The sequence below is a fragment of the Carassius gibelio genome, chromosome A8, assembly GCF_023724105.1.
Source record: "Carassius gibelio isolate Cgi1373 ecotype wild population from Czech Republic chromosome A8, carGib1.2-hapl.c, whole genome shotgun sequence".
NCBI classification, from domain to species: Eukaryota; Metazoa; Chordata; class Actinopteri; order Cypriniformes; family Cyprinidae; genus Carassius; species Carassius gibelio.
The window spans coordinates 1,911,766-2,039,251 of NC_068378.1; the positions used below are offsets into that span (position 1 = coordinate 1,911,766).

General features: G+C 41.4%; 2 protein-coding genes across 5 annotated transcripts; both read right to left on the reverse strand.

The window, feature by feature from the left end:
• Window positions 1–12,965: 12,965 nt before the first annotated feature.
• On the reverse strand, window positions 12,966–72,933 carry LOC128019169 (protein bassoon-like). 3 transcript variants are annotated; one of them, XM_052605224.1, is made up of 13 exons: window positions 72,645–72,933; window positions 56,947–57,421; window positions 54,868–55,944; window positions 39,658–40,116; window positions 32,560–39,264; window positions 29,557–31,873; window positions 28,304–29,067; window positions 27,624–27,717; window positions 20,290–20,421; window positions 20,023–20,079; window positions 19,649–19,776; window positions 13,479–13,905; window positions 12,966–13,369 (listed from the first exon to the last, which is right to left on the reverse strand). In XM_052605224.1, the coding sequence occupies exons 1-10, from the start codon at window positions 72,800–72,802 to the stop codon at window positions 20,039–20,041; spliced, it is 12,222 nt and encodes a 4,073-aa protein (XP_052461184.1). In that variant the 5' UTR covers window positions 72,803–72,933; the 3' UTR covers window positions 12,966–13,369; window positions 13,479–13,905; window positions 19,649–19,776; window positions 20,023–20,038. The 3 variants fall into 3 exon arrangements, with proteins under 3 accessions (XP_052461184.1, XP_052461185.1, XP_052461182.1); XM_052605225.1 differs by having other exon boundaries at window positions 12,966–13,905; window positions 30,316–31,873; XM_052605222.1 differs by having other exon boundaries at window positions 12,966–13,905.
• A 16,128-nt stretch (window positions 72,934–89,061) lies between these two features.
• On the reverse strand, window positions 89,062–113,336 carry LOC128019172 (DDB1- and CUL4-associated factor 1). 2 transcript variants are annotated; one of them, XM_052605241.1, is made up of 25 exons: window positions 113,107–113,336; window positions 112,111–112,230; window positions 110,865–110,941; window positions 110,703–110,776; window positions 110,355–110,468; window positions 110,134–110,271; window positions 109,511–110,017; window positions 107,942–108,043; window positions 107,230–107,388; window positions 106,966–107,145; window positions 105,080–105,289; window positions 104,679–104,848; window positions 102,011–102,135; window positions 97,925–98,990; window positions 96,893–97,111; window positions 96,530–96,728; window positions 96,238–96,320; window positions 96,077–96,161; window positions 95,524–95,757; window positions 95,278–95,371; window positions 94,235–94,339; window positions 93,956–94,029; window positions 93,674–93,766; window positions 92,835–93,129; window positions 89,062–90,034 (listed from the first exon to the last, which is right to left on the reverse strand). In XM_052605241.1, exons 2-25 carry the CDS (start codon window positions 112,224–112,226, stop codon window positions 89,979–89,981), a joined length of 4,575 nt encoding a protein of 1,524 aa, XP_052461201.1. In that variant the 5' UTR covers window positions 112,227–112,230; window positions 113,107–113,336; the 3' UTR covers window positions 89,062–89,978. The 2 variants fall into 2 exon arrangements, with proteins under 2 accessions (XP_052461201.1, XP_052461200.1); XM_052605240.1 differs by having other exon boundaries at window positions 89,062–90,037; window positions 113,107–113,295.
• Between the last annotated feature and the right edge of the window lie 14,150 nt (window positions 113,337–127,486).

Below are 127,486 nucleotides of genomic sequence, written 5' to 3' on the forward strand. Positions count from 1 at the left end.
AACTAGCCCTCTTAATGCCCGATATACTTCAAATGAAATTGAAGAACGAACTGATATGACGTCACCTCGAACAAAATCACGCCAAAACAAACTTGACTTGTGGTGATGGTGTCTTGCTGTCGCCTCGATGAGCGCTATCTTTCTGATCATAACCCTCCAGCCCAGGTGAGCCTTCCATGTCTTCCAGATCTTCATTTGGAGATCGAGAGGACTTGGAAAAATCTGTTCTCTTCACGTGTCAACAGATTTTAGCAGTCTAGTTATGCCAATATCGAGGGGATGCATGAAAGCAGATATGAGAAGATGTCTCCCATTGAAGAGACTTTAGCCTGTTATCTTGTTATGGGAGAAACATCTTCTCTTAGGACTTCCTCCATACCATCCATCCTTCAAATAACATCTCATCTGAATGGCAAGGCGTATGCAGCTGCAGGTCAGGTGACAGCTTGAATACCATGGTAATTTTGCAGGCTTATCGGGCCTGGATAAAGGTCAGGGTCTTTCCCCTGATGAAGTGGCTTGATCGCTCACTTGAATCTCATTTTCCATTCCACCAACCAGACCGCGGCTACCGTAGACAGGTCTATGGTGGCTATGGTGGTAATGGAGAGACATCTGTGGGTGAACCTGTCTGTCAGAAGATTTCTCCTTCTGAACTTTACTGCACTTCCATTGAGATGGTTGTTGGGAAGTGTAAGGTGACGAAGGCACGTTCAGCTGCTTTTAAGTCCTTCACTCCACGAAGGCCCAGGATTGAGCCCCAACAAAGGGGTCCTGGCCCATCTTAGTCTAAAGATCAAAGAAGGCTAGTGTCACATCTCGCGTCCCTCTTCCACCTGCGAGCAGATCTAGAGGACGGAGCAGGTTGAAGGCTAAGAGGCAAGACTTGAGGGAAGTAATACAACAAGTCGTTCCCTATGTTCTCGTCCAGATCAGGGCTGACCGCCCAATTTAGTGTTCACATCTACCCTCGTCTTCCTCTCCAAAATTCCCCTGATTAAACCTTTCCTTTCCTGAGCAAGGTTAACCTCCATCCACTGATATTACACCCATGAGGTTAGTTTCTGTATTTTTTTAGGAACATAGAACTACCTACTGAAGGTCCAGAAGAGACAATAGCGGGAGCCATGGTGGGTGAGTATGATCCATGTCTGTTAAACTGTTGCCAGTTGTATTATTATCTGACTAGCCTGTTTGATGCAGCTACTTCCTGTTCTGTTTTATTGGAACTTCTCAGCCTAAAAAAAAAAAAAAAAGAATTCCATTCCTAGTTGGAAGCATTTATTTACTCTTCTAGTGAGCTTTGCTAAAGATGCATCACTTATGCTAAAGGGTGTGAAATTTTGTACTAACTGGACTCTGACTCCGAGTCATAAGGCTTCCCTAAGAAGCCTCCTTGGTTATCATGTCCCCATACTTGGAATTGGTGCTCTAAATTTAACCCATCCAAGTGTGCACATACAGCAGCGAGAAGTGAACACACCCCCGGAGCAGTTGGCAGCTATATCTAGCACCTGGGGAGCAACTGGGGGTTCAGTGCCTTGCTCAAGGGCACTTCGGCCATGGGTATTGAGGGTGGAAGAGAGCGCTGTTCATTCATCCCCCAACCTACAACTCCTGCCAGCACTGAAACTCAAACCTGTGACCTTCAGGTTATAAGTCCAACTCTCCAGCCATTAGGCCACAGAAAAAAAAAATGTGACATACAGCCAAGCAAGGTGACCCATACTCAGAATTCATGTTCTGCATTTAACCCATCCAAAGTGCACGCACACAGCAGTGAACACGCAATTTGAGTCGTACTGACACTGGACTAGGCACCTTGGCTATGACAAACGGTCCAACAAATTTGGGTCCCAGTTTACGTGAGGGCAGTCTGAAGTTAATGTCCTTAGTAGCGATCGACTCTTAAGGTTCTCAAACACAGCTTGGGCCTGCGACGACCAACAGAATAGTTTCTTTGTGGAGGAGAGATCAGTCAGAGGAAGGGCAATCTGGCTAAAGTTCGAATGAACCGCCTGTAAAAATTGGCAAACCCCAGAAAGCGCTGGACCACTCTACGACTATCTGGGGTGGGCCAATCAGCATCTGCCTTTACTATGGCGAGATCCATTTGGATACCTTCAGGCGAGAGAATAAAACCCAGGAACAGAACCGACTGTGCGTGAAAATCACACTTCTCTAACTTAACGAATAAACAATTCTCCAGCAGCCTCTGGAGCACTCAACTGACGTGCTGGACATGATCGCGCTCATTCTTTGAAAAAATCAGGATGTCGTCGATATAAACAAAAACAAACCGTTCTACCATGTCTCGGAGCAAATCGTTGACGAGTGCCTGAAAGACCGCCGGGGAGTTGGAAAGCCCAAACGGCATAACTAAATATTCAAAGTGCCCTGTATGGGTGTTAAAGGCGGTCTTCCATTCGTCCCCCTCCCTAATCCGAACCAAGTGATAAGCACTGCGAAGGTCCAACTTCGTAAAGATGGTTGCCCCCTGAAGGAGCTCGAAGGCCGATGACATCAACGGCAAAGGATAATGATTCTTTACCGTGATGTCATTTAACCCCTGATAGTCAATGCAGGGGCGCAACGAGCCATCCTTCTTCTCCACGAAGAAGAACCCCGCCCCGGCTGGAGAGGATGAGGGACGGATAATGCCTGCTACCAGAGAATCATGTATATACCTCTCCATGGCCTCCCGCTCCGGACCCGGCAAAGAGTAAAGGCGCCCCTTAGGTGGAGAAGTGCCAGGAAGCAGGTCAATAGTACAGTCGTACGGGCAGTGTGGAGGCAGAGATGAAGCTCGGGACCTACTGAAAACCGCTCTCAAATCATGGTAAGCCTCTGGTACATCCACCAAGTTAATCAGCTCCTCCTGCAACCAAGAATGAGACGAGACAGTGGGGAAAGCAGCACCCAAACACTGAGCTAAACAGAAAGGGCTCCAAGCCAAAATAGAACCACGGGCCCAATCAATATGAGGGTTATGTTTAACCAACCAGGTGTGACCCAACACCACTGGAGCGGTGGGCGAGTGAATGAGGTGAAAAATAATAATCCTCAGCATGATTACCAGACAAAGTTAATGTGACAAACTGGGTGGTGTGAGTGATATTAGTGAGATGAGTGCCACAAAGGGTCCTGGCAGAAATAGGCTCGGCCAGTGCAACGGCCGAAATCCCCAGACGAGTTGCCTATCTGGAATCCATGAAGTCGCCCTCCACTCCAGAGTCAATCAATCCCAAAACCTGGAAAACAGCCCCACCAAACTGTACTGAAGCTTGGAACTCTAAACGGCCACCAGGTGGCAGTCGAGCTGTAGTGACGCTCACCATGCACTCTCCCTTGCGTGAAAAGCATCGCCCCGCCGCAGGGCATGCCGCTGCCACGTGACCCGCCTCACCGCAGTACAGACAGAGCTGATTATCCAAGCGACGGCGTCGCAAGCCTATTGTCAGCCGGGCTCTCCCAATCTGCATAGACTCCTCCTCCGGGAGGAGGCGGCGTTTTGACATCGTGTCACATGCTGCTCCATACGGAACCCTGGTGACGTGTTCATGGGGAATCCCCTCTCTACGGTGCCGAGAACGGAGAGTAATCCGGTCGTCGACCCGAATGGCGAGATCGATAAGCCCATCCAAGCCAGGGGGCAGCTCTAGTGAATAGATCTCGTCCTTCACCTGCTCAGCCAGGCCGTGGAGGAAGTGATCCCAGAGATCCTTCTCATTCCAGCCGCAGGATGCGGTGAGCGTGCGGAACTGAATAAAGTAACCGGACACTGACTGCTCTCTCTGCTGAAGCAGCGACAATGCTTGTGCTGCTTCAATACCACATGCCGAGCGGTCAAACACCTTGCGCAGCTCCCTCGAGATTGCCTCAAACGACGCACAACAGTCATGTTTGCTGTCCCACATAGCTGTTCCCCACTCTCTCGCTTGACCAACCAGAGTGATGACGAACGCCACTCTGGATTGCTCCGTGGGGAAACAGGAAGGCTGGAGAGTGAAAGTCAGTGAGCACTGGGACAGAAATGATCGACATGAGTTGGGCTCACCCGAGTATGGAGCGGGTGGATTGAGTCGTGGTTCCACGTGGCGAGGAGCAGGTGGGACAGACAGGGCATCTGGAACAGACGGGGCAGCCGAAGGGCTGCCCTGCAGCTGGTCAAGCCGTTCGGCTAGCCGGTTGAGTTGGAGAGCGATCTCTGAGTAGGCGCATCGAGAAGCTGCGATTTCCTCCTGCTGTCGACCCAAAAGACCTGCTGCTGAAGAGCTCTGCTCACCTTTCTATGGTGAGTAGATTCTGTCAGGGTGCGTACTAGACAGAGGACTCAGATGCAGAGTAAAGTAAAGGAGAATCTTTAATCTCGCCACAAAACACAAAATAACTAGGGCCGGGACTCGATTAAAAGAATTAAGCTAATTAATTAGAGGCTTTGTAATTAATTAATCGAAATTAATCGCTATTTAATCGCATATAAATATTTGAGCTGAGAACAGTGAGAAGTAATTTTTTTCACATGGATTTCTAGTATACCATTGAATAATGACTGAATACATAAGCTTAAGCAACAAAATATTGTTTATTTTTGTTCAACCAAGTCTAGCAGACCAGTGCAATTTTTGCCATGAAGTGTAGCAATAGCATATTTAGAAATAGTAAATTTCAGAAATACAGGAAGCTTATAGGTGCTGGAACCTTCTGTAAAGTGATTTTTTAAGTAAAACACAATACTGTCAATTACATTCAGAACATTGGAAACACTGACTATTAGAAAACATCTCTCTGCTGCTTCAGAGCCCATAACATAATAAGTCCAGCTCTCAATAACCTTGGCCAAAACACCCGCGCTGCCGGATCTCCGAATTACGGATCTTTTGACAAAAAACAGAAGGTGAGGCTGATACTGAGAATCATACAACACATGAGCAAAGACAAAACAATCTACTCACGACAACAGACAGAAAAGCCGAGACATATAAGTGAGTGGGAGAACGAGCGACAGGTGGGGAAGAATGAGCTCGTGATCTGCACAACCCCGCCACGATCAGCGCTGATTGCCTAGACCATGAGCTACCGAAACAGACAGGACAACACAGACCGCAGGGGAAGCTGAGACGGTACCCTGCACCGTGACAAAGGGGGGCGTGGTTGACTCTTAACTTTAATAAAGAATATCTCTTTGGATTTCAAGATTCAAGATTCAAAATTTTTATTAAATTATTTCCTATTAAATTTATTATACTATCACCTATTAAAGGGGGGGTGAAATGCTCGTTTTCACTCAATATCCTGTTAATCTTGAGTACCTATAGAGTAGTACTGCATCCTTCATAACTCCAAAAAGTCTTTATTTTTATTATATTTATAAGAGAAAGATAGTCTGTACCGATTTTTCCCGGAAAAACACGACCGGCTGGAGGCGTGACGTGTGGGCGGAGCTAAAGAATCACGAGCGCGAGTAGGCTTTTATTTGAGTTGAGAGCATTTGGAAGCTGTGACACAGATCCAGAGGCTGAAATTTAACAAGAGCAGCATCAGCAAATGCGTCTCTATGTGGTATGTACTGAAACTATATATGTATGCTTAGCGGTTTTGGAAAATGACTAAGTTCCACTTCATTTCGTCTTTTTTTTTTTTTTTTTTTTTTTTTAGCTGTACATGTGGAAAGTGCAGTTTGATGACAACATTGCATGTTGTTTACTTGATGTGCTTACGTGCCGATAGCTAAGTTAATAACACAGAGATATTTGAAGCAGTTTTACTCACCGCCTGTGGTTCCAACACACGATCATGACCCTTTTTCTTTGCGACTGCATTATCCTTAAGAAATAAACGATGTGCAAATCCGTCGTCAAACTGGGCCTTGTTTGTAAAACAAGCATCTTCGAAATGCAGGGAACAAACACAAACACTTGCACAACTCCGTTGATGCTCTGTAAAAATAAACTCCATCCACTGGTCCCTTAATGCTGTTTCTCTTTTGGTAATCTGTGCAGGGTTGTCTTGCCCTGGCAACCAAAAACACACTTCTTTTGTGACATTTGGCGACGCTCTCGCTCTGATCAGTGAAGTCTGTTGTGCTCTCAGTGCTCTGCTACACGGGAGCGCTCTCTTCCGGCAGAAGTGCCTCAGGACCCATATAAGGAAATTCCGCTCCATCTAACGTCACACAGAGCCATACTCGAAAAAAACTTTCCGAAACTTGTGACCAACCGTAAGGAGTATTTTTGGAACAGAAATACTCCTTCAAACGTACAACTTAATTTTTGAAACTTTGTCCATGTTTAGCATGGGAATCCAACTCTTTAACAGTGTAAAAAACTCAGTATGCATGAAATAGCATTTCACCCCCCTTTTAAATACCTATAGTTGACAAGTCATAATATTTGCCATGTTGCATTAGTTAACCGGTTTTATATATATATAATTTTTTTTTTTTTTTTTTTTATAGTGTTTGTTGATGCTGAAAACCAGTTACACTGGGATGCTGGTCTGACAACACCAGTTTTTGTACAATACAACTTAAAGTGGCTTCATAAATTATAAAAAAATAAAAATGCAAAACACACCTGATGCAAATTATTTGCTCATCATTTTCCACAAGCAGGGTTAACAAACTGCTGTATTTTCTTGTCATTTATTAAAAGAAGGTACAATGCCATATTATGAAAGTGGCGAGGGATCTTCAGCAGCGCCTCCCTCCTTCTCCCGGGCTTCAGCACCACTGTAACGAATTCAAACTCCATAATAATCGGGAAGAAGGAGGCGGGAACCGGCGGACAATCAAAATGAAAGCTTTAATAATCAAAATAAAGACAAAACAGTGTGACAGCCCCTCACGGACGACTGGCGCGCACAAATAAAAACAAAAACTAAAATCCAGGCCTGGTCCTCTCTCGTCCTTCACTGTCGTCGCTCCAGTTTTATATCCGTCCATCTCCTCCATGGGACTCGCTCTGTTCCCACGTCTCTCAGCCCCGCCCCAGTCGTCACAGTGGTCCTAACCTGTGCTCGCTTTCCCAAAAGCATCGTTTGCTGACAGAACTTGTGATCATGGTTCGTTTTTGGGAAATGCACTGCTAGGGCCTGTACCAAAAAATGCTTTTATTAATGTGTTTTTCAGAAACTAAATTGAGCGCATTTTACTAAAAACAAGAAAAAATATTTTAATGAAAATGGAAACAAGATTATTTTTCTTACCCAATTGGCAGATAACACACACCTGGAGCAGTTGGCAGACATATTTTTGGCCACTTGGGTAGCAATTGGGGGTTAGACAAAATGTAAAAACTTCTTGGTTCTGCATAAAATCACATAAAAGACTTTTGTTTTTGTTTGTTTTCCAAAAGGTGGACAGGCAATGACTTTAGGAGTAAATATATACAACTTTATTTTTCCTGTGTGACAGTTTAAAATTGTTGAAATTATAATTTGGGTTATTTGCAACTATCATGTGATGTTCAATTTCGATTTCTGTGAATATATTTTGGCAAACAAATGCTTATTATAGTGCCATCTGAGGCCAGAGATGCTCACAAGTCTCTGAGCTAGAGTCCAAGTCAAGTCTCAAGTCTCTGAGCTAGAGTCCAAGTCAAGTCTCAAGTCTCTGAGCTAGAGTCCAAGTCAAGTCTCAAGTCTCTTTATTATATTAAGTCTCTGGTTATAATAAATGTTGCATCACGTACAGCGACCCATCCAAGCTGCTTAGAACACTGCATAGCTATATATAAGGAATTCAAAGCATGTAATATGTTATTATGACAACTCTATCTATTAGCATACAATATCAACTTTGATTTTGGTATATAATCAGTAAACAGGCTATTGCAACATGACAAAAACACCAAGAATGCTTTACTTTTAAGTTAATATCTGTATTTTGCATTTATGGATTCAGTAATGGCCTTCTGTCTGTCCTGGCTGTATAGCTGCACACCTCTTGTCTGGCTTAAGAATGAACAAAGCTACGCTGACTTATGTTATTCATACAATACCTACTCACAAATAAACATCAAAAACAAAGCCGGCTGCAATGAATTTCTGTGCAAAACAGCTTTTACTACAAACACTTCCACACAAGAACATTGTTATCACACAAGAACATTTTGATAGAGAACCAAAAATATTTAAAGTAGATAAAATTCGAATAAATCAAATGGAAATGTCTACATACTATTACTACTGTAAACTTTGCAAAGAGGACATCAGCCCCTTCAAGTCAATGAACAATAACAAAGTGGGCTGCAATGAATATCTGTGCAAAACGTCATGGCTCCGCTCCTACCCAATGACAGAGGCACGCAGGTTTTTTTTTCACTGGAGTACTCACGTGAAGGATGCGTGCACAACTAATAACTAATATCATCACGCTATAAAGGGTTGGCCTGCGCTGGGTGCGCCCCTCCCCCTATAACTGTTCTGTCTCGCGGAGGAGCTCATTTGTGTGCATCTGTGTGAAACGCGCTCTGAAACACGCATAGGAAAAAAGAGCGACAGAAAGAACGGCTCCCCTCCAGCCGTGACTCGGCTCCCATCGTTCATGTTTATGAGCCGTTCAAAAGAATCGGTTCGTTCGCGAACGTCACAACTCTAACAGCGAGCTCATCTGACGTTTACTAAAAATTAACATTGTTCACGAGTCCCGGAGCTCGAGTCCGAGTCGAGTCTGAAGTCTTTCGAGGACGAGTCTCAAGTCGAGTCTGAAGTCACTGTTTGTGCGACTTAAGTCGCACTCGAGTCCGAGTCTCAAACTCGAGTCCCCATCTCTGTCTGAGGCCAGTTCAAATAAAATAAATAGATACAATGGGCAGTCAGCCTCATGGTCACTCTTAATGCATCTGCCAAATTTCATAATGATCAACCATCCATTATTTTACTATTGGACAAAAACCATCCAAACATTTCACTGGCTTTTTGTCTCCGAATGCTCTGAAATTTGGTATATTCCCATTAAATGTAAAGTTCTGATGTTTTCTTTAATTACAGTGACCACCAGGATAAGAAATTGTAATTTTCCATGCTTACTTTGAATGTCCTCCTGTCCTTCATTCATTTTTTGTCCATGTATTTGCATAATGTTTTGAATAATTAGATTTAGGTCCAACAGGGTGAATGTGACACCAGCTTGTTGTAACCAGTATATAATCAGGCACCATTGAAACAGAACAAACATCTCAGCAGCTTTATGTTGAATTGACTGTTGTTGTTGTTGTTGTTGTTCTTACTTAGCCTAGCAGATGAAATCAGTCATCCATGTATCTGGTGTAGCAGTGAAAAGGACAAGTTAGATTCAGGTAGTGTTTTTTATTTTTATTTTTCTTTAATCCTCTTATTTTTTTCCTGATTGTATTGAAGAGTCATCATTACTTTCATCACACAACATGACATAACATCAAGCCTACTACAGGTATACACTGAAACAAACAATTTACAATGTATTTATGGATATGCTCTCACAACAGTGAATCTGACATTAATTTTGTTTTTCGAACACCTTCAAAATGTTGCCTGTTGTTTTCTTTTTCGTAAAATATATTTGTCAATTGAAATTTCCCCGTCCACAAATGATATGGAAGCCATATTCTCTTTTAGTCTTTCATCTGCATTAACAATCACAAGTATAGACCATTGACCAAAAATGTGTCTCAATACAATATTAAAAAAAAAAAAAAGTACATTTCCAAACAGTCCACATGAGGCAACCACATACACAATGTGATTCAGTTTAATATTTATGTGTTTATTTGGTTTCTGTTTATGTTGTGGTTCTGTTTTTTAGACTTAATTTACACAAAACAACAGGTCATTTTACACCTTGTTCTGAATGTTTCGTGTGCAAAAGTATAGTACTATTTACATGATTTACAGATATATCCATGTCCTTTTAACTGTGAAAATGGTTGCCAGTGCAACTGAGCAGCAAAGGGGTCGTAGGGGTGGGTGCATTTACAGGGGCCTGTACCATGAAGCTGGATTAGCTGGCTAGCCGGGTTAGTTTCAGGTTAGTTTGCACCAATCCTGGATTTTAAGGTACCACGTAAGGGACTTGGCTTTTAGCTGCATTCTCTGCCATATAATTACACTCCATGGCTAACCTGCTCCAGGGCAGATTATGTTCTGGGTTAGAGATCTCAAACTGAAGCTGGACCAATCAGATGTGAGAGAAGTGACATGTGTCTTTATCTTGCTCCAAATTAAGGTCAATAATGCTAATAATAATAAAAATAATAAATATAATAATGTGTAAAAAAAATAAATAATAATAAGTCTGGCTTTAATGATAATTACTGAGTCATTTTATGATTTATATAATTATTATGATTCATATTATTAGTATTTTTATCATTTACACACAAGCAATTTTTGTTTAACAGTTATTATAAATCATTTATGTTTAATAAATATGAATGTATACAGATAAAAACATGTAATATAAATAAGCTGTAGTATCAAAAGGTTGCACTATTAAAAAAAAAAAAAAATCTGACCTTACATCTCTATCACTATATATTTTCAAATGTATAAACTAAGTTATCAAGTTTCAGTTGTGAGTACACTGACAGAGCAAGATCATTTATTTTATTTATCCTCCTTCATTTCTCATATGATGTTTAAATTTGTCATATTCTTCAATCTCTTAAACTTTAGTAAAACCTTTAACCTTTAGTTTTGATTCTCGCTGGGTCTCTCGCTAGAAGTAAATCAAACTTGCTTTGTGTTTCAAGGCTCGTGATTGGCTGTTCGCCAGTGATGTCACACATTCATGTGCACGCGCTCCACAAACTCAGGATCAAAGCCTGAGTTGACAAAGAAAGTTGATGAACAGCATCATGGTATCAACAACGCTGGATTGGAGAGGTTTGGTTTTGTCAACTCAAAACTAATCCTGTAACTCTGAATTTGTTCAGCTACCATCATGGTACAGGCCCAGGGTTATTTTAAAAACGAATTTAACTGATTGTTTCCTTTTTGACAAAGTGATTGCAGTCATTTTCCGTCTGTCGTGTATTTCTTTCTTTGTGCCACATACTTACTCCTACAAGAGTAACTGTTTTATAACCCAGTAAAAAGGATCACAATGAATGAGCAAATAAATAAATAGCAGACATAATGGCAGGTGATCTAGTGTCCCTGACATACATCACAGTCAACAGCCCTGATGAATCACAAACCTAGGGTGTTAGAATGAATGGCTTTCTTAGTATTGTAATTAAGCCCTTATAGCGATGCATATATCTCCCCTCAGTGCCTTAACTCTATGCTTTCCTGAGGTGAACAGGATCAAACACACACACACACAGAAAAAAATATAAAAAATAAAATATCTGAGATGCAAGACAGAATGATAGCTAATATAGTTCACATTGCAGGCAGTACAAACAGACTCCTTGATTTGCTTTACATTTTGGGTGGTCTATACATTGCTATATAACTGCTCATTATAGACGCTCTTATATACCATCTCATATACATTCTAATCCATTTACATAATATAGTGCTATTTATTTTATTTATTTGTCTAATAAAATATGATTTATTAAATTTTGGTATAGTTTTTTAAAACTATTATTTGAAAATATATATACTGTATATATAAACCAACATAACGTGTGACGTAACTATAGCTGAAGGCTGTGTGGTTGGGTTTGCTCAAGAGCTTTTCTGACCACACAGAAACTCCAGTGTGTGTTAATGCAGTGAAGGGTCAAACTGCATGGCCTCCGGGCAACCACAGAGGAGCATAATTTAAGACCAGATAAATGGGCAGCCCTTCAAACACTGCAATAAACAAAAGTGTTTTAATATTTCTCAAATATAACCTCCTTGTATATATGTATATTTCATGATGTCTGCTATATTGTTGACACATTTGTAGTATGCTTTAGATTTGTAATTTCTTTTTAATAAGTATTGCACCATTAGGAAGGAACCCTCATCATATGCAGCCAATCTAGCAGCAACCATCCATGTCTCGTGAGAAATGATGGATGATTATGTAAATGGATATGGGTAACTGGCTCCATTTCAAAACAGTGCCACAAAATGGGAAACATGCCACAAATATGGGAATCAAAATTTCCATTCAGATTTATAGTATTTACATTAGAGTTTCTCTTATACAAACAAATCAGCCCCCAAGAAACATTTTTGAAACTACTATCTAGTAATTCTTGGATTTAGTTCTTTTATTGTGTTTCAATACTCTAACAACCTTTTTTTTTCTCAGCTGAGAGAATCATTGCATAGAAGGTCTGAAATTAAAAGTCCTCTGACCAAACATTTCTTTTCTTTTTTTTTTCTTTTTTTTTGTGTTAAATGTAGATGCACACATCTAAAATCATTCACACATACCATAGGAACATATACATCAATATCTTTTTTTTTTTTTTTTTCAGAACATGCAATTTCTACTTAAAAGTTCCAACATTCCACTTAGCAGCTCCCTTATCTTCAACTAGCCTTGTGTTTTTCTTAATCATTATAATTATTTAATAAAAAATCTTTGAAATCAAAATGTGTTATTATGAGAGACTGGGCATCACCTTTTAATGACAGTGATCCTGAAGCTCACAGACATATTACAGGTTTACAGACAGATATCACTCTTCTGACCACTACTGTAAAAACATCTAACAATTGTGCTCTTTACTGACTCACAACCTTCCACTATTGCTTTTGATCTTTTTCTTAAACCGTCAAACATGAATTCAACCAATATATATATATATATATATATATATATATATATATATATATATATATATATATATTAAAAAAAGGCTGTAAACAACTGACAGAGTAGCAATGGATTTAAAACAGTAACAAACAAAGAAAGGAACTCAATACAATAATAAAATAAATAAATAAAATATAATTGAATTCAAAAATATAAATAATTTTATATATATATATATATATATATATATATATATATATATATATATATATACAATGTGAAAAAAAATAGGTATTGTGAATAGAAAAATATGTTAAATGCTCTACAAACAAAGCAAGGCAACGACAGAAAAACAAAACAAAGATAATGCAGAAGATTCCAACTCGCCAGCACCGTGTAATGGTTGTGAAAACACCCCATCTGTAGCCTGAGGGCAATTTCTTAATACTTTGGAAAGGACAATGAATAAAAAAGACCTGATTGGTCAGAACCTGACATTGTATTCCGAGTGATTTCTTATGTGATGATCTGAGTCTTATGTTTGGGCTTGTTATAGAATATCTTTCATCCTCTTCTTTATTTTGTCTCTGCGGGATTATAAATGCAGAAATCTTTTTTGTCAGTCTCTCAATAATATTGTGAACAGTGTAAGGTCTTTGATTACATGCGTTCCTTGTCCACTTTACACTTTTAGAACACATAGCAAAAACAAAAACAAACAAACAGGATTTTTTTTTTTTTTCATTCTGGAATGTTGAGTTAAAGGACTTAGCATAGAGATGTGTGTTATAGTTACCACGTTCGTGATTTTCCTTTTCTTTTCTTTTTTTCTTTTAGGAAAAACCTATGAAGTTTTCTTAAGTGTCCTAACATTGCTATTTCTTCCATTCCTGAGAGGGGAGTGAAAAGTATTTCCCAAGTAACAAGAGAAACATGGAATCACGCTTCTCTGTAAGTCACTCGCTGTGCTTTTCTAACAAGAACATGTCAGCTTGTTTTCAGAGTTTTCAGATTTAAAGATGTACTTTATCAAGTTACACTGATTGACCTGTTTAGTTTGTTGATATTGTGCGACTGGAGTCATCGCTCTCTGCTGTCTTCATGTACTGTGTTCTGTTGGCCAGGAGGAAGAAGTCGTTTGGAGCCGTCATGCTCAAAGTTGGCTGTTAATATCCTAGGCCATGCTGTTCGGTTAGAACACAGATACAGAATTCCCAAATAATCTGTGAAGAACAATATGGAATACAAAGAAGGCATTACAATCCAATGAAAGACTTTTTTTTTCAAGGTGAAGTGTATAATTTCTGTTCCATTGGTATAAACAAATGTAATGACAAAAATAATGACTATTTCCAAACAGGTTCCCCAACATCCCCCCTCTCTACCATCTAACTCACCCAGTGTACAGTAAACATACTTTTAAGGGGTATACCTAAAGGCGGGCACAAACGGTGCGATTTTTACTGTTGTACGAGTTCGCATGCGTTTTTTTTTTTGTCAAGTGGAAATCGTGTATGCTTGTATGGTCGCGGTTCGTATCATGTGCGAGGAATACTGAGCCGAGCTGAGTGCCTTACAAGCACTTCTTGACCTCCCAATCATTTTTAAACATGTCTAAAAAGTTTGTGAGCTGTCAGTTTGAATTTGTGATGTGTGTGCGATTGAACAAGCCGATTTGTTGATCTATCTGAAGTTGACCAATCACGAACTAGGAAAACCACAGAGGAAGAAAGACGAAGACGGCAGCACCACGGCGAATGTGGACTATTGACCAGAAGGAACACACACATACACACACACACCAGACGTCCCGGTTTCCTATTGCTGAAAAATAACCTGTATGTGTAGGAAACAGTCACGGCTCGTATCAATATTTTATATGCAGTTATGAAAGAGTTTGACTTGAAGCAGCGCTGCACAGAATCATCACTTGTATGACATCAAAGTACAGCAAGAGCGATTCAAATGCATTGGATCCGATATCTTATCGCTCTCGCGGTACTTTGATGTCATACTGTGAAGAACAAAATGAACAAAATTACTTGAAAAAAGGTTTGTTCGTTTTGCTGAACGAGACCCAAAGGTCCAAGTTGGTAAAACGATCTGAACTTGTCACGGTTGGTAAACCGTGATCTCGGGGTGTTTGCACTTTGTGGTGAAATCTGTGTGTTTCGCGTCTGCACTGATTAGCTTGTGGGCGTCTCCGTTAATTGTCATCAGCAACAGCTGCCACTCATTACTGCCATCCTCTCCTGCTGCCTACACACCGTCATCATCCGGATTACTCACCTTCTCTCCGCCATCATCAGGATTCCTCACCTACTCACCACCACCACGGAGTGTCGTCTTCTCAGCATCTTTGTTTGTTTGTGTATTTATACTCATCTCATACCATTAAAACTGTTAACTCGCATCTGCTTCCAGACTTTCCTTAATCCACCGTCACATAACGATCTCACCCGCCATGGAAGCAGCGAACACCAATACCCTCACAGATTTCATTCATCACAGCGTCAAGAGAATGGATCAGCAGCAGGAGAGCATCTCGAACACCGGACGCGCTGTCCAAGTGCTGGTGGCACAGGTGTCCGAGCTCACCCAGCAGATCCATCAACTCACGTCTCCCACTGCACCAATCGCACCGCCTGCGCCGTCCGTCCCTCGGGAGATTCCCCAGGACCACTTCCGGCTAGTCGCGGCCAGAGCCGCAACTTCCGGCGCTGGAGAACTATGCTGGTGAGCCAGCGTTTTGCAGAACTTTCCTAACCAATTGTTCAATGCATTTCGCCCTACAGCCCTGCACCTTCGCTACTGAGGAGTCTAATGTAGCGTTTACACTCACATTATTGTCTGGCAAGGCTGCCTTATGGGGGAGGTCGGTGTCGGAAAACCAACACCTGTGTTGTGCATCGTTCCACGCCCTCTCTGAGGAAATGAGGAGAATTTTCGACCGGGCCGCGACCGGCAGGGAAGCCGCTCATCGACTCTCTGAACTCCGTCAATGTTCTTCCTCAGTAACCGACTACTCCATCGAGTTCCGCACCCTGGCAGCTGCGTGCCAGTGGAACGAGGCGGCGCAGTGGGATAGATTCCTGCATGGGTTATCCGACCGTGTTCAGCAAGAGATCTACCTTCTCGAGCTGCCCCCCACTCTCAACGGACTCATCGAACTGGCTTTACGAGTTGACACACGGATTAATCGCCTGGGCCGCCAACCCAGTCCTTCAAGATCTACCATCTCTCCTGTAAGGGGGTGCTTGAGTCGAGAGAACATGGTCGGTTCTGTTGATGACCACGAGCCTATGCAGGTGGGTAGAGCTCAGCTGTCCCGGAGGGAGAGGGAACGGGGGAGGTCCCAAGGACTGTGTTTGTACTGTGGAGGCTCTGCTCATAACACCTACTCATGCCCGGTAAAAGAGCCAGCCCGATAGTAAACTTGAGGCTACTATCGGGTGGGATCTCCACTGAGAAGTCCTCACCTACATCATCGACCCTCCTTCCAGTGAAACTGTGGTGGAAGAATCAACATCACGAGTGTCACGCCCTTCTGGACTCCGGAGCCGAGGGTAATTTCATTGATTCTTCACTTGCACATCACTTGAACATTCCTGTCCTTCCTGTGTCTCTCCCCATCTATGTCACCGCACTCAACGTCCAGGAACTGCCTCACGTCACGCACCATACAGAACCCATCACACTGATCATGTCTGGAAACCATCAAGAAACCATATCTTTTTTTCTCATGGACTCCCCTGTTGCTCCCATTGTTTTAGGTCACCCCTGGTTATCCAAGCATAATCCACGAGTGGAATGGGGTTCTAATACTGTCACATTGTGGGGTGAAAGATGTCATGAGTCTTGTCTGGTTTCTGCTTGTTCTGTGTTCCCTGTTTCTGTCTTTCAGAAGGAGAACATGGTTTTGCCAAATGTGCCCGTTGAGTATCTGGACCTGAAGGAAGTGTTCAGTAAGTCCCGTGCTGCTTCTCTCCCTCCGCATCGTCCCTACCACTGTGCCATAGACTTAGTGTCAAGTAAGTATCCACCTAAGGGCAAGTTATACTCTCTTTCTATTCCTGAGAGGGAGGCCATGGAGAAATACATTTCTGATTCCCTAGCCTCTGGGTTCATCCGTCCTTCCTCTTCTCCATCGGGGCGGGGTTCTTTTTTGTGGGTAAGAAGGATGGTTCTCTGCGACCTTGCATTGATTAATAAAATTATTAACTATTAAGAATACCTATCCTTTACCAGTCATGTCTTCAGCTTTCGAGAAGTTGCAGGGAGCATCCATATTCACAAAATTGGATTTACGCAATGCTTATCATTTGGTCCGCATCAGGAAGGGGGATGAATGGAAAACCGCCTTTAATACCTCTAGAGGGCACTTTGAGTACTTGGTGATGCCGTTCGGGCTCTCCAACTCGCCCGGTGTTTTCCAAGCACTCGTGAATGACGTGTTGAGAGAAATGGTAGATCAGTTTATATATGTTTACCTGGATGACATACTGATTTTTGAACTGACAAAATGAACAAAATTACTTGAAAAAATGTTTGTTCGTTTTGCTGAACGAGACTCAAAAGTCCGAGTTGGTAAAACGATCTGAACTTGTCACGGTTGGTAAACAAAATCTCGGGGGGTGTTTGCACTTTGTGGTAAAATCTGTGTGTTTTGCGTCTGCACTGATTAGCTTGTGGGCGTCTCCGTTAATTGTCATCAGCAACAGCTGCCACTCATTACTCATCCACTAGATATTGGCTTGTCTCACGTCTTGTGTTTGTGAGATCGTTGTTATTTGTTTAATGTGGTTACCCTGTTCGTTTGGCTTTAGTGTTGTATGCGTTTGGATGTCTGTGTTTTCCCTTGAACCTCATCCACTCTCCGCACGTTCCCTCAGCCACGGACACTTACCTTCAGCTCTATTCCCCGCAGTTCCTGTGCCATCCTCTCCTGCTGCCTACACGCCGTCATAATCCGGATTACTCACCCTCTCTCCGCCATCATCAGGATTCCTCACCTCCTCACCGCCACCACGGAGTGTCGTCTCCTCAGCATCTTTTTTTGTTTGTGTATTTATACTCATCTCATACCATTAAAACTGTTAACTCGCATCTGCTTCCAGACTTTCCTAAATCCACCGTCACAGAACTTCCCATCACTAATTTCTGTTCACGTCATGGCCTGTCTGTTTGATACAAGCAGTGTTGGTTAAGTTACTTCCCAAAGTTACTACTTTCAAAAGTATTTGAAAGTCTTTTGAAAGTAATTAGTTTACAATATTACTGTCTCTGAATTGTAATGTGTTACATTACATTTGAGTTACTTTTTAGTTACTTCACTTTCAAGCATAAACCCCAATTACATTCAGAAATTATAGCGGTAAATAAAGCTGGATGTCATAAGCCATTATGTAACAACAAACAATAAACACAACAGCTAGCCTATAGGCTATTTTAGTTTTCATCATAACACATCAAATCCTTTAAATGAATGGCATTCAGAACAAAACTAATTAAAATATAAGTTGCTAAACAAGTCAAAACAAATTAATTTACAGTGAAACTGAAAGCAAACATGTTAGGTGGCACGAATCCAAATGTTTTCATATTCACAATGTATTTGACTGCTAAACTATTATTAATTATGTGAACCAGACTTAACACGGATTGTACTACGGACTATTTTAATTAACGAGTTGTGACAAGAGGGGCGGGGGTGAGAACCATGGGAACGGAGCGAGGCTAGTGGAGTTAATGAGAATGAGTGACACCTGCGCCACTCACCGTTCTCCAGTCCCATGGAGGACCTCGAGAAGGATAGATCAAACAGTGGAAAATACCTTTTTTTTATTATGAAGTGGCATTCCAACTTGAAACTATGGAGAGCAAGTCTTTGGATTTCTCTCTCTTGCTCTCTCCTGATTGTGTTCTTAATATGTCTCAGTTTGCATGTGGGGATTTGTGTCCAAATTCAAAAACTTGTAAAGCAATCTCTTTTAGAAGTTATCTACTGCCACATCTGACTTTGAGGAGTTCAGGCTGACTTTCGCCCTTCTTTAGCTGATACTGAGCATTTGCATGTGATTACTCATGGTGTAGGTAGACATGCTTAAGCTAGATTGGGGTGAGTCTGTCCAGCCAGGGACTCACCCCAAATTGGATGAGCGGTTGTTAGCAGGCTGTAGCACATTTGCTCTGCAAGCATCTGCTGCGATTATAGGACCTCCACTTGGGACAAGGGGTTCGACAGGTCCTCTTTTTGAGCCTCTAGAATCAACCTTGGAAGAGATTATGACTCTCAAGATGGTTCTATTTCTCGCCCTCCCTCACTTCTCTTAAAAGACATGCAAGCTTTGTCAGTGAGCCCTTTATGTTAAGATTTACTTCCCGGTCTAGCTAACGTCTTTTGAGTTGCAGGAGAAGGAGAGGTTTCATAGGATTTGTCTTTGAAGTTTTGAGCTTGAGATTTGAGATTTGAGATTTTGCGTTGACCGTATAAACCAGTAGCATCAATCTGAATAGTTGTTTGTCTGCTTCAGTAACCTTAGCAAAGGTTCTGCTCCATTAAGTGTTCGTTCACACTCTAGGAGTATTGATTCTGCACAGGCTTTGACTACAGAACTATCGTTGGAAGATATCTGTGTGTGGCAGCCTGGACCTCTCTGCAAACTTTTTAGCATTCCCATAGCATTAACTACTGATGCAGCATCGAAAGGAACCTGTAAAAGTAAATATATTATATTTATGCGATTATATATATAACATTGATACCCTGAGTAGAGAAGGGCAGTGCTAACCCTATGTGCCAATAAACTGGTGCAATTCAAAACAGGCTTCAGACAATCATCACACCGTAGGGTGTGCCCTTATTGTTAGCTACTGAAATAAGTTTACACATGGAACCAAGATTGAACCAATGGAACCATACCATCCAGCCCTGATATTATATTTTAAACTTTGTCATATACTTACTAGAACAACTAGATGGCTTCTCCCCTCTCGCTTTCTTTCTCGAGTTGTCTTCTCTTTAAATTAAAACATAATAGGGAAACTTCATAGGTTTTTCTGGTACAAAATCATCCTCTTTCATTATAGACTCCCTAAAATAACACAGAAACAATAAGAATAATCACTGTAAAGCTAAAAATATACCATCTTGTTAAAATTTACTGCACTCAGTCAGCTGCTCTCTTGCTTCTTCTTTCTTTATCTGACACCCACACCCACACACACAAACACAGGTGTTAATTTGTTGGAAAAAAGCATGTTTTAAAACATGTTAATTTATTACAATTACAACATGATCATTGATAAGTGTCCAACAACTGAACAGCAACTTCACCCACCTTTAATTGTACTACCTCACCACAAGGAGGTGAACTTCTTGCCAAATCCAGATATGGCTGTGCAAATCACAAAAAAAAAAAAAAAAAAAGTAAAAGAGAAATAGTGAGAATAACATTTGTTATAAAAACCATTGTATCTGTAAAAATAACTGCATGTTTTAGCAGGTTTGATTGTTCCATGTACTATTTAAACTAGTCAATTAATTGTACCTGACCAAAAATACTAGTTGTACTATAAATACTATTACTTGGAAATTATTTGCTCACCTTCTCCTAATTTGCCAGCTTGCTCTGCAGCTCCTCCAGGCAGTATTTTAGACAGCATGCTGTCTCCGTCTACACCCGGCTGACCTGCAGCTGCACTGCCAATTCCACCTGGCCTTGGAGCTGCTTTGGAGCCTAGAGAATTATGGAGAAGAGATTTAAATTTACAAATGGAAACACTGTGAACAGACACATATGTCCCTCTGCATTTAGGTAGAGCTAGGATGGCAAAAATGATAGTAATTTTACACCGCAAAATTCCACAGCCAAAAAATTTGGGACTTGGAGGAGATGTTTTTTCTGCAAAATTTTATATTCTTGAACAGTGCCATTTTAAAGAAGCGACTGAGTAAACACCACTTGAAGGATTGCCTCTTTGTGAATATTTAGTGCAACGTAAATAAGGCTCTACCTACAGAAAGGTAACTGGCAACTTAAGAAATTTCAATCTTTAATGTGACTCGGAAGAATAAGTTGTCTCGGGGAGAAATTCGTTCAGTCGCACAAAATGCGCTAAATGCGATTGTTTCTGTACTGGAATTAGTCTAGTTCACCTGTTTCAGTCAATGCAGTCTGATCCGGAAAGAGAATTGATTAGTTTATATCATGAGTCTTCTGGTTTTTCAAGTCGTTAATTTAACACGTGACAGACCCATAAGCTTTAACCTATGCAGTCTGAGCCGGAAAGAGACTTAATAATGATAATAACCAACTCTTTATTAGCTTTGTTACAACATTCAGTGTATGGAAAATAACCATCATGACATATATTCACACATTTATAAACTGTAAGAAGTAAAAAGCTACAGTTTGAGATCAGAAATGCAGTAGCTGTAAGAGTAAATAAAAATTATAATAATGATGATAATAATGATGATAATAATAATGACTGTGCACGCGTTTGTAAGGAAGCTTATAATTTAATTTCTCACACACGTGAGAAAAGAACGAACAATTGTCACAACCGGGGCTAGAACCCAGAATGTGTTGCAGGTAGCCCAATGCTCTAGCCACTACACCACAGAGCAGTGTAGACCCAAATTGCAGAGAACCACACAAGGCAGGATTGGAGAAAAACAAACTGTCTTTACTTAGTGACTTTCTTGAATAAACATGAGAGTTAAACTCTGAAGCATGGCTGAAGAAGGTACAGATCCACAAGGCAAAAAGGTTCAAAAAACAAAGTAAAGCCTCCAAATAAGCAGGTCAAAGTTCTGAGCTAAAAGTCTCTCAAAGAAATCCAAAACATAGGGCCAAAGGATCTGTCTGAACAAAAGGACTTCAAGACTGAGCAAAGATACAAATAAATGCAGGCCTTATATATGCCCACACACAAACACTAACAAGCCAGGCACAGGTGATATCATTGAGCTAATCATTAACAGGAAATCACGAGGAAGTTGTGGAAGGTCTTGTGCTCAAGGTTTCCCTCTGCTGGACAGACCGTGGTGTGACAGGGCCCCCCCCTTTATGGCCGGCTCCAGACGGCCCTGGACGGTCAGGATGCAGGTGATGGAATGTTTTGATCAAGTCTGGGTCCAAGATGTGTCGTGCTGGCACCCAGGTACGCTCCTCAGGCCCATATCCCTCCCAGTCGACCAGGTAGTGAAAACCACGGCCACGGCGTCTTGAGTCTAACAGCCTCCTCACTGTATACGTGGGGCCACCTTCTATAATACGAGGGGGGGGAGGGACGGGACCTGGGGGAGACAAAGGAGAGGTTACTACAGGTTTCAGTTGAGAAACATGGAAGGTAGGTCTTACTCTCATCGATCTTGGTAGAGCAAGCTGGTATGTAACGGGATTGACCCTTCTAGTGATCTTGAATGGGCCAACAAATCTTGGGGCAAGTTTCTTGGACTCAACTCTTAAAGGCAAATCCTTAGCTGAGAGCCAGACCCTTTGTCCAATTCTGAAGTATGGGGTCACCCTTCTTCTCCTGTCAGCATACTTCTTGAAACGAGCTGAAGCACTTTTCAAGGCTAAGTGAGCCCTCTTCCATGTCTTCCTGCAACGTTCAACAAACTTTTTTGCACTAGGAACTCCAACCTCTATTTCTTGACTGAAGAACAATGGTGGCTCAAATCCAAATTGACACTTGAATGGAGAAAATCCAGTGGAGGAGCTGCGTAAGGTGTTGTGTGCCAGCTCTGCCCATACCAGGAACCGACTCCAAGAGGATGGCTGATGGGATGTGAAGCAGCGAAGATATTTCTCCAACTCCTGATTCACCCGTTCTGTTTGGCCATTTGACTGAGGGTGGAAACCTGAAGAGAGACTGACAGAAGAGCCAAATAGAGACCAGAATGCCTTCCAATAACGAGACATGAACTGGGGACCCCGATCCGTAACGATGTCCACAGGAATTCCATGGATCCTTACAACATTTTGCAGGACAATGTCAGCAGTTTCTTTAGCAGAAGGAAGTTTAGGTAACGGAATGAAATGTGCAGCTTTAGAGAAGCGGTCCACCACCACCAGTACAACAGTGTTACCTTCAGATACTGGCAAACCTGTGATAAAATCCATGGATATATGAGACCAGGGACGTTGAGGGATTGGCAATGGGTGTAGAAGACCGGCAGGGCGCTGATTAGAAGCCTTCTGTTGAGCACAGACTGGGCAGGCTTGTACAAAAGATCGGACCTCTCTTGACAACTCTGGCCACCAAAACCGTCTTTGAATAAAATCCAATGTCCTCTCTACTCCTGGATGTCCAGCAAGGGAGGAGGCATGACCCCACTGAAGGACCTCAGATCTTGCTTCCTTGGGGACAAACAAGCATCCCGCTGGAACCTCATCAGGAATGTGCACGCCATGTAGCGCCTCACGCACAGTATCTTCGATGGACCGGCAAACAGGTGCCAGTATGCGGTCTCTGGGAATGATGAATTCTGGGAAACGGTCCTTCTGGGAGCAATCATACTGCCGTGATAAGGCATCAGCCTTTACATTCTTTGATCCAGGTCTGTAAGAGATCACAAAATTGAAACGGGTAAAAAAGAGGGCCCACCTAGCCTGACGGGGGTTAAGGCGCTTAGCCTGCTGTAGATAGGACAGGTTCTTGTGGTCTGTCCACACAATGAAAGGATGCTTGGACCCCTCTAGCCAGTGGCGCCACTCTTCTAGTGCTAGTTTCACAGCTAGGAGTTCTCGGTTACCCACATCGTAATTTTTTTCTGCTGAAGACAGGCGTCTGGAAAAGAAGGAACATGGATGAACCTTGTTATCTGTAACGGATCTCTGCGAGAGAACTGCTCCTACTCCCACTTCAGACGCATCCACTTCAACAATAAAAGGTAATTCAGGGTCTGGGTGTACCAAGATTGGGGCAGAAGAAAACAGTTTCTTTAACCTGTCAAAAGACTTTAGAGCTTCAGCAGTCCAGTGAATCTGAGTGGGTGAACCCTTCGTAAGAGCGGAAATGGGTGCTGCAATTGTACTGAAGTTACGAATAAACCTCCTATAGAAATTGGCAAAACCAAGAAATCTTTGTACCTGCTTCAGTGTTTTGGGCTGGGGCCAGTTTGTGATGGCAGATACCTTCTTTTCTTCCACCTGGATGCCTTCTTGAGATACAACATACCCTAGGAATGAGACTTGAGACACATGAAACTCACACTTCTCAAGCTTTACAAAAAGATGATTCTCAAGTAGCTTCTTCAGAACTTGTTGGACATGGTGAATATGTTCCTGTAGAGAGTTTGAGAAGATTAATATGTCATCTAGATAGACAAACACAAAACGATTCAGCATCTCCCTCAGGACATCATTAATGAGAGCTTGAAACACAGCTGGGGCATTAGCCAATCCAAAGGGCATGACTTGGTATTCCCAATGGCCAGTTGGAGTACTGAAGGCTGTTTTCCATTCATCACCCTTCCGAATACGTACCAAGTTGTATGCATTCCGCAAATCTAATTTTGAAAAAATCTTAGCTTTCTGAAGCAGTTCAAATGCAGATGACATGAGTGGGAGAGGGTAACGATTCTTAATAGTTATTTTATTGAGCCCACGGTAGTCTATGCAAGGCCTAAGGCTGCCATCTTTCTTAGGGACAAAAAAGAAACCTGCACTAGCTGGTGATGTTGATGGGCGAATGAAGCCAGTTCTTAAAGCATCCTGAATATATTCATTCATGGCTTTAGTTTCTGGGGCAGAGAGGGAATATAGATGACCTCTAGGAGGGAGTGTGCCAGGAAGGAGGTCAATAGCACAATCATATGGTCTGTGAGGTGGTAGTTTGGTAGCACATTGTTTGCTAAACACTTCTCTCAACTCATAATATTCAAGGGGCATAAGTGTCAGATCTGGTAGATTATTCAATGAACAGACACTCACCTCTTCAATAGCTGCCAGAATTTCTTTATTCCCAGCCACAAAGGAAGCAGGAAAGGTGCAGGAGTCCTTACATGCTGAACCCCAGTCAAGAAGAGTTCCCGAGGTCCAGGAAAATTGAGGGTTGTGAAGCCGCAACCAGGGGTAACCAAGAATAAGGGGTTCTCTGGAAGACTCAATAAGATAAAAGGAGATTGTTTCATGATGGTTAGCTTCAATGGTTAAACACAGAGGAACGGTTCTAAACCTGATCACTCCAGACCCAATAGGTCTGCCATCCAGGGCTTCAACTTTCCAGGATGCAGGACAAGTCTCATAGGGGATACACATCTTTTTTGCCAGTTCAATGTCCAGAAAATTGTCAGCCGCACCTGAATCCACAAATGCCTTCAATGATATTCTCTTATCTTTCGCATCCCCCCAAGTAATGGTAGCGGACAACAGTAAACGGGAGTGAGGAGTGTTTAACTGGGCAGTTCCACTCGCTAAGGTCCCCACACACCCTAGCGAGCCTTGGCTTTTAACGCTAATTCAGGGCAGGAAGAGCGCATGTGGCCAGTACCTCCACAGTAGAAACAACGACCCTCTCTCATGCGTCTCTCTCTCTCTTTAGGTGATAGACGAGTCCTGCCCAGCTGCATTGGTTCTTCCTCTGTCTGTTGACTGAGATGGACGATTTCTGGAACATTTGTAGGTGATAACATGGGCATGACTTGCGGAGAGCAACGCTCTCTTCTCCTCTCACGAATACGGTTATCAATGCGGATGGCCAAGGTTATGAGTTCCTCCAGACTTGAACCCCAGTCTCTACTGGCTAATTCATCCTTAACATCTTCAGAAAGGCCACGGTAGAAGGTTGAAAGAAGAGCCTCTGAATCCCATTTACTCTCAGAAGCCAGAGTACGGAACTCAATGGCATAATCAGCCACAGATTGATGCCCCTGGCGTAGGTCAAGCAACCTTCTTGCTGCCTCACGGCCACTGACTGGATGGTCGAACACCTGTTGGAGAGTCTCGGTGAACACCTTTAGATCTGAGCAAACGGGGGACTGTTGTCTCCAAAGAGCTGAGGCCCAATCCAGGGCACGATCACACAACAGGGATATTATATATGCAATCTTAGCCTTCTCAGAAGCAAAGGAAGAGGGTTGGAGTTCAAAAATCAGAGAGACTTGAGTCAGGAAACCCTTACATGTACCAGGCTTCCCATCATAGCGCTGAGGGGCTGGGATCTTGGGTTCCTGGGAAATAGGTGCAGCTATTGGTGGAGGATCAGAGGCCGGTGCTGCTACAGGTTCTCGGGGCAAGCGGGCTTGTAGTTGTTGCAGAGATTCCCCAATCTGGTTAACAGCATCTGTCAGCCTCTGTAGCTGTGATGCATGTGTTCCAAGCAATACTCCCTGTTTGCTAAGGGCTCCATGAATCTGTTCAGCCTCTGCTGGGTCCATTATTTTGTGGCTCAGTCTTGCTGTCACAACCGGGGCTAGAACCCAGAATGTGTTGCAGGTAGCCCAATGCTCTAGCCACTACACCACAGAGCAGTGTAGACCCAAATTGCAGAGAACCACACAAGGCAGGATTGGAGAAAAACAAACTGTCTTTACTTAGTGACTTTCTTGAATAAACATGAGAGTTAAACTCTGAAGCATGGCTGAAGAAGGTACAGATCCACAAGGCAAAAAGGTTCAAAAAACAAAGTAAAGCCTCCAAATAAGCAGGTCAAAGTTCTGAGCTAAAAGTCTCTCAAAGAAATCCAAAACATAGGGCCAAAGGATCTGTCTGAACAAAAGGACTTCAAGACTGAGCAAAGATACAAATAAATGCAGGCCTTATATATGCCCACACACAAACACTAACAAGCCAGGCACAGGTGATATCATTGAGCTAATCATTAACAGGAAATCACGAGGAAGTTGTGGAAGGTCTTGTGCTCAAGGTTTCCCTCTGCTGGACAGACCGTGGTGTGACAACAATAGGTTATACAGTGTTTTTTTTTATTTTATTAAACAATACAAACATTAAAACATTAAGGCAGTAATTAATTTAAATGATATAAGGGAAGGAAAAGAGCCCTGCATGTGCCCAGCCCTTGCCCAACAGCTTATGTGAATTCTCGGCCCAAGTCCAACTGAATACCATGTCTTTTTTCACTCTCTTCCCCATTACAAAGCTATTGAAATAGTTCAGTTTTGGTTTTTAATGGCAACGTGGGCATATTTCTTTTTTATTTCTTTATTAAGTTTATTTAGAAATACGTTTGGAACATTTTATCTTTGTAAAATTCAAGTTTTTGTTTTTTAAAGGAATGATCAAGTGGCAGACAGTGAGCATTATGTTTGATCAATTTAGCCTTTATAAAACCAATGCAAATAAATTAGCACTGTTAGGCGCATATCCAATCGTTTATGTGGAGTGGATGCTAAAGCCTGCTTTGCAGGACATGGAGGCGTCAGCATGATCACTTGCATTTTTTTTTATAACAGTAGAAACGTCAAAGATATGGGGTCATTTTTGCTCATGAAGACAAAGAGTACTGCAAGGGTCTTTTTGGCGCTTCAATGACATGATAAATATATATAGAGAATGCTTTTAATTTCTATTTTAAAACAGAATACTTCAAATCGAAAAAAAAAAAAATCATTATATAAGGCATTTCTCTATAAATGCACGTCCAATGAGGAGATGGCGAGTCATTATTTATTAACAAATAATTCAAACATATCCCTTCACTATTTTTTACTTTTTTGTTTGTTTGTTTGTTTTTTGGGCCGCTGTGCCAAAATTGTGTTTGCATTCAGTAGCCTAAAGGGCAGCATTTATGTTCCATGTTGAAAAATAACAAAAATAAATAAGATTAACTTCCCTAACCAAACAAAGGTATAATACAACCACAAGGTGTACACGTCATTTGGAAGATTTCACAAGCTAAAAATCTTACTGTCCTTTGATTGTGTTTTGAGTAGATCTAGGCCATGTTGAAGTCATTTGAGCACAATTACCTATTCCGGTAAGTGGAGGTTGGGCTATTTTGGTAGGTTGGCTGGGGACCGCTTTTGCTCCAATAGCAGTGACAGGGGTGGGCTCTGACTTAGTCTGTTGGAGATAACAGACACATAGTCATAAATCACACCTACTGTATTCATATCTTAAAACCATAATGTTGCCTGTATTTTGAATTCTGCACATTCTAGCAATGTATATCACTAGGAGATTTTCAGATTTTAATGTTACATTTCCCATCTAGAACTGAAATTATCTACAAAACAAATGTTAATGATATTAGTTACAAAAATGTAATACATCATAAAAACAAAGCTTTGCAAGACCTGTAATAAACCAGGTGCACAAATGGATAAAAAGAAAAAAGGTTTCTCTCATCTGGCCACAGTGATCCGAGTCTTCAGACTGCTTTAAGTTGCTGAAAAAATGTTTAAATGTTTAAACTGAAGGGTACATACAAAATAAACTAATTTATTTTTTTTATTTATTTTTTTTTATTCTAGATAAAATATGAAAATACATTAAAAGTCTGTGACACGTTCCTACAAGCTTGAATAAATCTCAACCATAATGTTAATTATGGATTAAGATCAGGAACATCCAGAATAGAAGAATACACTTTTAAGAAAAGGTTTGGCTTTTCAGTTAAATCTTTTTAAATCTTAAAATATTTACTTACTACAGCTGGTGATGTCTGTGCTGCTGAGGTGGGTTGTCGAGGTATTGGACCGGTCTGGCCAGGTTTAGCTTGCAGTTGCTGGGCTTGTACTAATTGTGGTTGTGTTGTGCCTGTGGCAGATGTCTGAGAGCCTGGCCTGGCAGCTGATATCTGTGCCTGCTGCTGAAGCTGTGTTCGCTGACCTTGCTGCCCATCAACAGGTGGCTGAGAGACAGCTTGCCTGCTTGAACTTGAAGGTCCACCTGCTCCCTTCTGTCCAGGCCCAAGTGATCCTGGCTGTCTGGATGATGAGGGGTGGTCCTGTTGCTTCCTGCTGGAGGACCCTTGATGGTTTGAGGACTGTTTACCAGAGCGGGAGCTATGGTGGTGTCCTGAGATGTCACGGGAATAATCTGAGGAGTGGTAACCCTGAGAACGAGATTCTCCCCTCCTCCCTGAAGATGACAAGGAGCGGGAGTCATGTCGCATGGATGGATCCTTTGAGGAACGTGATGTTCGAGAGGAACGAGGCTCATCCAAGTGGCGTGAGGAGTGCCTACCAGAACTTCCACTGCTGTGATGGCGGTGCTCTCTAGAGGAAATGTAGCGGGTATGACCATAATCATCTTGTGGCCAAAGATCTTCTGGTGGCTCATCATAATCATGGTATGTGTGCTTGACATGGCCTTGCCTCCCAGAATGCCCACTGCTGCCATAGTGACGTGAACCACGGACATCATGTGGCTTCTCAAACCAGTCTGTTTCCTCTTGACCAAGATGGTATGCTTTGGAAACCAAAAGCAGATCACAATCAATCTCCATGTCTGATGGCGAAAGATGATTGCACACTGAGACCATGCAAAAGAAAAAGAAAAAAGAACAAAATTGCCAAACTTAAAGGAAAGTCATGCAATGTATTCAAACTTAGCATTTAGCATATAAAAATAATCTCAAATAAGATTGTTTTACATAAACGGTTTGGAAGTCAAAACTATTCAATATCATACACTCAGTACACACACAAATGAAACACCTTGGAAAACACAAGTGGGTAAAAAAATAAAATAAAGTGACCACACAACAACTCATGCAGTTTATGGAACTGAGCACAACATTGAGAGGCAGATTTTTTTGAAAGCTGCATGCTGCCTGAAGACAAAACATGGGCATGCACTTGGTTTTCATTTCTTTACTTCAGCTATTCACTCTCTTTCTCTGGGTGGGTGGGGGATGTTTAAAGTGGGCAGTAACGCTGCCATTCAGCTCCCAATTACCTTCGCTGTCAGAAACAGCACAATGCATATCGTCAATTATATACATATCATCTGGTTTGTAGACATGGGTCCGGGGCAGGTCTCGAATATGGTCCTGCACATCAGGTAGAGAATGACTTGAACCATATGAATTTGATGAATAGCCGAAAACCCTCCCAACACTCATGAGCTTTGCATTGAGGTGGGAGTTCTCCTTTTCTGAATTTTGAGAATGCAAAGCAGGGCGCACACTGTGGCCATAGTTGCTGTGGTATGACCGGTCTATACGGTCCCGTTCATATGACCTGCTTCTGTAGCCCATTTCGCAGGGAGAGATTTTGTCCATGCCATAACCAGCTGAACGGGACCTGCCATAGAGATGTTCATCATTATTGTAGCCCCGTTGTGGACTGTAAGTACTCCGTAGCCCATAGATGCCATCCTGAAGTTTATGGTAATGGGAACCTGAGCCATAACCACTGGGTGTAGAGGTGCTCATGTGGTAAGTGGCCAGATCAGCCTCCACATCATGAGCTTCCTCAATTGGGGAAAACTTGGATGTCTTCTGCTCATTGGCTTGTTTACGATGTTTGCTCCTCCTGGAGGACATGACGACTGAAGGACACAGGTTCTTTGAGGAGTGCCTCTGGGCTGCCCATGTAGGAGTTGAGTGACTGCAGTCATCATAGTGATATGATGATCCCCCACCCATGCTACTGCTTCCCACTACCCGGCCATGCGTATGTGCCCCTTGTGCTTGGTAGCTGCAGGTGCTCTTACCCCTGCCTTGATGCTGGTCGTACAGATCTGCATCACGTTCATCCTCTGGTCTGTCAAAGGAGTTTCCCCCTCGAGTGTGAAGTCTGTCATTCCCATATCGTCCATGACCCTCAATACGATGTGAGTCTGAACTAGTGCCCAGGCCTTCCTTTGTCAGTTCACATATGTCATCAATCATAACATAGTTCCTTGGAACATTTTGCTCAAGGCTGGATGATCCATATAGGCCTTCACTGGTGTACATAGAGGGGCTCTCCATTGAGTGTATATGGTCAGATAATATTGTCTGTCCATATGTATTTGTAACAATAGTATTATATTGCCCACTGGAACTAGCTGTAGTTACTGTATATCCATAAGTATTTGCATTAGTTGTTGTGTACTGCCCATAACTACTGGATGAGATTGTTGTGTATGGCCCATAACTAGTATTTGATATAGTTGAGGAGTAGGGGCCATAAGTGGTTGCCATTGTACTGTATTGGCCATAAGACGGACCCAAATTAGACTGGCTGTAAGTGTTATCTTGCACAGTCGTTACTACAACTGTAGGATTGTTTATAACCTCATAATTTGTGGTTATCTTGTGTTCAAGGTCAGCAAGCGATGTCTGTCTTGGCTTTTGGTGAAAAGTGAGAGTGTCTGTCTGTGGATGATAAGTGCTTGCTTGACTGACCGGATAGGGGGGTGCCTGGCTTGGGTATGGTGTACTGTGCTTAGGATAAGGGATTGGACCAGTAGGTGGTAGGGTAGGCTGAAACCCTGGTTGGCTTGACTGTGCTGGAGGTGGCACTGAAGTGTCTGCTGGATATGGAGGCTGGTTCTGTGGGAAGACTTGGGGAGGAAATGTCCCTTGGACCTGATAAGATAGGGTTGGATAAGTCTGCAAGGGGGTGGGTTGGGGGAGAGCTTGAGCTTGGGTTACTGATGGATAGGGAGGTTGGTTGAAACCTGTGCTCTGCAGTGTAGAGGCCTGTGGGGTAGGTGCTGTTTGGAGACTTTGGGGGTACTGGTACGACATGAAAGAGGATGTGGGGGGAAACTGGGCAGCCGTGTTTAGCTCACAAGTAAACTGGCTGAGTGGTGCTGTACTAGGCCTTGTCATTAGCCCGTTGCTCTCAAAGGGTGTGACCGCAGCTGTCAGGCGAAGATTGTTGAGCTCAGAATCTGACATATAGTCTCGCGAATCACCCATGCAGCGCAGGTATGCTAGCTCCCTCCTGTCTCTCTCCTTTGCCAGTGATTCTTTTCGCTGTGTGATGCCCAACTCCAGGTATCTAAGCTTGGCATCAATTTCCTTTTCCTCCTCCTCCAACTCTGCCTGCTGCTTGCGTAGCTTTGTAGATTCCTGTTCAACAGCCTTTAGCTCATGGGTCAAATCCTTAAGTAGACTGGCCTTTGCAGCTAAACGAGAACCCCCTTTCAGAGATGGTAGAGAGGACACAAGCATGTGGGATAGGTTAGGTCTGACCATAGGCAGTTGAGTCTCCTCTGGTGGGGGGCTGGGCAAGGTCCTCTTCACCTTCCTTAGTAGGGAGCTTTGCTGCAAGGCTGCCAGCTGCAGAGACACAGGGTCCAGTATGAGTTAAAGAGCCAGAACCATGAAATACAGAGGAAAACACAGTGTTATATATTATAGTTCTACACATAGCAACTAGCATTGCTCGAACTACTTGTTTATTGGGACAGAGAACTGTAAAAGCTTGCATTTATAAAGATCAATGTAATTCTGATCAAGCATATTATCTTGCCTTGACTGCCATATATACGGTAAGGCAATACATTGTATTGCCGCTGTAACAATTAATCTCAAAACAAGAGGAAACCATCTGTGACACACACAGACAAAAAAGTAATTTATTCCTCATAAAGACATGTGAAAACATATTTTGAATGTAGTTTCTCAATACTGTACAACATCAAAACAATCAATTAACACAAACTTGAAACTATACCAGAAAAAAAAGAAGAGTCCAAGGAATATACAAACTGGCCATTTTTAAGCATCTCAGGCTTGCAGACATAGATAGAATTCTTCATATCTCACATTCAAGAAAAATAACTTTAATAAGTCAACTGTCTGTATATGTAATTTATAAACTGTGGAAACAACACCACCTGAGCCATACTGTTCTAATCTGAGCCATACTGTTCTAAAACGAGTTCATATTATCCAAGTTCATACTATCCTTTGTAGCAAACCAGTGCAAGTTTAAAATCAAAGAGATAATGAATTGCCCATACCTGACTCTGAAGGGCTTGCTGTTGATAGAGTGAAATCCTAGCCTTGGTGCTTTGGTCTGTAATTGGGTTGAGAGGCTTAGGGTCTGACATAGATCTCTGTATATTTTTCATTGGGCGGGGAAGGGCCTGATGTCTATGTGATGGTTCAGCAATATAGGATTTTTGCTGCAGGGTGACATTTGCTTTATTCAGTCTCTCACTAGAAGAGAATGATGTTTCTATGATGCGTTGTGGAGAAGAAAGAGGAGAAACAGGAGAATACAGCACCTGTGGAGATTTAGGTTGTTGCCGGATAAAGCTGGATAAAGACTCATTATGAAGATGATGCTGCTGGAAGCCAAACTCCAAAGGGTTAGGTCTCTGCCTCCCAAAATTCACAGCACTCTGCTGACTTGGAGAGAGTGGATCTGCAGAACCAACTAACTTGACATTGGTGGGACTGACAGTAGTAGCAATGCTAATCTGTGGAATAACTATGCTTTGAGACTGTGTCTCAGGGTCAGTTTGGCAAGCTAAGCTTTGACCATTCTGTGTTCTCTCAGGACCAGAAATATAGTGGACAATTTCAACCTTGCTGGGGTCTGGCATGGTGACATGTATGCTTGGAGATACTCTAACCAACTGCTCTGTCTCCGTTTGGCAAGAACAGTCTCGAATTGTCTGTATGGCAATGCTGGAAGATGCTGTTTTAGTAGCTGAAGTGGTAAAAGGAGGTGCTCCGGATTTATGGTCTACACCAGATTCAACAGAATGTCTTGAGTGACGGGAACGTCTACGTCTAACTGGCTGCTCCCACTCTGCCTTGTCTTCATCATCATCTGTCTGAACACTGGAGTCCACGCTGCGCCTAGTCCGTCGTCTTCTCGATACCAGGTACCTCTCCTCTCCATCTTCATCATCAGTTTGCACACTGGAGTCTACAAGCCTTTGGGGCAAGGGGAACATTGTCACTTCTTCTTCATTTCCATCTTGCAGTCGAGGCATTGATCTTTGTTTACGCATGGACATGATTTCTGTCTGATCTTCTCTATTTCTCAAGCATATCTCTGATGTAGAATTTGGTAGTTGTCTTAAGAAAACCTGAACATCACCATACAAAATATCAGTTGCCAATTCCCGTGGCTGAGTAATTCTGCCAGATTGATCACTGAGGATTTGAGGATTTGCACTGCTTGCACCAGTAGCGGTGGCAGTCTTTTGTCTCTTTTGTTCTTCAAGCTGCTGTTGTAACTGTTGTTGTAAAGATTGTATCTGGTCAAGCTGCTGTTTTTGTTGAGCTAGTTGCTCTCTCTGTAGGACCAACTGGCTTTCTCTCTCAGTTTGTTGTTGCAGCAGAACATGTTGCTTTATATTCTGCAATTCCTGAATTTCTCGCTGCATAAGCATCTGCTCTTTTTCTCTGTGCCTCTGCAACTCTGCACGCTCCTGATCAATCTCCTCCTGAAGCCTTTGCTGTCGCAATTTTTCCAGTTCCACTCTTTCTCTCTCAAGCTGCAAAAGCTGTTCCTGCTGTTGACGCAGTCTTTCCTCTGTTTCTTTTTCTTGGTTTAGAGCAATACTTCTGATAGTAGCAGCTTGAGATAATGGAGGTGGCTGTGTTTTAGGAGCAATAGGATGACCCTGCACTGGAGGGTAGGACTGAGCAGATGATTTTGATTGTGGTAGTTGATGCTGTATAGGAGTCTGGGCAGTGGAGTTGGCCTGATGGTGGGGCTGAGATAGATTTATTGGTTGCAACTGGATATCAGGTTGGCTCATTGCCACGCCCATTGGTTTTGAAATAGTTGCTCCTGTCATAGGACCAGAAAGTACAGAAGAAGGCTGAATTGGTTGTGTAACTGTTCCAGCTACTGTTAGACTTACTGGAGACTTACCAAGGTACAATGGAGCATCTTGGACTGTTGTGGTAGCTGGAGACTCAGAAACTTTGGTAGATGTCCTAACAGGGAGAGGATTGGGTGTAGAAAATTGCAAAGGTGCCTGCCCAGTCCTTTGAGCTAGTGGCAATCTGGTTAGGTTTGCCAGAGTTATTGGTGTCATATTTGGTGTAGGATAGGGTCTGTATAACCCTCTTAATAAAGGCAGTAGCACAGAAGCAGGCTGAGTAGTAATTGGAACTGTTGATGCAATTGGTGTGTTTATAGTTGAATAGATCATGCCGTCAGCTGATCTAATAGCTGATGGATACATAGCTCGAAGACTGGCTTGTCTTGCATTGATTAAATCAGTCAGTGCTTGGCTGTGGGAAAGAGGCTTTCCATCTGGGCTGTACTTTAAACCAGGTCTGTGACTTTGGGGCAGATTAATTCTACTAGGTGGACCACTGCTACTTCTGGTGCCAAGTTGTAGTATGTCAGGGTTACTATTATATCTATCTATGGAGTTAAGGGCTGCACACATGCGACTTATCTCCCTGGCAGTTGTAGCACTGTATTGGGCAAGATTAGATTCTGCAAAATCACCTGAGAAATACCCATAATCTGATCTGATGTTGGTCAGGGAGCTATACCTTCTAATTGGAAGATCTGAAACATCACCCTGACGAAGATCTGTGTAGGAACCATACTGAAGTCCCAAACCAAGGAACCCTCCATCATACCCATCATTTATTGTGTCTGAATGTGTGAATAATTCCCCAGAGGCATGAAAATGGGGATAAAGCTTTGCTGAATCTGATGACAACCCTGCATCTGCAAGGTTAGTTTCAGACATTGATGGTTGTAGTCGTCCAGGGAGAGGGAGTGTGTAGGATTTAATTGTGTAATCTTGGTATGTCTGTCCGTCTTGCTGTAAACCATGCTGCTGATAAAGCTGTGATAGTGAGGAATGTGCTCTTGACGATGGCTTAAAAGCGTCATCTGTAACTGGTTTCTGGGAGAATGGACCACCCACACAGCTGCCACCAAAGGGCAGGTTATATACCATATCACAACAAGTTACTTGATTTTCTGATTTTATTTGCCCTGTTAAATTTATTGCATCCTGGCCTTCATCTGATTTGATTAGTTGTGTTGTAGTAGCTCCTTGTGCAGTACCATCTATCTGGACCATCATCACCTGAGGCTTGACGTTTGTTAGACTGATGATACCTGTTTCTGCTTGCTTTCCCCTTAACTCAAGTGGACCTCCAACACTATACACCTCAGATGTCATACCTGGCGAAATGACATTAACCTCTGTGGCAGTGCTTTTTTTAGTGACAAGTATATCCTTTTTGACTAGAGGTAGTTGGCTAGACAAGTTCAACTTTGCAAAAGAGGAAGCTTGTTGTTGAAGTTGGTGATGTTGCTGAAGCTGCTGCTCAAGAAGCTGTTGTTGCTGTTGAAGCTTCTGCTGCTGTTTAAGTAACTGCTGCTGCTGGATACTCAGGTCTTCCAGCTTAGCATCAATCTTTGGTATGGATGGATCAATTGGCAGTGGCTCATTTGGTGTCAGGCAAACTACTGTTCCCATTTCTTTGCCCAAATCAAATGTTTTTCTGTTTTCAAGATGATCACAGTACAGTACAGGGTGCTTAGGCTGGGACATGAACATAGATGCAGCTACAGTAACACTGACAGTTGTTGCTGTTGATGTCACAACATGCAGCTGCTCCTGTGTATTCAGGTTGATTATTAAGGGCTGTATAGTGGTGGATTGACGAACAGGGCTTCCTTCAAAAGACCCAGAATATTTTCGAGATTCTGTGGCTAAGGAAGTCAAGTCCATTCCTTGGTCAGTTACAATAAATGGTGTTGGCTTTATTCCAGTTCGTAGATCTACTACACTTCCACTCCGCAACCTTTGTCCTTGCTCAATTCTTGAAGTACCAGGAACTGTCGAAATCCGACAAAGTGATATGTTTTCCATTGACAGTGATCCACGTGTGTACATGCTAGCATTGGTGACCATGCTAGTTCCAACATTAACTTTTTCAGCTCTATAGTTCTTGTATAAACCATGTTGGGGTGATAATTGATGTGGTGGAGTGTCAGGAGGGCTGACAGGAGGTGAGTAGACATCAAATGTTGATTGGCGGCTAAATCTTGTTGGTGAAGATAAAGGAGACGTTGCTGTGTTAACTGTTACTGGCTTTGGTGGACTAGTGGGCTCAAATTCTTCTGTTCTAACCATAAAATATGTATCTTGAGAAGACTGCTGTCTAAAAAGGCATGGTGAAACAACCCCATGTGAAGTCTGAGTGCCCTGTGCTATAACCGAAGAGGTGTGAAAAGCATTCCCTGAGGAAGCTAACATTGAAGGGCTAACTGTTTGGGTTGAAAGCTCAGCTGATCTCCTAGACAGGGATCTTGTTGGACTATGAAGAGAAGATGAAGTGGGAGAAAGAGGTGGACTTCTTTCATGGTTAGTATGGCACCTAAATGAACTTGGGCCAGATTCAATTATAGTTTCTGATGATGTTGAATTATCAATTGAATTATCCCTCATTTGGATTCCTTTGCTGATTGCCATTTTCCTTGCAGCAATTTCTCTTTGGTTGTATGCCTGGGTGATTGCAGCTATTTTGCGAGACACATTTGAAACAGCAGCAGTGGTTGTGGTAATTTGCCGACCATATAAGTTGGGTTGTGTGTTGGACACTGTTTGACTGGCGATAGTTTGAGAGACAGTGACATTATCCCTGGCATACACTCCATAAGCAGCGATAGTTGTGCCAGCAACTGTTGGTGTAATACCATTTTTACCAGGTTGATTTCTAAGCCTATCTTTGGGCCCATCTTTTAAAAAATGTTGGGCTACTCTGACATCAGGTATCCGGCCTCCTGTTCCAGGTTCGGAGAATGATACTGGTGCTGAGAGCTGGGTGGGGCTTGTGCCAGGAGTCAGTAAAGCATTGCTTTGTTCCAGCAACTTAGCAAAAGCTGAGCCTGTGTCTAGTAACTGCTTTTCTGAAAAGGGCACATCCATCTCCATTTGGTCATCAAGCTGTTTTGAAATGTTTTGTGAGGTTTGGCGGATCTCTTCATAGATATCAACTGTCTCCTCATTCTCATAGTGGATATCATCTTGATCAGAATAAACAAGTTCATCCTCAATATCTTGTCTATTTCTAATGTCTGATTCTTGACAGGTGGTTGTACTGTACTGTTGTAAAATCAGACCTGAGCCTAATTGCTGTTGTGTCTGCTGCTTTTGTTGTTTCTGCAACATCTCTGCTTTCCTCATCATTTCTTCATACACTTCCTCTGCACTTTTTAATTGTTTGCCACTAGCGGAAGTTGCAGCTGCAGATGATGTAGTTTGTGGTTTTTCAGTAGGAGAATAAAGAGACATAAAGGTTGGTAGGTTGTACTCACTTCCAGATTTATACAGCTTTGATGAAATTTCATAGCCCTCAGCATCTGAGTCAGCTGAAGGAGAGTATTCTGAGCAAGAAGACCGGTGGAGTTCCTCCATCTCGGCTGCTTGTCTTAGCTCCTCTGTTGGAGAAGCATCCTCAATGGGGGATAGATTGCTGGGGGGAGTCTTGGATCGTTCTCTGCGTCTTTGTGCTCTTAGCTCTTCTTTGTCCCGTTTTGTTTTCCGGACAGTGCTTCGTATTCTCTGCTGCTCCACCTCTCTCATTTTTTCCTGCTCCCTTAGAAGTTCTTCTTCTTCCCTCAATTCATCTTCTTCTGAGGAATCCTCAATGGTAGGTAGTAGAGGGCCATGGGAGCGATGTCTGGCCTTCCTCTGCTGCTTCACTTCCTCCAGCTGCTGCCTCCGACTAGGACTACTGTCACTGTCATCTTCCATGGAAGATATTGAAGTTGGGGATATCCCTGAGGTATAGCTAGAGGTGCTTGGTGGGAGGGTGGAGGAATATTCCCCTCTTGACTGTTCTTCAGGAGAACCAGTGAGGCTTTCCATCTCTAGCTCAGGTTCTCGGTCGAGACACAGGTCATTGTCATTGTTTAATTCCATGTCTCGGCTATAACTGTTAGTGTTGTTCAATTCTATGGTCTTGAATCTGCGTAAGCCTCCTTGCGAGGCCATGAGGTCCTCTTCAGCTGATCCTTTGTATACATCACTAGCTGTTTTACTATCCTCCTCAAAGCTACTAGAGTGATAAGTGAGACGTCGCTTTTCTTTTCCTGAGTCACTGATGTGTTTTTGTGTTTTTTTAAGCTTTTTGTAGCCATAGCCTTCATCCTCCTCATCATCGTCTTCTTCCATTTCCTCTTCTTCATCCTCATCCCCATTATCCTCATCAGCACTCATCTCCATAATTTGCCTTCTCATAAACTCCTCATCAGTAATCTCTTCAGATTCTAAAGTTATTTTTTTATGGCCACTGTTACTCCCTAAAGCAGGAATTACTCTAAGCTCTTCTTCAGTTGGATATTGCTCCTCTTCCATAATGCCTTCAAAGTCCTCATCTGAGTCATATTCCTCTGGACTAATCGATATTGAGCGAGACTGATGTTTTCTGATGTCACCTTGTTGCTGTTTTCCACGCTTTTTGTCCTGTGCTCTTTCCCCTTCAGATGAAAATTTAGACTGTAGAAAGGGTCGCATGGAGCTCTCCAGCTTAATCAGCTCAGATGGACTTGGTGGTGTATGGTGCCCAGTCAGACATTTCTCGTTCATTTTTAGCTCTTCCTCCTGTATAAGTCCAGTAATTTCACTATGTGAACTTGAGATCCCATCAGAGGAATAGCCAGTATCACTCAAACTCTGTGGACTTCGTGATAGATCATTATTGCTGTTTGTCTTGCTGGTTTCCTAGGAGTCCAAAAGACACATAAACACAAAAGATACACTTAGACATGCAAGTGCCAGGGCACACAACAAACTAATGAATGAATGATGCATTTATATAGCACTTTATTGTGTATTATATATAAATCAAGCACAAACTGCTGACTAAATATTGCAAACTTATTCCATGAGTGATACTATGTCAGTTAGTACAATAAGCTTAACTTTTTGTTTGTTTGTTTGTTTGTTTTTGGAAAATCTGATAATGCTATGTAACAAGAAATGCATGCATGTCTCTTTGTGAAAGATATTTTAATTTTTATTTATTATTTATTTAGCAATTACATTTCTTGTACCTCTTATATAAATTTATAATTTGCAAAATGATTGGTTCAATACTATGACCCCATGGCTTACCTCATAGCATTTGGTAACACTTTGTAATTCTTTCTTTTCATCTTTAGAAGGTGTCTTGATTGACTCTGTTGTTCCTCTCTTTTGAGAAAGTTTATTGTCTCTATTGTCAGGGTCAGGCCCTTTATCTAATTTGGGTGCAATTTCCTTTCTCTCTTCTTCGCCAGTAAATGCAGTAGTGGTAGACACAGGAGGTTTTGTAGCTGTAGCAGACTGTGCAGAAGTTTTTATATTGCTTGCTGGTCTTACTATGGGGGAAGAGAAACCACTCTGTTGATAAATAGGAGGTTTCTGCTGTAATGGCATTGTCTGAAGCCCTTGCTGTTGCTTGCTGGAAACTTGTTGATGCTGAGGTGAACCCACTGGTTGACAGTTGGGTGATGAAGGTAGAACTGGAAGAGGGTCAAGGCCACCAGACATCAGTCTCTGAGTCTGACAGTTGAGACAGAGCCATTCTTTCTTCTGCAAAACAAGGAAGTTTAAGTTCAATACTTAGAAACCACAAAATTGGAATGTATTTATTTTATTTTTTAATACACACACACACACACACACACACACACACGTACATATATATATTCCAGTAATTCCATATATAATTCCACATGTATTAATTAATAGTTTTGATTGATGCCTTCAGTGTGACTCTACAATTTTCATAGTCATGAAAATAAAGAAAACTCTTTGAATGAGAAGCTGTGTCCAAACTTTTGGTCTGCACTGTATATATATATATATATATATATATATATATATATATATATATATATATATATATATATATATACATACAAATTAACAAATATAAAAAAGTAACAAAAAACTAAGAACAGTTTTGCATTAACAATAAAACTAAGGTAGCAGATTTTTTCTTTTGTTTTATGTTTTGTATTGTACAATTGAGAGTAACAGATCAGATCAAATAAAAAAATAATAATAAAAAAAACATGTATTTACATTTAACAATACGCTTTTATCCAAAGTATGTTGATATACACACACACACACACGCGCACACACACACAAACACAAACACAGTATGTAGTCTATATATAGATAGATGAATTGAGATCTATAACATACACTAACAAACTAGGTTGAATTATCATTTCATGAAACTTTAAAGAAGAAATACAAGTAAATATTCATTAAGAAGTTGCATATCCTTACATATTTAAATTAAGTCATTATTTTCTTGATGTACCTTTTCTATTTAAATTACTGTCACAATTTTTCAATCAAATTGAAATAATAATAATAATAATAATAATTAAAACATTTTGGAAATAAAAATGGCTTTGATTCAGCAATTGCCATCAAATTTGTGTGATGATGGATGCTGTGTTCCTTCTTAATGAGTTAATTAGATGCAGCAATGTCATTTAGTATTTAAGAATGTACAGCATATGTGTGGTTAAAAGAACAACTTGCAGGAATTCTCTGGCAGTGTTAATAAACAAAATTGTGCAGTAATAGGTCAATTATCAGAAAATTTTTTCAGCGATTCTCTGTGAAAAAGGCTAAGAGTCTAAGTGCTTACTCACAACAAAGACAGTAAAGCAAATTTGGCTAAAATGTATGATATCTGTTTTCCAAACTGATTGTCCTATGTAGGGGTTGCATAGATGATTGAGCATATCTCAGGATCACGGATCATAGACAGAGGAACAAGGTATGACACACACTCACACATTTATACTCTTACTTACACCTGTGGTAAATTTTCGCTCCCCAGTTGACCAGCCTTGTATGTCTTTGTACTGTGGAGAATTGTATTTTGTTTCATATTTTCCTGTAGTTCAGATCAGTCTTGCAGCTATACAAATATGGTCAAACTCAGTGACAGCTGGTCAGTAGAGGGTGCTGGGGCCCCCTTCAAGTTATTCTCCTTTAATATGTTAACAATAAGTTAAATATATATCCCAAATATTAACTAAATAAAATAATTTAGTCATATTATTCTACTGTGAATTATAATTTATTGAAAATCAAAAAATCAAAACTATATTCTTTTCATATGCGTGTTCGGGGTGAGTGAGTGTCTATGTAGGTAAACAAAGTTTTGAAAAGCATGTGATTTGAGGCTAAGCTCTGATTGGTTTGTTTCAAATTGTTCTTTGGGCGCAGCACTCTGCACCCTAAACCCTCCCACTTTTGTTGTTAGAGCAAATCGATATTGTTTTTATATGTTTGGCCTCATGTGATTGGACCGTTCTCAACAACTCTGATTCTGCTCATCAGCAGCTCATCAGATGTCAGTTGACAGACAGGAACTAATTAATTTGGAAACAAATTCAAGAAAAGATGAAAGAGCATTTCTAAACAGCTAGATTAAGGCTACAGAATTAGCTTTAGAAAGCACAATGAATGAAGAGTTCACAAAAAATAGACACATCCTGTCTAGAATAAGACTGTGTGAAATTTTGTGGTGTGTTTGAGCTGGCTTTGTGTGGCCATGATGAGAGTAAGACATCAGACAATCCCAGGATATTCTGTGTCCTGGTCGATTTTGTTGCTTTTCTTGATGGAGTTTTGAAAGAGCATCTTGAGAATTCCACTGTGTATAAGGGAACTTTGAAAACCATACGGAACGAGATGTTGAACTGTATGTTGTCTGTTGTTAGGGAGCATATAATCCAAGAAGCACAGAGCAACAACTTTCTCTTAATCCAGGCCAACGAGACCACCGATATTGCCACACAGTGTCAACTTGTGCTTGTGCTGCGGTACATTGATGCTAAAAGCAACGTACAGGAGAGGTTTTTGTTGTTGTTGTTCTTGTTTATTCCTCTGAGTTCAACTACAGCCGATTCCATAGCTACAGCACTAAAAGAGTGTCTTGTTTTCATCTTTCCAGAGGATCAGAAGAATAAACTCATCTCCTAATCATATTGATGGAGCCAGCGTAATGAGGGGTGCCACTCCAGGTGTACAAAGGAAGATGCATTTAAATAATATAAATTAATATAAATAATCATAATAATTTGCCCATTGGTTTTTATAACTGTACTATGAGAGGATTACTATTCCAAGTTTGTGGCGTCAATGTGAGGAGAAATAATATTAGTGATGGGAAATTCGGTTCTTTTCCACGAACCAGTTCTTTCGGATGGTTTGACTGAAAAAAAAAAAACGGTTCACCGGTTCTTTTACGCTCTATGTAATGTCGTCATTGGCGAAGACATAATGGCGTCAAGTCTATCAAACATTCAAATATTTAAAGTCAGTAATCATAAATTTAGTTAGTTAAAAACCTCATAATCATGAAAGGTTTACAATTCAGTGTTGCAACAACGGACCCAAATACAATAACAGCAATAATGTGCATACAAGGATTTAAGTCTTGTTCACTGTGTGTCAGTCTGCTTCACACTGAATCACGCATGCACAGTATCATCAGCTCATCGGATCTCAAATCGGACGCGCTCGACAGAATGCAACCGGTTCTTGACTTGAAAGTTCAGTATCATCAGCTGCTCTACTCGTGTTCATGTTCTGTTTACTACAAACTCAATTTGTGAATGTGTCATCGTTAACTATAAATACAGTACAGATATTTCATAAATCATCCCTTATTCCTATTAAACATAGTCAGAATCTTAATTATTGTCCAACTTCCCTGAAAACCCCTTTGGCCTATATAATCTAACATATTCTACAATTTAACAAAATATATTGGATATATTCATCTTTAAAAAAATAAAAATAAAATATAGTTATTGTGACATGTGTCCCAAGCTCTCATCAGCGTCGCCCTGGAAACCACGGGCTGAGCGGCCACACCTGTGCCCCATCAAGCTCTGGTTACTTAAACCCTGCAAGCGAACACAGAGGTGAGAGATGTCTCCGCAAGACTCAGCTAACCCTTTCTTTCGTTGTTCCTACAGAGAGCAGCGTGTGACCACCAGCCCCAACGCACATGGGAGAGGACGGACCCACACTGCACCAGTGCACCACTAACGAGGAAGCTGAGCACCAAGCCGCCTCACAACAACACCATTTCACCACCCCTCCTTTAATAAAATCCACCCTTCGGGGAACTTACCTCCATCCTCGAGTCGTGTCCTTCTTCACCCCGCCACACTGGTGGAGAATGTGGGCAGGACAGTGAAGAGGACACCGACGACCCCTTCCCACATGGCGTTTCTACTGTTGGTTTGGTTTGTTTTTGTTTGTTTTTTCCCCTCCACGCTTCTTGTCTCACGCATCTTCTCTGGTTCCCCAGGTTGCGCTCCTCCCCCAACGATGGAAGAACTGCTGAAGCACCTCACCGAGGTGAGCATCCGCCAGCAGCAAATTATGGAGCACATGGCCTCCTGGCAAGGGGAAACCAAACGTGAGCTGGCCGAGCTCCGTCTCGCCACTGCCCCACAAACTCTGCTACCTGACTCCCGCGTCCAGGCAATGCAGCTATTACCCAGGATGACAGTGCACAATGATGTAACGATGTATCTCCAGATGTTCGAGATCATGGCGGGAGGCGTGGCCCAAGGAGGAATGGATTTGATGGGGCTACTGCCGAAGTCTGTCTGGGGGCATGAACACATCCTCGTCATCGTGGATTATGCCACCCGCTACCCTGAGGCCATCCCCCTTCGTAAAGCCACCACGAAGGCCATTGCCCAGGAGCTGTTCTTCCTCTTCGGTCAGGTCAGCATCCCCTCCCAGATTCTGACTGACCAGGGCACCCCGTTCATGTCCCAGATGATGGCAGACGTCTGCAAGCTCTGCACCACGGTGTACCACCCCCAGACCGACGGGATCGTCGAGCGCTTCAATCAGTCCCTCAAGCAGATGTTGCGCTGAGTGGGGGCTGAAGATAATTGGGACTGGGACCAGATGTAGCTCTCAGACTACACCAGCTTGACTCCCGTGGTTGTTGATATGGATCCCCAACTATCCGATGCCCAGAAGTCGGAGCTGCAACACCTGGTCAGTCAGTTTCCCGATGTGTTCTGCCCCCAGCCTGGATGGACCCAAGTCTTGGAGCATGACGTCAGCACACCACTAGGGACCATCGTCCGGCAGTGTCCCTACCGTGTCCCGGAGGCTCGGCGACACGCCATCGAGCAAGCGGTACAGGAGATGCTGAGGTTATGGGTAATTGAACCATCATGCAGCCCATGGTCCAGCCCCATCGTCATGGTTCCAAAGCCTGACGGCACTCTCTGCTTCTGTAACGACTTCCGCTGCTTGAACGAAGTCTCCGAATTTAATGCCCCGTGTTGACGAGTTGTTGGACCGCTTTAGAAGGGCCCGGTTCATCTCGACCCTCGATCTCACCAAGGGCTACTGACAGGTCCCCTTAATGGAACAGGCCAAAATGAAAATGAAAACGGCCTTCTCTACCCCAAGTGGCCACTGGCAGTACCGGGTCCTTCCCTTCAGCCTACACAGGGCCACGTCCACGTTCCAATGATTGATGGACGTCCTCCTCCGGCGGCCTACTTCGACGATGTCGTCATTCATTCAGAGACTTGGGAGGACCATCTCGAGCGGCTGTGGAGGGTGCTGAAGTAACTACGCCGGGCTGGCCTGACCGGCAACCCTTTATCCCTAACTTCTCCTTCTCCTTAGCTTTTCCCCTGACAGACCTGACCAGTTAGGGGCAGCTGGAGAAGGTCCCCGGGACCCCCGAGACGGAAGCGGTGTTCCACCGGATAAAGGCAGCCCTCACGACGGAGCTGGTCCACTGAGCCCCCGACTTTAACCACCCCTTCCTGCTGCAGATGGACGCATCCGACACCGGGTTGGGAGCCATCCTATCGCAGGGCCACGACGGTGAGGAACACCTGGTGATATTCATAAGCCAAAAGCTGACCCCTGCAGAACAATGATATGCCACGGTGGAAAGGGAAGCGTTGGCCGTCAAGTGGGCAGTTCTGGAGCTCAGGTATTACCTCCTCGGCCGCCACTTCACCCTCATAACCAACCACACTCCCCTACAGTGGATGGCCCGGCCAAGGAGACGAATGCCAAGGTGACGCGGTGGTTCCTCGCGCTCCAGGACTTCAACTTCACCATGCAACACTGAGTGGGGATGGCCAACACCAAAGCCAATGCACTCTCCCGAATATGGGCAGCTTTCGCAGGTCTGTCAGTGTCCACTCCCCGCCCTCCCCCGATCCCCCGCTTCTCCATAGGAACAGGATGACGCTTGGGGGGGGGTGACACATGTCCCGAGCTCTCGTCAGCGTCGCCCTGGAAACCGAGCAGACACACCTGCAATCTCTTGTCATGGGCTGAGCAGCTCTGGTTACTCGCAAGCGAACAGAGAGGTTAGAGATGTCTCCGCAAGACTCGGCTAACCCTTTCTTTCGTTGTGCCTACAGAGAGCAGCGAGTTTTCAAATCGGACACATCCGACAGAAACGGTTCTCAGTTTAGTGTACTGGTGATCCAAAAACCGACTCCGGGATATTGGTTTATTCCGACTCAGAGGGAATGTCAGTCACGTTAAAAAAGTTAACAGCTTAAGTCTTTTGTGGAATAATGCTTATTGTAGACGCAAATCGTTTCAAACGACTTGAAAACAGTAATTGTTCAATTTAACCGGTTAAATTGAAAGATTTGTTCACGAATCGGACATCACTAAATAATATTGTAGTCACCAATGCAATTACCCACAGAAGGTAAATTAAACAATGCTGTTTAACTTGTTGCAAATCAATTTGTTGCAAGCACAATGGTTTGTGTAGGTGATACAGTTATATAATGACCATGTCTGTTTTCAAATAAGACTCCTTAAGTGCCTCATTATAGAAGCATTATATAAAAAAAGTGTGTGTGTGTGGGTGTGTGTGTATATATTGAATGACATAGGCAGTGGCGTAGCGTCAGGGCATGCGGGTGAATATGGGCCCACTGAGCTGGGGGGAACTTTTAATTGAAACAAGGTAACAAATAGAGCCCTTTGGCCTTTGTCAAACAGCTTATGTGAATTCTCGGCCCAAGTCCAGCTGGATACCATGTCTTTTTTCTCTCTCTTCCCCATTACACATCTATTAAAATAGTTCCGTTTTGGTTTTTAATAGCAAAGTGGTCATATTTATTTTTGTTTCTTTATTAAGTTAATTTTATAAATATGTTTGGAACATTTTATGTTTGTAAAATTCAAGTTTTTGTTTTTTTAAAGGAACGACCAAGCGGCAGAAAGTGTGAGTTGAGCATTATGTTTGATCAAATTAGCCTTCTCAAATCAATGCAAATTTGCTAAAATAAACAGACATAAAATACATCTTGCATTTCACAGTATTAATTTAAAAAATGTTCTAGATAAGTGAGAAAGTGAAAGTGACTTGACATACAGGTGACCCATACTCGGAATTCATGCTCAGCATTTAACTCATCCAAAGTGCACACACGCGGCAGGGAACACACACCTTAACATACATCAGCACTGTTAGGTGCATATCTAATCGTTTGTATGTGGTGGATGCTTTGCAGTACATGGAGGCATCATGGTGATCACTGGACATATGCCAAGGGCTCAGTATGTGTCTAGCACAGTGCATCTTGTGTGGTCTTGATACGTTGATAGCATTTACTGGCACTCCCTCTCAAAGCACTGATGCATTTGGAATGCTTAAAACATTAAAATCATGTTCATATGTCTATTTGTTTGCTCACAATAGACCTAAGCATAGGGTAAGGGGATCAGTTTGTATGGCATAAATACACTAATGGGGGGTCCTAACACAAAGTTAAAGGGGGGGTGAAATGCTCATTTTCACTCAATATCCTGTTAATCTTGGTTACCTATAGAGTAGTACTGCATCCTTCATAACTCCAAAAAGTCTTTAGTTTTATTATATTCATAAGAGAAAGATAGTCTGCACCGATTTTTCCCGGAAAAACACGACCGGCTGGAAGCTTGACGTGTGGGCGGAGCTAAAGAATCATGAGCACCAGTAGGCTTTTGCGTTGAGAGCATCTGGAAGCTGTGACTTTACCGTGCGGAAAGCAGTTTTACTCACCGCCTGCGGTTCCAACACACGATCGTGACCCTTTTTCGTTGGGACTTATCATTATCCTTAAGAAATAAACGATGTGCAAATCCGGCGTCAAACTGGGCCTTGTTTGTAAAACAAGCATCTTCGAAATGCAGGGAACGAACACAAACACTTGCACAACTCCGTTGATGCTCTGTAAAAATAAACTCCATCCACTGGTCCCTTAATGCTGTTTCTCTTTTGGTAATCTGTGCCGGGTTGTCTTGCCCTGGCAACCAAAAACACACTCCTTTTGTGATATTTCGTGACGCTCTCGCTCTGATCAGTGAACGTCTGAAACATGATGTGATATGGAACAGAAATACTCCTTCAAACGTACAACTTAATTTTTGAAACTTTGTCCATGTTTAGCATGGGAATCCAACTCTTTAACAGTGTAAAAAACTCAGTATGCGTGAAATAGCATTTCACCCCCCTTTTAAGCTTTAAGGGCTCCCAAAAGGCTAGGATTAGCACTGATTTACTATGCACCTGCAGTATATTTAAAATGTATGATAAGAATTTCTACAGTTGGCTCATGTCATGCTGCCGAGGTGTTGTAGATAACTTATTGTGGGAAAACCACTGAATTGAGCAGCGCAGATTTGACCTTCTCTTGGTGTGTCTGGTTTCCGGTATTACATACTTCACTGGAGAGACTCCAAGAGTGTTTCCATGCAAGAGAGTGTGAGATTTTAATTCATAAATACCATCTCAGGGTTCACACTCTCAAGTAGATTAATAAAAACATCAATAATTTAAGACCAATTAATCAAATTTTACTATAAACAATCAGAATGTTAATGTAAATATGTTCACAAGAGATCTCTTCACCAAATCACGACTAACAGACCTTTCTCTCAGCTGGGTTTTTTTTTTTTCAGGCATCTCCTAGCATTTGCATGGCATTGTTTTTGGATTGGTAATCAGGCATACAAGGCATTTTCCCGGTGGGTCAACACTTATAAGGCCGACAGAATGCGAGGACCATCACGCAGGGACAGTGAGCAGCCAGTGGCCCATTGGTTTGTCTCCTGCATTGACAGTGTAAACATCCAATCACATTGAACTATAGATGGAATTATCAAATATTTTGCTCTGCCTATATAAAAATTGCTTCACTCCAACTTCTTCCTCATCTACTTTAGCCACATTTTCACAGCAGCTTTATCAAGAACAAAGAGCCAAGCAGGAGGAGAAGAAGAGAGTAGTTGAATCAGTAAAGTGCTTGATAGGGACTCGCAACAGAGGCAGGCATCTAACCTATCCTAATGTGCACACCATGAGTGTAGTATATGCAAACACTTTTTAATAAAACGTAAATGCTTCCCTCAAATTTTTTTTAGCAAAGTCAAGTCAAATGTGTTTCCATGGGCCAATGGGAACGTCAATTAAAAATGACACGATATTGTCGGACCTGATATTTTATTCTTATCCAAAACATGATGTGATATGAGTGTGATACGCTACATACTGTACATATACTACCAGTCAAAAGTTTTTGAACAGTAAGAAAGATCCAAAGATCAGAATTTATCTCAAATAAAAAGCTTTTGTAACATTATACATATACCATTCAAAAGCGTGGAGTCAGTTTAATTTAATTTTGCCAGTTTACCAGCCTTACCAAGTGTTTTCCTATCGATTATTCTGACTGCCTGTTTGTGTATGATTTCGCCTGTTTTCACATTCTTGTTAATTGGATTGCCCCATTGGATTTACTGCCTGATTGGACTGATGTTTGTGTTTGACCCATCCACCTGCCTACTTGTCTCTGCCTTTTGAATTCCCCTTGTGTATGTTGAAAGATTGGACTGTTATTATGGTACTGACTCTCTGCCTGGTTTAATGGCTCTGTCTCTAAGATCCTTCCCTAATAAACTTCTGCAAATGGATTCTAATACTGCCTCAGCTTCCTCGTTAAAGAAAACTTAGCCTCAGCTGTATCCAGCCTGCAAGCAGCATTCACTTAATCAAAGTGAAGTTCTAAAGGGGTACCAAGATAGATTCGGCAAACTTCATGAACACTTGACGAACTACATCCAGTCTTTCCCATCAACCATGCCTAGGGTGGTGAGTTTCGAACTACCGGATAAGTTTGATGGTTCTGCTGATCAATGTAGAGGCTTTGTTCAACAAGTGAAGATTTACTTTAATAACCAAGAAGACAAGTTTAATCATGATGAGAAGAAATGTGCTGTCATGATGTCACTATTTTCTGGAAAGGTGATTGAATGGGCTTTGGCTATTTGGGACACTGATATGTGACTTAGAAGATCGTTTGACTACTTCATCCAACAACTACAAGAAGTGTTTGAATATCCCGCAGGGGGCAAGGATATATCAACCCAGTTTTCTGCAATTGTCCCAAAGCAACAGAACAGCTGCTGAGTACGCCATCTTTTTTCGTACGCTCACTGCTCAGAGTGGATGGAATGATGTTTCTCTTAAAGCTGTGTTCCAGAGAAGCTCAACGTTGACCTACAGGCAGAATTAGTATGTAAAGGAGAAAGTTTATTGTTTACTGACTTTGTAACTATCAAGATCGATTATCTGATGAGACAAACACCACCAAGAAGGCATACAGTATGAGAGAGATTTCCGCCTGTTACCTCAAGTGTTACCCAAGCCATACCTACATCTAAGTTCAATGAGGAACCAATGCAAGTTGGATTTGCCAAGTTATCTGAGAGCGGGAGATCAAGGCGACGGCAACTACGTCTCTGTTATTGTTTCGGTGAACCTGTCCATCGCTGTGAGGGATGCCCACACAAGGTTAAAATCTCCACGAAGGTAAATTTGGAACATTTCTCTTTACCTAGTAACCAGACTTTCAAACTGCCCCTTACCTTACATACTGAAGACATGTCCGTCTCATTAACAGCGATGATTGACTCTGGAGCCGCATTAAACCTCATCGATAAAGATATCATCAAGAAATATAAAATACCCACTCAACCATGCAATTCATCTATCAAGATTAAAGCCATCAAGGACACTTCAATTGGCAATGGAATATTTCTACAGACCAAGTCATTAACCCATCAAGTTGGTTTATTTCACCAGGAATCTATATCTCTCTATGTAATCGATTTTCCCAAGCACAAAGACATCCTAGGATTCAATGGCTGTGTGTTCACGACCCCGTCATGGCATCAGGGTGAGCACACCGAGTGGTCTTCTTTCTGCGAGATTCCCAACCATGTTGGGAAGACCCCTCACCCAATAAGTATACTGTGTGCCAGCATGTCTGTGAACGACCCCAGGCTCCTCGCTACCATGGAAAAAAGGACACCTCAGCCAGAGCAGATAAACTTTATAACCTAATGGCATGTCGACAATTCTCCTTCTCACCATCTTTCAACCATAGGAAAAACATAATGCCCATAAAAATTGACTTTTTGTGAATGGACACACATATTCTTCAGGCCATTGTGTATGTTTTTAAAGTTCTTGTATATTGTCTTTTGTATTGTATACACTTTTATGCATGCGTATGATAGAACCACTACTTCATGTAATTTTACCTATACCATGTCTAGGATCTATGAATTCATCTTCTGATGATCTAAACGAGAGTGTATATTATTTTGCTACATAGGCAAAATATTAGTGTTCTAAGAATCTTTAGTAGTTTTTGCATCAACACCCAGTCGAACTGCATATGCAAATTACTCTAAAAAAATGCTCTCAGACAAAAGGGTCATAAAATTCTCCAATATTTCCAACCTCCCGCTTGGAAATTCAGCCTTTCTCATTGGTCAAGCTCATCCTCAGTGGTGTCCCTCTTCCCAGACTTTAAAGGGCTCACACACCATTCTGCGCTTGGTATTCTGCTGAAACTTTTGATTACTGCCCATGTGGAGAGCCTGAGCCTGTGCTGGCGTCCTTGGTGGGCTCCAACAAATTCGGGCATGAATTTTCATTCACCAAAGGTAATAGGATCCCAGCTGCTATCTCTCTTAGCTCTTCTACACTTTCTACCTGAGAAGAAACTTCGAATCACCATCGAGTTAGAACATCTTTGGTATTCTTCACTCTTCAATCCCAGAAGAACTTGATCACAAGTCCCAAAACCCTGAAACCATCAAGACTTTTATCTGAGACTACATTCGGACACTCGTCAATTACCAAAGCAATGCAAGTGTTGTACATTTAACAAAACAAACAGTGCTGATAGTTTCACTCCTCTTCCATGACTTTTTTCCCTGTTCTTCTAATGATTTCTTTCATCCACTTTGCTCCCCTTTTTTATGTATGCATGAGTGTATGTATGTTTGTTAGTCTAGTTTTTGTTAGTGTTTAGTTAACTCTTGTGTGGTCTTCGGTCATCAAAGTATTTTATATTTTGAATATTTAAAAATCTTAGCCTCATTGGAATGGTACAAAACATGGTGACTTTATTGGCACTTGGTATTTGAACACATGGGTGGTGTTGGCGCAGTGGATAAGACACATGCCTTTGCTGTGGGAGACCCGGGTTTGAATCCACTGTGAGACATCAATGTGTCCCTGAGCAAGACACTTAAACCCTAGTTGCTCCAGAGGCGTGCGACCTCTGACATATATAGCAATTGTAAGTCGCTTTGGATAAAAGCGCCAGCTAAATAAATAAATTTAAATGTAAATAGTCAAAAATGAATGACCATAGGAAATTAAAAAAAGAAAGAAAATACAGAAAATTATGTGTACAGTCTACAAATACTCCAAAATACAGAAAAGAATTGCAAAGCAATTAAGAGGTGAAACTCTACAACATCTAGAGTGCACAATCAACACACGCATGAACATATGCACACTTGAACACACACACCCCTATGAACTGGTGTGCCCGTAACACAGCATCTATGTAAAATATAATCAATAATTTAGCTACAATAAAGTAAAAAAAGTCAACAGCAAGAAAGGGTTTAAACTAAAACATCAAGAGTGCAAAACAAGCACATTCACTTACACACACACACCATTATACACACTCAAATTAACATATAGCCAAAATGAGTCAGAAAACTTAAATAAGAGGTTAAAATCAGATCAGGCCCAGAAGGAGTAAACTCTGATAAATATTGCCTAAATATTATGACCATAAAACTCTCTAAAATATATATATTATTGAACAAAAATATGCATGATTGATTTTAATGAAGAAAAAAAAAGGTGTCAGGTGTCCGGTTACTTTTGACCACGAAGACCATGAGTGTGACTCGCAAATGAGAAGCACACAAGGGTTAACCTGTTAGCCAGCACCCCCATTATGGGATTCACAGATGAAAGTGCCCTACCTAACTTAAAATTTACTTATGTTTGTTACACACATAATTTTGGTGTCTTTGGAAAGAAGACTCTTTGGGCTTTACGCTTTATCAACCAGATTTGATAATCCTCAACAATATTAAAAGTTATAGACACTGAAGTGTCTTAAATTTTTACCACACAGAATTTCTTTTTATTATATATAAAAATACATTAAATCAGTCCTGGAGCATGGGTTGAAAGCCACATGTCTCATGAGTTTCTATTTCAAATCTGAAGAAGATTCATGAAAAATGAGACTCCTGCAAATATTTTCCTGAGACTATGTCTACACCCCCCCACCCTTAACAACTGCCTTATCTTCATGTCTTTTGCTTGCCATCACGAGCCCATCTCCTTCGCATCAGTTTTGATTTCTTATCAGTAAAAATGGATCGCATTAGCACCCAGTCTGTTGGCCGTCAATGTCACTTAATCTGACACTTTCTTGGATGATGAACCAGCCAGGCAGATGGCCGTCGGATGGACTGGATTCTCCAGAACGTCTAGATGGCTAGTATATATATATAGTCAGAATCTATTGTCATTTAAAAAGATGTTAGATTTTATATATATGCACACACACACACACACACACACACACAAACAAATGTATATACAGGTGCTTTGTAATGTTATTTCAGTAATTCAACTCAAATTGTGAAACTCATGTATTAAAGTCAATGCACACAGATTTAAGTAGTTTAAGTCTTTGGTTCTTTTAATTGTGATTATTTTGGCTCACATTGTACAAAAACCCACCAATCTCAACAAATTAGAATACTTCATAAAACCAATAAAAAAATAAATAAATAAACATTTAGTGAATTGTTGGCCTTCTGGAAAGTATGTTAATCAGTTTGTGGGACTGCTGAGGTGGTCTGAAGCACAGGTTTCTTTGACCGTGTTCTTCAGTTCATCTGCATTGTTTGGTCTCATGTTTCTCATCTTCTTCTTGACAATAGCCCATAGATTCTCTCTGGGGTTCAGGTCTGGTGAGTTTACTGGCCAGTCAAGCACACCAACACCATGGTCATTTAACCAACTCTTGGTGCTTTTGGCAGTGTGGGCAGGTGCCAAAATTATTGAAAACAGTTAGCTTGACAATCCTCATAAGGCTGCGGTTCTCTCAGTTGGTTGTGCATCTTTTTCTTCCATACTTTTTCGTTCCACTCAGCCTTGTGTTAACATGCTTGGAAACAGCACTCTGTGAACAACCAGCTTATTGGCAATGCATTTTTGTGACTTACACTCCTTGTGAAGGGTGTCAGTGGTCTTCATAGCTGTCACCTATGCCTTAATCCAGCACTACACACACTTCAGTATACTTTTAGAGCTGACTTTCACATAATTGTGCTTGCTTATATCGACACGTGATGCTGTAGGTCATCTATACAAACTATATTTATTGATTATAGCTGGGCTCTCTCACATAACACAAGAACATGGCACATTCATTTTATGTAACCGGTCATAAAGTTGCAGCGATTTGTAAACTGATTCAAAATTAGAGAACAACAGCCATGCATGAGACACAACACTGATATCTGGGCCTCTCTTTGTGAACACAGTTACTCTACGCGCATCATTTATGATTCCCACCATACACATAACTGTCAGCAGAAAACGAAAAGATGCTTTCTGCCCATTTTTTTTATTTTATATATATGTATATGAGTGGAATGGAATGTATGTATGATATTTTTTCTGAATTTGGTTGGCAATCAAAACTAAACAAACAAAAAAAAGAAATAAGAATAAAATTCAAAATGTTTTGTCCTCATCAAAATTAAAAATAAATAAACAAAAAAAAAGGATTTAAGTGAGACTTAAGAGAGAAAAAGGTGGGAATCAGAGAGAAGAAACAAACATAAGGAATAGCGCCAGTCTATTACATACAGTATGTAAGTAAGATCTGTGCAGCTCCTTACCTCCAGCAGATGTGGTGTGGGATTGAAACCACAAAGATTGCACACCTCTGTATGACACTGGGTGCAAGACCTGTAGTTTGGTGGTTCTGTTGTTCCAACATTGAACGTAGTTTTGCATAATGGGCATGTAACATCTGGTTTCTGACTGGTAACTGGCTGAGGTGGAGGCTGCTGCTGTGGTGGCTGCTTCTGTGGTGTTGTCTGATGGTGTGTCGGTAACTGCTGTTTTTGATGGTGCACTGGTGACTGCTGCTGCAGAGGCTGTTTTTGGAGAGGGGCTCCAGGGCCTTTGGGGAATGTAACTCCGTCTGGGCCTGTTTTGGCAGTGCCAGGAGGTCCTGCTGTAGTTTTAGCACTAGCTCCAGCATTAGCATCACTAAAGATCACCTTTGTCCCTTGGGCACTCTGGTTACGGGCAGGTGAGGGGTGCGATGAGGATCCAGGAAGAGGATCAACAGAAATAAGGGTGCTTGCCTGATTTAGAAGAGATGCCCCAAAACCAAATAGCTTAGTTAAACCATCTTGAGGTGCCTCATGGGATGGTGGGTGATGAGCTGGGGAGTTTCCAAGACTTCGGGCCTTATCAGGTTGACCTCCAAACCGTACTGGACTGCTGTGCCCCAGATCAGACTGTGATTGTGCCTTTGCTAAGCCAGGTAAAGGCACTGCCCCTGGGTGAGGAATCCGTCCTGTTTGGGCTACCCTTTCTGGACTTTTTGGTCCCAATACCTCCCCTCGCCACCTCTGGGTATCCTTGGACCCTGACTGGGAACCTTGTTCTATTTTTGTCTGGAGACCGGTGTGAAGTGCAGTCTGGTTAGGTCCAGTAGGACCCATCTGTTTCTGGATCCCAGGGAAAGCTTGAGTTTGAGTCTGAGGCTGAACTGTCATCTGTGTCTGCATTTTGGTTTGTAGCTGCGGTGTGGGCTGAGCTGAGGGTTGAATCTTGGGTATGGGGTCAGCCTTAGGTTGATGAGAAGGAGAATGTATCTGCTGCTGACTCTTGGAACGTGGTGTAGTCATATCCATTCCCAAAGCCCGCTGCATCTGGCAGTTTAAACAGAGCCACTCCTTCACCTGTTGAAGAAACACGTGTTAGTGCATTACTGCAACAGGTGTACACTCAATTTAAATGCTTGGAATCACTTTTATTCATTAATTATTTTTTTTTTGTATTTGATAAATTAATACAAAGATACTTTATTTGACCAAGGACACATTAAATTTCTAAATTACAGTGAATGCATGTGAAAATCTTCTCACTGTGCAGACCTTTTGGATTATAGCAGTGAATTTAGTAGGATATTTGGGCATCTCCCAGAGCTATTGGCTTGATGTGCACTTCTCACGGACTTATGTTGATTAAACCATTCAACGCCTCAAACTTAGATGTATCCATCTATATAATTTGCCATCTAATATTTAATTCCTTTTGCAGATTGTATTTATTAAAATGTCAAAAGTAAAAGTACTGATCTACAAGGACTTCTCATTGTGTTGTTATTTTACAGTATACTGTATATTATTGTGGAAGTGTAAAAATAGGTTATACAACACATGCACTGCAACTCCGGTCACTGAATTAGTTGTTAATGCCTATTATCTGGATCGGTCAAAATCATAAATACATAATTGTATTTTTATTTATCAACCAGTACATTAAAAACGATCAGTTTAATTGTTCACATAAAAGACATTGCTACTGGAATCTGATGAATTCATCCTCTTGTTGAACATCTGGACTGTCCATTTTTCTTTCTTTCTTGGTTAGATTCAATTTAATTTATTTTTACAAGACAGTAGTACATGGAATAGCCTTCATCTCTAAAAGGCAATAGTGATTTCTGAAGAAATGTATTTGATTGTTGTTGTTGTGTTTTTAACCAAAGCTTTCAATAAACCTTGAGGAAACAACACTTGGCTCCACTGCCTTTTTATACCTGCAACACTGAAGGAAAAATGGAACAAAGAAGGACGCCACAGAAAACACACTTGATAGAATTGAATATTCACAAATTAAACAATTAGAAAAAAAAAAAAAAGTATGAAGTAGGAATCCCATTTATTCCAAATTCTTACCCCTGCAAGGTGTGGGTTGGGGTTGAAACCACACTGCTTGCACGCTGTTGTGTGGCACTGCGTACACTTGTTAAAGTTTGATGACCCATCAACATTTGTCAGCTCTGTAGTATTGCAAACTGGACAGAGCTTACTGCTAGGCATCGGCGCAATCTGGGGTACTGAGTATGGTGAAGTTGGTGCACTGGCTCTGTCAGGAGACACTGATGGTGAGAGGCCTGTTCGCACACTGCTGCTGCTGAAGTCCACCTGGAGGTTGCGTCTGGAGGCATGTTGTCCAGGGCTTTGTCCTGATGAAGCATGAATTTGAGATTGATGTGTAGAACCAGTCTGGGAATGTCTAGGTCCATCATTAACTAGCTTTTTGTAAGGGTTTCCACTTGGTTGAATACCAAAGTCACCACTTGGCCCTCGATCACTACCAGTTCCGTAGCCTAATTCTGGGCTTGAAGGTAGGCCTCCCCCTCTAGCCATCCTAAATAAAGCAAAAAGAGCAGGAGAGAATTATCATCTTTTTAACCAGCCTGCTCTTCACATGTCAGTCATTTAAGAATAATTTCAAGTGTGGGGCATGGCATTAAAATGCTAATTTCAGCTATCAATACTGTATACATTAGCTTCACTTACATTAAATCATTTAGCAGACTCTTATATCCTCTCCAGCATAAAAATAAAGTACACCTCAAGCAGTTTATCATCAAGTGTATCATAGAGGTACCAACAATATTCACAGAACTGCAATACCAAATTTCAGGAAAAAGGCATTTTAGCATGCATATTACTAGCATGCTGTCTGTTTATTAGTATTTATTAAGCACATATTAATGCCTTATTTTGTTTGAACCTATTTAAGATCCCTTTAACCTACCTTTTTTTAATGGTCACCATTAGCACATAATGCAACAAAGATTGCTAAAGTAAACAGATTTTACTAACAGACCTACCAATCTCGGTGTAAAAACAAACATCATGATTCTGCCATCTTTCTGAAGTCATTTTTAACCCCCTGTAATTTGGCTCTGAATCTCAGGTGAAAATTGCCATTTTGATTTCCCTCTACAAAACTTCATCCATGACATTTAATAATTTGGCATTCATCACTAGATGTGTTCATGTTTCTTCAAAAAAAAAAGAAAAAGAAAAAGAAATAATTTATATATAGACATATATTAAATAAAAATTTTGGGCAAGGGATTTTGAGCAAGGGTTTAATTGACACGGAACTACCCATCTACATAACTATATATCTAACTAATATACGTGACAAACAGCCAAGTGTGGTGACCAATACTCCGAATTCATGCTCGGCATTTAACCCATCCGAAGTGCACACACACACACACACTGTGAACACACACCCGGAGCAGTGAGCAGCCATTTATGTTACGGTGCCCAAGGAGCATTTGGGGATTGGTGCCTTAAGTCATGGTATTGCCGTTTCAAGACTCAAACCCACAACCCTAGGGTTAGGAGTCAAACTCTCTAACCACTAGGCCACCTAGTGGTTAGAGAGTTTGACTCCTAAACCTAGGGTTATATATATAGAAGAGAGATGAGCAATGTCCTGAACCGCATATAAATCAGAGCAACACCAGCCGAGATAACAGGGATGAGGCAGCTAGACAGTAATAGAAAGCCACTGCTGGTGCAGTACATGGAGGTGAGGAGAGGAATCAGGAGGGGCTGCTGTGGGAATTGAGAATCCAGGCAGAGGAGAAGCCAAGGCAGAGAGCACAGAAGAATCCTAGAGTAGTGGCATGCAGTTAAAGGGATAGTTCACCCAAAAATGAAAATTATGTAATTAATGACTAACCCTCATGCTGTTCCAAACCCGTGAGACCTCTGTTCATCTTCAGAACACAGTTTAAGATATTTTAGATTTAGTCCGAGAGCTCTCAGTCCCTCCATTGAAGCTGTGTGTACGGTCTACTGTCCATGTCCAGAAAGGTAAGAAAAACATCATCAAAGTAGTCCATGTGACATCAGAGGGTCAGTTAGAATATTTTGAAGCATCGAAAATACATTTTGGTCCAAAAATAGCAAAAACTACGACTTTATTCAGCATTGTCTTCTCTGGGTCTGTTGTGAGCACATTCAAGTGTATTGATATCCGGTTCGCAAACTAATCATTCAATTTAACCGGTTCTTCTTGAACCAGTTCACCAAATCGAACTAAATCAATTGAAACGGTTTGCATCTCCAATAAGCATTAATCCACAAATTAAACTGTGACTTAAACTGTGAACTTTTTTTAATGCGACTGACACTCCCTCTGAGTTAAAAGAGTCCTGAGTGGAGTGCCCTCTATAGGAGTTCATGGGCACTCCAGATGATGATCATGACAGACTGAAAAGAGAGAACAAAACCTCCCCCAGGATATCACTGTGGAGGCCATCTGAGTAAAGTGAACTCATTGTCATGTTCAGGAAACCAGTCTGAGATTATTTGAGCTTTGTGACACAGTGCATTATCCTGCTGTAAGTAGCCATCAGAAGATGTGGTCATAAAGGGATGGACATGGTCAGCAACAATACTCAGGAAGGCGTTTAAACAATGCTCAGTCGGTTCTAAGGGGCCCAAAGTGTGACAAGAAAAACCATGGAGACAGGGCAGGATGAATCCATGCTTTCATGTTCTTTACACAAAATTCTGACCCTACCATCTGAATGTCGCAGCAGAAATCGAGACTCATCAGACCAGGCAATGTTTTCCACGATCTTCTATTGTCCAGTTTTGGTGAGCCTGTGCGAATTGTAGCCTCCGTTTCCCATTCTTAATGACAGGAGCGGCACCTGGTGTGGTCTTCTGCTGCTGTAGACCATCTGGTTTAGGGTTTGACGTTTTGTGCATTCAGAGATGGTATTGTAACAGTGGATTTGTGAGTTACTGTTGCCTTTATATCATCTCTAACCAGTCTGCCCATTTTCCAAATGCATGAGTAAATGTATTAGATTTAAATTGTATTTATTTATAGAGGTATGATGTCACACCGCAAACCTGTGAATAAATGTTCCGAAGTGAAGTTTACTTCAACAGATTTCCCCTGCTCAGGGAGTAGGGAGCAATGAACACTGTTTAGGGAATATCAAGTACATATTAATGTACTTGATGATATTTGTGTATATATTATTCAAGAAAAAGGAGGCTGATTCAGCAAGGAACATCAGAAAGCCAAATCCTGACTGTGCAAAAGGAGGAGTTGGGGATGGATGAGGGTAATTTGCTCCTGAATAATACTGACTAGAGCTTATATAGGAATGCCACGATAGGTGTCGTATTCCTATATGTAGATGTGATCAGCTGAGAATAAGCTGATGCAAGCTTGACTCGTGACCTGCCAGAATGAACACTAATGCTTAATTTCTGTCAGGACCATTATCAGTAGCATAAAGTTTGGTTTGGAGGTATCGTTCTGTTCAGGTCAAAAACTCTCTGCCCATCCATGCAGCCTGTCATGGATGATCAGGGAGAGCAGCAATCTGATCCCCCAATACAACATTAGGCCCGAACCCCCCAATACACTATAGGCCAAAACCGCCCGAACCACAAATTATGCATTCTGAAAGAAGCATATACTTCTGGAATAACAGAGACTGGGGCAGAAGCCCCTTACAGAAGAAGGAAGCGAAGAGGTGCTTTCCTCTATAAGCAGCTAAGAAGAGCAGCAAGCCCCTTTCATGCAATACCTGAAAAGATGAAGAAAATCCACTAAAATTGCCAGCCTAGTTTGCAGCAAACACAGCATACTCCAGTCATATAAGCGAGCAATGAATGGATAAGGGATCGCAGATTCTACTTGGGCTAAAAGCTGCATGTGACAACCCACATGAGTGTAGACAAAAAATGAATAAAAAAAGCCTTACCAATATTCTCGATAGCTTTGCAACAAGCATGCTGCTTGCTTAATCACAGCATGTTGCAGTATTCAGAGAAGCTTAAAGAAATAGCATTTCCAATACTAGATGAGCCATTAGTAAAAAGCATATTTCAAGAACAACCATGTGGCCTTAAACAACAGCTTAAACATTAGCTTCTTTCTGTTGAAAGTGTAACCGGGTACCAGCACTTGCAGTACCAACTTAAAACAACAAGCAGGTTTAACACAAACACAAACATTAGATAGATAATAAACATTAGATATGCCTTAACACGTGTTGGAAAATACCTTAAGCAGCAAGCCTGTAGCATATCAGATAGCCTTAAACAATAGATTTAAAAAAAACAAGCCTCGGCTGTGGTAAGTTTAACTGGGTAACGTTAATGTTACCGGTGTGTCAAAATACAACCAATAAGCCTTGAGTAACAGTGTACCTAGGAAACAAACATGTTACTGACAACTAGTCTTAAACCATGAGCAATATTTGACAATAGCATAATTGCCATAATAGCATTAGACAATGAGAATGAAATAAGAAACTTAGCTTAGCTTCGTGATTACATTCAGATATGAATAAAGGGTAAAATGGCCAATTGTTATGTGGATGCTTTAACCCTTTTTGAAATCTTGCTTCTTCCAGTGGGGATAGCAGATCTCTTGTAAAAGTATTGTTGATGCAGTCACATTAGGAATTTTTTTTGGACAGGAAATGTAGCAAGCGAGGACATGCAGCAAGCGTGTTGCTTGAGCTGCTTAGCAACTATGGTCATAAAAGGGGGAAGCATACACCTCTAACAGCAGCAAGTCTTATTCGACAGCATGTTAATGTGGATCCAATTAAGCATCCAATTAAGGTGTCTAACATGCTAATAATCACATTAAGGGTGGAGAGTTACCTCAAGATGAACAATAAGCAACAAGCATGTTGCTTAAGCTGCTTTAAGCAAAATGAGATTGTAAAGGGGGAAGCGTACTTTTAACATCAGCAGTTTAAGACAACAAGCATGTTAAAAGTATATGTGTTTGTGTGTGTTTTTAGGCAAATTTTATCGAACAATCAATAATTACCCTCACACAGCTGAAGGCAAGACATTTTTAGAAAGAGGTTACCCTTCTGAATGGGCTGATGAAGCATTTAATGCATGACAATTTTCAAGGTGTTATTTCTAGTCCCTTTTAGAGATTACTCAGTCCTGTATTGGTGTAAATTGTTGAATTGTTGAAAAAAACAAATGTATTATTTTTCTTCTCTTTAATTTTCTTTTCTAAAGTTTAATGCAATTCATCTGGAATGTGAGTGGCTTTTTTTCAATGGCATATCGATGTTAAATTTCTTCTAAAGTCACGTCAAGTCACCTACTGACCTCCACAAGTAAGGTCAAGTCGCAGCTGATCTTCCTGAGTTCAGTCGAGTCACGGTCAATCTTACTGAAGCCAGTCAAATTACGATTGATCTTCATGAGTCAAGGCAACAAGTTTTATCACATCACAGCTCATTTGCCAGACCCTTGTCACATCACAGCCGATCATACAGAGTCTTGTCTCATCCTGTCTGTTGCACCCAGATATTCATGGTCAGTCCTTCGGTATCCCAGTCTGGTGTCCAGTGGGACGGATGCACCGCTTGTGTCTGCACATGTAGCTGTTGTCCCTAGACCCACTCACTATAGCCATCCTGTTCTTGAACTGATTCCCCTGTCTGAGGTTCTTCCCATGATAGGGATCGCTTTTTGGTGTGTTTGGGATGCATACATCACCACAGAACCTCCTGAGGTGGCAGCGTCCACTATGTTGTCTAAAGACGTGATGGCTGATGCTGCAGAACCTCCTGAGGTAGTGGCGAGCATTGCTGTGTTTCCCGCTGCAGTTTCCCCAGAGGTGGCGGCGCATGCTGCAGAACCTCCTGAAGCGGCGGGGTTCACTTCAGCTCCTTGCGTGGTGGTGGTGCCCAGCAATTAACTTTTAGCTGGTTATGTAGCGGGCGAAGGAATCGTTTCTGAACTCTCCCACTTTTCACGGATGGTACTGCTGTAGAACCTCAAGAGGTGGAAGGATTTGCTGCAGAACCTTCAGAGGTGTCAGTGGTATTGACCTGTGAACTCTTGTCCTGTCCTGTAACGGCTATGGAGGCCATCTCTAGGTTTCCTGCCTGTTCTGTCACAGCTGTGGAGAACATTTACAAACTATTGTCCTGCCCTGATCCAGCTGAGGATGCTGCCTCTAAACTCTCAGCCTTGTCTATTACCCCCATGGACGTTGCCTGTGAACTTCCTGACTGTCCTGCTGTGGCTACAAGGGCCGTTCAGGAACTTTCATCCATATTTGTCATTGCCATGGAAACCTAAAAAGAATTTTGTGTCTGCCCTGTTAACCCTGTCATTGAGACCATTAGTTAACCCTCTGTCTATTCAGGTTCAGTCAGTGAGTTTGATTTTGAACTGTCTGTTTGTCCTGTATTAAGGAAGGAGTTTTGCTGTGAATTGTCTGCTCGTTTAGTTTCACTCAGAGAAATGTCTATCAGTCCAGTGGCTGCCTATGAACTATCAGTCTATCCAGAATCAACCCAGGAATCTGCTTTAGTTGCCAGTTTCATTTCACTCGATGAGCCTGAGATTGAATCAAATGTCTGTTCTAATCTTATTGACAATTATGTTATTGTACTATCTGTCTGCCCCGTATGAGTCCATGAGTTATTTGTCAGTTCATTTCCGGTCAATACTCTTGGTTTTGAACAGTCTGTTCACCCTATCTCTTCCAGTACATCCTGTTCTGAATTGTCTGCTTTTCTGGTTTCTACTAAAGTGTCTGATTTTCAACCATCTGTCTGTCTTACCCATCTAGTGTCATCCAGTGCATCCCATTGTGATCTGTCAGCCCACTCAGTTTTTGCCAGTGCTTCCAACTTTGAACTGTCTGTCTGTCCAGTCACTCTCAAGGAGACCAACAGTGAACATTTAGCAGTGTCAGTCATGCCCAAAGAGACTGTTAATAAGCCCGGTCCTTGAGACCGTCTGTCTCCTGTGTTTCAGTTTTACCCAGGCCCCAGTCCTTGCTGTGGGTTACTGATCACTGTGCTCCTTCGTGCTGGTCTTCTGCTCTCGCCTGGTGGTCCTTTGTTCCTTTTCTGTGGTGGGATCCTGCTCTGTCTGCTCCACGATGGAGGCCTTCTGTCCTGCTTTGGTGGTCTTCTGCTCCACCCTGGTGGGTTCCAGTTCCATCTGCTCCACCCTGGTGGGCTTCCTGCTTCGTCTGTGTCATCCTGGTTCTCTGCTCCCCCTTGGCTTCACATGCTCAGTATTTTTTAGACTAGCTACCTTACCAAGCGCTTCTTAGATTCCTGGTTCCCATTTCCCAGTCTTGTTCTTGTAGGTTTATGTCAAGATGTACACATTGTTATGTTGTGTTTGGGCTTGTTTGCAGGAATACCAGCTCTAAATAACAATGTCATCTACTGTGGTTTACTAATGATTGGTGAAGTTACAAACCAAAAGGTAGCCCAAAAATCACATGTGTATACAGTTCACACATACTAAGTATTCTATGGTCTTTACCTGACACAATAGCTTGTTGGACACAAAACTTTATATTTTATTTGAGCATTATTAGCATCAATAAAAAAGATATCCATCACTGAGTTTGTGATAACTCCACTTCCCTTTGCTTCAGTGGCGGTTCGTGGGTTTTAAAATAGAGGAGGTTGCACTAATTGTATTGGTCTGGGGTTCCCTGCAGATGGTTATTATTATTATTTGCTTACCCACTTTAAAATGGCTTTATGATGGCTTTTAATCAGAAAACATAAAGAAAACGACACACATACATCATATAACGCTTTAAAAAACAGTATACTAAGGAGTGACCTGTGTATATCTTCATGAGTAACAATACAAACCCGATTCCAAAAAATTTGGGACATGGTACAAATTGTTAATAAAAACAGAATTCATCTATCATTTTAAGGGAAGAATAAGTTGATTTTAAATATCATGGCATCAACACATCTCAAAAAAGTTGGGACATGGCCATGTTTAGCACTGTGTGGCATCCCCTGTTCTTTTTATAACAGTCTGCAAATGTCTGGGGACTGAGGAGACAAGTTGCTCAAGTTTAGGAGTAGGAATGTTGAATAGGAATGTTGTTCCATTTTTGTGTAATACAAATATGGCTGGCCATCTCAATACCAGGATCTTCCTCCTACACAGCCATGATGTTGTAATTGATGCAGTATGTGGTCTGGAATTGTCATGTTGGAAAATGCAAGTTCTTCACTGAAAGAGACAACTTCTGGATGGGAGCATATGTTGTTCTAGAACTAGCCTTGGCCCAGAGAAAACGCATGCGCTACTGGGTCATGTTTAGATATGGCTTCTTTTTTGACAGCGAATGGCACGGTGTATTGTTCCCCGACAATGTTTTCTGGAAGTATTCCTGAGCCCATGTTGTGATTTCCATTACTGTATCATTCCTGTATGTGATGCAGTGCGTCTAAGAGCTGAAGATCACGGGCATCCAGTATGGTTTTCCAGCCTTGACCCTTACACACAGAGATTATTCCAGATTCTCTGAATCTTTGGATGATATTATGCACTGTAGATGATGATGATAACTTCAAACTGATTTTTTTCTCTAAGAAGCTACTTTCTGATATTGCTCCACTGTTTTTTGCCGTAGCATTGGGGGAATTGGTGATCCTCTGCCCATCTTGACTTCTGGGAGACACTGTCACTCAGAGAGGCTCTTTTTATACCCAATCATGTTGCCAATTGACCTAATAAGTTGCAAATTGGTCCTCCAGCTGTTCTTTATTTGTACATTTAACTTTTCCGGCCTCTTATTGCTACCTGTCCCAACTTTTTTGGAATGTGTAGCTCTCATGAAATCCAAAATGAGTCAATATTTGGCATGACATTTCAAAATGTCTCACTTACAACATTTGATATGTTATCTATATTCTATTATGAATAAAATATAAATGTATGAGATTTGTAAATTATTCCATTCCTTTTTTACTCACAATTTGTACAGTGTCCCAATCGGGTTTGTACATTCACATAGGGTGTCGACGCTTGATGAAGGGCGTTTCTGAAGCTTGGTGCTGACGCGAACGTCATAGTGACAACAGTCAATCATATTAGTTTTCTGCTGCTGCATGATAGCAATTGGCTAGCATCTGAACCGACTGAGCCGGTTCAAACAACTGTCCAAGTTTGCTGAGGATTACTGAAGATTCTGATGAGCAGGTTGACAGTAATGTGCAAGCCTGATGCACATACCGGAAATATGTTTATTATGACTGTTATTAATCTACTTTTTATTAAAACCGGTAAAAACCTTTCTGTCGAGTGATGTAAATACATTTTAGAATAGTTTATTGTGAATGCATATTATATTTAAAGTTTTTTTTATATTTTATTGTTTATTTATATTAAAGTTGGTTTATTCATTCTTTATACTATAAATACATAAAACATTTCCCTGTTTGTGCATCAATGTCTGTAATGCTGAAGATGGTAATAATCCGCAGCATGGGTTAGCAGGAGCTTCAGGACCCCCAAGATAGACAATAGCACCCCCACAGCTTTTTTTCCTAGAATCAATATATATATATATATTCAGCTCATATTCTCCAAAATGGCGCTGCAGTGATGCGGAGAGACACAGTGGAGACAAATTCTTTAATAAAGTTGTTATTTTTGTTTTATTTGCGTACAAGAAGTATTCTCATGGCTTCGTAATGTTACGGTTGAACCAATCGGTATGGTGCGGCTATTACGGCTTTGAAACAACATGGTGAGTGATTAATGACAAAATTAATGACGAATATTCCTTTAAGTAGCTACTCATTGAGTTTGTGGTTTCAGACGCAGCCATTGCTTTAACAGTGTCAGTCATGGTGCCATTTACACCATCTGATGGTGATTTCATAAATTACTAACACCATTATTTTTGTAATTGTACATTTGTTCTATGCAATTTAAGAAAACAGAAAACATACTCTATAAATAATACAGTATTGTTCTGTATAATAAATTAGATTACTGTAATGCATACATGATGATATAATACATAAAATAACAGCCAAATTGTACATTTTACAGGTATTGTTATTTTATTGATACTGTAAATGTAAAAAAAAAATTAATGTAAAACATAAATATATATTTTTACATACAATTTATAATGACTGGGAGGGGGGTGTTTATTTTCTGTATATTTTTTACAGTGCATTTTTTTAAATATATTTATAAATCTTTATATATGTATATATAAAGGCCAATAAATATATTTGCTAAAATATGTTTCAAAATATATTTACATAAATATATACTTTTATAATAATTTTGGCAAATTTTATTTTCTAAAATATATTTTAAATATATAAATATTTATTTTTAAAAGCATTAAAATATATATATATATATATATATATATATATATATATATATATATATATATATATATATATATATATATATATATTGTCTTCTATATATTTCAGGCCAATACAATGTATTGTATTTAATTAAGGTTCCAATGCAACTTATATTTAACATATATTTCAAATATAGTTTGGGCACAAAAAATAAATAATGTTAATTAATGAATTAATTAATATATATATTGCCATATGGGTGGGAAGGACACATAGCGCTCAAGCCTTTGAATAACTTTGTTATTCTCTAGTTCAGATCATTTGAAACATACACAAAATCTTAAAACTTCCAAGCATTAAAATGATAATATAGCTCTGGTTTGTCCCCAATTAGAGACCATGGTAATTTTAGCAACATTAGCCATGCACTGTACTGATAAGCACATTCACAGACTCAACTGCAGACATGCACAAAGTATAAAGTGCAATATATCTTCTGGATATGAAGCTGGCTTATGGACAGTTGATATTGATTTGTATTAAGTATAACTTTAAAGTAAATCCTGCCTAATATTGACCCCTTTTTACAAAGCCATCTGATGTAAAATGGTTATCATAACATAAGTATTTGCCTATTTTTTTCCCCACCATATTCCCTTCAAATATAACTCCCTGGAGTAAATGAACATTCTTATATTAATTCTTACACACAACAACAGAACGTTTTGATTGTTTTGATTGTTGACCATTTAAATGAGACATTGTTTTGTTTCCATTAGTTGTTCAAGTGAGTATATTAACATAGCAGGCCATGTACAGCTCATTCAGGGGAGGATCTAAGGCTGCGCTCCATTTGTATTCAGAAGTCAGAAATTACAAGTTCCCAATAGGAACTTCAGGAAACTCAGATGAACTGTACCATGAATTCAGAATCCAACATGGCTGCTCAGTGCATCAACAGAAGTAGTAATATTGTTTGTTTTTCTAAACTCAGTGGTTCACAGTAATATACAACCTCTATTTATGGAGATGAAATATTGGCCTTATCGGTGCAAAACACCCAGCTCTGAAATATGACTTATGAGGTAAATAAAATGCAGTGTTAGCTAATAAAATAAGGCAAATTCTGTAACCAGTTATTGTTGGAGCCATCGGGATTGCAGACACAAACAATTTTGCGTTTTTGCTGATTTAATTTAGCAAAATTATTGCAGTCTTATTGTAAAATGTTATATAATGTAGTTGTAATGCTTTCAAATTATATCTCATGTGAGTGTATCTTACTAAGGGAAAAAATACCATTCAGTTAAATGAATAATAAAATGCAGCAAAGCTTTAGGAAGCGGTGCCTTCAGTTGTAGAGTACTTTAGATGGAAATATTCATGAAAGAGCAGTTTACTTGTTCTCTAGCTTGTCTTCTACTGTAGCCTACTGTCATAACTTGAAACTGTGTACTGTTAAATCGCTTGTGTTGCTCCTGATTTGTGAGTTGTTTTGGATAAAAGCGTCTGTGAAATGACTAAATGTGAATGTCTGCTGGGTCCAGCCTTTAGTCTTGCCCAAACACCAGCTGCTTATTACGCTTGGCTTTCCTCTCACACAGCTTGAGCTGCCACCTCTGTACACATGCACTTAATGAGACTACAGTCTCCAGTATCTGGAGAACATCATCTGTAGTTTCTCAACCAGCAACTCTAACGCTGGTGTACAGTCTTACTCGCATAAAATGGAGTCTGCTGTCTATGTGCTAAACCCTTACTTTAGGTTATAACACAGCTCCAAGTTTCTCTTTTAGAAGACCTGCTCCGACCAAGACTCAAATCTTGGCATGCCATGTTTGAATGCATGTGAATGATGCTGAGGGGGTTTCGGGGCACAATGATGTTCTCCTATCAGTGGTTATGAATATTACACGCCATACACGATATAAAGCCTTCGCCCTTATTATTTGATAGAATAACAGATAATTTTATCCAGCAATCATAGTACAGTAAGCGTATACATCAAACAAAGTATTGAGGGCGTTTCGCTCCTGGTCCTGGTGAGTCTTGTTTAGATCATCAGTTCATTAGGAGAAAGCTCTGTTAACTGAACGGAGTGTGTCTGAGGTAGAGCTGTGGGCCTGAGGATTGGAGATCACGGCTGTACACGGTATGTGCAGTTGTGCTGCTTGTCAAGCTCGTTCATGAGAATCATGCCTGTTTATCATGCATGACTGCTGAAGGCATTCACCACGAAAGACAAAATGAGTCCGGAAGGTATCCAACCATGTAATATGAAAATCAGAGACATTCATTTATCGAAGAAGATAGAAGAAACATTGTACACAGGACAAATGCACCTTGCACCTTGGGACCTTCCACTGTTCAAAACATACTGAAAAATCCTTGGTTGGAATCGCCATTGGCTGCTTCATTCTATTTTTCTGAATCTTACTGACAGTCTGAAATCCCTTCCCTTTCAAAGGTGAATTTGGTTTTGGGAAAAGCAATAAGCCACTAATAAACTTTGCACAAGACGTGAAGCATGGACGCATTGTCGTGAAGAAGCTGCCGATCAGCAGTTGTCCACAGAGTGAGCTGTTTCCATCGTATCGTATCTCTCATCTTGTGTTTTTCATATAACATGGATACATTCTGGACAGCACTTGCATATTTTTTGCAGCCTCAGCATGTCATTGAGCAATCAGGGATGCCTTTATATACTACCCATCAAATTATATTTATATTTTATTTTAGTTTCCTGTGACATGAATTTAGTTCAGCTGTGCTACACTCTATAACAGAGTGAAAAAACTATAAAATCACAATAAAGCAAGCTCTACAATCTTAAAATATTTGTAATTTAGCATAGCATACACTATAGCAGAAGCTATTATAGCATTCAATATTAATTAGAAAACGCACCAGATTCTCAAAGGAGCAGAAAGGGAGCTATGGTTTTGTGACAAAATGAGCTTCATATGTCACAGTCGATATACCAGTCCATCTGATCAATGAGATTTTAGTTACACATCTATAAAAAAATTGTTAGACTCTTTATTTTCAATTTCCTTCACTATAATACACACACACACACACACACAACACTTGCATGCAGTGGCAATAGGGAGAAGAATGGGAACCCGGAAAAGGCAGATTCAAAGTTATGTTTGTCACGCCAAAATCTAATTCGGGCGTCTTTACTCTCCATAATACTGGGCAATGGTGGGCAGAGTTAGTGTACAGTAATTAGCCTCCGCCATCAAGGTGGGCTCTTTGCACTTAGTGTGAAGACACTCTGATGCAGTATTTATCCAGTAAACGCCTCAGATGCAGGACACTGTCACTCGCTAGCACAGGCAGCCCACAGTGTGTGTTACCATGACAACTGCTTGCATTTCACACTCGAAAGGTAAGGTATCTTTACACAGATCTATCATGTAAAGTAAAAGTCTTTTAAACAGAGGCTCATATACAGCTTTAGATTTTATAAGTTGCAGTGAAAGGATCACACACATATGCATTACAGTATTACTGCGTGACATTCAGATGAATCTGGCAGTAGCTAACATACTGCACTTAGGATACTCAGTTAATTAAATAGGAATTTCTTCTCATTTATTCTGGAAAAAAAATTGCCTGTTTGACAGATTAAATATTTAATTAAATGAAGTTGAATAGCACTAGCATAACACATCTCAGTCGTATTTGCTTAAGAAAATGGTTTGTCAGTATCTCATAATCCATTATCTCCAGGGCCCTTTGCCATTCCATTGTCAGTTCCCGTCACCCCACAATTTGTCCACTTAAAATATTAAATGAGAAAGAGTGAGCGAATTCTTGGCATTCTCTAGTGTACACTGGTTAACACTCAGCATTGTGGTGAGTTATGGGTCTGAATGAGTGCACTCGGTAGTGTTCGCTAGGTTTCAGACCGCACTACAAAATGTCTGTCTCTTCAAGCAGTGCACTATGGGTATGACGGTGAATTTGACATAAACAGTGTACGTTCTAAAGGGTTCACTGGATCTCCACCAAATTTGGCTTGGATCATCATCGTACCATTTTGACTATAACAGATCTAACATTTAATTTGATGGAAAGACAACAGCAAGTCTCTGCAACTCACTGGTGTATTTACATGAAACTTCATATGTGCCATTGTAATAATCCTTGACAATACCATATTCAGTGACAGCATTTATCAAATGTTAAAAGCAATTGTATTACAATATAAATAAATGGCTTATAATAACGTAATTAAAATTGAATTAAAATGCCTAATGGACTGATTTTTTAATTGCTGATTACAGGAATACAACTGTCATAATTTAAATACAATACAAATATAGTTTATAAAAAAGATTACTTTATAATTTCGAATAAACGCAAGCCTTTAAACTAGTTTCAAGGTCCATCACCATAAAAACGGGAGCGAGCGGAATGAATGAAGCATGCGCGCGCGTGCGTGTGAAGGGATCGCTCGAGTGCGAAGGAAAATCAACACTTCTCCACGCCATCGACGACGGAATAAAAACACTGATGTTCCGTGTTAGTGAGTGATGCTGTGTCACAGTAATTTCCCATCCTATTCTTAGCATCTGACAACAGAGAGCAGATGTAAATATGAGTCACTCCTCCGTCGAGCTGCTGATGAACGGATGAATGAGCTGCTGTGCCTGTATTGCAGTGCCATCAATTCTTCATGTAAAAGCACTTACAGTTGTTACGACTCTTACCCTCTATCACATACCACACAGCCATTTGCAGAAAGGAAGCAATACTCGCTGTCTGTGATATCTGTGCATGAGTCACAACTCATTCAGAAATACTTCAGAAATAATCTTAAGAAATGAAATCGTGTGTTTTAAATCATTCAGGTGTAGCCTAAGTGAGGATAGATAACTGTTTAATTCTTCACTATATATTCAGATTTCTATAGCACACATGGCAAATCTCAAAGGGAGCGACGACTGATGATTTTACGAACAACCAACATCAAATATTACGCTGTGTTTGTAGTTCTTGGAGGAGAAAATATTCAAACGCACGTGAGCACTATTCATTCACACGATCATTTACAATTCTCTCTCTCTCTCTCTCTCTCTCTCTCTCTCTCTCTCTCTCTCTCAGCATCCTCTTGGTTTCTCAGTTTGTCATCTTGAGGCTCAGGTGTGTGCGATCTCTCTGATCTGACGACCTCAGCACATCAGAAACCCCGTCTTTAATTCCCAACCGCAGGGAACAGACTTGTGTTCGTGAGCAGAGATCGTAGCCTAGAAACAAGCATCCCAGCATCACCAAGCAATGAGCATCCTCTGTTCAGCTCACAATCAATCACACGGCTTCTCGCTGTCAAATCGTAGATCTTATTCGAGGAGGAAAACACATGCACACACGCAGACACGATGGGCGTTCATCTTATGCTGTAAAATAAGCTGGCAGAAAAGCGACCCTTAGCGTTACCTGCTCATCCCCGCGTTCGAGGGTTCGAGGGCTGCTCCAGCGCCGGCCGCTGCGCCATTGACGGGCTTCAGGAGCTGTCCAGAGCTCCGTGGTGCTGAAACCGACATCCCCACCATAGTGGCGCCTTCACCGCCCTCCAGGCTCGCCTCGTTACCCATGGTTGGATCTAGCGAGCAGGCCGATTATGATTTATAATTACAATAAATGCAGTGGACGCAATTATATAAAGATCCGCTCAGCGCCGATCTTCCTCCGCCATCATCACTCTCTCATTCTCTCTCTCTCTCTCTCTCTCCTGCGCATTCATTGCGCTCGAGTTCGGATGGGAGGGGAGGGGACACAGATTCAGCAACTACTGGACGCGCACATACACGCCTCTAATGTATCTAACCCATATATTTATATATATAGCCTACGCAACATTTACTTCCAACACTCGCTTGTGGTGACATGAGATAAATACCCTAAAGAGGGATTCGCGCTCATATTGTGTTAAAGATTCACATTGGTCGTGTTCTGCTTGAAAACTAGAGCAGAAAATCTCACATGTCCTATTAAGCTTTATACTGGGTGTATAACTGCTGGCAATCCAGCCAGAAACCTTTTAGTATTCCTTCTTCAGCACAGTCATTGTGGTTTACCGCGGTAACTCTTGACGAGAAACAGTAATGGATTTTTATTCTTTTTTTCTCAGTATAAAGCATCAGTTTTCAAACCCTGCACGTCAGTTACCATGTGAAGAGTGGGAGCCGACTGAATCCCAGGAAGCTTTCAGCACCATGGTGGTGTTGACTCACTATACATCTACCGAGCGCAATAACTCATTTTGTTCACCAAGTATATCACAAATGCACTTTAGAATGTAAGTGCAGCACACATAAATATTATAATATAATATAATATAATATAATATAATATAATATAATATAATATAATATAATATAATATAATAGTATAATATAATATAATACAACATAGAGTTTAAGAATTAAAAACATTGCTCTTCAATGGCCTTATAAATTGTCAGTGTTTATCCTCAATTGGCCACGAGAGGACATCCCATCCAAACATACAATAAAAATAAATAAATTCATAAAACGAATTAAAATTATTAAAATGTACATTTAATTTTTATTAAAAAAAAAAACATTGAAAATGTTTGTTAGTACAGTTAGGAAGTGGGGATTGTTCTTATCCTCCTGAAGCATTTGGGTAACTCTGGTTTAAAGGAGGAATTTATAATTCAGCTGCTGCTTGTGTTACTATCACACCAAACCATCATGTTACAGCTAGTCTGTCTTGATGGCAACATGCTTTGCCCAAAATCGTATTCTTGATTGATTTCTTAAAAAAAATAAATAAATAAAAAACTCTGTGTCACGATCAGGACACAGGAAAACACAGCGAGAGATATCGTACAAATCGTAATCAGTCCAGGCAGGGTCAAAACCAAAGTAGCAATCCAAACAATCATAAACAGACAAGAAAACACACGGCAGGAACAAGACTAGTATGGTCGTGAATACTACACAAGGACTCAGTGACACATACTAAGATAGACAGGGTATAAATACACAGGGAAATGACAAACGCTAACGGGGAATGGGAGGTGGACCGGCGGAGGATGAGGGGGAGGGACGGGGGCAAGGCTCATAGAGGGGAACAGGGACAGGAAGTGAACAAACAACCAAAAAAACAACAAGAACACAACAGGAGATCAGGGTGGGTCAGGGCGTTCAGGGACCCAGGACAGTGCCAATTGGGCAGGATTCCAGGGCAGAGCAGAAGACCATCACGTCCATGTGGTTGCGACGGAAGCCCCCCAGGGCAGAGCAGAAGACCACCACAACCATGTGGTCGGGACGGAAGCCCCCCCAGGGCAGAGCAGAAGACCACCACAACCGTGTGGTGGGGACGGAAGCCCCCCAGGGCAGAGCAGAAGACCACCACAACCATGTGGTCGGGACGGAAGCCCCCCCAGGGCAGAGCAGAAGACCACCACAACCGTGTGGTGGGGACGTAAGCCCCCCCAGGGCGGAGCAGAAGACCACCACAATCGTGTGGTCAGGACGGAAGCCCCCCAGGGCAGAGCAGAAGACCACCACAACCATGTGGTTGGGACGGAAGCCCCCCCAGGGCAGAGCAGAAGACCACCACAACCGTGTGGTGGGGACGTAAGCCCCCCCAGGGCGGAGCAGAAGACCACCACAATCGTGTGGTCAGGACGGAAGCCCCCCAGGGCAGAGCAGAAGACCACCACAACCATGTGGTTGGGATGGAAGCCCCCCAGGGCGGAGCAGAAGACCACCACGACCGTGTGAACAGGACGGAAGCCCCCAGGGCAGAGCAGAAGACCACCACAACCGTGTGGTCAGGACTGAAGCCCACCAGGGCGGCGCAGAAGACCACCATAGTTGGATCGGACTGACATGAGAGCAAGTCTGGTTGGGCAAGTCTGAAACAGAGAACATGAACAAGTTAAGGGTAGCCTCCGTGGCCATGACAGGATCAGTCGGGCGCTCAGAGAGTTGGACTGAGAAGTGACAAGGCTCTGGAAGTTCCGAAGAGGCGAGGAAAGACTCTGGTAGATCAGCCTGGCCGAGGAGAGGCTCTAGTAGTTGGAGAGGCTCTGGCAGTTCAGCAGTGGTGTGGAGAGACTCCGGTAGTTCAGCAGAGACGTGGGGAGGTTCTGGTAGTTCCACAGAGACGTGGAGAGACTCTGGTAATCCCATGGTGTTTAGACTGGATTCCAGAAGATCAATGCTGACTTGACTCAGCTCATGACGATCATTGGTGGCCTGACTCTGCTCATTAAGAACATGGGTGACTTGCATTTGTTCATGAAGATCATTGGTGACTTGCATTTGTTCATGAAGATCATTGGTGACTTGCATTTGTTCATGAAGATCATTGGTGACTTGCATTTGTTCATGAAAATCAATGGTGACTTGCCTTTGCCCATGAAGAACACTGGTGACTTGACCTTGCCCATGGAGATCGATGGTGACTTGACCTTATTCATGAATAATACTGGTGACTGGACTTTGCCCTTGAAGATCATTGGTGACTTGAATTTGTTCATGAAGATCAATGGTGGCTTGCCTTTGCCCATGAAGATAGCCGGTGACTTGACCTTGCTCATGAAGAATACTGGTGACTGGACTTTGCCCGTGAATTTCACCAGGGACTTGACTTGACTCCGGAGGGTCAACGGTGTCTAGCCCTGACTCTGGAGGGTCAACGGTGACTAGCCCTGACTCTGGAAGGTCAACGGTGACTAGCCCTGACTCTGGAAGGTCAACGGTGACTAGCCCTGACACTAGAAGGTCAACGGTGACTAGCCCTGACTCTGGAAGGTCAACGGTGACTAGCCCTGACTCTGGAAGGTCAACGGTGACTAGCCCTGACTCTGGAAGGTCAGCGATGACTGACCCTGCCTCTAGACGGTCCACGAGCACCTGACTCGACTCTAGAGGGTCCACGGGAACCTGACTCGACTCTGGAGGGTCCACAGGAGCCTGACTCGACTCTGGAGGGTCAACAGTAGCCTGACATTACTCTGGAGGGTCAACTGTGGCTGTCATTCTGTGCAGAGGCGCTGGACAAGCAGCCATCTTGTGCCATGACTCTGGACCGGTGGCCATCTTGTGCAGTGGCAATGGGCTGGCGGCCATCTTCTACTGTGGCGCTGGCTCAGCAGACGTGACGTGAACAGTCTCTGATGGCGGCTCTTATGCGTCCCACACGAGCCCCGGGTCGAAGGGGGGCCATGGTGGAGAGCGATGCTGAGCCTCCTCTCGACCACTCACTGCTCGGCGACCTCCCCTGGTCCCGCGAAGCACGCCAGGCGGGTTCCCTCAAACTGATTCCTTCTCTCCCGCTCTGTGGCTGGGGAAGAAACATCAACAGACATACCTCTGGATCTCGTGTGTGACGGAGTCCTTCTGTCACGACCAGGACACAGGAAAACACAGCGAGAGAAATCCAAATGCAGGTATGTAGTGATGTGACATTTGAACCCAGGCGTTGGAGCTTGTGTCGAGAAAAAAGGGGCGTGCCAGATGAAGCCGCGATTCGAGGCTTGTGTTGTTGACATGGAAATCACGTGACTGATGAGAAACGAGGCCTCGGTTTGTGTGGACGCGTCATCGGTTCGGTCTGAGTGTCGTTTGCGGATAAAGGGAGTTCGAAACTCACGCCACCTTGTGGGTGTTGTCTGGAGTAGATGAATCAGTTGTAGTAGAGTCAGCAAGTCAGAGTTAGAGTTAGATAATTGTGTCGTCATCGTTATTGTGTCCATATGTGTTAGGGCTGTATATTATTAGATTATATCAGGTTATATTAGTTATAGTATATTGTTATTATTAATTAAAGTAGTTATATTATAGTATTTTTATATTAATTAGATAAGATTTTTTGGATTGATTTGTTTTGTTTTTGGATTTAGACTGGACTGCTTTTTGATCTGGATTGTCCTTTTGGATTTGTTTGCTTTTTGTGACCTCTTCCTTCTTCCTTGTAATGGAGCCAGCAAGAAAGAGGAAATCCTTATCTGTCTGGGAGTTTTTTGAAATGGTTGGTCACAATAAAGTATGTGTATTATTATTATTATTGTTATTGTCTTGATCTAATAATAATACTCACTATAAGGCTGTATTATATTTCATGTCTATTTGTTTATGTTTCTAGGTGAAATGCCTAAAGGAGCTGACATACAACAATAACACCTCCTCCATGCTCAGGCATCATCGAGCACTGCACGAGCATGCACAGACTACTAACAATCTTTATCAATCAAATCAATATTTATCCAAAGTGAATCTCACAAGATCTGAGGATCCACTAATATACTGGGCTCAACATAAACATCTGTATCCTCATTTATACCAGCTGACATTTTTTTGTTCCCCCATATCCTCTGTTCCATGCGAAAGGATCTTTCCAAGGCTGGAGAGGTTCTGTCCAAAAGTAGGAATCGTCTAAGGCCCAACACACTTGAACAAAATATGTTCCTCAATAAAAAGAATGTGTGATCCTTCCTTCACCCACCCAGTGTTGCAGTTTGTTCCTCTGAATCCATAGTCCCATAAGCACAACACTGCACTAAAACTAGTAACAGTTTACTGCACAAAACAATTCTTAACCTTCCCCCCCCACACTTTTCTGTTGTAATTTGCGTTATTACACTCCCTCCACCATAAGAACGACATTCAACACAGTCTCACTTTTGTTGTTCCTACTGTCACTATCCAAACAATTTATGAATAATGAATGAACTGTGTGTGACAGTTGTCTCTGCACAAGTAAATTCAGACAGACAGAGAAACATATTTTATTTGATACCCAGGTAATGGACAAATGTCTGCTCAGGTCATTGATTCAGTATGTTTTTATTGGTCTGCTATTTCTTTGCACAGTAGCTAGGTGTCACTAGTGAGCAATAATGAATGAAGCTTTGAGTAATGAACCTTTTGGTGAAGCAATGGGCTGCGAGGTCTCAGTGGTTCAGGAAGCCTCATTTTGCCATCACTACAGGTTTTTCTTTATTTAGGGGTAATCCAAATCGTAATCAGTCCAGGCAGGGTCAAAACCAAAGTAGCAATCCAAACAATCATAAACAGACAAGAAAACACACGGCAGGAACAAGACTAGAATGGTCGTGAATACTACACAAGGACTCCGTGACACATGCTAAGACAGACAGGGTATAAATACACAGGGAAATGACAAACGCTAACGGGGAATGGGCTGAGTGCAATGATTAGTGATTAGTGACAGCTGAGTGCAATGAGCAGACAGAGATCCTGGGGAATGTGGTTCAGGAAGTGATAGACACCGTGGGGAAGGAGGACATCTAGTGGTTACCCAGGGAACACAAACCAGACACTGTGACACTGCTGATGCAATTACAACAATAATGTCTATTTGTATATTTACATGTAAATAATAAATAAATAAATATATTTACAGCAGTTAAGTAGATGCAAACAATCAGAAATCCGTGATAGGTGATCACCAGACCACTACAATTTAGCGTGCCTCCAACCCACCAGCTACCATTTCATCATATTACCTTTTAGCATCACACAGAGAATGAGCGCATACTTGAAACCAAAAGGTTATAAAAAGTCATGCACACACAAGATTGTAAATAAAATATATGACAAAATATACAGTTTGTAAATGTGCACTGGCTAAACAGAAGCCTAAACATCAATGGTAAGATATGAATCACTGACATTTCTAGGTCAACATTGCGCACAGAATTAGGTCACAGTTAAGGAAGAATGCTTTCCTCTTTAATACAGGAGCTCTTTCAAACATCACAGTCTACTCTAGCCATTCAGCATATATTACAGATAAATAAACTGGTTACTTACAGATTTCCTTTAATTAGATGTTTTCATCTCAGTATCAACCTCAGCTTCATACACTCAACCTAAAAATTCAGTTATCCCTTTCACAAGTTTGGGAACCCCTAGCATCATGTAATGTTTAATGCACTGTGTATATAACTAAGAATTTTAACTAAGAATTTTTTGGAACAGGGTTCCAAAACCTTTTTTCCAAGGTTGGGGTTTGTGAAAATTGACTTTGATTTCAAAAGAACATCTTATAACCTCCACATTTGTCCAAGTACTGATGGTTCTATTTTATTCTATTCAAATTCTGTATTTGAATTTTCGATTCTTGCTGGTATCCGACTAATAGTCGAATCATATGTTTGGGGGCAAAATTACACAGGGAAAGTTAACACAGGGAAAATGTGTAACAAATGCCTCGCAGATACAAACGGGGTAAATAATGTTTTGATTAAAAGATAGTTAACACTAAACGTCAGCAAAACCCTAACAATTCACAATTTTTACAATAGTGCTCTCATTATAAGGTTAGCCTATATGACAGTAGTTATTAATGTTCTGCATTTCTGTTTAGAGCTGATCGTGCTGAAGATGAAGAGTAGAGTGAGCATTTGATAGCAAGTTTTTAATCAATGGGATTAAACTCATAATTTCATGTAGAATAAGCTTTGTTATTTTTACAACATAATGTTAATATTAGGACTTATAGGCGATCTGCTCATCTGCCAATGAGGATGAAGAGCATGCAGATGAGCTTCCCTGAGACGGTTTCTGACAGTTTGTGCAGAAATTCTTTGGTTATCAAACCAATTGTTGCAGCAGCTGATATCAGATGATCTTGGAGGTGAAGATGCTGGATGTGGAGGTTCTGGGCTGGTGTGGTTATACATGGTCTGCAGTTGTGAGACTGGTTGGATGTACTGACAAATTCTCCGAAACCCCTTTGGAGACGACTTATGGTAGAGAAAAGAACATTGAATTCACAGGCAACATCTCTGGTGGAAATTCCTGCAGTCAGCATGCAAATAACATGCTTCCTCAAAACTTGTGACATCTGTGGCATTGAGCTGTGTGATAAAACTGCAGATTTTAGAGTGGCCTTTTATTGTGGCCAGCCTAAGGCTCACCTGTGCAATAATCATGCTCTCTAATCAGCATCTTCATATGACACAGGTAAGGTGGGTGGATTATCTCGCCAATGGAGAAGTGCTCACTAATACAGATTTAGACAGATTTGTGAACAATATTTGAGAGAAATAGGCCTTTTGTGTACATAGAAAAGGTCCTAGATCTTGGAGATTAGCTCAAGGAAAATGAGGGCAAAAACAAAAGTGTTGCTTTTATAATTTTGTTCAGTGTATACATATATTATATTCTAACCAACCTCTTACCCTAAACACAGCAACTGGCAACTGGTTTCATTATTTAGTTTTCTTAGGAACAAAAAAAACTTGCTTTTCAGTGCTATTATTTATTTAGTTATTTATTAGTGAATTATTGAGACAGCTGCTAGAAGTACGTAAAAAAAAAGCTAAAATAACTGCAAGCAGATAGCACTGGAAGATATTCAAATGGCCACACCTTATAAGGTGGAAAGATAATAATTAAAATAGTTTGAATCAAGTTTGCTCTGCTGAAATAGAATTTTGATTTTATGTAAAGCTGCTTTGAAACAATGTGTACTGAGAAGCGCAATCAATTTGACATTTTAATAAGCACCTCTTTTTCTAGAGCACCTCTTTTAATAGCCTATTCAGTCTAATCTAAAAGAGGTACTTCCAGAAGTCACAGATCCTATTCTGAATATTATTCATTTGTCATTGTCATAAGGATATTTCCCCAAAACCTTCAAACTGGCTGTTATTAAGCCTCTCTTTAAAAAACAAAACTTAACTCTGGATTATTATTTAATTACAGAACGATCTCAAAACTTCAGTAAGCACTATCCTCACAGCTTTGTTTCTCCTTAGAGAGACATTGTATCTGTGAGAATTTCCAGTCAGGAGTTACTGTATCATAGCACTGATACTACATTAATCAGAGTTACAAATGATCTGCTCTTATCATCTAATCATGGTTGTATCTCTCTGTTAGTGCTATTGGATCTTAGTGCTGCGTTCGACACTACTGACCACAACATTATTTTGAAAAGACTACAAAATAAGGGTGGCATTAGTGGAATAGCAAAGTCATGGTATTTATCTGACCATCATCAATTCATAGCAGTAAATATCATAGATATCATATCAATCACAAGTATAGTATGGAGTACCTCAAGGCTCGGTACTAGGACCATTGCTTTTCACGCTTTATATGTTACCCTTGGGAGATACCATCAGGAAACATGGTGTTAGCTTTCACTGTTATGCTGATGATTCTCAGCTCTATATTTCTTCACAGCCCACTGAAGCATACAAATTTTGAATGCATAGTTGATATAAAAACTGGATGACTAGTAATTTCCTGGTAATTTCTGATAAAACAGAGGTTTTAATTATTGGACCAAAAACCTAGGCATGTTATAACCTAGAATACTGTCTAATTCTTCATCATCAGTTAGGAACCTATGTGTGCTATTTGATAGCAATCTTTCCCTTCAAAACCATGTTTCTAGAATCTGTAAAACTGCATTTTTCCAACTCAAAAATATATCTAAATTATGGCCTATGCTCTCAATGTCAAATGCAGACAGGTTAATCCATGCATTTATGACTTCAAGGTTAGACTATTGTAATGCTTTATTGGGTGGTTGTTCTGCACGCTTAGTAAACAAACTACAGCTAGTCCAAAATGCAGCAGCTAGAGTTCTTACTAGAACCTGGAAGTATGACCATATTAGTTCTTTCAGCTTTGCTCCTGCTCACATCACTGAAACATCAATGAACTGACTTTAGCTGGGAAAATGACTCATTGTTAGTTGACAAACCAATTTCCTGTTTGACACTTTAAAGCTGCTTTGACTGCTTTAAATCAGTGTTGTATAAAGCGTTATACAAAAAAGGTGACTTGACTTGATTCCTTGTCATATATCAAGATAGTATTTGTTGGCAAAATTAAAGAGATAAGGACACCATTTTCTTTTTTCTTGGTTGTTTCAGTATATTTTATCAAAACTTTTAAACTGTTTTAAACTCAAAATTCAAATACTGCAAAATTCAGTATATATGATATGAAATGGCAAATGCACATCCATGTTTGAGTCCCTGGATTCCAGTTGTTTCTGCAAATTGCAACAATCTATGTCCATCTGTTTTCTTTAGTTTTCAGCAATCTGTAAAAAGATAGCTCCAATTTCTTGTTTATTTGTATAGTCAATCACCCAACAGCTCTAATCAATGTAAGTGTCATTCTTGTGTGAAAATGCCTTTCGCTTGGCTGATCACAGACTTGAGTACAGCAGCACAAGATTGCTTTGCACTTGACTGGACCAGCCATGTCCTGTGTGAACGGAGCAACATCAGCAATGTACCTACTCCATTTGCAAGGAGGGCATGAAACTCAATAAGGGGCCTCCTGACAGAATTGGCTCACAGAGCACTGGGTCAAAAGCCTGGTTTTGTGTGGTTCTGTTCCTTGGAATAAGTGGAATAAAATGCAAGATGCTAAAGAGAAACTTCTCAGCAAAAGACATGCTGTTAAAATAAGCTGCTGTCAAACATGAGCTTTGACATGTTTGACAGTACACAGACAGAAAAGAGGAGGAGCAGGGGACGGTGCAGAGGGCCTTCGAGAACCCACCTGAATGGGCCCTGAATCAGCATGTGGTATTACATAAGGCTGCTCAGCTTCTTTTTCCTGATTTGTGAATTCATCATTCAGCAGAGCCAATGAGAGAGCACAAATGCAGATCATATACATCCACAGTTGATGTGCTCAGAGATACACGCTGGATGTAAGAAGCAAAGCGAACAGACAGTCAGTGAACGAGGTTCAGCTGAGAAGTCTATCTGGCTCGTGAGCTCTAGCTCTGGTGACAGTCCAGTGGAAATATGGTAATAAAAACAAACAGAAGAGGAAAATAGAAAAATTGACATTTTTATCCAGCGGTCTGCCATGTTATTGTTAAACAGTCCTTAACAGGTATGTGACAAACATATCCTCTATGCAACAAAAACTCTTCAAATGCAATTAAACGAATCTTCTGAACAGAGAAAAATGCCACAGAGACAAACTACAGATTAAAGACCACATGACAAATAATTCTAGTTAAACATGTTGTGCGATTTATTTTGAACATAGAGGTGTTGCGTAACTCAAGTAGGTCCAGATGGATCTAGAAGGGTCTTTTATGGTTCTCATCATTTTGGTGAATTATTTCTGTGTTTTGAAAAAAAATTATCTTTATATAATGCAAGTGTATGGGACATGCATAAATGGCACTTCAAAAACTATACACCCAGAGAATATGACAGTAACTCATGCAACCCCTGTTAATGAACCACTGTCTTCTTAAGTGAAACGATATGTAAGAAAAATACAAATCCCAATATTTGTATCTTGACCATCATGTTCACTGTGTGGTTTCTGAAGTGCTCCTGTCCTCTTTCATTATATGGACTAAACATCTCTGCTTGTGTTCATGTGAAGAAAGAAAGTCATTGATAAATAATTATTTGTGACTAATTAGATTAATTAATGAGAAAAGCATTTATTAAAATTAATATATATATATATATATATATATATATATATATATATATATATATATATATATATATATATATATTCACCGACAGTCCCAATTCCCACTTAATGATTCATATAATGACATATTTAAACACAACTTATCCACCACCTGGTAAGAACATCACTAAACATGAATTATAACTAATTTAGCATATATTGTTTATTTAAACAATTTTGGGGAGATTTGTAACATTTCATAAAAAAATCCCACAAAAGTATTAATTGTATTTATATTCTCATCACTGATTTTATTTGCACTCAATTTTGTGCATTCAGCTAATATATTACATAGCTAATGGCTCTATCAAAACAGAACAAATAATGAATAAACTTTTTTGGACGGGAAATCAACTTTGCTACCTAAATATACTTCCTCAGATTTGATGGTGAACTTCTGAAGCCAGACACTTACCTGATGAAAGTCATAACTGAAGTAGAAATGTGTGTGTTTGATGCATTTTAAGTTCTCACGTCAGACACACGTTTGAGCTTCTGTTAACCATATTTAATGTGCATAAGATAAAATTAAAATATAATGTACTTTTCAAGATGAACTAAAATTGTAAGAAGTAAAAAGTGCAGTTGTTTCTTCAGAAATGTAATCAAGTAAAAGTACAAGTAGTCAGTTTAAATTATAGTTGAGTAAAGTACAAATCCCCCAGAATAATACTTAAGTACAGTAATCAAGTAAAATCTTGGCTTCATGGAATTTTAATGGCCCTGATATTTCTCAAACACAATGGTGGGTTTGCACCAGGATTTTGCTCCTGGTTTGGTTAAGGTATTTGTCTGACTAAAATTAGATTATGTACCTGATGTACATGGTTTCCACTACTTTCTGCTCTCAAGTTAAGTTATTGCAGCCATTTTCTCCTCCATCTTTTGCATCCCAGGAAAATAAGAGACTGCACAGGCTTTGTCCAGTGGCATATACAGTATTGTTCAAAATAATAGCAGTACAATGTGACTAACCAGAATAATCAAGGTTTTTAGTATATTTTTTATTGCTACGTGGCAAACAAGTTACCAGTAGGTTCAGTAGATTCTCAGAAAACAAACAAGACCCAGCATTCATGATATGCACGCTCTTAAGGCTGTGCAATTGGGCAATTAGTTGAAAGGGGTGTGTTCAAAAAAATAGCAGTGTCTACCTTTGACTGTACAAACTTTTTTTTTTTTTTCTGGGATTTAGCAATCCTGTGAATCACTAAACTAATATTAGTTGTATGACCACAGTTTTTTAAAACTGCTTGACATCTGTGTGGCATGGAGTCAACCAACTTGTGGCACCTCTCAGCTGTTATTCCACTCCATGATTCTTTAACAACATTCCACAATTCATTCACATTTCTTGGTTTTGCTTCAGAAACAGCATTTTTGATATCACCCCACAAGTTCTCAATTGGATTAAGGTCTGGAGATTGGGCTGGCCACTCCATAACATTAATTTTGTTGGTTTGGAACCAAGACTTTGCCCGTTTACTAGTGTGTTTTGGGTCATTGTCTTGTTGAAACAACCATTTCAAGGGCATGTCCTCTTCAGCATAGGGCAACATGACCTCTTCAAGTATTTTAACATATGCAAACTGATCCATGATCCCTGGTATGTGATAAATAGGCCCAACACCATAGTAGGAGAAACATGCCCATATCATGATGCTTGCACCTCCATGCTTCACTGTCTTCACTGTGTACTGTGGCTTGAATTCAGAGTTTGGGGGTCGTCTCACAAACTGCCTGTGGCCCTTGGAGCCAAAAAGAACAATTTTACTCTCATCAGTCCACAAAATGTTCCTCCATTTCTCTTTAGGCCAGTTGATGTGTTCTTTGGCAAATTGTAACCTCTTCTGCACATGCCTTTTTTTTAACAGAGGGACTTTGCGGGGGATTCTTGAAAATAGATTAGCTTCACACAGACGTCTTCTAACTGTCACAGTACTTACAGGTAACTCCAGACTGTCTTTGATCATCCTGGAGGTGATCATTGGCTGAGCCTTTGCCATTCTGGTTATTCTTCTATCCATTTTGATGGTTGTCTTCCGTTTTCTTCCACGTCTCTCTGGTTTTGCTCTCCATTTTAAGGCATTGGAGATCATTTTAGCTGAACAGCCTATCATTTTTTGCACCTCTTTATAGGTTTTCCCCTCTCTAATCAACTTTTTAATCAAAGTACGCTGTTCTTCTGAACAATGTCTTGAACGACCCATTTTCCTCAGCTTTCAAATGCATGTTCAACAAGTGTTGGCTTCATCCTTAAATAGGGGCCACCTGATTCACACCTGTTTCTTCACAAAATTGATGACCTCAGTGATTGAATGCCACACTGCTATTTTTTTGAACACACCCCTTTCAACTAATTCAACTAATTGCCCAATTGCACAGCCTTAAGAGCGTGCATATCATGAATGCTGGGTCTCATTTGTTTTCTGAGAATCTACTGAACCTACTGGTAACTTGTTTGCCACGTAGCAATAAAAAAATATACGAAAAACCTTGATTATTCTGGTTAGTCACATTGTACTGCTATTATTTTGAACAATACTGTATGTGATCAGTTATTTCTTTGCTCTGGAGGCTGTCATACAGTGCTATTGGTCACGAAACAGAGAGTGTGGCACTGGGTGCAATGACTGTCATGATGCAATCACTATCTACTATAAGTTGACTCAGAGTTTGAATCTATTAGACTCTACTTTAACTAGAAGTTCTTCTTGTAGAGTGTAGTTTCCTCTTAGGCACTGCTTAAAAAAACTCCTCTCTTTACATTTTTGACACATTTTACAATTTGGACATGGATTTGACTCTGGGTTCCCAGGCTTTTTTCTGTTTAAACTGTTGTCATTTTCATGTTTCACAGCAGCCTGTGCTAAGTTACAGGCTAGCTCAATGACAGTCTGTCATAGCATGCACTTTGGTGTAAGGTTCCCTTAGCATCAGAGACTGACGGAGAGTGAACCTGTGAGAAGGAACGTCTTTCCATACCCTTCATTTCAGCTGAGCTTTTTACATTGAAATCTGGTTGGTGTTTAAAGATGCTTTTGATTTTCACCCATGACTTATTGTGCAGTGGTCGGACCTAAAAGAGATAATTATATAATTGTATTTTTGTAATGATTATATTACTGATAATAAAAATAATTTATTGTATTTTTATTGGTGTCACTAGTGTCATTAAAATGTTTTGTTAATGTGACAAAAATGCCATTTTCACCTTTGCTCAAATCAATGTACGAGAATAATGTGTCTCTTTTGTAACAAGCACTCAATTTCATGAATAGATCAGCTTGCAATTAAATTTTGATGTGGGATTTGATCTTATAGTCTGTTTTAAAAACTTCCTCAATCATACACGCATCAGTGTCAGAAGTTATGCAGTGATGTCATTATGAAATTATGGGAGGGGGAAAACATTTTAGGGCCTACAATGATGTCTTTACCCTCCAATGTTCATGACAGTAATACAGTAATTAGTTGTACACAGCTAAAATGACTTTGTATTTTCATTCGGGTTTTTTTTTCTGATTTATATTCTAGTTAACTGCCTAAAAAGCATGGAATCTAATTTACTAGTCTACTGAGTCTATTTTGTCTCATTGCTCTGACAGTACTGAGATATAAATACAGCCCAGAAGTACTGATAAACTGAAACAGACTTGAGGTTGTGCTGACATCCACGTTACGATATTCAAGGGTTTGTTGAGTGATTATTCTTGCCTCTGTGCTGTTGGTAAAATGCACGAGCCACTGGCCAATGGCTTCTACATGATTTATTTGATCTGTCATAAAGAACCGTTCAATCTCACTGTGTGGAGTTGGAGTTTGAGAAGTCTTTTTTTTTTAGGGGGGGGGGGGGGGGGGTCAAACATGCTCACTGAGTTTCAATAAGATTGACCTCCGTTAACCTTGTCAAATAGGTGCTTAAATTTGTTTGGCCAATGGCAGCCATGTTTTTTTTTTTTTTTGCAAATGTCCTCATAGACACTTGTGCCCCTTTCAGACAAAGACACAGCATACCAAATTTTAAGTTGATCAGACAAACGGTTGCGTAGTCATTGTCATTTTTAAGTTATTTCCATTTTATAGTGGCAGAGCTGTGCATTTTTTTTTTTATTATTGAGCTCATATCAATGTGTACCAAATTTGGTAAAGATATCTCTTTACGTTCAAGAGTTATAGCTAAAGTAACATTTAGATAATGTTAGCATAGACATTTCATGAAAATCGAAACCGAAACTTTTCAATAATTATTGATATTCAGTGTCCACAGAATATTTCTGTGGTGATTTGGTTCCAATTGGGCAAAAACCTAGGACTAGATCACAAAAGTAGGTTTCAGACATAGCAAAATTTTGCGGAAAAAATATGCTTCGTAGAGAAAATCCACCTCCATTTTTGTTTGTGTTGACCCAAGGATGCGCAATTTTTGAGTCTACGACAAATGGTGTACAAGTTAAGGCCAAAAATGTTTTTTTCCATTGTACTGCCCCCCTGTGGCTGATTGCAACGAGACTTTGACAAGACTTCTCTCCAAATTTCCAAAAAAGTCTCTAGGCCTTACGGTTTAGTCTGCATGATCAGTTTTATGGCGGAAGTATAACATAAAAAAATAAAAAAAGCTCTGTGTGCTTGAACCCCTAAAAAAACAAACATCTCTAGGCCTTATGGAGGGTGTGCATTATATGAGCCAGCAGATGGACCTTTGAATCTTTTTCCAGTACAATCAGGGGAAAGCATCAGTTTCATAAATCTTCGGCCATGTCCACATGTACATGGGTATTTTCTACCTCAGTTTTTTTTTTTTTTTCTCCATCCACATGAAAACGCAAAAGCATGCTATGGAGCAATGTCAAGAGCATGGCAACAGGTGGCGATATAATCAACCGTAAAGCCATGTTGGCCAGTCAAAAGCCTTCCAGTAGGCGGAGATAGCAGCGCATGATCTGACCTCACAATGAAAATTAAAATACCTTTATACACATTTAATTGGCTTAAGTGTCAAATAATTTCATGTATAGCCCCAAACTCAAGCACATTTTGAGCTGCAGTCTCTACTCATGAGTTGAAACAGATGAGATGGAAGAGGGAAAACACAAATTATCCAAAGATCTCCAGGACTGATTTGAGAGGCACTGGTTAGGGGCAACTGAGATCCTTTCTGCTCGTGCTAAAGAGTGCCCCATCAGGTGATGCAGACTACGTCTACGTTTGTTAATACGACAGGTGAGAAGAAACTGAGTCCATAGCACCTTAAAACAAGTTAAAACCACATCAGGCAAACAGGTTTTAAAGGTAGTATTTTCAGATGCATGGTGAACAGAGTTTGATGACCGTGACAGCTTTGTTATCGGAGGGATGTCTCTAAAAAACAGTAACAATTTACTCTGGTTTATTGTAATAACATTCATAGTAAAAATATTTTTAATACATTTTGTACATAATGTTGCCTTAGATCTTTAATTTTGGAAAGGCATGAACAAAAAATTCAACCATAAAGTAAATGGAGGCTGTACACAGATGCTTAAAAATGTTTAACTTTTTATGAAATGAGGTTTAAGAAGCAAACGGGTGCAACTACAAGTGCAACGGTTCACTTCCTCCAAAAGAGCAGCGAACGCTGCAGATCTGAGCACAGGTCCGAGGTCCCACAGGCCTTTAGTCCTTTACGTGAATTTAGACATCAACGGAAATTATTGCTCATTAAATGTGGTGCAACATCTTCAATCCAATCAGTCAGCTGAAAAAAAGGCCTTAAAAGAGCTTTCTTGGGAAATTAAACCAAAGCAATGGCTAACAAAACTATCATTCAAAAAGCAAAGATGGATGAACTAGATGTCTAAGCAACTAGATTTTCAGATGAATCAAACTCAAGAGATCAGATGAGGAGTGGTGGGCAGGTCAAAGGTCAATGACATACACATCTGCACACGCAAACAGTGCATCCAGTGAATCAGAGCTACCCAGAACTCCTCTAGACAGTGGTCAACCAACACAAGAAAACACGCAAGACGTTGAAAAGACTCGAAATCTATCAGTACACCTTCTTCAAAAATGGTCAGACGTTCCAAGAGGGCAACGCTGTAGAAGGAACTTTACCAAAACAAACATCAGACAAGTTACATTGGTTTTAGGCGAGATGTCCTCATATAAAACTATGTGTTGTTTACAATTTTCCAGCAAGTCCATACATGTTATTTTCAGGACCATCCACACCACAACCTGACGCTCTCAGATCTTCTCACTGAGCTTCAAGACTGCTTGAACACTTCCACTGCGGTTTTGGGAAGGATCACTCGTTCAGGGAAAGGATGATGTCATCTTCCAGGTCAGAGTTATCAGAGCTGTCTGCTACAGGAAGAAGAGAACAACATTTCAGACAGCACAGGTGAAAAAGCTGATAGTAATGAAAGAAAAAGAACATGCAAGGAATTACATGACACAAACATTTAGTCATGGCCAATAGCAAACAGCTGCTTTAACTGTATAACCTGTCAATGTCAGAGTCTGCTCTGATAATCGATTAGAATCGGTGTCCATCACCACCTGCTGGAGGCCAAAGTGAAGAATGAATGTTCTCTCGATAGCACTGCACTCATCTGCTTCATCAGGACGGACAAAACACAAAACTAAACCTTTTCAGCCGCAGTGCTTTGAGGGAAGCATTCGCAGGAGTGTTTAGCAATATATCACGTGGCTTTTTCAATCATCAGCAATGACCAGTTTTTCTGAAGTGCAGTACAGTGCCATGTTTTTAAAATCCGAACACATTATTCTCTGAGTGTACACACACCGGTGTCTTCATTTGATGTATGTGTTGGTGTTTTTAGAATCGAGCGAGTGAGCGCGTGTGAAAGCACAAAGCTGGGCAGAGTATGTATCCGTTTAACAGAAAAGCTCTGATATCTGTAAAACCACAAACATGAACGCTCGCATAAGTGTCTTGTACAGCAGTCGGCAATGTTTTGGCTGCACTTTTCTCAACAAAAATAGTTTATGTAGTGAAACTACATTTTAGTCTTTTTTCATCAACAATATTGCATGTTTATTTAGTCTGTTATCTGAATATCATCTTGTCATCGCCTCGTTTTCGACAGGGGAAAAACTCTTTGACGAACATTTTGTCATTTTTTGTTAACGAAATCGCACCTTTATCATCCAATCTATTGTTGGTCATATTTCAGCGACATCGTTCACGGTCATCAGTGATGAGATGCATAAAGAGCAGTATCAACCCAGACAGCTTTTCTGTTGGTCAACACGGACAATTCACCTGAACAACTCCAACACGACTGAGATCTTTCTTTGCCCTCACACACAAACTTCTGATGTGATCACACAAATTCCCATTGCAATGACTTAATTTAGCTCATTCAGTTTTCATAGATCAATGGTATGCATGAGCGCAGTTTAAATTTGATGGCGCCGAGAATCATTGCGGAGAATCCCTCGACACTCAAAAAAAATACAAATTAAACTTGTATGAAAACATGTAAATTGCACATAATGCAGTTTTTTAATTAACTTATAAATAATACAATTTATAAGCTATTTGTTAAAATACATTCAATTACACAATGGCTGTCATAGCGTGTTTCATAACAGATTCATTTAAACATACTGTACATGTAATAATTAAGACGAACAAGTTTAGTCAAATATAACGAGGAAATGGTGTAACATTTCTCTCTAGACTTAATTTCTGTAGTGAACTAATGAGTTGTGCACACTGATGACTTGCTGAGGTCAATGAAATGCTCGGTGACATTATATTTCCACGCTGTATTGTTGATGTCTTTCTGCAGTTAACACTGAATGAACAATGACACGAGGCATGAGATGTTCAGTCATCAGCGGTTAACACCTGGACGCAACGCATGCTATGACTGTGACAACTAACATCTGAAAGGATACTACGACAAAGTTATTGCTTCCTTTATTCAAACTGATTTTCTTTTTCATGAATAGATGGTTGACCTGAAGAATGAAAGCTGTATCATACACTTGGAAAATGATGAGTTATATCACTGCTTATGGACACTAGGGGTGTGATAATGAACTTAGCTCATGAGATGAGACAAAATACTGATACTTGGTTCACTAGAACAATACAATATTTTCATACTACTTTAAAAAAAATTGTCTTTTAATTACAAAAAGTACAAATGTAGTTGTATTTAGGAATATTTTAATTAATCTAGGACTGTAACCAATGATTCTTTTGGTAATCGATTAATCTTCTGATTATTTTGACAACTGAGTGATCTGATATTTATTAGTAACACAAACAGACCAAAGTGAAAACCAGGCTTGACCAGTATGACTATTTATATATAAACTAATGATGAGGCAATAATAATTGGCTTAAAATATCAAAAACAATAATTACATGGTTTTATTGAACAACACTGTTAAAATAATACTACTTCTATACATGATAGGAACATAACCAACTTAAGTACATTATGAATTATAACAAATACCTGGAGATGGCACCAACAGCCTGGAGACGTTTCTCTTTACAGCTTGATGAAATGATGTTTAAATCCATAACGTTTTAATATTTGGCCACATGTAAACTCAAAGGTCTATAAATGATTAACGTTCACAAATCTAGTGAGATAATGCACACTGATGAACGTTAAGCAATTCAAAATGAATGTAAGTTACCATCAACAGATCACGGGGAACAGGACCTTTCCAAATATCCCGGTTAATTAGTTGTGTCGATCATATGATTCTTATGGAGAGGACATGATTACTCTGAGCGGTTTACAATGTTTTCCTGTATAAATATGCATTAGATGCACATCTCTGACCATTCGGGCCTGGCAGCTTTCTGTCATGTTTCTTCATTCATCAGGGATTGGATACTATTATGTGTCTGGTGTTTATAAGAGCTAAATATTCTGATCTAGTAATGTTAGTTTGGTTGAGAGTGAAAGCTGTGCTCCTCTCATACCAGTGGTTAGCAAACTCACGGACTTGAAAGTGACATCAACTAGTTGTTTTTAAATGTAGGATTTAGTGTTTTTGTCCACAGCTCATTAGTTCACAATAAATGAAGAGCATTTACCACAATATTAGACCGTTAGGTTTCATTTCACTCGTCTATGTATGTGTGGTGTGTGCGTGTTGTCAAACTCACTGTTGTCTAGAACAAGCTCCACATCTCGCTCATTGTCATCAGAATCCTCATCATCATCATCATCGTCATCGTCATCATCATCATCGTCGTCATCATCATCATCGTCATCATCTGCCTCTTCATCCAGCAGGCGAGCCACCTCCTCATCATCAGACGGAGAGAAGTCCTGCTCTCCATCCTCCTCTTCCTCTCCGTTGTTCTCGTTCTCCAGCTCTGCCAGCAGCGGGTCTGTATCGATGTCATCCATGTCATCATCAGAGTCATCGTCATCTTCATCGTCCTGATCGTCCTCCTCCTGAGTCAAACAAACGTTTACAGTGATCTGAACTCATCCCTGACCTCCAGGAGATCTATCAAGATTAACGGTGTTCGAGCGGGTCGCACGGATGCTAGCTGTGTAGCACCTGTCCCCTTCTGAGTAACCCCCGGGTCAGAAGTAACACTAAACTCTTCACTTTAACATCGCTTCAGGCAGATCTTAATCAGTCAAAAGTTTTTTTTTTTTGTTTTTTTTTTAGACATGGCAAATGTTCATTTTAGAACGGTCATAAACTAAAATGAATATTAGTATAAAAACACTTGAGTTTCTTTTTCAGTGCACGTGTAGTTCTCACTGTATAACTCGAAAGAAGACACTAGTGTCTCCTGTAGAGATGCTTTACAGCTTTCATAAATGATTATACTGCCTTACTGAATTAATATAAATATACAATACATCAACTATATAAATACATGTGACTTGAACATTTTTGTTCATTTATATTTAATGGCTCATTGTTGAGAAGACTTCCCCAGACACACAGACAGCTCCAAATAAACGCTGTTTGCATGGGTCTCACCTGATCCTCCTCATCCTCTTCCTCCTCCGCGAGTCTCTGGCGACCGACCTCATACAGCCGGCACACAGTGTCCATATTTATTGAGTCCTGATTCTGTTACACATGTTCACATTGAACACCAAACAGAGATAAATATGGCATGGATGTAGAGTTCAATCAAGTGTAGAATTGTAGCTTCACACAATTTTGTTCACTTTTGTTGAACTTAAGACAAAACTGATTTAAAAGCACAATGTCCTTGAGTTGAGGTAATATTGAGATATTTAAAAAAGCACAGCGTACCTCAATGACAGCCAGATAGCAGTCTTTAGTGTCTGTGCACAGGTCAAAAATGTTCCTCTTCACATCGATGGTGGCTGAGAAAGCAAGCAGACCATCATCAGCATCAGCATGTGACGTGCTACTAATCACAGCGGTTTAATACTGGTCTCTCGGTTGTGTTACAGTAAGGGCATATCTTACAGGAAGCATCAATCTGCTTATTTCTTAGAGAGAGAGAGAGACTTAGATACTAAATATTTGCAGCTTTTACAAAAGATGAAGATAGAAATAGAGTCATACCGATGGGTTTATAATCAGTGGCATCGAAGGTCCTGAAGGACGAGCCGAATGGACTCTTCATCTGCTGCTCCATCATATCATCCTCATCATCAGCCTGCAACATGGCTACAACACACTCCAGGACATCAACCAAATATACAATACCTCCACACATAACAGCCATTTCATTAAAAGCAAGAGAGCATGCGATTGTGCAGAATAAAGCACTGCAAAGAGCAAGTCAGACCCAAGACCAGTGCATTCATTCATTCATCATTCACTGAAAACAATGAATTGGTATTTGAGGCATGGTGCTTCTCCTCCAGCATGCAACCACTTGAGTGATTGGCAAAAAGGCCTTGATAAGAGAAGAGGTGACCAGGAATGGTCTGGTGTGGAGCTGGGAGAACAACTGAAACACTCCACCAATCAGGGCTGAAGTCTGCAACCTAAACCACTCTCAGACCAAGAGAAACAAGACTCTAGTCTGATGAACTGTTTAGCCAATAGCGTCATCTCTGGAGGAAACAGGTCACTGCTCATCCATATCCAATGGTGAAAGACTGAAGCATCAAGTTGTGGGGAGTTTTTCAGCGAATTACAAAGATATTTCCAATGAAAGGCTGGTCCAGACTGGGCTGAAGGTTCACCGTCCCTAAGAAAGCCAAGACAACAGGAGGACTGTCCATGTGCTTGAGTGACCCAGCCAGAGCCCAGACTCAAACCAAGACAAACAAGTCCTGGAACTGTCCACAGACCTTCACCACCCAACCAGACAAGGGTCTGAGACGATCTGCAGAGACCAACGGCAGAAATATCCCCAGATCCAAGATTGCAAAAGAAGCTCACAAATAATCGAGGCTGTGGAAGTTAAGGGTCTGAATACTTATGTCAATGTTTTTGTTTGTTTGTAAAGTTATCACAAATCTGGTTTCTGCTTCGTCATTATGGAGCATGGAGTGTAGATGGATGTCATTTAAATTAAAGCAAAGCATAATAGCATAAACAAACTGAGAGAATAAAAGGAAAAGGAAGTGATGTGAATGCATTGTGTGTCGTCTCACCTCCATAAATGACCGTTCCATTGTTGTTGAAGACAATCCTACACTGATCGAGCGCTGGTACTGTGTGAAGAAGATGAAACGTCCTCAAATCCCACTGGAGCGCCAGTTAAAGAAAACCCCTTCAGGAAGAGGTTCACCCACCCAGCATTAAATAATCAACTAGTAATTAACCAACTAGTTAACTAAGAGCTCATTAACAACAACAGAAGAATCAGAAACAATATCTCCACTATCAGAGAAGGATACGATCTCTGTGTTGATGATGACCTCTAAACCATTGGGATGGAAGACACCGCTGATGTTCATGTTGAACTTGTCAAACTTATGGATGGCCTGAGAGGTGCGGACGTCCCACATGACCCCGTCGTTCAGGACCAGGTCATCCGTGGGGTTGAACGTGGCACAGTTGCGCTTGTAGTTGTTGGCTAGGTCAGGGTTATTGAGGGTCAGGAGCTTCTGTCCAGACTGGATGTCATATATCTGCAGAAATACACACAGATGCATGAGAAAGACTAGATTTTGATCACATATTGCGGTCAAAGTTACATATACCATTCAGGATCTTGATCATTTTAACAAAAAATGTATCATAAAAATTGCATGCTTCATGTTATTTTCATTATTTTTTATTTTTTTAATTAATTTATTAAATGAATTATAATGTATTTATTATTAGATTATAATTATATGATTTTTCATTTATTTTCATGTTATTTTGCTCTTTTTTTGTTGATTTTGATTGCTTCCATTCCATGAATGAAAGGCAAGTGTTAAAGGTAATGGTAAAAAGGAGACTTGCATGTGCGATGTGTTCTTTTGTCCCGATGACTCTGTCCTGAGAGAGTTTGCTGAACTCCACATAATGATCGTCCAGGAATGAATGCCTACAAATAAATGAGTTCAATTAAATAAAGACCGTTTTCAACAATTAGTGAAGTGCTTATGGGTGAGTGTACTCACTTCATGATGAATACAGACTTCATTCCCCACAGCGCTGATAAGGGATAACTCCAGGAAGCGGAGGTCAACAACAGGGAGCCGTCCTGACACAGAGGAACAAAACATCAGCATCTACATCAATCACAAGTGCTGAGATGGGTCAGAGCAGCTCCCTTCACATTCAGTTACAACACCATCACCAGATGTGCATCGATCTCTGCATCAAACTCTGCCCTACATGGACACCAAACACCCCTACAGACTGCCTGCTGTAACATCCCCAGATTCACATGCAGTATTAGTGTGTGTTTACTCTGGAGGGCTCCAGGTGTGTGATGGCGGAGCTGTGGCAGCTGTAGCTGGCTTCCTCCTGTCCACTGAACACATTGTAGAGTTTGAGCTGTCCGGTACACGTGCCCAGCATCAGGAAACGCTCTCGCGCTGAGAACGCACAACACATGAAGCCGCTCTCATCCTCCTCAGCCTCCCTGAACACAGAGATCGGCCGGAACCTGGACACAGGGTCACACACAGCACTCCATTAACAAGACACACTCCAGATGGGGAAAATACCAGATGACACACATAGGGAAGTGCTGTTCTTGGCTACTGACTTGATACTTCAGTGTTACTCATATATTCAGACCTGAACTCACAGTTCTGCCTTTAACTGTACCTGCTGAAGATGAGATGCCGGTCAAAACAGCCTCCATCGACCCCGCCGTATTTGGGGTAGACGACCCTGCGTGTGTGGCGAGGAGTGAAGTTGGTGGGAGCCTGGCGTCTCTGCTTGGACTCTGGGCACTGGTGCGGTGTGAAGAGGCTGAAGGGAGGACAGGTCGTCACCGGGTTCTTACAGCGGGCGTGCTGCTCCCGCAAATACTCTGTTATGATACTGCACACAACAACACATGATACAGTTATGATGATATGGAAACAAAGTCATTTTACACATTGCTTCTAGTGTTCTGGAATAGTAGTGCCAACCGTTCATGACGTGTCTTCATTCAAGATCAACAAATGATAGAGTCGCTGTTCAGTAACATACCGCTGATAAGAACAATTACTTAGTTTCATAAAAAAATAAAATAAAAAACGTTTTGTTCTTCTTATGGTTTCTTGCGTGTGTGAGAATCATTTACCATACTTGATGTGCTCCATGCATTCAAATAATAAAAGGCTAAATTAAATCTGCTCCTCTCATGAACTGATCTCCTTGTGTTTTTCAGAAGACCTGGATTAAACGACATGATTCATATGGGTTACTTAGCTTTACAATGTTTTTCTGAACGTTTTGGATGCATGGACTTTCAACGGAGGGACAAAGTGATGCGAGGATATTAAAAATAACTTCATGAATGTAAAAAAAAAAAAAAACATTTTCAACACTTTTCATTTTCGGGTTAACACTTTAAGCAGATTGTGTTTTTTTTACTAAGACGCATCAGATGAAGCATTTAATGATTCCTATACATGCATTTAAGGAAACCTTTTGTTTACGACTACCGTATTTTTCGGACTATAAGTCGCACCTGTGTATAAGTCGCATCAGTTCATTATTCAAAGTTTCTGATTACCAGCAAGGGCAGTAATGTGTTGCATAAACTCATCAAGGCATCAAGGAACAGCATGCTTTTGCAGTACAATACAAACAAAACAGAGAAATAGCATATGGGTATAAACCCAGTGTGAATGAAGGGAAGCACACCTGTCTAGAGAAGGTGGAGAAGGCAGGTGTCTGTCCAGCTGCTTTTTCATGGCCGGACTCTGGCTGAACGCACCATGATCTGATTTCTGCCTCAGTACTTTTGGCTTCTTCCCCCCCGCAGCTGCACAGGGTGATGGCCGCTCCCGCGAGAACAAGATGCGTCCTATGAGCGGAGAGCCATTACTGTGGTGAGACACTGCCGGAGGAGCAGGGGGCGGAGCCTGTGAGGTGGAGGGGCGGGGCTGGTGATGAGGAAGCGCGTGGGGGGTGTGGCCTCCCAGACGACCCGTGACTCCGTTAGTGAGCCGGGGAGTCCGTGGGATGCCAGCGGCAGGAGAAGGAGATGTCGCGACAGTAACGGGAGTGAACGGTGGCACGCTAGCGTGAGCCAGAGCATGCAGCCCCATGGGCAGCTCGGCTTCTTTCGTCAGTGCTGTCGCTGTGTCCGTGAGTCCTTTAGATAAAAGATGATTCCGAATGAGCAACAGAAGCTCCTTCTCTGGAAACGAAATACGCGACTGTGCCACAACGCTAGCCCGCTGCAGCCGCGCCAGGGACACATCTGTGCCGATCAACAAGGGCTTTCCAGACACTCGCTCTATGAGTTCTGCTGCATATTTGCAGAAGCGCACATGCTCGCTGCGTTTGTCCTGAAGCACAGGCTCTTTCATCAGCTGCTGGATCTGTCCGCTGCTGAACAGCGGAAGCTTGCTGATGATCTGTCGTACCGCGGCGCTACGTGCTAACCCAACTAAAGCTTTGCACGCCAGAGCACGAATCTGATCGGCATCGGTGATGGGCATCTTGATGGTGAGCAGGGACAGCAGGACTTTAATGCCATTGTTGGACTGAACCACGTTCCACATCTTGGCCAGGACGCTCTCGCTGGCGCGGTGGGTCTGCGGCAGACGGCGACGCGGGGTGCCCGAGATGAACTTGCCGATGCTAGAGACGCGTTTGTCTGGAGCGCAGACGCAGTTTATGATCACCTGCAGGGCCGACTTCTGGATTTCTGCATCACTTACAAATACTTCACCCTCTGCGACGACCAGCACGATGCTCATACCTGAATATACAGAGAAACAAATGTTAATGATAAATCCCCTGTTATGTTTGTACTGGCTACTGTATACAGGCCACCAGGCCACCATACAGACTTTATTAGAGAGTTTGGTGATTTTACATCCAAGTTAGTTCTGGCTGCAGGTAAAGTTTTAATAGTTGGTGATTTTAATATCCATGTCGATAATGAAAAAGATGCATTGGGATCAGCATTTATAGACATTCTGAACTCTATTGGTGTTAGACAACATGTTTCAGGACCTACTCATTGTCGAAATCATACTCTAGATATAATACTGTCACATGGAATTGATGTTGATAGTGTTGAAATTATGCAGCCAAGTGATGATATCTCAGATCATTATTTAGTTCTGTGCAAACTTCATAGAGCCAAAATTGTAAATTCTACTTCTTGTTACAAGTATGGAAGAACCATCACTTCTACCACAAAAGACTGCTTTTTAAGTTATCTTCCTGATGTATCCGAATTCCTTAGCATATCCAAAACCTCAGAACAACTTGATGATGTAACAGAAACTATGGACTCTCTCTTTTCTAGCACTTTAAATACAGTTGCTCCTTTACGCTTAAGGAAGGTTAAGGAAAACAGTTTGACACCATGATATAATGAGCATACTCGCACCCTAAAGAGAGCAGCCCGAAAAATGGAGCGCAGCTGGAGGAAAACAAAACTAGAGGTATTTCGTATTGCTTGGAGGGAAAGTAACCTACCCTACAGAAAAGCATTAAAACTGCTAGATCTGATTACTTTTCTTCTCTTTTAGAAGTGTTCTATGGAAGTGTTGACAGTTGACAGTCTATGCGTTTGACACAATTGACCACAACATTCTTTTGCATAGACTTGAACACTTTGTTGGCATTAATGGAAGTGCATTAGCATGGTTTAAATCGTACTTATATGACCGCCATCAGTTCGTAGCAGTGAATGAAGATGTATCATATCGATCACAAGTGCAGTATGGAGTACCTCAAGGCTCAGTACTAGGGCCGCTACTCTTCAAGCTTTATATGTTACCCGTGGGAGATATCATCAGGAAACATGGTGTTAGCTTTCACTGTTATGCTGATGATACTCAGCTCTATATTTCTTCACGGCCCGGTGAAACACACCAATTTGAAAAACTAATGGAATGTATAGTCGATATAAAAAAATTGGATGACGAGTAATTTCTTACTGCTAAATTCAGAAAAAACAGAGGTGTTAATCATAGGGCCTAAAAACTCTACTTGTAATAACCTAGAACACTGTCTAAGACTTGATGGTTGCTCTGCCAATTCTTCGTCATCAATTAGGAACATAGGTGTGCTATTTGATCGCAATCTTTCCTTAGAAAGCCACGTTTCATTTGTAAAACTGCATTTTTCCATCTCAAAAATATATCTAAATTACGGCCTATGCTCTCAATGTCAAATGCAGAAATGTTAATCCATGCATTTATGACCTCAAGGTTAGATTATTGTAATGCTTTATTGGGTGGTTGTTCTGCACGCTTAGTAGTCAAACTACAGCTAGTCCAAAATGCAGCAGCAAGAGTTCTTACTAGAACCAGGAAGTATGACCATATTAGCCCGGTCCTGTCCACACTGCACTGGCTCCCTATCAAACATCGTATAGATTTTAAAATATTGCTTATTACTTATAAAGCCCTGAATGGTTTAGCACCTCAGTATTTGAATGAGCTCCTTTTATATTTATAATCCTCTACGTCCGCTACGCGCCTAAACTCTGGAATAACCTACCTAACATTTTTCGAGGCAGACACACTCTTGCAGTTTAAATCTAGATTAAAGACCCATCTCTTTAACCTGGCTTACACATAACACACTAATATGCTTTTAATATCCAAATCCGTTAAAGGATTTTTAGGCTGCATTAATTAGGTAAACCGGAACCGGAAACACTTCCCATAAAACTCTATGTACTTGCTACATCATTAGAAGAATGGCATCTACGCTAATATTTGTCTGTTTCTCTCTTATTCCGAGGTCACCGTGGCCACCAGATCCAGTCTGTATCCAGATCAGAGGGTCACTGCAGTCACCCGGATCCAGTACGTATCCAGACCAGATGGTGGATCAGCTCCTAGAAAGGACCTCTACTGCCCTGAAAGACAGCGGAGACCAGGACAACTAGAGCCCAGATACAGATCCCCTGTAAAGACCTTGTCTCAGAGGAGCACCAGGACAAGACCACAGGAAACAGATGATTCTTCTGCACAATCTGACTTTGCTGCAGTCTGGGATTGAACTACTGATTTCGTCTGGTCAGAGGAGAACTGACCCCCAACTGAGCCTGGTTTCTCCCAAGGTTTTTTTCCTCTGGCTTGCTTAGTTGGGGTCACTTCATCTACAGCGATATCATTGACTTGATTGCAAATAAATGCACAGACACTATTTAAACTGAAGAGAGATGACATCACTGAATTCAATGATGAACTGCCTTTAACTATCATTCTGCATTGTTGACACACTGTTTTTCTAATGAATGTTGTTCAGTTGCTTTGACGCAATGTGTTTTGTTTAAAGCGCTATATAAATAAAGGTGACTTGTATTCACTATATAAATCTGTACTGATACTCTTCGGTGTACCAGTATATCAAGACATAAGAACTAGAGGTCAACAGATATTGGATTTTGATGATACGATAATGCATTTAAAGAAAGACAAAAAGCACATTATTATTCTATAATGAATGTGTTAAATTACTTCATATTAAGGCACAGACAGAAGCTATGAGAGCTTGTATTGAATTAAGTGCCAGATACAGTGTAATCAATATATCAAAATATTTTATGCATATTTATTTAATGTGGGACTTTTAATTATAAACGAGCCTGGTGTATTTACGAAACACTGCTTCATTTAAAATCAAAATTTAAACAGATAACGACCAGGAGTTAAGCACACCGTCTTCAAATGCCATTAAACTAGACAATCTTATTCAGGGAGATCATTATAAATATGGTAAGGTTAACTAACTCTAGCATAAGCAGATTATTACCAACAGTAGAGATGGTTGAGCCGTTCTCATCCAGCACAGCAACGTTCTCCGACAACAGCAGCTGCGTTTTAGGAATGACTGTCAAAATGCTCAGGATATCCAAAGCGTACCTCACCGTGTCAGCCCTGAAACACACATTACCCCCAAAACATAAGTAAACTTAGTACTTGTTCTCTATACCAAACAAACTAAATTATTTCCATTGTACAATTACAACTACAATACATGATGCTTTGAAATTGAGGTTTTAAATACAATTTTGAATATACAAACCCGATTCCAAAAAAGTTGGGACACTGTACAAATTATGAGTAAAATAAAGGAATGGAATAATTTACAAATCTCATACATTTATATTTTATTCACAATAGAATATAGATAACATCAAATGTTGAAAGTGAGACATTTTGAAATGTCATGCCAAATATTGACTCATTTTGTATTTCATGAGAGCTACACATTCCAAAAAAGTTGGGACAGGTAGCAAGAAGAGGGCGGAATAGTTACATGAACATCTAAGGAACAGCTGGAGGACCAATTTGCAACTTATTAGGTCAATTGGCAACATAATTGGGTATAAAAAGAGCCTCTCAGAAGTCAAGATGGGCAGAGGATCACCATTTCCCCAAATGCTGCGGTGAAAAATAGTGGAGCAATATCAGAAAGGAGTTTCTCAGAGAAAAATTGCAAAGAGTTTGAAGTTATCATCATCTGCATAATGATAATGATGCATAATATCATCCAAAGATTCAGAGAATCTGGAACAATTTCTGTGCATAAGGGTCGAGGCTGGAAAACCATACTGGATGCCCGTGATCTTCAGCTCTTAGACGCACTGCATCACATACAGGAATGTTACTATAATGGAAATCACAACATGGGCTCAGGAATACTTCCAGAAAACATTGTCTGTTAACACAATCCACCGTGCCATTCACTGTTGCTGTCTAAAACTCTATAGGTCAAAAAAGAAGCCATAACTAAACATGATCCAGAAGCGCAGGTGTTTTCTCTGGACAAGGCTCATTTAACATGGACTGTGGCAAAGTGGAAAACTGTTCTGTGGTCAGACGAATCAAAATGAGAAGTTCTTTTTGGAAAACTAGGATGCCATGTCATCCGGACTAAAGAGGACAAGGATAACCCAAGTTGTTATCAGCGCTCAGTTCAGAAGCCTGCATCTCTGATGGTATGGGGTTGCATGAGTGTGTGTGGCATGGGCAGCTTACACATCTGGAAAGATGAGCACCATCAATGCTGAAAGATATATCCAAGTTCTAGAACAACATACGCTCCCATCCAGACATCGTCTCTTTCAGGGAAGACCTTGCCTTTTCCAACATGATAATGCCAGACCACATACTGCATCAATTACAACATCATGGCTGCGTAGAAGAAGGATCCGGGGACTGAAATGTCCAGCCTGCAGTCCAGATCTTTCACCCATAGAAAACATTTGGCGCATCATAAAGAGGAAGATGTGACAAAGAAGACCTAAGACAGTTGAGCAACTAGAAGCCTGTATTAGACAAGAATGGGACAACATTCCTATTCCTAAACTTGAGCAACTTGTCTCCTCAGACCCCAGACGTTTGCAGACTGTTATAAAAAGAAGAGGTTATGACACACAGTGCTAAACATGGCCTTGTCCATCTTTTTTGAGATGTGTTGATGCCATGAAATTTAAGATCAACTTAATTTTCCCTTAAAATTATATATTTTCTCAGTTTAAACATTTAGCATGTCATCATTGTTGTATTCTGAATAAAATATTGAAATTTGAAACTTCCACATCATTGCATTCGGTTTTTATTCACAATGTATACAGTGTCCCAACTTTTTTGGAAACGGGTTTGTACAAATAAGAAATGTTGAATGGAAAATACATACTTTTAAACATACAAAACGCACCAGCAGGTGAGGGTAAGACACTTAAAGAGCAGGTCATATGGTGTTTTTTTTTTTTTTAAAGCAAAGTTCTTAATCAAAAAAAGTGTATGATAAAGATATTGTCTCTCAAAAGAGAGTCGACTCAGAGAGGCCTTAACGAATCGTTGTATTCTTGAATCTTTTGGCTGTTACCAGTAAACGTCACTGGGTAAAACATTAGCATAATCCTGCCTACACACACTTCTGCTATTAGTGTGTTTACATCATGTTGAGAAGAAGCTGTTTAAGGACACCACAGAAACACAATTCAAACCTTCTGTAGTGTGCATGTCATTTTATCAAGGACTGCTTCTCTAATCTCGGATTGGTGAACTATATTATTGTTTTATGTAAAAGTGCTTCGTCAATGGCTAACTGGCTAGCTGGCTAACTGGCTCAAGGAGACCTCTCTGTGCCAATCACAACAGGCCTGGCCAGCTGACCAATCAGAGCAGAGTAGGCTTACGGAAGGGAGGGGTTTGCACCAAACTTGCTAGGAACGAGTCCTTTTTTAATCAATGGCAAATGACTCTAATATTAAATGTATATTCTGAGAAAATGACAATGTTTTCTGACCTTAGATGCATTTATTAGGACGCTTTAAAATACCATATGACCTGCTCTTTAATGAGTGAGTCACTGAATCATTCAATTAACTGATTCGTTGAAAACAAAATGAGTTGTTGCACCAGGGAAACTTTGCAGGTCACGTGTCGCCCGCACACCCGGAGGTCCTCACCTGCCGTAGTATGTTCTCCAGTCGCAGGCGATGGAAATGAGCTGCAGAAGCAGCTGCACACAGGACAGTTTGTGGAAGACCTCGGCTGGCTCCCAGTACAGACGCGCTGGTCCAAACTCAATCAGGAACTCCACCATCTCCACCACCTGCTCATGGGTGTAGGAGCAAGCCTACAAACATATCAACAGAGAAAGAAAAACATAACACATCGCAAACCTACCTACAACCAAGCACAGATACAGTACATCCCATATTCAGCTTACCAAGCAGGGCTTTGCCTTTCCACAAACTGGCAAGACTTCAACCACACAAACCACTGAGTACATTTAATTCAACAAACCATACGCAACACATCCAGGGTTTAAATCTACTGCAGACTGTAAGGATGTAGACAGATGTACCTTGTAATACGGCTGCGGGTGAATCAGCGCTCCTCCCTCTGTGCGCTGCAGTGATTGTTTGACCTGCTCCACTTTAATGCCCAGGTGAGCCTCAAAATACCTGCGCAGCGCCATGCAGGTGTGTTTGGCAGTCTGTCTGCTAGAGAAGATCTCATCATCGCTCAACAGCGCCCCCTGGTCCTCCGGGTTCAAGATCTCCAGAGTGCTAATCTACAAACACACACACCCTGAGAGGAGGACAGAGTACTAAACACTGCCAAAACATACAAACTACTGCACGGATATTCAGTTATCTATTCATATTCATTCTAGTTCTGGGAAACAATTCAGTTTTAAACTGCTCCACAGTGGACATTACCACAAACGCCCAAATGACGGCACACTTCAGCTTTGTACACCCAAACATGAACTGGGACAAATCTTTCACCTCCATTACTAGCAGCGAACTACATGAACGCTAACATTACAGGCGCGCTCTAATGCTAGTATTTGCGGTCACTCAGGATCTGTTCAGAGATGGAGACTGCCATCTAGCGGTCGGGATATAAACTCAAAACAAAACAACTGCCATGAATCTTGTTGTTTTTTTTATATCGATATTCCGTTTTTTGAGAATCTATACAGTATCGCAAAACAAATATCGCGATACTCACATGTATCAATATTCTCTTACAACCCTATCTAAAAAGTGCTCAATAAGCTCCAGTGCAAAGAAGCTAAGTGTCCAGCTTTAAGCTGTGTGTCCTGTTATTGTTTTAAGCAGAGCACTTTTATTATGTAGTAGAAATCTGAACTTGGTAGCTCAGGACGCAGCTCCGCTCATATCATGACCATCCCATAGTTATCAGTGAACACCAGGCCTCCAAACAGCTTCTACACCCGCTCCTCTTCAGAGATACACCACCCATACATTACAGTTCTGTCATCGTTACTCACCCTCGTGTGCTTTAGAAACAACACCAGAGCCCACTGACTTCCACTGCATGTTCAAAAACATAAATCTAACATTTCTTCACATTAGGGCTGCTCGATTATGACAAAAATCATAAATCACAATTATTTCTGGTCAATATTGTAATCACGATTATGAGTGGGCCACATGACCAAACTTCAAAAATCTAAAATAATTGTCAGTAATACACAAAAAAAAGGCAAATACAATAAAAAAAAATGAAAAACAAATGCTTTAAGTTTTTTATGCAAGTCTAAAGTATTCAGCTAACAGCTACTACAGAAATGAAATGATCTAACGTCAAATAAAACAGCAGTCTTCACTAAGAATGTGTTTCTAATTAAAGCTAATAAAGTCCTTCAGTCAAAAGCCTTCATCTATTGTTGTTTGATTAATATTAAGCACACAGTTGGCAGCAGAAATATTAGGCTGCTGTCACTTTAAGAGCCAACCCAGGATTACAACTTACTATTACACACATTTTCATTCTGAAATGTTTACATTCACTTAAGACATAACAGATGAGGGTTGACGTGAATAATAATCACCAAGTGCCACATTTCTGAGTGTATTTGACTGTTTAGGTGCACTAAAAGTTGACTTTACTCGTCTGAGTTCTGTTCGGTCTCGGAGCGCACGCACAGAAAACCTCCTGAGCAACAGCGCAACTTTTAAAACATCAATAAATCAAATTATCTTTAATAAATCAAGTAAGACCCATTTTGAGAAAGTCACGTTACATGATATTTCTGATTTGCAGGTGAAATAAATAAGGCTTTTATGGAGGAGTGAAACACCGCTGGGCATGAGTAAATGACAACACAATGTTTCTGGTTGGAGGATCTCTTTAACCCTTGTTTCGTCTTTCTCATTCAAGCCTCTGTGAAGCATGATCCCTGCTCAAAGAAGAAGAAGAAGAAGAAGAAGTGCCTACCAGGTTGACAAGGCGGCGCAGGCCGTCCTGCTTGTCGAAGAGATCGAGCACGGCTCTGAAGGAGAAACAGATGGAGAAGAACATGGTGGCGTGACAGCAGCCGGAGGCGTGAGAGCACTCCAGGAGCCACAGCGTGTAGCTCACCACCTCGGCCAGCAGCGAGTGAGGCAGCATGCACACCTGACACACACACACACACACACACACAGCAGTGAGACACAGGACAGCTCTGGCGGTCATCACCACATCAGGACAGCATCTCACCCGCTCCATGGCGTCCTGGTTGTAGGCCAGATAATAGAGGCACAGCGAGACCCCGGTGGCAGCCATGGAGGGGCGCGGGATCTCCAGCAGCTTCGGCACTCCACCGTGAGCAACAAACTCAGCCGCAAACTTCTTATGAAGGAGGAGAGACGCAAGATACTGAAAGACAGAGAAGAGAGAGAATGGGTACATATGCATGTGTCCGATACCCAAGAAATGTGTCAGCAAGATAATTCAGTGTTTCTGCAATACCCATCAAAACTCACATATGGGCACACATTCACTATTAACAGATCTGGCTTAATAAACTACTCATTTACTGCTTATTGACAGTTATTCATATGTTAAGGTAATAGGTAGGATTAAGAAATCTAGAATAATCATGCATTAAGATGTGCTTTAGAAGTACTGATACACAACCAATATGCTAGCAACTAGCCTAGCTAATAGTGACTAATGTTGTAAGTGTTACCGTAAATATACCACATTTGATAACAATAAGTCAGCACCAAAGGCTGTTTTTACAGCTTCAACATGTTTCAGACTCTTTCTGCAGTTTCAGCTGTACAGAGCCCTTCACACACACACACACACACACACACACACACTGTTCTCTAACTCATCTGCAGAATAAATCATGAGGTTTTCATGAGCCTGAGAAACACGGAGTCATGTGTGTCCACACGTCTGAGCTGTAGTGTGTGTGTGATACCTTCAGGGCTTCAAACGTGAGCTGAACATCATTCGTCTGTTTCAGGTCCATGTAGTGCATCAGCAGCTCACGAGCACCAAGCTGCATGAAGACAGCCAACAACTGCACACACACACACACACACACACACAATATATATTATCAAGTGTAAAGACGCCATAACGCATGAATGAATCAATGGCGGATGCCCTGTTTGTTTACACAAGGCCGGACGACGCTCGTGGTGTTTTCAGCCTCTGTCGTCTCACTATGATGATGGGAATACACTCATTTCTATCTTAAGCTGCTCTGAGAGTCACTTCATTAGCATTGTACCCTGTAATTTGACAAAACTACCGTCATATCACACACAAAGTGGCTAGAAGTTCCTCACGGCAACCCGTCAAAATAAAAGTTTAGTTTAACATGAAGAAACTTTCAAAATATATGACCATTTAGCAGTCTTAAGACTTGATGCTGCTATTACTAGTGCTTCTAATAAATATTAATAAATCTTTATTTTTAAAGGAAGAAATCGCATGTTTTATTTTTCGTTTTAACAGTAAACATCTGTTGTGCTGCACTTTGTTTGCTAAAAAATAAAAGGGTTTTTCATTTGATTAGGATAAATAAATAGAAAAAAATGTTATGCCTACATCTGATTACAAGAAATATTACGAAGAAAAATATGGCCCTAAAAATTTTTTTTTAAATACAGGCCTGTGGCTCTTAAATTTCTTTTCATAAATTCACCGTTTATAAACTGATGTTTACGGTTAATTTTTTTGAATTATCATTAGCATTTGTATAAAAAAAAAAGTCAGTAAATATAATTAAAAATTAAAAAATAAATTAAAAAACAATCAAACCAAGAATTGAATCGAGAGCTTGTGAATCTAAATCGAACTGGGACATCTGAATCGATACCAAGCCCTACTTTTATGATGGATGGATGCGCTTTATTGGACTTCTTTTAGACGACTGAGAAATAACACCCATTCACTGCCATCATAAAGCTAGACGAGCCAGGACGATTATAAATGTAACTCCAATAGGATTCGTCTGAAAGAAGAAAGTCATGGGATCTATTTTAAGGTTTTAATAGTCACCCTTTGAGGTAATTTTTATATATAGTGTACTTAAAAAAATAAATAAAAAAAAAACGCTTTTGTATCTTTTTTTTCAATCAGCATCTGCACCAAATTGTATATTTTTGCATAGAAATGAGCTCTATATTCTTGCTATATCATAAAATGTATAAGCCATGAATGCCTGATGTAACAAATATATAGTTATACTTAATATTAATAATATACTTATATACTTATACTAATATAAAAATGAATTAAAAAAAAAAAGTATATATATTGTGGACTCATACTTCATATGTCAGGCTTTGCCAGGTTACGATCACGAATGCGCAATCATTTCTGTGAGGGACTTATGAAAAAGATCATGTGTGCAGTTCATTTACAGTTAAGTAATGAAGACAGTTTTATGTATATATATGCCGTTATATGACTGCGAGTCATTTGTGCAGCATGTATCCCAGCACTGCTCCTGCTGTATCTGGCAGTGAAGGGACGTTACCTCCTGGTACTCTCCCAGCGGGGTCAGGTACTGCAGGATGAGGCGCTGCTCTATGCCAGCTGTGAGCGGGTACAGGTGGTAGTTGTTTCCGATCACCCAGGGGCTCATCTCGGTCCAGCTGCTGTTGGACAGCTCACTGAAGCTGCGCTCCGGCTCCGGCAGAGAGAAGTTCAGCTTCTGCTTCACTTTACCACCGTTCTCCTTCTTCCTCCAGTCCCTCAAGCCCTCCACCGGACCGTCGGTCTCGTCCAGCTCTAACGGGACGGCTGCGGCGGGCTTCATCAGCCCCTTCATGCCCGTGTTATACCTCCCCACGCTCCTGGCAGCAGACACGGGCTGCAGCTCAGCGTCAGACTCCTGTTTCTCTGTGAGAGTGAAGTCTCCGTCCACCGCCTCCTCGTCCAGCGGCAGCAGAGGAGCCAGACGGACGCTCGGACGCTTACTGTCCTTCCTGCTCTCCGCATCCTTGTCCTGAAGCTCCCTCAGTCTCTGCAGCATTAGAGGAACCTGCCGCACACAGATCCATTATTAACCTTCCAAAACAAGTGTGTTACTGCCACTCAATCAGAATCGTATCTCATGCAGATGTATCGTGGCGTCTAAGAGTTGTGAAACGTTCTCACCAGGACAGAGTTTTCCTCGCGGTAGTTAGCTGCGATGTCCTGGTTCTCCATGGCTCCGGCCAGCAGACCTGTGGCGTAGATTCGGAGGGGCTGCTCGGCCTCCTGCGCCCATTTAAACAAGCGCTCCACGATGCCCTCCTGTCACACACACACACACAGAGATGTGAGGACACACGAGCCATGATCTGCTCCTGTAGAGATGAACACAGGGCTCAGCGCACCTTCTCCTGAAAGACCACGGCCGTCTCCAGACCAGGCATGATGTTCAGCAGCAGTCTGCACGCAGCCGTGTTCAGAGACACCTCACGACTGCTCATCACATACGAGTTCACCAGCTGAGACAGCACAGACACACCAAATCATTTAAATCAAACAACAAAACAGAGGAAACCACTTCTAGACTCCTTTAAAGGATAAGACTAGTGACTGCAGAGGGACTTGTCCTGAATGACATCAATAATTTACTTTCCAAGCGGTATTCGGTAACTGAAGACACAACCAAATCTTCACATGTTTAGTTACGCAGACTGTAGAATGACAGTATGAATGTACAATCTCATCCATCTTACCGCATTCATGAAATCATCATTCTTGAACAGGATTTTCAGCAGGTGTCCCAGCATGCACTCTGGGTCGGCCCGCCCTTCAGAGCAAACGGAGAACAGTGGAGGTTATTATCTGTGTATCTGGGAGAGCACACGGTGATGAGGGAAGTGTGAGCACATGATCACCTGGATGACGGTCATCAAACGGGTCCGGATCAGCCTTGTGATACTCCTCCGTCTCCCGCTCAACAAGATCCGAAATCCTGCAGAGAGTAACACACGGATCACGACTGACACCAGTTCAGTTCTTCTTCTGAACGGATTCTCACACCTGACATTAGGAAGCAACAGAAATGAGGGACTCCAGGTGTAGAAATAATCCATCAGTGCAGAAAAATAACGGCTTGTAAAAAATAATGTTTTACAATAGTTTAATAACAAAAAGTTAATATTGTGTTATATTACAGACACAATATTTGAAATATGGTAAGTTCTGCTCGATTTTACTCAAAAGTGAATTCATGGGTTTAAACAAATTAAGTGAGTCCCATTCAAACCGTTTGAACAAATCAAAAAACTAAATTTTGCTTTATTATTTACCCGTTATTTTCATCGTTATTTTCACAACATATTTTATTATTTTACACAGTAAAAAATACGTGACTAATTTTAATATCTGTTTAATCTGATAATTAATGCAAAAGAATAACAATATACATGGTTGCTCATAGACAGATAAAATTATTTATGCTGCAGATCTTTCACAAAACAAATAAACAGATAAAAACACACATGAGCGCAAACAGCAATCTTTTATTTAAGGCAAACCTACCATAATTATATTACGTTGAATTGTACAGTTAGTTATAAATTATGTTATCAAATAAAGTTAATAAAACATGCTTTATCAGAAATCTCTGTTTCATATGTAAGTTTCCCTTACAGTCAATGCGAGCATCGCAAGACCTGAAATAAGTACGCACACACTCGCGTCGCTGAAGCTCACCGGCGCCATCTTGTGCACCTAGCCCATTTGACATGAACCGAGAGAAATGAACTAAGAGTTCACATTACCGTCTCCAGCCGCGAGAGGGCGCTCTGTGCAGCTCAGTTCTCCTGTAGTCTACACTGAAGACAGAGAGCGCCCTCTCGTGGCTGGAGACGGCAATGTGAACTCTTGGTTCTTGGTTCTAAATAAATGTGACTTATAGTCAAGTGCCACTTATATGTTTTTTCCTCATCATGACGTATTTTTGGACTGATTCGACCTTTACTTAGGTACGACTTATAGTCCGAAAAATACGGTAATACAATTTAAAACACAGCCCATAATATCACGGTTGTGTGTAAACAGTAAAGATTAATGTAAGGTGTGGTGACAGGAGTTTAAGTGTTGATGTGAGGTCACAGCTGATGCAGGAGTGTTTCTCACTTGGTCAGTAGGTTGAGCAGGTCATTAGTGCCTCCCTGCTGTTCTCTCTCCCACTGCTCCAGCAGAGAAGTCAGCTCCGCTTTAGAGTCCACACCACCCTCACCGGCAGACGCCATCCGCCTGAACACACACACAGAGACACAGAGACAGAGACACACACACACAGAGAGAGAGAGAGAGAGAGAGAGAGAGAGACACAGAGAGAGAGAGAGAGAGAGACACACACAGAGAGAGAGAGAGAGAGAGAGACACACACACACACATAGAGAGACAGAGACACACACAGAGAGAGAGAGAGAGAGAGAGACACACACACACAGAGAGAGAGAGAGAGAGAGAGAGAGAGAGACAGAGAGACAGAGAGAGAGACACACAGAGAGAGAGAGAGAGAGAGACACACACAGAGAGAGAGAGAGAGAGAGAGAGAGAGAGAGAGAGAAAGACAGAGACACACACACACAGAGAGAGAGAGAGAGAGAGAGAGACACACAGAGAGACAGAGACAGAGACACACACACACAGACAGACACACACACACACACGATGACATGCTGAAAAACAACTCGGTGCTTCTTGTGCTGAGCTACTCTACTGTTGACTCTACCTGACAGGAATATGACTATAACGAAGTGAAGAGTGAAGGAGTGATTTCTCAGAATCCACTAATATTCCTGTGATTAATCTGAATAAATCAATCAATGTATTAATAAGTTACTTATTACATGGTTTTGTGCGTCAGAAGTTGAACATCGCACGGAAAGCGAGCGTCTGTCCAGTGAGCACAACGCTACAGAAACACTTCATTCAGTGAGTACAGAGTGTATATGGAGTGTTTACAGAGAGATTACAGTATACATGTGTCACCATGCGCTTCCTACACTCACATTTAATGAACCGTACATTAAAATGGTACATTAACTCAACCAACCCTGCATGTAAACAGTGTTTATGATGTCATGTGTCACTAAGTGTGGATCTGAGCACGCGACAACTCACCTTTAGCGCACACAAACACAGCGCCGCTTAATCGCTAACAGCTCTAAATCGCGATACGAGCAACAGATATGTGTCACTGGCTGTTATAACCACAGGAATAACGCCGCTGAAGACCTCATGTCACTCGTGTGTGTCTTTAGCAATGTGCTGCAACTTTGTGATGGCGATCTGTGAAAACGTCATCACCCGGCGACGACAGGAACGCGTCAATGACGTCAGGCCCAGTACCAATTGTGGAAGGCCGACGGGGCCAATAGTCTATGAAAGGCCATGAGGGTCAAATACACGTGAATTTTAACGCGTCAACAACGCGTTAAATGCGTGTTGTTTACGCGTGAACAATCAGCGCGTATTTTACATGTATTTCATGTGTTAAATACACGTTAAATGCACGTGAAATACACATGAAGTAGCGTTAAAAATCAGTTTGAACGGGTCAATGTCATTGGCTGCTGAGGACTTGGGTCAAACCACTTCTGTGAGCTTAGAGGGGTGTACCATTCATAGACAGGCAACCATCATTTAACATGCCATAGATCAGCTTATTCAGCCTTATTATTTAGTATTTTTTTGTATAGCCTATAGAAATAATATATTTAAATTGCAGTTTTATGAAATATAAATATTTATTTAATTATAAAATATTTTATTACCATTTTCAAAACTTTAGCAAATAAACTGATAATGTGAGAAATGTTGATGTTGTCTGAATAAATTTTGGTTTGACTGTATATTTACTTGCTATTTTACATTTAAACACTTACAAACTTGAAAAAACTTAAACACTGTGTAAATAGCACAAACAAATAAACAGAACGAACATACAAATTAAACACTTTCAAACAGAGCCCACTGGTACAAGCTGCACCGGGGCCCCACTGACCCCAGCTATGGCCCTGGTTAGAACTGTTTTCCTCAGATGTTTAATTGTAGATCTTATAAATGCACTTTTTGTCAACCCTAAATATTCCATCACATCTCTTTAAAATCTCCAATTCCTCTTCCCTGTAATATCATCTTTTACTTATAATAAAATTATTCAGTTGAGTGTGTCTGATCTATGTCTTTTTTTAATCCAAGGTATTGAACTATGGAAGGCTGAGGGGCCAAAAGTCTTTAAACAAAACAGAAGAAATTGGCCATGGCATCATGCACTGCTTGCTCACGTTATTGCTACAATACGCACAGCAGCTAATACAATTCCTGTATTTGACACTTTACTTGAATACGTGATGTGATGGTACATGCACAAGCAGCACTAGTTTGACCTCAAACGCTTTGATGTGGGAATACCTGCCATTGATTAGCTTTTCTTTGTCTTGGAGCTGCAAGTTAAGGTGGTTCAACATTTCATTTACATCAGTTAAAAACGGAGATCCCACTTCCATTCTGTCTCGGTCAGCTCTCGTACTGTTTCACCTTTAGACTGCAGGAAGGTGTTGATTTCGGGTAGCAGGTCAAAGAAACGGCAAAACTCTGCCTCGGCTTAACCATCGCACTTCTGTGAAGTACAGCACATCCTCGTGGGCAAACTCAAGCTTGGAGAGAAAGGCCTGGAACTGTCTGTGTTTCAGCCCATGTTTTCAGATGTAGTTGATACAGTGCATAACCACCTTCATGACAGATGCACACTTCAAAACTTTGCAGCATAGTGCTTGCTGGTGAATCAGACAGTGGACTTGTAGTGGGGGGGGGGTGAGACCTCGTTCCTCGAATACGCTGTTCAAGTGCCCCACCCCTTTTTGTGCCAACCATACTAGGTGCACCATCTGTAGTGATGCTGGCCAATTTAGACAAGTAGGTGAGCTACCTTATAGCTAGCTCGGACAGCAGCCTGGTCGACCTGAGCTTGGCGAAGGAATACATTCTTTTGTGCCGCCTTTCATCCTCCGAATCCTGTCTTCTCTTGCTTGCCCTCGCAGGCTAGTATACTCTTTGTGGCGGGTTTCAAGGTGACGACGCAGATTATATTCTTTGAAAACCGCCATACTTTCTTTACATTTAATACAAACTGCACGGTCCTTACACTGAACAAAAAAAATTATCGTTGGTCCACTGTTCTTTGAAAACTGCAAGGAACCGAAACTCCATCGGTGACAGAATGGAGAAAAAAACCTTCAGTTGGGGTCAGTTCTCCTCTGACCAGAAGAAACCAGTAGTTCAATTCCAGACTGCAGCAAAGTCAGATTGTGCAGAAGAATCATCTGTTTCCTGTGGTCTTGTCCTGGTGCTCCTCTGAGACAAGGTCTTTACAGGGGATCTGTATCTGGGCTCTAGTTGTCCTGGTCTCCGCTGTCTTTCAGGGCAGTAGAGGTCCTTTCTAGGTGCTGATCCACCATCTGGTCTGGATACGTACTGGATCCGGGCGACTGCAGTGACCCTCTGATCTGGACACAGACTGGATCTGGTGGCTACGGTGACCTCGGAACAAGAGAGAAACAGACAAATATTAGCGTAGATGCCATTCTTCTAATGTTATGGTGTTATGGGAAGTGTTTCCGGTTCCGGTTTACCTAATTAATGCAGCCTAAAAATCTTTTAACGGATTTGGATATTAAAAGCACATTAGTCATAAATGCATGAATTAACATTTCTGCATTTGACCTTGAGAGCATAGGCCATAATTTATATTCCTTTTCATTCACTACTGCGAATTGATGGCGGTCATATAAGTACGATTTAAACCATGCTAATGCACTTCCACTGATGCAAACAAAGTGTTCAAGTCCATGCAAAAGAATGTTGTGGTCAATTGTGTCAAACGCAGCACTAAGATCCAATAAAACTAATAGAGAGATACACCCATGATCAGATGATAAGAGCAGATCATTTGTAAGTCTAAGGAGAGCAGTCTCAGTACTATGATACGGTCTAAATCCTGACTGGAATCCTCACAGATACCATTTTCCTCTAAGAAATACACACAGTGTACTATTAAACAAACTTGCAGTTAGCACTGCACTGTCACAGTGTCTGGTCTGTGTATCCCTGGGTGTCCACTAGAGGTCTCACTTCCCCTTATCGTCACCCCACTTCAGAACTACTATTCCCACAAGTCTTGTTGGCACTCGTCACTGTTCATTGTATTCAGCTGTTCCCCCTTACATCGTGTGCACTTGTCTATAAATACCTGGTTTGTTTCTGTCCTTGTTACAGAGTCCTTGTTTAATGTTAAGGTTATTTCATGTCAGTCATCCTTGCCTTGCCTTGCCTTGTGTTCGTGTCTTGTTTATGTTTTGTTTTGGATCTTCTGGTTTTGACCTGGCCTGGCTTGTTTACCCGTTTGGATTACCCTTAATAAACGTCATACCCGCAATTGGTTCTCTCTCCTTGTTCCTTGCATCACGAGCCGTGACATGCACATTATACACAATATGTACATACATACAGTTATTACTACACATTATACACTATACACATTATGCACACATTCTACATTTTGTAGACATTATACGCATAAAAATATGTCAAGGTGCAACAGATTGTACATGAACTGAATACAGAAAAATGTCATGGATGTGCATTGGATGGTATCCAGTGGTAACAGATATATTATTGTATTAAATGCAGTGTATATATAGTCAAGTGTTGAACTGTTGAAGTTAAAGTGCAGTGTGTGGCATACCATATTGTTGGAGTATGCTGTAGGGTGAAAAACTGAAAAATAGTTTTCAGTTTCCACATGTTCTAGGTTATGTTTACACTAATGCGTTTTCCTTTTAAACACATATCAGAATTAGAATCATAATTTCTATTAATTTTCCACTACTGATTTACTGATGATCATTAGCTGCTCCCAGCGTGGTCTACCTGTTTCCTGTTATGCAATCACTGTTCTGACTCAGATGAAGCTTATTTGCTGCTCACGTCCATCATATTTTGCATCCATAACCCACCCTGTATCCTACGACAAACATCTATTACACTTCCGAGTTCAGTTCTCTAAGAAGAAATCCAGAAAGAAAAATATCTGTGGATGAAACATGAAGCTAATAAAAACACAATAATGTCAGTATGTGATTTGTAGGTGATTTTCATAAAATTCTGCCTATTGACAATGAAATGACAATACATGGAGTTTACATTTACATTTATTCATTTAGCAGACGCTTTTATCCAAAGCGACTTACAGATGAAGACAGTGGAAGCAATCAAAAACAACAAAAAGAGCAATGATATATAAGTGCTATAACAAGTCTCAGTTAGGTTAACACAGTACACGTAGCATGGGATTTTAACTAATATAATAAATAAAAAGAAAACAGATAGAATAAAAAAATAAAAGAATAGAGCAAGCTAGTTAGAGGTCTTTACACACACACACACACACACACACACACACACACACACACACACATACATACTGTACATATACAATTGCATAATAAATGAAAAGAAAATATAATACAAAAAGATTAGAAAGGTAGTTAGATTTTTTAAAGAATAGAATTAGAATAGTGAGTGTTAAAGTTAGAGGGTCAAATAAAGATGGAAGAGATGTGTTTTAAGCCGATTCTTGAAGATGGCTAAGGACTCAGCTGCTCGGATTGAGTTGGGGAGTTCATTCCACCAGAAGGGAACATTTAATTTAAAAGTCTGTAAAAGGGACTTTGTGCTTCTTTGGGATGAACAATCAAGCGACGTTCACTTGCAGAACGCAAGCTTCTAGAGGCGCATAAGTCTGAAGTAACACATTTAGGTAAATGGGTGCAGAGCCAGTGGTAGTTTTGTAGGTAAACATCAATGTCTTGAATTTTATGCGAGCAGCTATTGGAAGCCAGTGCAAATTGATAAACAGAGATGTGATGTGTATTATTTTTGGCTCATTAAAAAATAATCTTGCTGCCGCGTTCTGAATTAATTGTAAAGGTTTGATAGAATTGGCTGGAAGACCTGCCAAGAGAGAATTGCAATAGTGCAGCCTGGACAGAACAAGAGCTTGAACAAGGAGTTGTTCAGCATGATCCGAAAGAAAGGGCTTGATCTTCTTGATGTTGAATAAAGCAAATCTTAAAAGTATTGACTTGCACAAACTAGGCATAGTTTCTATTTATTATGTGTTTAAAGGGTTGGAGAAGGGTCTGGCTGCAGACTTGCACTTGCACTCTCAGACTTGCACTCTCAGACACTTGTGCTTCTGCTAGCTACGTCACTTGCAGTCTTTATTTTATTTTAATTTTTTTGTTCTATTTATTTATAACGTTTTGTTTGAATCTCTCAACATTTTACAACAGTAGCCAGGTGGTGAAGACAAGAAAAAAGAAACTAAATTACAATGTCACTTGCAATCACTTGCACTCTTCGCTACCTGTGACGTCACTCGCAATCAACAAAAATCGTGCATGTTGCCAATGGAGACAAGAAGCTGTGGTGGTGAATAAATGATTAAAACCAAATTAGTAGGCCTACTACTATAATGTACAAGGTCGTGCAAGAAAAAGACACGACCGCCAAATCCGTGGCCACAGAACAGCAGAATATGAACGCACTGCACAAAGTCTTTTGTTAAGCGTTTTCCTTCTGTAGAAAAAAACAAACAAACACTTAATATGGCATAATGAATTAGGATACGTTAAGTTCAATTAAAAGACCAAATTCGATATATAGTTCTTATTTAATGTACTACAAGGCAAGCAGATGGCTATGAACACAATGCAAATGTTTAATGTGACCTAATAACAGACTGATAAAGACAATTCAGTAGGCCTAGGCTAAATGTCTTGTTGTTGATTCAACGTATATACAGACCAGCAAATATGAATGTGCATTATGAAATGCAAGTGATTTTAAAAGGATCAGCTCCGTACAGGCAAAGCAGACGAGTACAGAACACAGTGAGTTAAATTGTGTTACATTTTTTCTAGTCTTCGCCACCTGGCTACTGTTTTAAATTGTTGGGAGGTTCAAACAAAAAGAGAAAAAAAAATCAATAAAATAAAAAAATTAAAATTCGCTAGTGGAAGTGCAAGTGTCTGAGAGTGCAAGTGCAAGTCTGCAGCCAGACCCTGCCTCTTGGAGGGTTGTGCAGTTTAGCCAATCACAGACTCAGCTGTTGATTTCTGGAATACAGTGGCCAATCAGTAGTGAAAAGTAAGAATCTACTCATTGCAGTGCTTAAAATTGCGAGCTCATGAATCCTCTCATTTTAACACACAAAGTGTAGACACTGTGACAATTTCATTGTGCATATATTTATTGTTATAACAGAGCTTTATGAGATTATTAACTGAGATGTCAGCTTTTAGTGATAGTAAAGGGAGCATGCTGCCGGCATTCTGTTATGCCAAACCATGCATGCAGCAGCCCATGCTTGCTTTTCTGTTAAAATTAACAGTGGCTTGTGAATGTTGATGTGTAGACTAAATAACAAATATTTTATCGGGAGTGTTTATGTTTGAATGTTGTGGAGCTTAGGAGATGTTACAGAATTTCTTCGATGTAGGCCTACTGAAAAAAAAAGCAACATAGATAAATTTTATACAAGCTTTTCTGGGTGGGAGTGGGACAAAACATGAACGTCACGGGCGGGAGCGGAACCAAATACAATATTTTTTGTGAGAATGGGACTGAAAAATCCATGCCACTCTACTCCACACCCCTGCTGGTAATGTTACAACTTCTCATAAAGGGAAATTGCCGGAATTAACTGGTATTTTGGAAAAGGACATGATCTCTTTATGGTAATTTACCAGTAATTTACTAGTGAAGTCTGTATGTGTGACAGGGACTGTTGTGACAATGCACAACCTTCACTACACAACATTGAACCATCAACCTTTTAGCCATGTTGGTACAAGATTAAAGATTTGGCTATGTTGAGGCAACATGCTGTGTTTGTTAAGAGGCAGGACAATAAACAATTTAAGTGCACTATAAATACTATGGGGCCGTTGAATGCTTGAATCTAATTGGCTGACGAACATTCTAAAGGTGTATATATAAATTGTGTAGCTAATTTTAGGCAGTATGGGAATCACATGGGATGGGAATGCAAACAGGTGAGTTCGCTTGGTTCTGTAATTTAAAAGCCACAGTCACTGATCGCTCACTTATATTCTCTTCTTCCCTAGGTGCCGAAGACAGTATCAACTCAGGGTAATCATAGGAGACTTCAGCGACCATCGAATCACTGGTAGCGAACTGGTGATCCGCGATCCTGAGGGTAGCAGAACAAAGACACAGGTTAGTGTAACACCAAAGGTGAGTATACATTACGCTTGGCTTGCAGGAGGTCAGGAAACAAGTGGGGTGAGACTGTTACTGTTGAAGGCTTGATGGGGAACAGCGGTGCGGGTGAGTTTTTATATACTGATGGTGATTGGTGTGGCTGGTTAATACTCAGGGGACTATGAGCGTTGTTGATTGGTGGAAGCCGGGCTTGCCAGATCCCTGACAACACCTCAGTTTTGTCTGTGGAAAATTGTCACGGTTCATGAATGCACCGTCTCCTGCTGTATTCATGTTACGTCATGTTAATTGTTTAATGTGGGTGATCATCTGATCAGCGGCAGGTGGAGCTCATTCCAACAGCCTACTTAATGCCCTGTCTTTCGTCTCTTGTTTATCAGATCGTTGTTTGAGGTCCCCGTGGTTCCTGTCTGTTCGTCCTTCAGTGTTCCTGCCCTTGCTCTGTTTCCTGTTTGGTCGTTTCTGGATTATCACCACCATTCACGGATTATCACCACCTTTCAAGGATCTACCACCACTATCATCTCTACCAACGCACTCAAATCACCTACTCATCTGTCTGTGTTGCCATCGAGGTCCCTGCGTCAATCTCCAGCATCCATTCATCACACCACCATTCAATGGGAAGTCGTGGCCTAATGGTTAGAGGGTTGGACTCCCAATCGAAGGGTTGTGGGTTCTAGTCTCGGGCCGGACGGAATTGTGGGTGGGGGGAGTACATGTACAGTTCTCTCTCCACCTTCAATACCACGACTTAGGTGCCCTTGAGCAAGGCATCGAACCCCCAACTGCTCCCCGGGCGCCGCAGCATAAATGGCTGCCCACTGCTCCGGGTGTGTGCTCACAGTGTGTGTGTGTGTTCACTGCTCTGTGTGTGTGCATTTCGGATGGGTTAAATGCAGAGCACAAATTCTGAGTATGGGTCACCATACTTGGCTGAATGTCACATCACTTCACTTCAATAAACTTAATTTACTTGCATTGCCTCCTGTCCTCCATTAATAGAACGATCACAGAACGATCTGACCAACAATGGAGGCAGCGAGTAATCATCCTTCCGCCCTTGAAGATTTTCTCAGCGCCAGTGTTCGGAGGATGGACTCCCAGGAGAGGAATCTTTACGACACTGGTCGCACAGTTCAGGCTTTGGTGACGCAGGTGTCCGAGCTCACCCAACAGTTCCAGCTACTTCAAGCTCCCACTGCGCCACTCACACCGCCTGTTCCCCCAGCACCATCAGAGACCCCCTCCCAGCCGGAACCACGTCTCCTGATTCCAGAGACTTACTCGGGTAAGCCCAACTTTTGTAGAGCTTTCTTAACCCGATGTGACATGCACTTTTCCCTCCAACCCAGAACCTTCGCCAATGAAAGGACCAAAGTGGCCTTTGTGTTAACCCTGCTCTCTGGGAGGGCGGCATTATGGGGAACAGTGGTGTGGGAGAACCAGGACCCATGCTGCACCTCGTTTCAGGCACTCTCCACCGAGATGAGACGGGTCTTTGATCGGGCCGTCGCCGGGAGGGATGCGGCCAGGAGGCTTGCGGAGCTACGTCAGCATGAGAGGTCCGTCTCGGACTATTCCATCGAGATCCGAACCCTGGCGGTGGAGTGCCATTGGAACGAGGAGGCGCAGTGGGACATGTTCCTGCATGGGCTGGCTGACCGCGTCCAGAAGGAGATCTACACCCTGGATCTCCCCACTTCTCTGAATGGGCTCATTGAACTGGCTTTGCGGGTTGACGCACGTCTGACGCGGATGGAGAGGTGGAACTTACCCAGTACCACATCCAGGATACCGACTGACGTGCGGTTCAGCGGCGGGAACGCGGCCAGCCCCTCCTACGATCACGAGCCCATGCAGGTAGGGTGAGCTCGGCTTTCCTGGGAGGAGAAGGAGAGGCGGAGGTCCCTTGGCCTGTGCCTCTACTGCGGGGGAACCGGACATCACGCTTACACCTATTCTGTAAAAGGCCAAGCCTGGTAGTACGTATGAGGCTACTATCGGGTAGGATCTACGCCGAGAAGACCTTCTCATCATCATCTAGGGCAGAAGGTAATTTCATGGACAGCACACTGGCACACAGACTCCACATTCCCCTCAGAGCCCATCCGCACCACATCACGGTTCACGCCCTCAATGGACAGAAACTCCCGGTTATTTCTCACATCACTGAAGACATCACCCTCAACACATCAGGCAATCACTCTGAAACCATTTCCTTCCACATACTTGACTCTCCCCTGGCACCCATAGTCCTCGGTCACCCTTGGCTCCTCCTCCATAACCCCAAAATAGACTGGTCCTCTAACTCCATTCTTACTTGGTGTAAAAGATGTCATGTGTCTTGTTTAGTGTCTGCCTGTCCGTCTGTGTCTATGTCTGTGTTACAGGAGGAGGCGGTAGATTTGTCTAACGTGCCCGCGGAGTACCTCCACCTGAAGGAAGTGTTCAGTAAGTCTCATGCTGCTTCTCCTACGACGTCCCTATGACTGTGCCATAGAATTACTGTCAGGTAAGTCTCCGCCTAAAGGCAAATTATATTCACTTTCTGTTCCGGAAAGGGAGGCTATGGAGAAATATATTTCTGATTCTCTAGCTTTGAAGTTCATCCACCCTTCCCCTTCTCCAGCGGGGGCGGGGTTATTTTTTGTGGGGAAGAAGGACGGATCGCTGCGACCTTATATTGATTACCGGGGACTGAACAACATCACGGTAAAGAATACTTATACTTTACCGTTGATGTCTTCAGCCTTCGAAAGGTTGCAGGGAGCGTCCATTTTCACAAAACTGGACTTACGCAATGCTTATCATTAGGTCCGTATCAGGGAGGGGGATGAATGGAAGACCACCTTTAATACCCCCAGAGGGCACTTAGAATATTTGGTCATGCCCTTTGGTCTTTCCAACTCCCCAGCGGTCTTCCAGGCACTTGTCAACGACGTGCTGCGAGATATGATTGATCAGTTCATATATGTCTACCTGGACGACAGATTGATTTTTTCTTCTTCTCTCCAGGAACATGTGCAGCATGTCCGACGAGTGCTTCAGAGGTTGCTAGAGAATGGGCTTTTTATCCAGGCGGAGAAATGCGAGTTTCATGCACAGTCGATTCCATTTTTGGGGTATATCATGTCGACTGAGGGAATACGCATGGATCCTGAGAAGGTTAAGGCTGATTCACGTAAGGCCCTACAGAGGTTTCTGGGGTTCGCCAACTTCTACCGGTGTTTTATTCGCAACTTCAGCCAACTTGCCGCACCTCTGACCGCCTTGACCTCCACCAAGACTGCGTTCAGGTGGTCAGACACAGCTGAGGCTGTGTTTGCCAAACTGAAGAGCTGCTTTGTTTCAGCCCCTATCTTGATCACCCCTGACCCAGCATGTCAGTTTGTGGTGGATGTCGATACGTCGAAGGTGGGGGTAGGAGCGGTGTTATCTCAACATTCTCCCTCGGACGACAAGATCCACCCTTTCGCGTATTTTTCTAATCATTTATCTCCTGCCGAACGAAATTACGATATTGGTAACCGAGAATTGTTGGCAGTTAAGATGGCATTGGAGGAATGGTGCCACTGGTTAGAAGGATCGGGGGTTCCTTTTATTGTATGGACAGACCACAAGAATTTAGAATACATTAGCACTGCCAAAAGGTTGAACTCCGGGCAGGCTCGGTGGGCACTTTTTTTTTCAGACGTTTCAGTCTCATACCGCCCGGGTTCCAAAAATATTAAACCCGACTATTTGTCACGTATTTTTGACCATTCCGAACGCCCGTCCACTCCCGAGTGTATTTTTCCTGAGACATTAGTGGTCTCCACACTCACATGGGAGATCGAATCGAAGGTCAAAACGGCCTTAGAAGGGGTAACGCCTCCGCCCGGGTGCCCACCGAATTGCTTATTTGTGCCGGTGGGATTACGGTCCAACGTTATCCAGTGGGGACATTGCTTTAATGTGGCTTGCCATCCAGGGGTTAATCGTACTTAATTTTTGGTCAAGCAACGATTCTGGTGGCCACTTATGGCTCACAACATTCACAGTTTTGTTTTGGCTTGCTCGGTTTGTGCCACTGGTAAGACTTCCAATCGGCCCCCTGATGGGTTACTTCAACCACTGCCGGTCCCTTCGAGACCCTGGTCCCACATCGCTCTAGATTTTATTACCGCCCTCCCAGGGCAACACGGTAGTTTTGAACGTGGTGAACCGGTTCTCAAAGGCGGCCCACTTTATTCCCTTGCCCAAATTACCCTCAGCCAAGGAGACAGCGTTGACCGTTGTAGATCACGTCTTTCGTTTACATGGCCTTCCGATAGACATGGTTTCCGACAGGGGACCCCAATTTGTGTCCAAATTTTGGCGAGAATTCTGTAGATTACTGGGAGCGACTGTAAGTCTGTCCTCAGGGTTTCATCCCCAGAGCAATGGTCAAACTGAGAGAGCCAACCAAGATTTGGAAAGGGTGTTGCGATGTTTGGTCTCCAAGAATCCTTCATCCTGGAGCCAACAATTGTCTATGGTGGAGTAAGCCCACAATAACTTACCAATATCAGCAACGGGCCTATCTCCTTTTGAGTGTAGTGTAGGTCACCAGCCGCCTATTTTTCCCAGTCTGGAATCCGAAGTCGTGGTCCCCTCTGTTCAAGAGTCAAGAGGCATTTATTTGTCATTTGCATAGTTAACACTGGGGAATACTGGGCATTGAAATGCTTGTGACGAGGCTCAGACATACATTGACAATAACAAGACATAAGACATAGACGTACAAGGAGAGCACTGAGATTTTTGAGTGACTACAGTGCCCGTAGACAGAAAGACATGGACGGAGCATTATATACAAATAAGTGGAAGTAGCAGGTACAATAAAGGTAATCAGTCAGTGTTTAGAGTCTGGTGTACATAAGAAGTCCTGAGGTAATATTGTGATTACTGCGGTAGAACGGTGTCTAAAATGTCTTTGTATAGTGACGTAGAGCTACATGGAGGAAAATTAAAGTGGCAATAAATTTAATGCCTTCATGCCTAAATTTCATGCCTTCGTCCAGAGGTGTCACCACACTTGGACTAGAGCCCGCGAGACTACTCCAAGTGGGGGCACGCACTAAGGCCAAAGCCGATCGGCACCGGTCTAGGCCTCCCGTATACGTCGTGGGACAAAAAGTGTGTCTTTCTACTAAGAATCTTCGTCTAAATTTTGTCCAAAATTGTCTCTCCGCATCTAAATTTATTGGCCTGTTTACTGTCACCAAGATCATTAGCCCGGTGCCAGTCCGCCTTAAACTCCCTCCTGCGTACAGGAGAATTCATCCCGCCTTTCATGTGTCTAAAATAAAGCCCGTATTTCATTCTCCCATTAATCCGCCTACCCCGGTCCCCACCCCCCACCGCAACTCGTAGATGGGGAGACCACTTATTCGGTCAATCGCATTCTGGACTCTAGACGGAGGGGACGCGGATTTCAGTACTTGGTGGACTGGGAGGGTTACGGTCCGGAGGAGAGAAGTTGGGTGCCTGCTAGGGACATCCTGGATCACTCCCTTATCGATGATTACAATCGACAGGTAAGAGATTCTGGGGACGCCAGGAGGCGTCCTTAGGAGGAGGGGTACTGTCACGGTTCATGAATGCACCGTCTCCTGCTGTGTTCATGTTATGTCATGTTAATTGTTTCATAGCGGCAGGTGCAGCTCCTTCCAACAGCCTACTTAATGCCCTGTTTTTCGTCTCTTGTTTGTCAGATCGTTGTTTGAGGTCCTCGTGGTTCATGTCTGTTCGTCCTTCAGTGTTCCTGCCCTTGCTCTGTTTCCTGTTTGGCCATTTTTGGATTATCACCACTTTTCACGGATCTAACACCACCATCATCTCTACCAACGCACTCAAATCACCTACTCATCTATCTGTGCTGCCGTCGAGGTCCCTGCATCAATCTCCAGCATCCATTCAGCACACCTCCATTCAATAAACTTAATTTACTTGCATTTGCCTCCTGTCCTCCATTAATAGCGTCACAGAAATGTTTTTTTTGTTTGTTTTTTTGTATTTTCCTCTGTGTGGAGTTTCTGTGACTGACCTCATGTATTTTTTTTATTATTATTGTATATTACCAGATATAAACATGCAAAACAGATAAAAAGCTGAAGACTGGCTGTCTAAAAAATGCACATAACATCTGTTCAAAATTAACTGAAAACATAAAAGGATCAAATTAAATTACAATCAAAGACCAGACATAAAACAGACCTTAGACAAGAACTGTAATTAACAGACAATAAATATGAGTGTTGTAAACAAAGGATTTACTAAATTCAATAAAAAAAGTTATTGCTATACTTTAATTAATGTTCTTTGAGTGAGGAGGAAGGGAATTTATTCAGTTGGTACAGTAAGTTTCTGCAGGTGTGTGTGTGTGTGTGCAGGTTTCACTAGAACCTAAAAACAGCTACATTGTGAGACAGTCAAAGGGAACAAAAACACACTAAAACACACTCAGCATACAAACAAGAGAAGACATTGTAGTGCAGATGTAGACAGTAGAGCAGTGGTAAGATGGGGAGAGTCACAGTCAGACAGAGTAGACTAGCCATTTTGTCAGTAACTTGTATAGCATCTATACAAGTTACTTATTTAAAAAGGTACACATTGCGTGTATGATGGAAGGAAAAACTCAGATTGGCCGCGTACTCTCATCTTCCGTGAAATAAGATGGCATGACAGCTCCGCAATCCTGAAGGGTGCTCGGCAGGCATATCCGGTGAAATATACACAGGACAATGTCATGCTATTATTTTTTCCCGACTTTAGTCCAGCCACAACTACCACGAGAAAGAGCTTTAATACTTTTTTATACTTCACGGCTATCGTCTCCATCCTTTCAGTTCAACGAGGTGAGGTTTGTGGTCATCCTAACTGCCCTGAAGAGGACAATAACAAGGTGTCCATTGACACTTGATAATTTCTTTTTGGAATCTTGCCCCTGTCCTATACTCTCATCCGCTGGTTGGTTAATAATGTTTATTTATTTCACATTGGAGTCCTGCCAGAAGACCCTTCAATGCATAGTGATAGCAGCTGAGAAGATCGTTGGTGTCTCTCCTCCCTCCAGGACGTTTATTCAACCCCTCTCACCCATAAAACTCTCTGAATCACAGGTGATCCCACCCACCCGTCACACAGCTTCTTCAGTCCGCTGCCA

Bases quoted from the DNA above. Each gene is read 5' to 3' on its own strand.
- LOC128019169 (XM_052605224.1), bottom strand. From the start codon at position 72,802: ATGGGTAACGAGGCGAGCCTGGAGGGCGGTGAAGGCGCCACTATGGTG. The intron at 57,422-72,644 runs GTAACGCTAAGG...TGCTTTATTTAG, and splicing joins TCGAACGCGGGGATGAGCAG to GATGGCTAGAGGGGGAGGCC. The intron at 20,422-27,623 runs GTAATTGTGCTC...ATAATTCTCTAG, and splicing joins ACCTCCACTTACCGGAATAG to GCTCCAAAGCAGCTCCAAGG.
- LOC128019172 (XM_052605240.1), bottom strand. From the start codon at position 112,226: ATGGCGTCTGCCGGTGAGGGTGGTGTGGACTCTAAAGCGGAGCTGACT. The intron at 96,321-96,529 runs GTAAACACACAC...CCTCTGTGTCAG, and splicing joins CACACCTGGAGCCCTCCAGA to GACGGCTCCCTGTTGTTGAC. The intron at 93,767-93,955 runs GTACGCTGTGCT...CATGTGTAACAG, and splicing joins GCTATCTGGCTGTCATTGAG to AATCAGGACTCAATAAATAT.